Source organism: Tachysurus vachellii, chromosome 4 (assembly GCF_030014155.1).
Source record: "Tachysurus vachellii isolate PV-2020 chromosome 4, HZAU_Pvac_v1, whole genome shotgun sequence".
Taxonomy (NCBI): domain Eukaryota; kingdom Metazoa; phylum Chordata; class Actinopteri; order Siluriformes; family Bagridae; genus Tachysurus; species Tachysurus vachellii.
In genome coordinates, this window is record NC_083463.1 from 22,297,479 (window position 1) to 22,441,657 (window position 144,179).

Genomic DNA, 144,179 nt, shown 5'->3' on the forward strand with positions numbered 1-144,179 from the left:
TTAATTGTCAGTTCTTGAAAATGATTTATTTAAGGCTGGAAAAAATAAGCAAGTGGAGAGAGCTGAGTGATTTTATTGAGAGCCAAGTTGTGATGGCTACACAACTGGGTCAGAGTATTAATACCTACCAAAACATTAAGTTATCCGTTCCCAAGGCTTATTTTTATGGTTTCTTATCTAAAATGAACACAATTTTACACTTGCAGGTGCAAAGTTTCTATCACAAAGTTATCTGTAACTTTAACTTATTAACTAACAGCTGAATGGCATTATCAGTACTAAAATTGTTATAAACTAAATAAAACTTGACCAACTGGAAATTTCACACAAATGCTGAGTCATTACTTTCACCAACTTGTGTAATGTCTCCAACTGGTGGTGCTCTTTAAAAGGCAAACAGGAAACACAATCCTGGATATCCCATCAAGTCCCATACGAGCTGCAACTGGGCCCTGTAATTGTGGAGAGGTATATCATTTCTATGTGGAGTGCCCCAAGATGCAGGTGGATTAGGTTTCCCCCAGGCTTCCACTGCCCCAGTAACCTCTCCTGGTCAGCAGTCAGGTACTGTTTGCATCAGGGAAAAAGCAACAAGGCAGAACCTTTTGCAACAATAACACCTCTCTCTGACTTCCCCTTGGAGTAGCTGAGTGATGAAATTCTAGGGCATACCTTTACCCAAATTTTGGTCATTGACAGTTATGAAGTGTGGCCATTAGTCACCCTATCCTACCCTTACGTCTGCATTATTTATGTAAGGATACAAAGACAATTGCTATAAATGTCTCTTTGCTGTTTAGGAGGTACTCCAGGCTTTCCATTTAAAGCTTTATATGGCCAGAAGCCTCAGGGTTTTTGACATAGTAAAGGAAAAATTGGTGCACAAGCCAAAGCTTTCCAGTGACTGATGGACAAATTTGTTTGTCTGTACAGTGCCTTACAGAGATTACTATATTTTCTTGAGATGGAAATCTCAAGGCTTGTGAAGTGTGCAACTAGATGGAAGGAGATACAGAATCTGGCCTTCCATTTGGGGTATAACCTAAATAACAGTGGCAATTTCCCCCTACAGTGCCGAAATTCTAATTCAGATTTTAGAATTCAAATTCAGATGGCACGGTTCTAACTCTATATTTAAGCTTTACATTTTTTTTCATTTGAATGATTTCTTTATTAGTTTTTTAGTTAGTAATATCAGCCTAAATGTCATTTTCCCTAATCCGAGCTTACATTCATGTTACACATACTTTAGTGTTTATCTATTTTAATGAACAGCTTTGTTTCATAGCTGTGTAGCTCACAGCACGATTTCAGTGTCACGAGACTGTCTGTAACCTCTGTACCTAACACTGACTGAAATTTACCCTGCCTCTCAGAGGAAATAAAAAGTGGATTGCCCAAATCCAGCCATGGTGCTTAGCAGCCTGCTGTGGTTAACTGTAGACTTTGAACACCAGTCTCTGGGGAAATAAGCCAAGTCACTTGGGTAATAGACAGAGCTCTTAAATCAAAAGAGGTGTCAATTAATTCACAGATCTTTCAAAGGCTGTGCTCATTAAAAACATTGAGCCTTTGTGACATGGGAAAGTTTGCCAAGTGCAAGCTACTTACAGTAAAACACAAGGCAGCAGTGTCAGTATTAAAGGAATTATAAGGTAGGTATGAGTGCATTGTGTGAGATGCACACACATTTCTACAGAGTACCAGCTGCAAGTCACCAAATGGGGATTTATTGACCTTTATTAGGTGTATCTATATTAGCTTCCTGGTGGCCCAGTGGCAGGATCCTGTGCTCTCATTACCACAGCCTGGGTTTGATTCCCAGGCCGGGAGATAAACCAGCCACTGAAGAGCTAACTCAGTGATGGTCCTAAGCCCAGATAAAATAAGAGGGTTGGGTCAGGAAGGGCATCCAGCATAAAACCTGTCCCATATTAAATATGTGGACAATGTGATCCCCGTGGTGACTCCAAAGAGGGAGCAGCCGAAAGAACAACGTTAGATGCATGTATATTATCTTTAATGTTAAAGAACAGAAAATGTCTACTTTAGTCAAACAGCTCTGAAAACCTAGTGTGTAGTGTAAAATATGCATGCCAAAAAAAAATGGGTAATCAGGCAGTCTATAGGTCAAGTAGACAGGACAGCATACAGTTTTTCCCCACCGAAGAACAATGCATCTGAAGATTAAGTCACCATTCGGTTCCAAATATTACCATATGGCACATACTGGACACGCCAAGCAAAGCTCTGCAGGCACACTTTCATGGAATACTGTGATATCAATCCACTTGCTATAGATGTGGGTGGTATGACCTTGGGCAGAAACTCCAGTTTTAGAGACAAAGTCACGTCTGTATTACCTGGCCTCCAGTGCATGCAAGGTGAGTTTTATCGCTATGGCATTCACTCTTTGTGCTGAGCTGATTGCTAATAAAAGTCAGTTATAGAGACATCCTGCATGGGCACAAAAGAAGAAACCTTAAGGGACTCCAGCACTAGGGGGAAGATGGGTAGGGGAAGTGTCACACGAAGTGACATATAGCATACGTGCTGTATTGAACTAGCACTGCTCTTGTGAACTTGAGGGACAGATAGACTCATTTCCTGATTTTTAACAGAGCAAAACAGCCACACAAGGTAGATTTTGAAGGGTTGACTTGCACAGCTCTTGATTTAACCTAACTCAAACCAGCAGCCATGAAATGTAGAATGGTCTCCAAAAATATGTAGCCAAGGAGATATGTAGCCAAGGATATAATGTCAATTATATTGGTAGTTTCATAATTCAAATTGTAGTCAAATCAATTTGTACAGCTCCATTAGGTGTAAATGAGGTCAGACAACTCATGAAGCAAACATAAGAAATTGAAAGACAGAGTTATCCCATTTTTCCACACACAAAAAAGAATTCCAGGAGATATATTATGTCCTCGGTGGTTAGAAGGGCTAAAACCGAAGATCCTGTGGTGCTTCTAAAGTGGCTACAATCCGTATCTGCAATATTAAACAACATTTGATTGAAGATATAGGAAAACTAAAAAAGTATTTTTTCAAAATCAGGTTAATGGTTGTCTGAAATTCACTTTGATTTTATTGAGAGAAAATAAAGAAATTCTGAACATAAAAGAAGGCAATATCAAATAAACAAAGGGGAACCATGTGTATAAATTACATTACATAGTATGATGGTGTGGCCACACTTTGATACAAAAAAATCTGGATAAAATTGAAATAAATAGCACAAGAATGATACATATAAAGGGGGGGCATGGTGGCATGGGGTTCAATTCCTGCCTCCGCCTTGTGTGTGTGGAGTTTGCATGTTCTCCCCGTGCCTCGGGGTGTCCTCCGGGTACTCCGGTTTCCTCCCCTGGTCCAAAGACATGCATGGTAGGTTGATTGGCATCTCTGGAAAATTGTCCGTAGTGTGTGATTGCGTGAGTGAATTAGAGTGTGTGTGCCCAGGGTGGCACTCCGTCCAGGGTGTATCCTGCCTTGATGCCCAGTGACGCCTGAGATAGGCACAGGCTCCCTGTGACCCGAGGTAGTTCGGATAAACGGTAGAAAATGAGTGAGTGAGTGAGTGATACATATAAAGCTTCCCATGTCATTTGTGGTGAATATGCTTGGTCCAGTTTTATCAGACATAAAAATAAGTATAACCTTATACCTTTGATTTAGCTCATATAGGGACTTTTGTTGATGAATTGATCAAAATATTCAGTTTTTTCTGAATGGATTTTTTTTTTATGACAAGCAATTTTAATACTAACAAACAATCTGCCCAATTTAACATACAGCCCCATCCAAAAGTATTGAAACGGCAAGGCCAGTTCATTTATTCTTGCTATAGACCCAAAGACATTTGGGATTGAGATGAATATGAGATGATAGCTGAGAATTCCAACTTTAATTTCCTGATTTAGATTTAGATGTTTTAAACAACTTAGAACAATGCACTTTCTTTTTGAACTCTCCCATTTTACAAGCGATCAAAAGCATCAGAGCATATATAAATAAGCATATATAAACAGCATATATAAAGCACATATCCTTCACTTGCAATAATCACATTAAGACAGCAGCCATCTGAAATCACTCCTGAACTCTGTGCTAAGCCTCCACACACATTACCCTGGAAACACCCGATGCCAGAATGCGCACTTTAACACTTTAAATCATTGATCATGCATGTCACTTTCCTCATTTACTGCACTGATGTCCTGCTTAAATCATACCAACATCAACACTGTAACCTGATAGGAATGGGGATTAAGTGGCAATCACAACCATTATTGCACGTACACCTTATAATTTTACTTAACTTTATTAGGTTTACATTAACTTTTCATTATAGTCCCAGTTATGAATCTTATTGCTACCCATTTTACACCAATTTTATTTTGTATAAACCTCTGTGTACTCACTCCATTGGTTCCCCCTTTGTGCATGCTTTTTGTTCCTTTTACACATTATTTATGTCCTGTCAGTATGCTGTACATATATCTGGCTCTTTGGGGCCAGAAGAAATGTTATTTAATCTCACTGTGCACTACACACTATATGGGTATGAGGACAATATAGATCTACTTGAATTGACTAGACCTTTCCAGGCTTTTACCACAGCTTCAGTTGTTGTTTGTTTTATGGAGGGTTGGGGGTTCTCCCTTCACTGATTGACTTGGCCCTTTTAAAACCTTACCTCTTTTCCCAGCTTCAAAATGACTTTCTTTTCTCACATAGACAGCTCTCTGGTCTTCATGTTGTTTTATCCTTTTTAACAACAAATGCAGTCTTCACAGGTAAAATCCAGGGCTCAAATCAAGAGTAGATATTCAGAGCTGTTAACTGATTAATCACTCTTACAGGGTACACCTGGGTAACAAGAAACAGTTTAGTCTTTTAGCCTGTTCTAATATTTTTGATCAATGGAAAAACAAAAGGTGTCATGTTTTAGGGCTGTCTCAATCAGCTCCCTAGATTACGAATCAATATATTGTGTATGTGAGTTTGGGCACTGGTAAAGTGTTCAGTACACATTAGGACACTCTGGAAATATGACTACATACTTGTGTTGTTAACTGTCCCCATTGCCATTTTATCAACAGTAAGCCAATATCTTTAGCAATCATTTTTATGTTGTTTAACGTACATTATGAAAAATTATTTCTGTCATTGAACAGCATGATTGTAGTTTAACTAGCGGATTTTTAAAATCATAAAAACATTCCTGTTCCATAGGGAGTGAACACTCCAGTGAACTGAAAGCATTTTGTGATTGAAACAACACTTAAAATGTTGACTCCCTAATCGATGCTATGGTGAATGAACTAGAGAGCTGACTGAGATGCAAGATAGTAAATGTCAGGATGTAAATGTCAGGAAATGAAAGCTTACATTCTGATCTATCATGACTTATTTTCAGCATATAGCTAAAACAAAAGAATTGGTTTTACCATTCCAATACTTTCAGAGGGGTCTGTTAATACATGAGAAGGGACTATAGCTGAATTTACACTTGTGTGTAAATCAGTGTCAAAAATATGTTGCACAGGCTTGTTTAAAAAAAACGATGTCCCATGTCTTTTCATGTGGGTAATCAAATTTCATGGTTGTCCCCCTTTTCATGTACCATTACTTAATAGGATTAAAATGCAAACAAAGCATTCTCCTAATTACAAAGCATAAATAATATACACTAGACAGCTTAAGTGTTACTGGGGATGAAAACAGTCACAATCCTTGCAAAACAAAGTCTACCTTGGAGGCATTGGTACACAACCTAGCAAAGTATCTCGGTGGCTAGTTAGTCATAGTTAAAACACTCCTCATAAATAGTGTATTTGTTCTCTTTGTTAATTTTTTAGTTGTGGTGCTAATCTAGAAATTGCCCAGAAAGCTAGCTAACTCTGCTTGATATATGTATATAATCCAAAATCTAATTTAATTGCTAATGTTAAATTTTAATTAACATCATTTTGGAATGTTCAGCTTGTTGGTACACTAAATATTCTGTTAGACAAAATGTGAAGGTAAAATCTGACAGGTTGCACATGTTGTATACCAGTCTACAGGGAGTGCAGAATTATTAGGGAAGTTGTATTTTTGAGGATTAATTTTATTATTGAACAACAACCATGTTCTCAATGAACCCAAAAAACTCATTAATAGCAAAGCTGAATATTTTTGGAAGTAGTTTTTAGTTTGTTTGTAGTTTTAGCTATTTTAGGAGGATATCTGTGTGTGCAGGTGACTATTACTGTGCATAATTATTAGGCAACTTAACAAAAAACAAATATATACCCATTTCAATTATTTATTTTCACCAGTGAAACCAATATTACATCTCAACATTCACTAATATACATTTCTGACATTCAAAAACAAAACAAAAACAAATCAGTGACCAATATAGCCACCTTTCTTTGCAAGGACACTCAAAAGCCTGCCATCCATGGATTCTGTCAGTGTTTTGATCTGTTCACCGTCAACATTGCGTGCAGCAGCAACCACAGCCTCCCAGACACTCTTCAGAGAGGTGTACTGTTTTCCCTCCTTGTAAATCTCACATTTGATGATGGACCACAGGTTCTCTATGGGGTTCAGATCAGGTGAACAAGGAGGCCATGTCATTAGTTTTTCTTCTTTTAGACCCTTTCTTGCCAGCCACGCTGTGGAGTACTTGGACGCGTGTGATGGAGCATTGTCCTGCATGAAAATCATGTTTTTCTTGAAGGATGCAGACTTCTTCCTGTACCACTGCTTGAAGAAGGTGTCTTCCAGAAACTGGCAGTAGGACTGGGAGTTGAGCTTGACCGCATCCTCAACCCGAAAAGGCCCCACAAGCTCATCTTTGATGATACCAGCCCAAACCAGTACTCCACCTCCACCTTGCTGGCGTCTCAGTCGGACTGGAGCTCTCTGCCCTTTACCGATCCAGCCACGAGCCCATCCATCTGGCCCATCAAGACTCACTCTCATTTCATCAGTCCATAAAACCTTAGAAAAATCAGTCTTCAGATATTTCTTGGCCCAGTCTTGACGTTTCAGCTTGTGTGTCTTGTTCAGTGGTGGTCGTTTTTCAGCCTTTCTTACCTTGGCCATGTCTCTGAGTATTGCACACCTTGTGCTTTTGGGCACTCCAGTGATGTTGCAGCTCTGAAATATGGCAAAACTGGTGGCAAGTGGCATCTTGGCAGCTGCACGCTTGACTTTTCTCAGTTCATGGGCAGTTATTTTGCGCCTTGGTTTTTCCACACGCTTCTTGCGACCCTGTTGACTATTTTGAATGAAACGCTTGATTGTTCGATGATCACGCTTCAGAAGCTTGGCAATTTTAAGAGTGCTGCATCCCTCTGCAAGATATCTCACTATTTTTTACTTTTCGGAGCCTGTCAAGTCCTTCTTTTGACCCATTTTGCCAAAGGAAAGGAAGTTGCCTAATAATTATGCACACCTGATATAGGGTGTAGATGTCATTAGACCACACCCCTTCTCATTACAGAGATGCACATCACCTAATATGCTTAATTGGTTGTAGGCTTTCGAGCCTATACAGCTTGGAGTAAGACAACATGCATAAAGAGGATGATGTGGTCAAAATACTCATTTGCCTAATAATTCTGCACTCCCTGTAGTTTGTTCCCTGTTTCATTGACAGCTATGGACCATATTGCTCATGAGACCCCACTGAGTGCAGAAAAAGGAAAAAAGGGAGTAACGTAGAAGAAATAGATAAACCTACATGATCTCTCCTCCCAGTGCATAACTAATCTACTTAATTGCATTATGAATTCACTTTCATTTTAATTACAACAAGACCCCTGAATGTGGGCCATGTCTAATGGATATTACTTTTCACTTACTGCACTTTTATAGTTAAGAGGATAGGTTTCATTAAGTGTCTTGTTGGATGAGTTGAAATGTTCTTTTTAAATTACAAATGCTGTGCAGCAGAAGAGAAAGTGTGATGACATGATAACAACTAATCGTGTTCTTGCCAGTTACAAATTTACATCGAAGACCTTTCATTTCATGACTTGCTATTTGACTTAGTTTGATCGATAATTTGAGTGACTATACTGTGGTGTGCTGTGGAAGAGGCTGCAAAAAGAGAGATGCGACATGACTGGATAGACTGGTGAGGAGAGCAGGCTCTGTGGTAGGGACAGAGCTGAACTCACTGGTGACAGAAGCAGAAATAAGGACCCTTAACAGACTTCTCTCCATCCTCTACAAAACCAACCACACAACATATTCACCAGGCAGATGAGAGAGGAGTGTGTTCGGTGGTAGACTGATGTCTCTGTCATGCTCCACTAGTAGACTGAGGAACTCATTTGTCTTTGCCCCCCTGGACATTAGACTGTACAACATCTCTCAGGTATGGCAGGATGGAAACATACAAACTGAGGAGGGACTTAGTACAGTTTTTTAATCTGTATATATATAAATACATACGGATAGATACTTTATTGATCCCGGAGGAGATTCAAGCATACAGTAGGAACATAAGGAGCAATAAAATTTCACAAACACAGTAAGACAGTAAACCCCCCAGCCTCTCACCCAAACATGTGCAAATGAGTTGTGTGTGTGTGTATAATATGTAAATATATGTAAACTAGCAGCAAATAGATAAGTAAGAATAGATAAAAACGTATTGTTTGACCTGTACTACCACAAAGGAGTTTTAAACATTTTACAATTGAATCTATTCAGTTCACTTTTCAGAATTCTTTACTTTTAAATCATGTCTAATAGACTCTAAAAAGTAAATGCCAATTTTTGCCCTTCATATTACTGCCTTTGCACTTTCAACCATTTTATTCAGCAAAGGGATTAAAAGTTTTATGCAAGTGCTCTACTTTTTTTTTTCTAATGCAAGTCCACACTTGCATGATGAAGGGGGTCATTTTACAACCATACGAAATCTCTGTGTCATCCAATAGAGGGGAGTGTTTAGTCTTCCAGCCGCCCCTAAGTGGATTACTCTTGAACCAGGACATAGAAGTCTGTCTGAGTGCCCTGGGCTGGAGATACGATTGTGCTCCTCCTCTTTCCCTTCTTTATCCCTCTTTCCATTATCCCTCAGCCTAGCATGAAGAAAGGATGAAGACAGAAGCTGTGTGTCCAATGTAGCCTTCAGACATAATTCTCGCAGCTCTGAATGTATGTTAAAAACTGGCTAGCAAAGTCAGAATTTGTATTTTATTAGAACACTTTGATGAACTTTAAATTGAGTTGGAAGAAAAGTCACAGTAATGATTGCTTAAAGCTCCTGGCAACAAAATAAATAAATAAATAAATAATCTACATGATTCAAGACTATATTTTTCATAATTACAATATAAATATATAAGGCATATTATAACAATGTGGGCATGTCATATAGCCTACTGAATGGAAGCAGTGTCAGTAAACATCAATATAAACAGTATAGTATTGAAAAAGCATATAAGAATGACACATCCACAAAGTCACGAAGGTGGTCTGGTGTTGTATTCTGTACATACTGTAGTTCTAGCAACATCATGCTCATTGAAGTATCCAAAATAAAACAAAATTGCACTATTCCCTTTGAACCAGCTTAAAACACAACACTGATAAGCATAGTATGGCACTGTGACCTGTAGGAGCAGCAGGCATATTGTTCGGCTGGTTTAATAAAAATAGATCATTATTGTTGTATTGTGTTCTCATTTATCTGTGCAGTATCCACACAGTAGCCAAGATTCCATCCACTTTTTGCACCTTATTAATTATTAATTTTGCAGAAAATCGATACGTACTGGAGTTTAACAAGATCAGAATTACATATTTTTAGGTTTATCTTATCAGTTGTTATTTTGTGACTTTATTAAACTAATATGGAAAATATTATAGTTGTATGAAGTTGTCAGAAATTGTAGTCCTGGCTTTACTTTACATGTGAAGGTATAAATATATATTTTCTTAAACGTGTTAATTATACACGTTTAAGTGTAAATGTCCCAGAACAATAAAAACCAACATTATCTAAATCATAGTGCAGCTGCTCTGCTAATTTTCCATCTTTTCACAGGTAGAACTAATCACACACTTCCACACACACACACTACAATACAACGTATTAAATCATTCAATTCAAACTATATGTAGTTTTGCTCACACTCAGACACAACGAGGTGGACTGAACAGGAAAAAGGTGACTTTAGATGCTGTCATTAAAGAAAAAAGGTAGCTGATGAGATGGCTAACCCTAACCCTAACCCTGATTATTTTTTAATCAAATATAATCCTGCTTTATCCAACTTGAATCGGCTGAAAGAAAATATCATTCATTCATTCATCTTCTACCGTTTATCCGAACTACCTCGGGTCACGGGGAGCCTGTGCCTATCTCAGACGTCATCGGGCATCAAGGCAGGATACACCCTGGACGGAGTGCCAACCCATCACAGGGCACACATACACACACTCTCATTCACTCACGCAATCACACACTACGGACAATTTTCCAGAGATGCCAATCAACCTACCATGCATGTCTTTGGACCAGGGGAGGAAACCGGAGTACCCGGAGGAAACCCCTGAGGCACGGGGAGAACATGCAAACTCCACACACACACAAGGTGGAGGCGGGAATCGAACCCCGACCCTGGAGGCGTGAGGCGAACGTGCTAACCACTAAGCCACCGTGCCCCCCCAAGAAAATATCAGAAAATTAAAAATCAGAAATCTCTTAAATTAAATAATATTTTTGGGGTTGATATATTCACAATAGAAGCTATAGACAACAGTAAGTGCCATTTATACAGCATAAATGAGTTGCCAAGGGTTAAATAAATGGCAAAATCTAAGCAGCTACTGCTATGTAACACAATCACACGCTATCTGGAACAACTCATTTTTATTCGCAGCTAACTACATTAGCATTTTTAGTCAGCCTCCAATTTTATGTGAGAACTCAAGATGAAGTGTTTATGAAGTGTTGATGTCTAGTTGCATTCTCTGGCAGAAAAAATTGTCAGCTGTTCTACACATACAATAGCTGGCAAACAGTATGTGTTACTGAAGCCTTGTTTTGTACAGCCACGATGTTCCTTTATCCATTTTAAATAAGCAAATGAATAAATCAGTGCTAATCTGCACATATATTTGCTAGGTAGTTGTAAATATGAGTTCATTAAAAAACAAGACATAACACATGTGAGATCATCTTTGGAAACATCTTGATTCCCCCAATCAGGCTAATATCCTCAGGTACAGAGACGTCAAGCTATTGTCAGGTTATCGTATATTGAGTCTTATATACTTTGTTCTTGGGTACATGTTGTTTTAATTTAACAACCTGCCAGATGGACCTTGATCAAGACAAGGCAAAAAAAAAAATCAAAAATCAAAAACCAAAGACTGTAAATTGTGCCTTTTAGTGCACAGTCCTCCCAGGCTTAATAATATATCATCATGAGTGACAATGCTACTTAAATTGTTTTTGTGCTGTTCTAAGGTGACAAGGAGAAACCTGAGCTCATCAGAGATGTTGATGTGAAAATTATAGCCTTCATATTGCATATTTAGCCGACACCTGTGTTCCACCATCTGTGTTTTTTCTGCAGAAACAGGTGATGGAACATATTGAATGCTGTCTGCCAAGTCAGTTTTCCTTGACTCCAATTGTGCACACAGTAGTTAGGAAATGGGAATTTGCATCAAACTGCTTGCAAAGCCCAACTTGCTTGGTTTGATGAGTCAACTTCTCTTTTGCAGTGTCCATCTCACAACTTTCATGCAGTAAAAGACAGCAAGTCTGGTCAATGTCAAATCTTCAAAACACTTTATTTGGTAATGGATTGATAATGAGAATGGAATATAAACTCCAACCTCTATAAAAGAATAACTAGACCATATTAAAGGAATAGAAACACAAATTCAATTACATAGACAAAGACTTTAACACAAGCACATATCTTTTATTACTTAACGTATAGGAAATGTACAGATGAGGTTGGGTTCCCTTTTGTGTCTGATTCCTCTCAAGATTTCTTCCAAATACAAGTTTTTGCTTGCCAAAGTCACAGGCTCATTACACAGGGATGCATTCACATTTCAAATGGATAATTTATATCCTGAATGTATATATTTCTGTAAAGACAGTTTAAAAAATGTCCAATGATAAAAGAGTCATAAAAATTAACTGAATTGAATAGAAACATAGCCAGCATTCTTAAGACACTGAGCAAGACAATTAGCATGTCATTTTAATTACATTAAAATGTGGTGGCCAGGTTAGATCCAATGACTTTATTTGAAATTATTCATAATCTTCATCTACCAAAAATGACAATGTAACTATTCCTATCTGTCTATGGCATGTGTACTGGATGTATTAGCTAACAGGAGTTAATAACAAACTATAGAAATACATTGATATGCCTCTGAATAATGAATATCATTAGCAATATAAAATATAGCTACAAAAATACTAAAAAGTGATCACTGATTACTCACCTGTTTCGTTGTTGCTGTCAGTAAATATCTAGTGGCTTTTATCATTATATACCATTTATAAAATAACGTGGCAACAAATAATGATGATAATAATAATAATAATAATAATAATAATAATAATAATAATAATAATAACAACATTCCATGAATTGCAAGTGTAATAGTTTCCAAAAATTTTAAGAATCATGAACTGGTGAGAAATACAAGGTAAAATAGAGTTATATAGAATGCTAATCCTAGATGTTTTTCCAGTCCAAATACAAACTGTCCAATAGTCTAATAGACACATACAAACTGTGGAAAGTGAGTACCTCCTTTTAAATAAAATGACACCATTATTATTGAGGTTGGGAGACTGACTTCCGGTGAAGTATTACTGTCTAATGAAGTGCTTTAATTGACTCCTTTGAAGGCTACTGTCTTAATAGATGTCCCAGGGCCTCTCAAGTTAATAGCAGTGACGGAACCGTTTTAGTGACAAAGCTTTTAGCAGCCATTTTATCGAAGGCATGATGCTCTTTGCTACTGGCAGTAAAAAGTGAATAGAAGACTAATAAAGGCCAAAACGGGCAATTTTCTCTGTCAGCAGTAGCAGATGATGTGCATAAAATACACCACACCAAACTTTTCTTTTTTTAATAAGAGCTTTCTCTGTGAACCAGTATGTTATGCTGAAAACTAGCATTAGATGTACCTACCTATGGTACTTAAGTTGACCAGATGTACAGAAGGTATATCCTAATTGAAAGTTTTAGTTTAAACTTTTCCCTTACTGAGCCGATGCTTAACAAAATGCATTATATTATGAAATTAGTGATATAGCCTGAAACAACAAATGCCATAAATGTCTTGATTTGAATTACAGCTTTGGTAATAGTTCAACCTTGATAATTGCTCAATGATGAACTGTCTTAATATGACACAACTGCATTACACACTGCCCATAATACAAATTCACACTTCAAATTACACCTATATGATCGTAACATACACATCATAACAATGGATGTAATGCAGTGGCAGCCTTGACAGGACAAAATTAATTCATAAGCTCTTAATATTGTCTATAGATTGATTCTGGCTAGATTTAGTATTAGAATTGGCTTCTGAGCTTGCCCTTTAAACCTTATGTCAAGCTCTAGGTCTTTCCTTTCAGCATTGCATCATTGCCCAAGAGAGGCATTATGATATTTAATGCTCAATAAATGTCCGACTGCTGCAAATGGATCGATTTCTGTGGGAAAAAAACAGGAAAATGTTTGAAGGTGAATCATATATACTCATACAAAATAAGTCCTGATTTGAGGATTTAAGTCCTGAAATTTAATTAAACATGCAACCAGAAAGCCAGTGCATAAATCCCCCTTCTAATTATCCCTCTCTTGAAGGATAATACTGTACATTGCTTAGAAATTAGGTCTGAACTTACAAGTTTGAAATTGCTGGGCTGTGACTCCTAGAGGAACAAAATACTTTAATTCAAAGAAATCTGTAAAGACATGCCCCAGAATACTACTGATTGCTTCCAGACTAGCATTTGCCTCTTAGTTTTGTCACAAACTCTTCAATAAAGCCATTCAAGTTACAAGTCTATAAACAGCATGAATCTTTATAAAACATTTCAGGAACATCCAGACAGTGGATTCATGCCAAGGCTGTGAGATAATGGCAAGAAAAATCTTCAAACCGAGTGGTCCTCAAATACTTCTTGGGTGTTCTTGGACAATATACAGCATATTCTATGAGGGCACAGTGGCATGGTGGCTTAATGGTTAGCACTGTTGCATTGCATCTCTGCAGTTGGGGTATTGATTCTTTCCTCTACCCTGAGTTTGCATGTACTGTGTTTCCTACAGGTACTACAGATTCCTTCAGGAGGACAAAGAGCATTGAGACCTGGCTTCCCTCAGAAGAACTTAGATCAAATTATTCTGATTAATATAAATGATACAATTAAGCCCACATGTTTATTTCTTAGGAATATGCCCAAAAATGATGAATGATTACAGAGAGCATTAAAGTGGGTTGAAATATGGTGTCCGGTTTAGTTAAATAAAGAACATCTTACCAATATTTAAATACTTTTAAATCACTGCATATTTTCAGGTTTTTTTTTTTTTTTTTTGCATAAAGTACATTATGCTCAGGCTAGAATCAAGATTTCAGGTAAATTTCTAAACAGCCTTATATACAATTTTACAATTTTAAACCAGTAACTAGCAGTGTGAAATGTTAAAAGTTAAGGAATTTAGAAGAAAGTTTCCACTAAAATGCATTATAGCCTGTGCATGAACTCTGAGATTACCATTTGAATCCTGTCTTTACTGGTGTACTCAAAGAAAAGCTGTACATCTCCTACACTTTGACACTAACCAAAGACAAGGAAGGCAATAAATTGAACAAAAATGTTAGACAAAGCATTGTTGCATTGCTGAAAGACCATTCAATGTCCATGACAAAGCAGTATAACTTCCTTTGTTTTGGCATGGAGACGTTTTTGTTCCTTTTAAAACGAATTCCATGAGTGTTTGGTTGGGCTTTACGTTGCCCAGTGTAATAGTATGGTGTGTTTACAAGCATTAGATGACAACCTTGGCATTTGACACTGGCTGATTACCATTGGCACTACAGTGATAGACAGGATATCCCATGAAGTATCCATTAGTAGCATTTACTAGTTCTTTGAGATTTCTTTAAGGGTTCATTGGTCAACCCTTGCATTACGGTAGCTGACAGGTTCAAACATACCCAGTGCTGTAACAAAGATGAATTATAGCTACTTCTATCATCAACTAAACCAGTATCCCTGCTAAACACCAGTGCCTTGATTGTAGGAGAGAGCAAATTCTAGAAATCCTCTACAGCAGCAGCAATGCTGTAATATAGCCTCTGGTGCAGAAACAACACTTTACAGCTGAGGAAAACCAAATACCTCGGGTAGTAATATTCATTTTTAAGACTAACAACCCATAAAATGTACCTTAAGGATGCAGGTAACTAAAACGTACAGAATATTAGCTGAAAAAGAAAAACAAATGTTTGTTGCATACATATATTATTCAATTAACATTGTGTTCACTACAAGAAGTATTTTTTAGTGTCTTTCTTTAGAAGCGTATAAAAATCTACCTTGATTTGATGCCATTCTGTTGCTAGTTACTTTCACTGCAAAGTCATAAAACAGCATGAAACAACAGATCTTTGCAAATAGGTCCATGCACTGGTCAAGGGTCAAACAGCTAGTGAAGACAATTTATGATTGCGGACCATTCTGCAGTAAACTGTGCTTTCTATTTATCCCCATTCTTTTTCAGCAGTAACTGGACTTGCATGATGATATAGTCAGTGTTATTTCTTTTTTTTTTTCTTTCATGCTTAACAATGTAGAGATGTGTCTTCTGAATGGCAGTATAAAATTTAATCCTACTGAATGCAGAACTAATAATACAACAAGGGAAGGTATTATTGTCCATATTAATATCCAAATTAGCCTTGCTGTAGCATGGCTGAGACAAATATATGTGTTGCTTAGCAACACTTTTCTATACTTCAATCTTAGTGATGAAGTCAAACAACTTCAGTTTTTAAAGAGCTAAAGATCAGCCTCAATGAGAATGCTTAGTAGAAAACAGGAATGGCTAGGGGGCAAAGTGGCTTAGTGGGGGCAAAGTGGCATCAGGGTTGGTGGTGAGTAGGTGGTGGGACACGCTTCAGTGTTTCCTCCAAGTTCTCCTCAGCCCAAAGAAAAGTTGACTGACAACTCTAAATTGTCCATAGTGTGTAAATGGGTCTGTGTATGATTGGATTGTGTGATGGTTTGGCACCCTGACCAGGGTGTCCTCTACCAGGTATCCTGAGTCTCCCGGGATGGACTCCAGGCTCCCTGTGACCCTGTGTAGGATAAGTGGTATGGATAGAATTATTGATACTGGCATAACTGAAAAACCCTACCTGGGGAATGATAACATTTAAAAATAGGTTGACATTTTAATAAATCCTGGCCCAATCCTGGATCACTGCTATCTAGTTTGTTCCAACTGTAACTTAAAGATTCCGCATGAGGAATGTAGCAATGCTTAAGTTGAAGAGATCAGGCCCAAGTCAGTCATGTGTTTTTCTTCAGTAACCAGCTTCTATTATATTAAAATATCTTTTGTGTAAACTGTATGCTTTGTTTTTTGCAAAGTATTCTGGCCTTTAAAGGGCAGCTGAGCACATCTGATATAAAACATTTTACTTGTTGTCCAATTTAAAAAGCCTTGCTTAGATGATCTCATAAATGATTGAATTCATTCCTGGGAGGACACACTAATAACTAAGTAGTACACACTGCTCCAAAATGATTTATCAAGTTCTTCTCCAAGGTCTACTAAATCCCCAAATCAAAGTTGTCCGTTATAAAGAGAAAAAAGCTTAATATTTCTCAAGCATTCCAATATAAAGCCAGAAAGAATAAATTAGAGATGAAAAACAAACTACAAACCCCCAAAATAATCAAATGAATTTTGAAAGCAGTAGAAAAGAAGGGAAAAGAATATTATCCATTTACAGACCACTCTAATTCAAAAATGCTTCTGAAAGCATGTCAGTGTAGTTTATGGTTTACGACTCTTCTTCCCTATCAAATTGAGGGACCACTTAATATTCCAGGACAAGGACATTCACTTATTGAGCACTTACTCAAATAGTTAGAAGTGCTCAGTGAAATGAGCTTACAGTTATTACTGTTTTACCTATAAGATGATTTGTGTTCCACTACAGGCCTACACACACCAACACAAAAACAACCAAAAGTACATTGTTGTATGTATATGCAAGTGTCACTGTTCAGAATTCACTGATACAAAGTGATGGACAGCTGAACAGCTAAGTTTAAAATTGAAGAAATACACTAACAGGTTGGATGTTCTGTGATTTAACAAAATCTAATGTCATATTTTGTGTCATTTCTTGCATTTTTTCCACAGTTTGTATTGCAGGTTCCTCATTCCACATATTGAATAAGAACATTTAATTGTACAGACATTGCTCTCGTTAAACATTCATTTTTTCTGGGCTCACAGTCTAGCAGCATTACAGCAATACCCTCAGAAACATTCTGGTTTACTGAATAACTCAAAATCTTAGCCAATGGAATAATGAATACTCATGAATATGTGCCATTATCCAAACCATGTCTCTGCCTGATGTGTATTATACACATGCTTCTTTTAAAGCCATGTTGATTAAACCAATTGAATTTTCTTCTGTGCTAAATTTTCCATGACTGAAGATCTTCCTTCTCTTGATAGAAAAATAAATATGCAATGATTTTGACATGCAAATGGACATCATATTAGACATATTAATGGTGATTTTTGACTGGCTTTTAGTATTTGGCAATAATAATTAGTGTTGGCAGACAAGTTAAAGCCTCATTTGGTGTGCCACAAAACACTACTGATCCCTTTGTCCAGTCCAGTAAATATCCAGAATCATATTTATATTTATATATCTAAGAAATAGAACACAACATGGTGTGCTGTAAGGAAGATAATAAATGATGGGGTGGTGTGACGTAACCCAGTGCAAAGCCCTGAAACTGAAGAATCATAAATAATAAATGTTAATCATGTATTTACAAAAGGTTTCAAGATTAAAATGGACATTTATTTATTTACACAGGTGAATAACTATGTTCACACATTGAACATAAATATAACTAGATTTGTAAAGTTCGTCGCAACAAACTTTGATGTTGGCTTGACGAGGCAAGTATTCGCAAAGGCCGGTGCTTTTTGGAGGCGAGTGGACATAAGGGTCAGTGTTTCTTTTGGAGGCAAGTGGACAGAAACCTAGGGTGCCAAAACATTTGGGGGCAAGTGGAGACGAGCATGTGACGTCATCTGAATACTCCTGAGGAAGTTCCCCTCATTGGGCTGTTTTGATATGTCACATGTTCATGTTGTGCTAATTTTTGACTTTCACGTGACATCACGTGACATCATCAGAATACACGTGAGGAAGTTCCCCTCATTGTGCTGAGTGTTTTGATATGTCACATGTCCATGTTGTAAAAAGTTTTTTGATTTTGCATATATTGGGGGCGGGGCTGTAGGACAACCGAAAGGCCAGGCGGTACACCAATTTAAAAGTTTGTTCAGAGTATCATCCTAAAGGAGCTGGCCGAGTTTGGTGTAGATAGTTCGAAAGCTTACCGAGTTATAAACCTCCAAATTTATAATGGGAGTCTATGGGAAAAAAGGCCACTTTGAGACCCGGTACCAGAAGTACTGGTACTCGGATCGCTTAGAAAAGTAATAGCAACAAGCTTCAGACCAGGGTCTACAACATATCCGAATTTGGTGCATGTGGCTCGAAAGCCCTAGGCCACATTAAATTTTATACATTTTTGTCTAAGCTTAAATAGGAAAACAGAATGTTGGCTTCTACAAAGCCAACATAATAAGATCCTATAATAATTTGGAGAAACACATTAAACACAAATTTGACACAGTATGAATATTTAATTATCTGGTAGTTCTAGCACATTGAAAAAGCTCCACAGAACTGATTTTAACTAGTGTCTGATGCTTGAGGTATGCAACAATGATCTGGCAATATTTTTAGATCATCTAAATGTCTAGAGACCTTTTACCAAGTTCATTGCACACTGCACCAATATTTACTCTGAGCGCCTATGTAAATATGAGTGCAGAAAATACACACACCTTTAGTTATATGTTGATTTTATATGCTAGAGGCATTTTGCCAAGCAGCTGGCTGTACTTTGGTGCTCTATAGTTTCCAAAAAGATTTTCAGCAACATACTTGAATGGCTTCCATGCAATATTTTTCTGGTCCCACTGGAAGATTTTCAAACTGCCAGTCATTTGATGCCAGACTGCCAGACCTATTTGATTTCTGGAACAATAAAAAAAAATGCTTTCTGTATTTTGCCATCTGTTATTTTGGAAAACATCTGTCTAAAGGATTGGGAACCTTCAATTTCCTTGTACATTGCTTGCAAGATTAATATGAAGAGGAGGCAAAAATATCTTTGCTGGGTTGACAAGTGCTTTATACTCCACACTTTTCGGCCCTGGAAGCATATACTTACTACACAGTCAGTGCTTTTTAGAACAGCTCCCTATTCACAAATGAAACAATAGTACTAAGTGTATCTAAGCTGCATTTCTATGTGCCATGTCAAAACCTTTTGGGTAACAACTTATTTGTTGACCAATGATGTTATAGAAATGACCTGTTACACGAGAGCAACATTTTAAAATCTGAGTCTAAGTATTAGACTTAGCATCCACCATTTAATTCTCGATGAAACGATAATGTAATAGAACAAGCAATATAAATGTGATTTGAATTACAGGTGGTACCGCAGTCCCATGTTCACACTGAAAATGAATCAAGATCTTTTGAGAAATCAGATTTAAGATATAAACAATGCTGTGGTATCAATTCAAAGGTTATGATGGACAGCAACATCTGTGAAGTGTTTCAATATTGTCAACGTTTCTTACTATTCTGGCTACTAGACTTGTGTTTAGTTTGCATTTAAAATAGCCGTCATTAAACCAGCCAGATTTAGAAATGGGTATCTTTAGATATTCATATGCCCACTGAGGGACAATTATCCAAATAGCTCATTTGCCAGATGCTTTATGTAAGCAGTTGAGGGTTAAGTGTCTTAGTCGAGGACCCAATAGTGGCTCTCTGGCAGCACTGGGATTTGAACACAACACAAATGACACAGAAGCTCAATTTGAGCCAACACTGTTGTGCTTGTTGAGAAAAGAAAATGGTGAATATCTTTTTCTATAGATATTATCATGTAGCAACATAGTGATTTCTTTCATGTTTGACAAAATACCCCTGATGAGTGGCTGCAGGGTATTATTGAATTAATGCTATGTAAGAAGCTGCTGTATTTTATATAGAAATATATAGACAAAGCATTTCAGAAAGCACAATACATCAAATTTTGATAAACAGCAGAAGAGCACTTGAAAAAGAAAAGGGTGATTTTTTTTCTGTCCAGTTTGCTGAGTGTGTACCCATGATAGCCTCATGTTCTTGTTGGACAGGAGTGGAACGTAATTAGTTTTTCTACTGTTGTAGCTCATCCACCTCCGTCTTCAACAGTTTGTGCATGCTGAGATGCTTTTCTGTTTAGCATGGTAGTAATCAGTGATTATTCGAGTTACTAAATCCGTCCTGGAAGCTTTTTTTCGCTCTGATGTCTCTTATAGACAAGGTATTTCTGCCCACAGAATGTCTCACACTCAAAGTTTTTGCACCATTCTGCAAAAACTCATCGTGTGTAAAAATCCCAGATCAGCTGTTTCTGAAATACTCAAACCTGCCCATATGTCAGTGTTATTCAATTAATTTGTCATGGGGGGCAGTTCATGAAAAGCATCCCAAATTAGGGGCCAGAGAGATATGGCTTGCAATACAAGTGATGACGTCAACAATATAGGAGCCCATATGTTGTATTCTTGCACTATAAGACACCCAAGTAAGCTTTTTTCCTACATTTAAACATGATTGTGTTGTATTCTGAAACTACATAGATGACCAAGTAGACTTTTTCTACGTTCAAGTGGAGATTCAACCAGAGAGCCCTATCACACTAATTTAAAATATAACTCATTTAACTGAACCTTAAGTGCACATAATAATAAAGTTCACTATATGGAAAATAGCATTGTCTCATGGTATTTTGTGTCAACAAAAATTATTTTAGTATGCCTATTTAAACTACAACAGCCGTCTCAATAATTGGCTAACATTTAGGCTGCCTTTTAATGAGGGAAATGACAATATTTAGATTTTGTCAGAGCAGTGAAATCAGGTGTATACAGTATGTTGTCAGCTCAATACACATACAGTGGCACTAGTGCTGGGTGGTGAGGGATGTGTGATTACTCGTTTTAAATGGCATTTAATGGCAAAACAAACAAACAAACAAAAACAAATAAATCGGGAAATTCAGTGAAACGTTTTACTGAATTTCTCGTGTTTTTCTTTTTTGTAAAAAAAATAATAAAAAAAATAAATAAAGGAAGGATTAACCAGAGGAAATGATACTAACAAAAGTTCTCATCTGTCATCGTACTGTCAGTCATTGTGTCTCACAGGATGTTTGTTGTAAACATTAAGTGAAGTTCTTGACCTTATCTGCTTTATTTTATGCACTGAGCTGCTGCCTAAAGCATTGACTAATTAGATTTTGCTGTATGACTGCAGGAGCACCGTAGACTGTGAGAGTGTATGTAAACCCATCCAGGGATGTTTTGCCTCTAAGTGTACCATGTCTGAATGTGATTCTCAGTAATATTAGCACACCAAACCTTTCAAAAAACATTTCTAATACTTATTTGTAAAAATAACTGAATGAAACAAAAACAGTTGAGTTTTACCTCATTTGTAAAGCGTAATCCCATGTTGTATTGTAGCTCCTAATTTGGTAATCCATGGTGCTAATATATCAGATTTCAGCCCTGATGATTCTAAACACATTTAATTATAATCATTTCAGTTTAGAAAAAAGAACAAGATTTCTTAAAAAAAAATAAGAAAAAAGTTCCAATAGTGTGTCTGCTTATAAAACACTACAACTGAGTGAATCTATGTTTTATAATAATTTAACATCGTTTATCATCAACTTTAAAATATATATATATTTTTTTACTCTTAATGTTGTTGCTATGCTAGAAGAGAAGACTCATGGCATATTTACAAATGAAATACAGGTTCTGTCAATATTGTAACCTCCCGCATTTTCTCAGTAAAAATAGGCCCTTAACCGTGTCTCCTCAGGAAAGGCTGAGAGTGAGCCAAGAAACCCAAGCACACTGGCCTTATCAGTCAACAGCTGCTTCACTCTTGCATTCTTCTGCTGTGGCATTTAAACGACGACATGAGGACGGCCTTCCTGGACTGCCTGGTTTAATTCAATACCGATATGAAAACATGCCAGAGGCGACAAACTGGAGAGAGCGCTCAAAGTAATCTCAGTCTGCATCAAGAGAATAAGCCATTTTGGAATTGAATGCGAGCAGCTTTTTGTTTGGCTTGCATGGCATATTGTTATCTCCTATTAAACAATGTGTGCGCTCCTCTTTGTGTTTGTGTGTGTGTGTGTGTGTGTGTGTGTGTGTGAATCATTCTCTGGGGAAATAAATCACACACAGTGGTCTGCATCAACCCTGAGGAAGAGAACCATCAATTACATTCCAAAAGACACTGAAGAGGGTGAGACTGAATCAACCTTACCGCTACTATTAGCATAATTATTCCTCTGGACTCATAGAGATCCAAATGCACATGCCAGCGGATTGAAAAGCTCTTGTAAACAAATTTAAATTGTTACTAAAGTACCATGAATTGCATGTTTTTGAGGACTTGCTCTGTTATGTGGATGTGCCATTGTGAATCGCTGTGCAAAGGGAAGGGTTTCAAACAAGCAGAAAGGATTTGTTAAGCTCGTTCACTCGGAATGCTCACAGCTGGATGAACAGAAACACCACAACATCCATTAGAAACATGGGGTTGCTGTGGATGCTACCACATGGTTAAGCCATCTTCATGGTTTCTAACAGTTTGCACTCAAGTTTCTGTCAGTGAACATTTGAAAGTTTAAAAGAAATACAATCTTTTTTCCCTGTTTGCATAACCGCACTTATGACAACACAATACACAGATATTAAAGGCAAATTACTTATAATCATTTACATTTCCAGCATTTAGCAGATGCCCTTATCCAGAGCAACTTACATTTTATCTCAACTTATGGGGCTCAGCAGTGGCAGCCTGGTGGTCCTGGGTTTCGAACTCACAACCTTCTCATCGGTAATCCAACACCTTAGTCACTAGGCCACTAGGCTATCACACTATTCAGTGTCAACAAGATGTGAATGCATTCCCAGAGGAGTCTGGTTCCTCTAAAGTTTTCTTCCTTATGTCATCCCATGAAGTTTTCCCCTTGTTTCCCTCGTCACCGCTGGCTTGCTCATAAGGGAGGAATTAAAAAATGTAGAATTTATATTGAGTTTATAGATTTCTGTAAAGCTACTTTGCAACAATACCCTATAGACAAACCCACTATGCAAATAAAATTGGACTAAATATACATTCACAAAGCTTTTTAAAAAAATTGGTTGCCTGTGGGTGAAGTGATGTCTGATATGGTTTGTGGTTTTGTGGTATTATAAAACTATATTAATCTCTAGGTCTAAAATTCTTAAAAAAAAAAAAAATGTTCTGCATTCATTTTCAGGTTTAAGCCAGATTCATCCAAAAACATTTCTGCCACAAATAATGCAACAAAGCTGATCAAATATAAAACAATAATTTATTATTTCTCCCATTTTACAAGACTTCAAATTGTGTTGGTAACTAAAGATTTGTTGTGTTATTTTGATGTGATACATGGAGTCCAATACAAAAGACTTTTATTCATTTATTTATTTAGTTACTCGTTTTTTTTCTTTTTAACTATATAGCATTTTGTAAAGGGCCAAGCCTGACACTAAGTTTGTTTAAAGACCAATTTGTTTACCTCCATTATTGTATGCTATATACATAAATAGAAATCTTATTAAATGTCTTTTGCAAAATGATAATGCACACAAAGCGATTAAAACTTTGAAAAGTGTTTTTGCAATACTGCTTCCTGTGTCTCAAGACTTCTCTATGATTTTGAGAACTGTACTTAAATCAGCAGATTAGTGACTATGTCTTCATTTTGTTCAAGAAAATAAAAACACAATGTTTCTTTACAATGCAGACTGATGGACAGTTTACCGTATTAACAAAAGGAGAACTTGCTCTCAGAGATATGCACCTTTAAGTTGTCTTGACCTATTTAACAGCTGTAACACAAATCATGCAACTGTTTGAAACAGCACCTTTAAAATAATTAGAATACAGTTGTGTTTGTAGTGTTGTTGGAAAAAAAAAAAATGTAACAATGTTCTCGCCCAAGATACTGTATTGGCCATGAAGCTAAATACACTGTATTACTTTAAATAAGCAAATGAATGCATGAGAAGTAAAATACTGATAAAAACTTGTAATAAAAATGTTGCTGTTAATTGTTTTATAACAAGTGGTCTTTAAACTGTTTTTAGAAATCTTTCAGAAAGGCCCAAATATTAAGAAAGTTCCTTTATAAAGCAAAAATCCTCAAAAAGCAAGCACGACATAGAAAGTATTATGCAAAACCATTTGTCATTTTCTCTCCTCCAAGTCCGTTCTCTGGAACTCTCATCGTACCTCACCTGCTGATCACAAAACCCTTCAAACAAAGATACTACTTCCTTATTTACAAACATTGCCACATTGAACGAGGCAGGATTCTCTACCCCAATCGGTAGTGTCTTATGTACACCAGCCAGAGCCACCAGCTCACACTGTAGTTACTGACAGCAGCGAGTTGTACACTCGTGTCCCATCTGGAGACCTCGCACCATGTGTGAGCAGTTCCTGGATGGTCATCCAGTTATCGAAGATCTTCTTGTTGCGCTTCTTCATCATTTTTTTGTGACTTAGTTCAATAATGTTGACTTCCTTTTTGTCGTCGGGGCCACTCCCACTCTGCTCCTTCAGCCAGTCTGTACGACTCTGCTTCATGAACTCTCTGCGTTGGCGCTGTTCCTTAGCACGGACAGCATGTTGCTTACGCTCCTCCTTGCTCCAATAGCGGCCCATCTTCAGCTCGCTGGCTGCGTCGTCGTCTGTGGTCATTCCTCCGCTGCGTTCCTCTCGTATGCGCAGGGCACGCTCCTTTAACAGGCGGTCACGTGCTGGCCTTTTGGTGATGTACCGGGTACCATCGCTGCGGATCTTCACCTTCCACTCTGCCTTGGGCTCGGCAGACACAGGATCACGGCACATGCTGGCGAGACTCAACTGGCTCTGTGCGTACTCTACAGCTGACTTTTGCTGAATCAAGTGCATGTAGCTTTGATAATGCTGAGCATGTGCTGGGATGTGGGCATGCTTGTAGGGGGAATGTGGCTGGCTGAGGCGACTCTGCTTGCGTTCTTTGGTCTCAGAATGGTGGCCAGCATCAGGCTCTTTCAGAGGAGCAGTGTGACTCCTGCTTGATCCAGAAGACTCTTGGACAGGTGACAGCATGGACCTCGAGGCTCTGACATTAGTTACAGTACCTGTTACAGTACCTCCTGCACTCGTTTCTGCAAGCCCTTCACTGGCCCGGCGTAAAGAGTTGTCCGGTGAGAGCTCTAGGGTAAGTGGTGTGCTTCGGCAGCTCTCTCCTGTATTATAGGCACTAGAACTATCCTTGTCGGACTTCTCGGGGAGCTCGCTGATGTCAGCCAGTTCGTGGCGCCGTGCATCCACGCTTGTGTTGTAATTGCGAAAGCCACTGTTGTGCAACATCCATGGCTGCTCACGTAACTGCTGTGTACGGTGTGCGCGCACAATGCTGAGGCATTCTAGTTCAATGTTACGCAGCTCTGCATTAAGAAGCTCTAGCTCCTTGTCCACGTCATCATCCCCTGCACCGCAGAATCCTTGCCTGCCATCTACGCCAAAGCTGGGCCAGCTTATGGCCAAGCCACCCCCACTCCTCACCTGGCATTTAAGCTCCAACAGCTCCCTGAAGCGCTCACACTCATCAGCTGGGAATTCACCCAGGAAATCTGCATCAGTGTAGTCGGCTGAGATGAAGGACTCATTGCTGAAGGGAAGGTCAATGCTTCCCAGTGTGTCCTGACTGTAGGCCAGACGCCTGCGACTACCCAGTGTGGTAGAGGCACTGGTCTGGTCATCACAGAGGTTCTCCTGCTCTGAGCTCTCGTCGTTGCGGGTGCTTTCATCTGTGCGGCCCACACCACTGTCCTTCTCGTGCTGCTGTGAGAGCAGTGTTCCTGTGTCCGTCATGCCTCCACCCTCCACAGGTTTATTCTGGTAGAGAGAAAAGAGCAAAAAATAAGACACCGGAATTGATCTTGGAAAATGATGTATGTTGCATAAATTATTTTACAGACCACTTTAATATTTGTTTTGAGCTTTCACCAAGATACTGATGAGCAGACTAAAAAGGTGGCTCAATAGTTCTGAGTAGCTTCTGCTTCATAGACACTACATAGACATGTTCTACACTAAAGACTCTGGGGACAAAGTTGGTGAATAGTGGATGAGAATCTCCTTGGCTTCAGAAACTATGTTTGAAGAGGGAAAGAACATGAAGTTAACAGGAAGGAGGTGTAGTCTTTCTCTCCTACTCTTTACAGAACTGTGCCAGTCAAGAATCCTCTTTCTTTAATATATTTTAAATTGCAGGAATTCATTAAAAATCAAAAGACAAGGGACGTATTGGCAATTAATTCTCAAAGCCAGACAAAATTCATACAAAAACAACTCACTTCGGGTCATTTATCTGCTGTGATGGGGTTAATTGAATGACTGACTGATGACTGACAGAGCTGGAGACTACACAAGACTTTTGACACGTGAAGAATGTGTCTGATTGACTGCTTACCTGGTGAAGCATGCTGGCAGTGAACTGCATGGCCTGATGATGCTGCTGCTCGAGCATGTCCATGTGCAGATCATCTAAGAAATCGTTTCTGTCATCTTCCATCCATCCGTCATCGAGCTGTACCAGAAGACAAATGATAACAGCCATCAATCTCAGCCTACTATGAGCGGTTACATTTGTCCTAGACAAAGGTTTCTTTATTTAGGATTTTTTTTGCATGGATTAGAGCTTTCAGTGCATTTAGAGCAAAACAGTCACAGTGTTAATGGACTGTAATATTTGTAATGTAATATGAAATACAGTACACTTTATATAAAGTGACAGACTGAACTTCATTGTAGACAATCTGCAAAATGCCTCTAATGGATTTCACGTCAATGTGTGATATGTATATTGCCTTGATTATTGAAATGTATATTGAGATGTATATATGTGAAATCTTGTAAATATTTTACAGTATACTGTTTTAAATGTCCTTAAATCCCTAAATTATGTTGTATTGTATACCCAAAGGTATCTTACCTTATCCATGTATCTTACTTTATTTGTTAAGCAGACTGTTTAAATCCTAGGGATTCTCCCTTGAGACCTCTGAAACATGCTGCTGAGTAACTAAAATGGTTTCACCATTGTATTGTGTATTGTATACCCTCAGCCATCTCCGTGGGCAGCTTTGGTATTTAAAAAAATGTACGTCGTACTGTCCTACTGGGAAGTGAACTAATTAACATAAGTTGTAACTCAGTACAGATGTTTCATAAAGTTTTTTTTTTTAAATTACTTAAAAAATGTTAATTAAAATGACTGTTCTAAAAATACGGTGACTTCTAACGATGCCCTAAAATGTACAGACGGCAATTCATTTTTGGTGATGGTGTAATCATGCTTGAAATTGTTTATATACCGGTATCTCTGGCCGAGCCACCAGCAGGCACACGTTCTGGTTCTCTTCGCTCGTCAGCAGAGCCACTGCCTCCTCCCGATTCTGCACCTCTATGCCATTGATCTGAATCACAGTCACATGCGATGTAAACTGAATGTCAAGGCAATGGTGTGTAAAACATAGGAGTCTTGTGTGTATCCAAGCCAGTACAAACCTGGATGATTCGGTCCCCTTCTCTGATTCGACCATCTCTTGCAGCAATGCTGTTTGGATCAATCTGTCAAAGAAAGAAAGAAACAATACACCATTATTCAGCAAAAACAAACTTTATAAAAAAGTTCTAATATGCGCTATTAAAATTCAGGTTCATTTAATCATTTAATCAGATGGATCAATCCATCTAAATGACACAATCTAATAACTTTGACAGTCCCTTTAGTGATTTTGCGATCACAGAAATGAACACAATATCAAGCATCTGTCATAATCGGTGTAGCAGCTTGCAAGTTTTCAGAATTAACGCAGATTTCCTGCAGGTTTGAACCAAGATGTGTTGTGTGACATTACAAAAATACATTCAGCCAAAGCCCTCTTTCATACGTCAAGCATTAATACAGCTTTCATAGAAAGTAATTACATATACGTCTTCACGGATTTAAAAGAAGTTTAAAAGAAGAATTCTGTGCTTGGAAATTCGCTAGTTCAGGTAGTTTTCAAAATAAAGAAATAAAAATAAAATTTTATATATATATATATATATATATATATATATATATATATATATATATATATATATATATATATATATATATATAAATAATGATTAAATAAATGATTAAATAAATACTGTATGTATGTATGTATATATATATATATATATATATATATATATTTTTTTTTTTAGAAAACTACCTGAACTAGTGAATTTCATGTGTGTATATATATATATATATATATATATATATATATATATATATATATATATATATATATATATATAGAATGTTTTAGAATGTTTTTATGAATAACAAATCAACACAACCACAAAAGAGCCCACCTCACTGACATATATCCCAGTTTCATCCTCATCATCAGTCCTATAGCATACAGTCAAGCCCAGCTTGTCCTGGATATTTGTCCTGTACAAATCCACTTCCTGAAGAGAAACAAAACAACTTGTTCTTCTTAATCATGCATATATCATTATACATATAGAATACATTAGCATATATAGTACATTACCAGCATTAACTGACATATAGACATCAGCAGAACAACACAGGCACTGCCCCTCTTATCAGTCTCACAGGCTTTTAACTGGATTGGAGTCTTTTATTTTTCAGAGTCAGGGCTGACAGGATGAATGAAGAGCTCAGTACAACACTAGAGTCGAGCCTCATTTATCACTTGTCAACACCTGTAATCTGTAAAATACAGATTGCTATTTCCAGGAGAGGAGGCGGATCGAACGGCTGACTACCCAAATCTCCTTCAATCTCCTCCGACTGCACTTCAGTGCAACCGGCTCAGATTCAATTTCTACCAAGAACACTTGTGCTAATAGAATGTCTTATTCTTTAATAAATCTTTCTGGTCCATATTTTACACTGCCATTGTTCTATAATTTTTTTTAGCATGATCTATCACAGCAGCCTGAATGTATGTGAAACCTGCCGGCAACAGGAATCATTTTTCAGTCTTTGAGTGAAGTCATTTTTATAGTCCAAACTGGACCAAAAATTCATAACAGATTGACTAAAGTTTGATTTTAAAACTGACCTGAATTGACTTTCTCCATCCTCGAGTGTCTATCTTGATACAACCAATCATCCATAAACTCCCAAGTGCACAGTAGATTTGCATTTAATGATGCCAACTAAAAATAAAGCTTTGAGAGAGCTGAAAGTGACAACTAAATGACAAACTAGTGCAATGCAGCTCAGTCATTGCAGTGCACCGACTACAATGGACACACACTGTTCTTTATATAGTGGCATTTCTTTTATTCTATTTAAATTGTCTTAATTTGTGGATTTGCTGAATGTTTTTGCTTTTCAAGCTGTTGAGACATGATGAGAGAGAGATACGAGATGTGAAATTATTAAAATAACAGATACAGTGAAAGATCTGGGTGTATGTACATATGCTAGTGTTTCTATTTTATTTAAATAAATATTGTTATAAATATATAGCAAAAGAGTTTTGTACAAATGATCATTCAGTTTGTGCAATTGAAACTAAAACACAATTTGAAATACTGTAACTGATCAGCAATTATATGATTTGAAACCTATGAAATTCGGGTCACATTGGTGAGTTGACTTAGTACTACTTTTCATACATACTACATTTAAATGTCCCTGCTAAATACAAATATTCATTAGTATAATGCTTGATAATTAAGGCCCGATTTGTGAAAATGCAAATTTCAAAACTAGAACATGGAGGAATATGGTTTTCTCCACTAAAGCCCGCCCCATCATGCTTCCCCTTTTATCCTGACATTGCACCTGAAGGCAGGACAAGTTCAATGGTCATTAGGGAAAAGACTTTGGCTTTTTTATTAATCATTCCTGTGTTTCTGTGGCCCCATGGTGACTTATGAATGCTCTTCAGGGCCAATGAAATGTCAAAGCCTAGTGCTATGTGCTGAGCATCTGTCTAAAAAAAAAAAAAAAAAACTGAACTTCACCTCATTATTAATACACTGAAGACCCTACGGACATCTCATTTTTCTACTGCCTCTGCACTGTGAGTGCAATTTCTTCGCAGTTCGTGTCGTGATTCGCTTGGAGATCGGAGACCTGGAAATCGGTGACATTTGTAAAAGAACAATCTCACTGATGTGTTCAATAGGACTGGCCTGGAGTGAGTTCTAATGGACTGGCTTGTCAATAGAATGGATCTAGTGCAGGAGTGCGTACCGAGTAAACCGTCTTAATGCTACTGCGCTGGAGACAGACAGGCTTTAAGCTGTGCTGTTAAGAAGGCTACAGGGACAGAGCAATAGAAATATATCTTTATTTATGCTTAGGGGAAGAGCTGGAGTGGACAAATGAGGCCGAGAGGGCAAAAGAGAGTGTGTGGGAGTGGAGAGCCCTTTGATAAGAACAAATATATTACAATTATAAAATTAAAAGGATAAGAATTTGTGTGCGTGTTACCTCATACTCAAGTTCCTCTCTCTCCATATCTTGTTGCATGGTCTCTAGGTAATCATTCGGGTCGAAATAATCATGCCCAGAAGAGTGTCTGTAAAAAGAACATCACCACCATAAAGCAGCTTATAAAATATACGTATACAAACTTTTACAGGTTCTAAACATTTTTCCTCTATGACATGAAGGACGGTTCTGCACTCGGGTCTCCATCATTGATTATTTGATAGCTTCGGCAAGGAAGGAAAATTGATGTATCTATAATGAATTCAGAAATTACACTGATGCTCTTACTTGTTGCTCAAAGGCTCATGGTTACACTTGCTTATATAAGCGTTAAAAGAGTGGAAATTATTCCAAATCACACTCTCTGATGATGCTCAGATGTGAATGTGTACCCTTTTGAAACGGCTTCCTCTCATGGTTTCTTCCTCATATCGTCTTTGTAATCATATTTCTGTAAAGCTGCTTTGAGACAATGTCCATTGTTAAAAGCGTTATACGAATAAAATAGAACTTAATGAATGCTTTTGATATAATCAGGGTATAATTTTAATGCAGGCCCTAAAATTACTTTCCAGTCCATGATGTATTCATCATTTGGAAAACTATGCATTACCAACTGACATATGCTTCAGTGAAAGCTCTCGTAATTAACCTCCAGAATCGCACATGAACTGATAGGTTAATGTTCCGAGGTGAAAGAAAGAAGAGTGGTTAATTAAGTGAAACCGTCAGTGAAATCAGCTTTAGTTACTGTATGCACTGGAAATGTGAGTGCTGTTTATTAGAGAGCAAGAGCCAGTGTGTGTGTGTGTGTGTGTGAGAGTGTGTGTGAGTGTGTGTATGTGTGTGTGTGTGTGAGTGAGTGTGTCAGTGAGTGTGTGTGTGTGTTTGTGTGTGAGAGTGAGTGTGTGAGTGAGTGTGTGTGTGGTGTGTGAGTGTGTGTATGTGTGTGAGTGAGTGAGTGAGTGTGTGTGAGAGAGAGAGGGAGAGGGAGAGGGAGAGAGAGAGAGAGAGAGAGAGATGAAGCATTGGGTCATCTAGAGAGACTAGAGAAAGAGAAAACCCAAACTCCTCAGTTCCTACATTAAGATGTTCTGCAAGACTTCTAGTGCTAATGAACACACTGGAACCCGAATGCTTCTTTTGCTTGATTTTTCAGGTTATTCTATCACTCATTGCTATGGCTACACAAATAACTCTCTGAAAGTCATTGTGTCATCGTTTCTCTGCGGGATTGAATAAAGTAAACTGTACACCTTCCCAATTTATTCCATTAAAAAATAACTTTTAAATAGATTAGATAAAATGCTTTACTAGAATGGGGGCAGTCTAGATTGTTTTTAGCTTTAATTACTTTTAAATAGAAATGTATCCTGTAAGGCATGGAATCCAGCAAACGATTTCAGTGTATCAGACCAGGTACTCGAGAAAATACTATGGTAGAGGCAATATATGTAAGAGACTGTAGTTCGATGTCTAGTTTTCTAATCATTTTATCGTGTGATTTATGTAAATTAGTTATTGTAATGCAGCTCATTGGACTGGACCCTAGTAATGTCAGAAAAGGGACAATTTCCACACATTTTATTTCCACCCTCTGCTTTGATTTGCCAAGAATTTAAAGATTTTGTTTAAAGATGAACAAATCTTCATTTTGTTGTTCATATGAATGAATTAAAAGTTAACTCTTATCACCATTCAGTCATGTTACTTTCTTATCCAGTCCTTTCTTAGCTAACAGTTTAATATAACTCATCTGTTATAAATTTTAGTTGTATACCACTGCAACAGAGCATCAAAATCCACAACGGATGAATGATTTTTTTTTTTAAACTAAATGTTATTTACTTACTCGTATGTGCAGTATGTGTAATCAAGCCTACTCTATGTAAGCAGTACTTAAAAATATATATTTCCTTCACTTTCACTTTCCGTATTCAGATAGGCCAGACGAGGAGCCACTCACCCTTCAGGCAAGATGTACTGATCAAGTACAGGAGGTGTTGAGGCAGGCAGCTTGCTGAGAGCCATAATGTGCTGGAAGGTGATGTCTGTCTGTGTACTGATGTCCATCAGCTGTGCATCCCCTTCAGGTCCGGGCAGTTTGGGCCTCGGGGTCTTGCGCAACACCTGCACCATGATAGGCTCTTTGGCTGCACGGAAGGCCTCTACTGCCTGCTCATGAGTAGCGTTGGACAGGTCTTTGCCATTTACCTGGACAAAGAGAGAGAGAGAGAGAGAGAGAGAAAAGAGTAGAAAAGAAGGGAAAATTATGTTAATGTTGTCTGTTAGAGCTAAAGATTTGCATGAGGAAACTTTGATGAGTATTGAGGGATGGAGAGCAAGGGATATAGATGCATTACAGACACATACATAATAAATAATAATAAAATAAAATAAAATAAAAAAAACAAAAAACACTGAAATGCTGCCTCAATCCATGACCATGATCACGGTATTATATATTAGGCTGAAAATCTTAACACAAGGAGAGCACACTTGGTGGCCGTAACAGAGCCCACTCACTCAACACGATCAATCCCTCCTCTAGCATTTCTTCTGAAATACAGCTGGTGCAGTCACCCATCCCTGAGCTCTCAGGAGCCTTCTGTCTACCTCAGCAGGCTTTTCCTCCATCAGCTATTCTTCAAATGAAGTGCAAGAGCAGGGATGTGCCCCAAAACAAACAAAACAAAAAAGGATAAACCATAGAATGGCACAGAGACACAAAAACGCGAATTGTGTAGTAGGAGTATTTGAATATAACATGTCTGCACAGACTGACTGATTTTATTAGTTTCTCACAAGCCGAAGATAAATTGTAAGGAATATGTTCATGTTGCTTCTTTTCAGGGTCAGAGGTAAATGCTGCAAAATGGGAAAAGTTAATTAGAATGAGCCCCTTCTTAATTAACCAAGGCTCTTAGGGAAACCAGATTGTGGGGAACAGAGTGGTGTGTGTGTGTGTGTGTGTGTACGTGTGTGTGGAGACTTCTTTAGCTGAACAATTTTAGGGCCAGTGAAATATGGAGCCACCCTGAGAGATTAAGTGGGCGCAGAATGTTAACCGGCTGAGATTAATATGCGCAGCACGCTGATAGCGGGGCAGAGAGTGTTAATTACAAAAAGTAGGATGAGCAAAGAGACATATTTTTAAAATTGTCTCCTTGTCAGTGGGCTTGCTAAATGACTAATTAATGAATCGGAAACCTTCAGGGTCTGATGCATTTCTTAGGGATATCTGAATACACACGTAGGCATTTTGGTCAGTTAATTAAAAAACTAAATGCCTAAAAAACTACTAAGTTGGATCAGAAACAAAATCATTGTCAGAATAAATAAATAAAGAAATAAATAAACTGACGTGTTTAAAATAATTCCTTCAAGGGCAATGCTTATAAGGCTGTGGATGTAATTAACATTATATTGATTCACAGCATATCATATATAGCCTATCTTTACACAGAATGATGATCTAAGTGCTATTAGGGGCGTTTATGTAGGGTTGCCAAATCTGTGGTTTTCTCACAGGCTAATTTAAACTGTTTCTATAGTTAAATGGTTAAAGGTTTTACCTAACTGCATAAAATTGTATATTTGACTGAAATGTTTGTACCAAAATATATGACTCAATTTATATTCTACTAGTGTTTAAACCTGTGTTAAATGATACGATGAGAACAACACAAGAACAAGATATTAAAACATCTCCAGCTCCATAAATTTTCTTCACCAGTTGTCAATCTAAAGGTTATGATAATTGATTTATGGGAAAACTTTCTTTGTGATTAATACTATGCACTTACTACACAGCTTTTAACCTAATATAGTGTGTAGTGCATAACAGTAGCTGTAAAATATGTTTTTTTAGGTATGGGATTGGCATATTTTAAGTTTTTGAATTTGAATAGAAAGTATAGTACAGTGTTTTGTATAGAAAGTAGCACCAAGTAAAACTGGTATTTTGGAAAAGCAATATCAAGTACAAGACTAAATTTATTGAATTTAGTTCCCAATATTTGATAACAGAAATATACACTGATATAATAATAAGTATTTCAGGCTATGTGTATGTTCAGGTCCAAGAAAAATCCACATTTTTGGGTTGTGGATTTCTACAAGCTGACTTGTAGACTGAAAGACTACCTTGGCTAGGTTAATTAAGGTACTAAGACGCCCGAGGCTAGTTTAACACTACAGCTAGCTGGATATTAAACTCAGGGTCTGCTGCCTCTCTTATCACAGCGCTAACAGAGCTTCTCCCATGGCGCTTCAGCGTCCACAGCAAATCCCAATGTGTTCATTTGTGATTCCTGGATGAGAGACAGCTTTGATAGGATCTGCGCCTGGGGAATTTATACGTCCGCGCACACAACTCAAAATTACAGCTGAGAAACGCACATTTCAGGGATGATGAAACTGAAGTGAATTCATATGAAACTGACATGCAACATTCCATTTCTGTGATTTACTTTGACATTAATATAATATGGAGGTATTCTGTGTTTTGTGAGCTCACAGTTTTAGTATTCTGATGAGCATAAAGGCAGATATCATCTGATACCTGTCACAACAAAGATTTCTGCATGGAAGCCATATAAACATACAAATCCACTGCAATCATTAAGAACAAAATCCTTAAAGAATGATCCCTCTTTTTGCCTACTAAAATCTTGCAGTAAGGAGTTGTCCAAAGACATTATTCCAGTGATGAGGAAGCTCACTGACAAGTCATGTGCTCTTAACTTTGAAGCACTTATGTGATCACTTCTAACCAGAAATGCTCAACTCTAATCCTGAAGTGAGCTTGAAGGCAATCTTGAAGGCAAGCTGGATCATCTAAAATGAGCTCAAATTCAAATTAGGAAATCAGAAGTCAGAAAAGAGTGACTTCCACTATCTACTTTAAAATTAAGCTATCAGAGCAATTTGCTGACCTAATTATTTACACCATTTGAAAAAAGTTAAGGCTGTGGTAATGTTAGGATAAAACAATAAGCTACAGGCGTTATGTGATTCACCTCTTGGCTAAATTCGACAGCATACTGTCATAGTGAAGCCTCTCTTGTTCACTCTAAGAATTCAGGAAAGACTCTCTTGTTCACGCTCTGTACATCCCTTATCTCTTTCTCCTTCTATCCACTTCTCAGTGTCTTCCCTTGTGCTTTCATTACCAGGCTATACTCTCCCTTTTTTACTGAGTTAAAAAAGAAAAACCAAAACAAAACAAAACAATCGTTCCTTTTGCTGTGCTCAGCTAGCTGCAAAACCTCCTGAGGAATCCCTTTCCTCTAGAACCCATAACCCCTGAGACAAAGCAGTGGCCATGCAGGCTTAGCTCTACACCCAGGATCCTTTCCTTATGCAGCTCCTCACCAGGGAATACACTCTACCAGATCCCCCATTCAACAATCTCACCTTTGACACAGCCTACAATAGCTGGGAGCTGTAGCCTCTAGTCACTAGAGACTCTGTGAACCAACACTCCTCGCCCTGCTGAACTACGGAGATGGTCACCGCTAGACGACACAAGTAATGACATCTCTGCTCAAACAGCCTTTCATTAACTCAAAGCCATTGAACAGGAATTTTACACTGACAAACTGTTCAAAATTGCTTATAGAATGACCTTTTTCAGTGTCTTGACGTTCTGCTCAATCTTATAAGTCTTAGGCTATTAATGCCTCCGAGGATTTTTTATGTTAAATCTGGCAGCTGGGTAAATGTTAATATTCAGCAGAGTCCTTGGTAATGGCAGAAGGCCACAGCACACACTCGTCGACTGGAATAATAATGAGCAATAATGATGAGCAATAATAATGAGCAATAAAACACTGCTTTGCATTTTCAGTGCTGTAGTTAGCTGGCTGTGGATGAACAGTCAAAGTGAATCAGCTGTGTGATTCTTCATGCAGTGATGCGTTTTAAGTAACTAGTCTGAGTAATAGGCTTTAATTATTGATCAGTGCACTGATTCATTCTGCACATTCTGTGATTTAAGCTAGACCTTGGGAAAATGTGGCAGTATGTCTTTTAAACTGAAGTTTTATGGGTTCTAATCTGCTATACTTCCTTCTCAATTTCTTAAAGACTCTTGATCCATAAGAGGAGAACAGAAATTTGAGGTATGGACATAGGTCGGAGCTGGAAGACTCCAGGGAAGAGCCTGGGGGAAGAAAAAAAAAAAAAAAGATCGGCAAAGTTTCTCATTACAAAGGAGGTCTGTCTACAGTTGTGTTTAATCCTCCTTTTCTTACATGATTAGCAGTTTGGTCACATAAGTAAAGCCAGTAGAGTTGTCAGGGGATGCCTAATGGTGGCAAGAGCAGCTTCTTTAGATGCCATAAGACCAAGCAACTTTTCTCCTTCCCTGACATGCATTCTTGATGTGGATTAGGCAGCAAGACAGACTGCTTGTGATAGGCATAAGCAGCATAGAAAAATACTGCATTATTTATTTCCACTTAATCCCATTTAAGCATGAGACTTTTTTTTTGAGTATTTTCCAGAAGCGAACGATAAAAGAAAAACGGTCACTTCCTCTAAGCTCTCACTGGAATTTCTGCATAGCTTAATAAGCACTGCTTCAGGTGTTTGGGGAGAACAAACTTTCCCATGCTAGGAAAAAATTAGTTAAAATTCAGAGGTAAATTGCTACATCAAGGTGGTCACATTGAACTGTGAACTGAACAAGAAGCATTGAAAATGGTCAGTGAACTTGGATTCAGAACTAAAGATGACACCTTGTCCTGACTGGCTGAAAGTGGTTTAACATCTTTTGTTTTGTCTCCCATTCACAGTCTGAGGTGTCACAGAGACCAGGATTTGTGTGATTAGAGTTTTTTTTTTAAAGCTGCTAGAAATTAGTGAGAAATAAACTGAATGATATGTATTATGTTTAGTTAAACAGCAGCAATTCAGGAATCTCAATGCAGTCTAATGTGAAGAGAAAAGCCAGGTTTGTCAGACATACGGTGTTGAAAGAAACATCAGTGGGATTGTAGTTCAGCGGAAAGGGATGATTCATTTTGCCAGTAATGATAAGAAAAGGCTGAAGAAAGCTTGAAGAAACGCCTCAACCATAGAAAGGTAGACTAGATCTCAGAACAGCAGAAAGGAGGACATGCTGTTACATAAATCTGCATTCACATTAGCAACCAATGAACCAGCAAGCATTCATGTGCAATACATATCTGTAAAGGAATTACAATTGCAAAGTTGTTATACACTGTATAGCCACAAAGTTGACCAATTTGATTATATTGGATGTATTTGTATGCATTACAATTTCTCTTCACTAGAACTAAGAGGCCCAAACATGTTCCAGCATGACAATGCTCCTGTGCACAAGCCAGCTCCTTGAAGACATGGCTTGCCAAGTTCGGAACAAAAGACCTTGAGTGCACAGAGCCTTGACCATATCTTACTGAACAGTTTAGTTTGGGATGAACTGGACTGCAGATCGCACGCCAGCCCCACCCACAGCCTAAAACCTATCGGTAAGCCTTTCCATACAAATGGAGGCAATGACAGTAAAGAGAGGATTGCATGAACAACTGGATGTTTAACAGCCCACAGAATGTTGGCCATATAGTGTATTGAGAATAAAACACAATTTGGTAAAACAAGTTGCTGTAATCCACAATGGTGGTGGTGTAGCAGAGCTCAATGCAAAACTAATGCCAACTTACTGATCATTACAAAGAACTCATACCAAAGATTCTTTCCATAAATGTTAAATGAATGTCTTCTTACTAAAGGGCAATGAGAATTCAACACCACTGTGGAGTGAGTGATTATAAAGTGACAAATCCAGATGACTGTTCAGACTAATTTCTGAGAACCAGTAATATTGTGCAGGTTGTCTGCTGCCTCCCCAATTCTCAGCTCACAGATTCAATTCAATTCTAAACAACCTTTTAAACAAAATATCATATACATGAAGTAGAGAGCAGGCTTTTCACTGCCTCTGCCGTGTGTCCTAAATATCAGCTGTCCGGCGCAGAGGGATAGCGATGATTAGGCACTGAGGGAGTAGTCAGGCTGACAAGGAATAATGAGAAGTAATGGCTCTCCATCATCTGCATTTAAAAGGGGGCCCATAGCTCTAACAAGAGATTAGACCTCTGTCAGCATGTTTTATTCATCACTCGGCATGGACAGTGAGAATACGTTCTGCTTTTCACCTCCGAAACATGTGTTCACATGAGCAATTTATATCATTAATCATATCCCATCATTTACTAGTGAGTAACAAGCCTCTGGAGCAAAGAAATAGAGGTGTTAACACAAAAGAGTCTACAAATAAACTCATCTATTCATAGACTGTCGTCAGCATACTGGTGTTATCTGTTGATTTAAAAAATAAATAAATAAATAAAAAAAAATACCACCAACTAAATCACGATACACATCACAATCTGAAAGAACAAAGACATGCCAACAAAAATCTTAACATACACCAGGAAAAGCAGACAGCAGTTTCAGTCCAGCCTGATGTCTGTTATTTTCAAAGATCAACAGAACGCACTTGTGAACATCTGTTCAAATGCATCAACCATAAAAAAAGAAAAAAACCCAATCACACCTGCTCAACACCACATCTGTACTTTACAAACCAATTCAGTTAAAAATAGAACTGCATCTAGTATTATACTTTTGGAATTTTATACCTCTCAGAGTGTATGCTAGTGTTCATGTTGTGCACATTTTTAAATTGTATTCTACATTCATATCACCCACATACTAAATCTAATTATTCTAGATTCACAGATTGTAATATGCAGTACATTGCAAAAAAACACTGCAAAAAGTCTGCTCTTTACGTTCTTTTACACATGTTGAGCCTGTATGCACTGTTCTGGTCATAATTTTAATTTTTAATTTGTTACATTATCCTCATATCAGTTGCTGTCTCATTATGTCTGTGACTTGCTTGGATAATGTCTTGTTATGTCTTGATTAATCCTGTTATTTAAGTACAAAGTGTTTGCTTTGCCTTTTTCTTATGCTTGTACTCTTGTTTTGTCTACATGTCATGTCTCTAGCCATCACATTATATCTGTTCCTTGTCTGTGTCACTTGTGTATCTTGTCATGTGAGCGAGATTGTTATGTCTCCACTGGTTCAGAGTGTACTGATCTGTCCCCAGTGAGTGCTGGCCACCTGCTCCAGTGTGAAACAGCTGTGGAGGCGATGCGGCCTCAATCTGTCTCTGATTAAACTTAGTGTCCTCTCGCTCTCCCGACCTCCTTTAACTCGCACAACCACTGCTTCGCATTAACACAGAGACTCTGGAGTGAGGATGTTCTCAACTGTCAGATGGCTCTTATTAAGTACGTTAACAAAATCTTAGTTTGGTATTCCTTAATGAGCGCTAAACAAATCAGTTTCCATGGAGAAGCTCACATTATTCTTAACAGTTAATTGAATTACCTAAAAATGTAGCATCCTAAATCTATTTCCCCACCCTCCTTTATCTTGCACGAGATTATCTCCTTATCTGTACATGAAACTGAATTAGATTTACATTTGCTTCCAACCAAAATGACCTTCCCTATTCTTCCATTAGACAATTTGTTCTAATCACATCAAAACCAATGTTGGACAGAGAAAACATCATGAAGTCAAGATCTTTACTGAACTTTACTAGCTAGTTTGGAAGCGATAAGGAAAACAAAATACAGGCGCCATGGAGATTACTGGCTGCTTCTGTGTGATATTAGGAGTCTCCATACTTTCAGACACAGTTTTAGCCATGCAGCCAGATTAAGGGCAAACACCAATGAAGGAACTCACATCTCCACATGGTGCATACCTTTCCAGCTTTGAAGCTGTCAGCAGGGGGTAGTGGTACACTTAGCGAGGTCAACTTTTTGCAAGGACGGCAAGACAAAAACTCACTGTGCCTAGTCTGGGCTTTAATTATCTTAACTGAGGGAGAAATGGCTTTTCTTTCCCCTTGTATGCTTTTAGGGACTCCAGTGCTAATGCGCTTTTCCTGTGTTCCCCAATAGGCTCCTTTTTTTCTGAAATGAATGAATGGGAAGAATGAAGTGCTATTTTCAAACACTAGACTAAGCATTGTTTAAACTTTGCCTAAGCATATTACAAAGGCACTGAGGAGGTTAAGCGGTTCTTTAATGCTGAACGTTTGTGCTAAACGAGGTTGACTGATGGATGGAAATATCTTCTAGCTGAGTGATTCCATGGCATTGTGACAACTCACATACTGTAGGTTTCAGGTATAATGTAAGTGTTATAGGAGACATGTCCTGTGTGGACCTTGAAGAGGAACTGACATCTGGAAGTATGTTTCTTCTCCTGTCTGTGGTTGACTATGGAACTGATGAGACAGAGACATCATTCTTGACCATGGCACATAGAGAAAGAATGTGATCGAGGGAAAAGCTGGAAGGTAGGTGAGGTGCCAGACAAACTAATGAATAGGATCTGTGTAGTATCTGAGGATCACACAAGCCTGGAGCCTGAACCTCCATGTAACCCATCCATTCTCCCACAAACACACCTTATACGCCAGACACATCCTGGCTTGTTCCATCTCTGCTGCCATTGAAATGGTAGGTGAAAAGGATGGTCAAGTCATGTATTCTGGCACAGGCCTATGAGTATAAAAATATGAAATATGGAATATATTGTGGGAAATATGGCTGACAAGAGGGGATGAGATTTTTACATTTCAATCAAACCTTGGGCTGTGTTTATTAAATCACGTGTGCTGGGTTCCCATCAACAGAAAACGGTCACCCTACTGAGATATCATGAGTTTGAATCCTGACACTGTCACTGCCATCCATGTGCTATCTGGGGGAAGGATGCTGTTATTCTTCCCTGTCAATCTTGAGCAACACTATCCAGTCATAGTTGTCTAAGAGCTCATGTATGTTGAGAATGCCAGTATGTACTTTTCTCATGCAGAGGATTATTTGTGTGTCATAGAGGAGGCACATGATGGCATTTCAGCTATCTGTTGATTCAAAGGAAAGTGAATAGAATTGGCCTAGAATTTCAGTTTAGAAAATAAACAAAAATCCACCAGTGCCACCCTACTAATATTTCCTCTCAGTGCCAGACAGCTCACTACATAGCTAAGAAAGAAAATTTACAACATGATCTGATTAAGGAGTTTCATATCACATGCACAAGAACCATAAATCACCCCTAAAGTGCCTTTCAGGAGCAGACTGAAAGAGAGGGGGAAAAAAAACAGCAGCAAAAAAACGAGTAGACTGCCAGAACCATCTCTTGTCCTGATGCTACGATGGGTAACATTTATTTGTGAAATTTAATCATGGTGCTTGTCACTTGCTTTGGCAATGTCACACTGAGATAATGCTTATCCCTTACATGTCTTTAGAGCTAAAATGTCTCTCTCCTGACTTATCATTTGACAAAAAAGCTGGAGGGAAAAATTCAAGGCAAACTGGATGCCTTATCTGAGTAGCGATAAACAGAGTTTGATGGTAAACATAGGTGACTGCCTTTGTGTCCTGAAGCTCAGTCCACACAGTTGGTAGACCTGCTAAGAGTAATTGGCAAGGCGAAGGGGCCATAAGCCTAACAGCATGGTTCGCTTAGCCGACAGTCTGCCATTCAAACCTAATTGACAGTTTGCATGATAGGAGTCTCTACAGAGAGTGGGAAGAATAGGACAAAGGATTGTGATCTATTCTGGTGGCCCTATATTTTCCCTTTTTTTCTGCAAAGAAAAAAAGCTGGATTGAAAACATACTTTACTGTTAGAGCACATGAAGACTTCCCTCAATATACGACAAGGCTTTTAGCCCCACTCTTACATGGGGTTGATCAAAGCAGAGCTCATCTGCAGACACACGAGAGAAAGAATGCTGTCAGCAGAAGAACACCTACAGAAGCGAGTACAAATGAGAAATACACACAGTGGGTGCATATTAGCTTTTCTTTTGTCCACACACAAACACGCACACAAACATATGCAATGCTCTTTCTGGAGTTCTGTGATATTTGAAACAGACATGCTGTCAGATTCAGTGACTCTGGGAAACTTTTTTCCCCCCTCAAATACACACAACAGAAGAGACTTTTTTTGTTACTTAAAGGTTATGATTACATTTAGACATAGCATAATTAACTGCATTAATAATTATGTTAATGTTAGTTGGTACGGAGTGTGTGCGTTTGTGTGCGTCTCCACACAGCCCCCTGCTGGCTCAATCACAGCTCCATCGACCACTTACAACAGTAGATCTCAGCATCCAAAGACAACAAAACTAAAAACCATGAGACAATATTGCACAGCACACAGTACTAATACTTTCAGTCTTCTTGTTTGTGTAAATGTGTTGCCTGAAAACAACTTCAAAACCACACGGACAAACCTCGTCTTCTTTAATTACGTTTGATGTGTGTTGTACTTTCAGTTAAATCTACTTATGTTAAGAACAAAGGCAAAAATCCATATGAATGAGAACTAGAGCAATCTGACATATTATACTGAAATTGAATAGGAGCACTCTCAGGCTGACCAACAGTGAAAGGAAAGAAGACTGGATGAAAACCAAATTAAACAGGAAAATAATTTCAAGTTCCAAAGTGTTTTGATATGAACTATAAACACAGGCAGAACAGACATCACACTGTAAAAACTCAGCAACCTGTACACATTACAACACCAACAGACTCTGAAACAGTGGTTTCACAAACTTCTCTTCTTAACGCTCCAAAAAACACAACAAGGGAATAGCAGAATCTTAAAATCACATGCAATATTAAGTGCACCATGTCACCAGAGGACATCACCAGACCATGAAATGAGAGATGAGAAATGACTTTACATGATATGATCAATGAAAGTGAATGAAAGTGAATGAAAGTCAGTTACCCGGCACACTTCATACAGTAGTTTGTATCGCTCTGCTGGCTTCTGTAAAGTACAGAGGCTGCATCCCATGATGAAGCGTTCACACCATCCAGCCTTCCTATCTTCTGGAAGAGAGCACTAACTCTGTATGCTCTCCTCCCTCCCTCCTGGAAGCGTCTCTCTCACGATCTCCCTCACTACTGAAGATTTACACACACTCCACAATGTAGTGTTCTCTGTGTGTGAACACATCCAAGTGTGCAAGAGCAGTCATTTCCTGCCCCCCCTCTCTTTCTCTCTCTCTCTTTCTCTCCCTGCCTTTTATGCTTTTACACCACTAACACACTTCTGCTTAAACACACCCACTCATGCATATTAAGCACCAAGCTCATTGAATATTCATAAGAGGGATGAGCCATAATGACTTGGAATGAAACCGGGAGTCTGAATGCTATTCTAAAAAATAAGAAATCTCTCCTTTCAACACAACCATCAGATTATCCTCTGCAAGAAAGGGTCCGTCATGAGATTGGATAATTAAAGAAAGAGATCAGTTTTTTATATCACAAACACACACACAAAAATAAAACTATTTACGAGGTAAAACTGGTGGTTGATGCTATGACTAAATTCCGGAAAAATCTCTATTTAAATGTAATATTTATGCAAATATTATACTTTGACGGCTCTACTTTAAGAAATATACGTCACCAGAGCCACATGGAAATGGTTTGTTATTTAGGCTCCTTTCTAACACTACATTGGTTGAGAAACACAAGAAAGAAGTACTACATATTGTAAGAAATTTTAATACACGTACATGTGAAAGAATTTCCCAAGCCACCAGTCATTTCAGATCAACACATTTTCAGATATTCTTAGAAGCAAGGCATCAGACATCGGAAAGGCTAAATGTCAGTGAAACAAATGAGGCAGAAGTGGACAACATGCAGGAAGCCATTGAGTTAACCATGTTTTCAGTGACCTTTAATACATTTTCAAGCAATACAGAAACAAAGACGATCCAGCAGCCGACTGGTCCGCCGCTTGCTCCCACTAATGGCTTGGCCCGTAACCAAACAGACAAACAAACTGAACTACTCTCTGCCTCATCAACAAGGCATGTACAAGGCAACAGTGCCAAACAGGGCTGATTGATGTGAAACAACATTGCCATTTGAGTAGCGTTCGCTCATTCAGTGCCTGCTCTTTCTGTCGCCGCGTTTAACAAAAGGGCGGTACAGACCTGGCGCTCTTCTGACACATCACTCTGGTGCCACTCAGCCAAGCATACGCAAACAGCAATTAGAGAGCAGTGGCATCAAGCTGGACAGCTTTACTTGTACACACACACATGCACACACAACTGGACTATACTGTAGGTTCTTTTCTGTAATGTCACAAAATGACCCTCAGCACCGCCCCCTTTGGAACTGCTAATTACCTCCACGTGGGTCCATGTGTAACATCATTTCAAACCTCAATACATTATACAGATTATTCTTTATATTATCCATACCACCTGTCACCTGTTTATTAAATGCAGATTATCTTATTATTTGAACAGGTGCATTACCTCCACCATGAAAACCAAATATTGCCAAATATCCTTTTTTGAGAAGCCACAATTAATACTAATGGCTGGTTATTTGGATAATTTATCTGTTCAAATTGTAGAAAATGATGGCTTTTACTAGCTTGTATTTACTCATCATGTGAAGATAAATTCCGATCAGTCTCTGCATTACGCAGCATTTGCTCCAAGTCCACCAAGAGAGCGAGTACTGCCATTGCACCCCACTATTTTCTTTAAATAATGACTGATAATATTTAAACCAGAGAAATAACAGCATCACTGTATTGATTTTTTTTAATTACTAGCCTATTTAAATGTAATATTCAGTATCATTAGTCTGTATTATATTCATTCATTAAATCAATGAAATCAGATGCATGACTAAGTGTATTGTCAGTAAAAATATAAGCATAATATTTTACTATCATCTAATGAGCAAAAAGAAAGGGTCGGATTTTGTAAAAGTTTGATGACAATGTGTTTATTTAAAACATTAAATATGAAATGCTTTCATATTGTAGCTTCCTAAATCTCAGTGGGCTCTTAATTTCAAACAGTTCAACTACAAGGTGCATGGAGACAGAATTAACCTTGGATGGGATGCAATTCGATCGCAGGGCACCATAAGCTCACACGTTCTCATACACACATGGGCAATGTAGTACAAATCCACAGAACACAGGGAGAACATGGAAAACACCACACTGACGATGAGTAAACCAATCACATGTTCGAAGTGAGGCAACACCACTGTGAATTTAAGTTTAATCTTTAATAAAATATATAAATATATAATGAATGAGGTTATAAAGTTGATTGAGTGCCATGAAAGCAAGAATAGAAAACTCATATAGAATTCAATTCAAAGTTCAACCACCTTTTCTTTCTGTCCCTGTACTAGCTACACAGATGAATAAAATATGGAAATATGTACTGTATTTTGTAAAATGGCTGGATATCAAGCTAGAATAAAACCACTTACACTGAACATCAGCCACGTGTATGGACAATAAATGGTGGAACAGTTCCCGGTTATGCCTTAAATGCTTAAAGAAATGTGCAAAATATATCCCCACAACAAGAACCGGTGAGAAAAGATATATATTTAATGCCACTGTTGCAAGCGAGACAGATAAATCTCCTACCACAAAGGCCACGGTGTCCAACTTAACATTCCATACATGCCATTTTATTTTCACACGTTGCACAGAGTGTGCTAAAGATATCAGTGGGGTGTAAATTCTTTCCCTCTGCTGGATGTATGAGGTTATCAATTGATGAAATATTATTTCAGACAGGGAGGCTAATATGCCCTCTGCCCTGGATGGCCTAACACCTCCACCTCAGTACACAGGAAGCTGGCTTGCTGGCCGATGTACTGTTCTCATACCTGTCTCTTTTACATGATGATAGAATGATGGCAGATGAGACGCTCTGTGTGGGTTTCAATGCCAGAGGTGGAATTTCCTGTGGCTGAGGCCAGATGTTTCCATATGATCTGTCCCAGGTTTAGGGTCCATGGTCTCCAGTGTTTCCTCTATGTGGTAAAGGCATGAGCTCACCAATCTCAAACAATCTTAGAGATCCTGCTGTTCTGAGACACTTTCCTTTATCCTCGATCTGTCAATACTGAGTGTTCTTTTCACCACTGAGATTATATGTTACCACAGCTTATGATCAATGAATAGAGCTACAACTGTATTGAAGCACAGTAAAAGGGGGAAAAATTGGGAATTTTCCAGTCCTGGTGCTAACCTCCTTAATTAAATGTTAAGTTACATGGTATTTTTTTACTGAGCAAAACATTTTGTGCAAGTGTGAAACAAATGAGCCAGATGATTCAAATGAGCATTGCTGTTACATTCTCACAACGTTCATTCAAAAAGCAAAGCCATTTTGCCAGAAATGGAGCCAATATCATTATCAAGATTCTGCTGTGTCGTTGAGAAGTAAGGTCATCTTCTTATGGCCTGAACCCTTGCTGAACCTTTTCTCATCTTATATCAGCTTTGCATCTTTCTATACGATCATACCAACACCACAGCTGATAAAGCTTTACACCAAAGGAGCGCAACCACTCCAGCCCTTAATAAGTAGATGACTTATTGCAGGATAACCAGCCTGAATAACTAACAGTAGGACCTCTGGACATGCTGAAACAGAAAAAAAGTTTTCCCAATGGAAATAAATGTAGGATCAGGCTGCAACAAAGGAAAACATGGGAAGGCATTCTAGTGGATGGTGGTGGGAGGGTTTATCTATGGGAAGACAGCCGCTGCTTTATCCTTACTTTAATTAAAGCAGCACAGGCAGTGACCCCTCCTGTCTGGACATTTGTTCCGATACGCCATCCATATTCATGGCCCTGGCTTGCTTAAACCGCACACTGTTGCGCCACAGGAACAGCCTTAACAGTTGGCTATGCTGTTATTTTAACTGCTGCTACAGAGGGCATGCTCCTGAAAATACACACTGTCTCAGTCTTGCCTTATGTGCACTGAGATAACACGGATAGTGTAACGCCACTCAAATGCATCATTTCTACATGACGGATCAGTCTTGCCTATCCTGATAATGTTATAATATGATTGGTTTCTTAAATCACAGTTAAAATGCCTATTAAAGGTTTTAGAAATTCTAATCTTTGTCAGTATAACCTTGGCTACCTCTATAAACTGGATGCGCACGAGGATAAAAGTGCTCTATAACGTAGCTCCAGCTGTGCAGGGGAATTTATCTTCCTCCATTTAATACACTCTGTGGAGATCAGAGTTCAGACTCCAGTTAATAGAGCCATGGCCTCAACATTTCAGCCAAACACTAGAGGAAATGCCATGCTATCCATCTCTCTGAGCTACACCAAGATCCAGAGACAAAAGAGAAGAGACAAACGGATAATTAACAGACAGTGGTCCAGGTAATAACACGGTCAGAGTGGAATCAGACAAAGCCAGCATTTGTTGGGGTGGGGTGGGGTGGGGAGTGGGTTACCATAATGTATTGGCTAGAGAAGACACTGACACACCCGACACATCTGCTCTTTCTGCATTATAATGTCACATGGATGGTGGTGTGATCCAGGATGGTGAGTCTCCCTGCACAAAGTGCTGTTATTATCCTCTTTTTTCAATGCATCAACCATCAACAAGCAAGCCTGTGGATGAAAAGCAGCGCTTCCAAAAAAACTTCAAGGAGTTTAATGTCAAACACTATTTATCTCCCAACCAGTTGCAATTTGCAGGGAAGGCAGGAAAAACAACAAAACATTTAGAACAAAGTTTTGTCACAGAATATGATCAGAATTCTGCAAGTACTTCAAATGTAACAACTTTTTTGGTTTTTTGGTTACAAAACAACCATTTTGGTTACAAAATAAGACTTTTTGGTCACAAACATCACAGCACAGGGAAATTCTTTCTCAAATGTCCAGCTTAGGACATTTGGGTCAGAGTACAGTGTCATACATGATACAGAATCCCCAAAGCACAGTGTTAAGGGCCTTGCTGAAGGACCCATAGTATCAGCTTAGCAGTGCTGGGGCTTGAACCACCAAACTTTTGATCTTCTAACCCAGAAACTTTAACATTTAACCCACCATTTTCCATAATGTGCAGTTATGGTTCATGTGCCTTTTTTATTTCAGCACAAAGCATTTTGGTCAGTAGCATTTTCCCTTCAAAATGATGGCTAGACATGATGGATCAGTACTGTAGAACAAATCCAATACTGGCAACAGGGTATACGTTTTATGAATTTTTAACTTGGTAACATAAGCTAAAATTGTAACCAAACCTCAGTTACAGCAACAGTTCTGTTGGTGGAAAGTTCTGGAAAATATAGAATAAACAGCTACTATATACATTCGTATTCATTCATTCATTTTCTACCGCTTATCTCAGGTCACGGGGAGCCTGTGCTCTCAGGCGTCATTGGGCATCAAGGCAGGATACACCCTGGACGGAGTGCCAACCCATCCAGGGCACACCCACACACACACACTCATTCACTCACGCAATCACACACTACGGACAATTTTCCAGAGACGCCAATCAACCTACCATGCATGTCTTTGGACCGGGGGAGGAAACCGGGGGACCCGGAGGAAACCCCCGAGGCACGGGGAGAAAATGCAAACTCCACACACAGAAGGCGGAGGCGGGAATCGAACCCCCAACCCTGGAGGTGTGAGGCGAACGTGCTAATTACTAAACCACCATGCCCCCCTATACATTTGAATAATAAACATAAACATTAGATCATCAATTACATCTGCACTATGGGGGTTCACATATTATATCACCCTGATCAGCAAAGGCAAGGTGCGCAAATAAATGGAAATAACCAGTTTGTGATCATGAACGCTGCAATAACCAGGACTGAACAGTTTACTATGAGGGATATCATCAAGAGCAGGAGTGTCCAAGTTTATCTGTAAGGGACAGATGTGGGTGCAGGTTTTCATTCCAACGGAGTAGAAGCCACACCTGAGTCTACCGAAAGTCAAGATCAACTGATTAAGCTCTCAGGTGGAATCAGTTGTGGCTATTGCTTGATTGGAATGAAAACCTGCACCCACATCGGCCCGACCCTTTGCCGATAAGATCAGACACAGCTGTTCATGAGAGGTAGCCTAAGTAGGTCTGAGCTACATTCAAAAATATTTCCCACCATATTCACCACTAATCTCTTACAGAGCAAGAAATACTTTGGGTTTTTCAATGTGCAAAAAAAAAAAATCATTCAAAATGAAGAAGTGCCAATGAAAAGCTGTCAGGCACAGGGTTCTTAGTGAGGAGGATAAGAATGGATTTAAACGCAAATAAATTGGCTAAGGTGATGAGAGAGGAGGGACTTGGCCCAGGCAAGTGTATTCTCTGTCTGACTGGCACTGCTAATATGTCTTCGGTCTTGGCATGCTTCCAACCAACACCAAATCACACCTACTGGTTAAAGCAGCACGAACGCTTATAAGGGCAGTAAAACCAGGTACTAACCTTTGCCACTATAAGCCCTCCTTTCACCCTGCTCTAGACGGCTATAGTGAAGCCTAATAAAATTCTATTTACTGTTCATTATCCAAATGCCATGACAGTCCTCTAGCCAGCTAACTTATGTGGCTTGTCAACGCTAGCTATTAGGCTGGATATTAAACGTGTTCATATTTCATCTGTCAGCCTTAATGAGATAGAAATGGGGTCTCATATTGTGGGGAGAAGAGTGCTGGACACCTTTTCTTTCTGTCAGACCTGGAAAGAGGCCAGGTTTTCTTTGTCTGCAGCATGATTTTACAAGCAAAAAAGCTATAGTTAAGGAAGTAATTGGTATGCTGGTCAAGATGAACAAAAAAAGAATAACATGTAGTCTATAAAGTGCATGTAATTCTTTGTGTTTTGAATTTGTGTTTATATCATACAACGGAATTTATACAGTATAACTGAGAAAAATAAGCTGTTCAGATTAGAATTTTTTTTTTAGCTCGGAATAAATACATCATTTACTGTGCACCTTTTATTGCTGAGGTTTAGTTTTAATTTTTAACCTTACCAGAAATGCTGGTAAGCTGCTGTGGACTAATCTAAATCATGCAGCGATATTCATTATACGACACTGCACATGGGCAAAACACTACATTGAAATGATATTGCTACAGTCCACAATTATGAAATGCCTTGCAGTGCACAAGACGACAAATATTTTAAATTCAAAGTCAATTATTATAATCAGTATCAAACATTGTGCAATAACAATAAACAACAGATTGTGCGACCATTTGGGAATTCTGACATGTTTCACCGATGATTATCTACAGTACAAAGATCATCCAGTATCAATACAAAACGAGTTAGCACATTAAATCAATTTGATTATCCGTTCAACCAGCATGACAAAGTCAAATGTTTCACATCTCCATTTCCCCATTTGACACCTGGTCTGCTTAGACAAAAAGAGTGACTTAAGTTCCAGTCCTGAATCTTTTTAGCAGAAGAAATTAAAAATAAATTTGTACTGGCGCTTTAGTTTCCTGCATTATAATCGAGGGGCTAATGAATAGCAACGACAAGCATGAAATCTGCTAGCACACTTTATGCTAAAGAGAGAGTCATCATGAATTTGTAGAAAGTGGAGAATAAAATACTATATTGGATTAAAATGGATTTTCGCCTGTTTAATTGATAAATGTATGATTTTCATTTTAGTCATACTCCAGACAAGAAAATGAATATAACTATTCAAATGGCAAAACAAAACTAGTAAATTTCCTCCGAAGGCCATTTAAAAAGGCTTCCCGAATGGCAACTAAAGCTTGTCAATACTGTATCATTTGGGAGCCTCAAAGAAGCACTCAGAGCTCTTTTAAAGAGCGAAAACAGACACAAGGTGCACTTAGCCAGTGTCACCATTACTCTTACAGCCTGGGTTATTAGGCAGACCATTATTCCTTGGTAGCTGTTTCCCCTCAACACAGCTATCGAAAGCCTTCTGTTTGTTTGTAGATAATTCCATCTTCCTACCCTCCTCTTACACCCTGTTACAAGATGGAGAATTGGAAGAAAATGGCCATCAGGGCTTTTCTTTCTCTTTTCTATATAAAGACCACAGACCCTGTAATTTTGCACCAATTCAAACTTCATTTGCACTGGAACAGCCCTGCTATCGTTTTTTTTTTGGAAGGAGTACAATGGCTCAGCTCAATTAGAAGAGACATCATGAATCCATTAAGCTTGGCCAGGAAATACTGCCCCCATTCTTTTTTCTGGCCAGACAAGGAGACAAGGTAAGCAACGGGATAAGAGCAGGGTGTGCTTTTTAGTCATCATATACGCTTGTATAAAAACCTTGATCGTATAAGTCTACGCTTATATCAGTGTGTTAGTATGATCAAAACCAGACTATCAGATAAAATTTTTTTATTTATTTTTTTTTTTTTTAAAAAAAAAGCTGACATGTACTAACACACACCAAAACCCTCATAGCTGTGTTTATAAATGCTTCCCGATAGTAAAAGGTCAACCCTTTTGGCACGCTGGAGTTCAATCTTTGAAGTACGTTTGGAGAGCACAAATCGATTGGTCTCAACTAAAACGATCATGAAACTTCAGTTTCTTTTGTGCTGCCCACAATTAATAGAGACCACATCTGTGGGTCTACTAGTACTCAGGAATTGGGCTCCATCTGTGGAATTGATGCAGGTACCATAATATTGGAATGAGAAATCAAACTCTTCGACTGGTTCCCTCCCCCTGTTGTCCATAAAACAGGACATGGCCTTCACTGCTATTTCAATGTTGCTGCTTTTAAATGTAATGAGCTCTTGTCTGCCATGTCTTTGAGTGTGTGTATTTGAAGTAAATGCACTGTTTATGGGAACAGTGTGGGGGACAGGACAGGATGTCTTGAATTGACTGTACATAAGCACATTGCTGCCAAGCAAGAAGTTTTTTATAGAAAAAAAATTTTTTTTAAGAGATGTTTATATGCATCTCTTTATTCATGAAAAACGTATTATTAAAAATCATGTGCTTTCTTTTAATAATCGGCGTGTCAATATGGATGGATCGAAAGGTTATGGATTGCTCATCAACTGCGATTATTTTAACTTCTCATTTTACTCCTTCTGTCTCTCTGATATATTAATCATTCCTTTTCTCTTCAGCTTTGGCTTATCTAATGGAGTGCACTGAAGCGCATCCTTCCTTTTTCAAGCCCTCTTCTTGTGATGTGTTTTCAATTACCATTGCCTGGACCCACAAAGGCAACCTGTGTGTTAATTCAATAAAGACACAAAAGGGCCAGAGGATGGGGCAAGCCCTTCCATTGTCATGGTAACGGTTGACTGACAGTGCTTGTTCTGCTCTTCTCTCTTGGCTCCCTGAGTGGCAAATGCTTACTTTGTACCCGTCACTCAAAAGTTGACACTAAGACCTTGCCTAGCCTCGTGTGTGTATTTGTGCATTTGGAAAGGGCTGTTGACCATGGCCCCTTCTCTGCAGGATACCCCTTAAAACTGATCCTTAGAAAAGACATTTGCCAGATGGTGTTTCCTTTACTTCATTAACAAAATCTTCGCACACTGCAACTAAAACATCAGCATCTTCAAACACACATAACTCTAAAAAAGATTCTGAACAAATGACAATAACTAGTAATTAATTGGCACTAGGTTCATACTATTTTAGTAACTGAGATTCACATATCCTCGCAGCACATACTCCATGCGATACCTGCTTATTCAAGACTTTCCCCAATCCTATCCTTAATGTATTACAAGACTTTATAATCTATTAAAGATCCGTTTCTTTCAGCACACACAGCTTGAGTGACTTGATCTACAAGGCTGCTACTACACAGAGAGAGTTAGGCCTTGGTAGTAAAATCATTAGAGGCGGCTGGTAATACAAGCAATTGTTTTGAATCTTCTCAATATTCAACAATCAATACAGCAAACCCAGAGAGTCTCTGCTTGATATTGAACAGTGAGTTCATGCCAAACACTTGACTGTGGGTCGATCAGAATTTACTGTCAGCTAAACTGGCCATTACAGTAAGACATAACAGACATAACAGTAAGCAGATCTATTATTATTATGTCACTTGTGATATTCTGGATCGTTTATTCTATAGTTTGTGAGTGCAGTCTGGAAAGTGACATGGTATTGTTCTGACAAAAGCAGAACTTTAATTGGTAACTTAATCAGCACAATCTTTTGTCCACTTTATACTGTCAATATACTGTCAAGTCAGTGACTTGAGCTTGATTTTTTAGGTACTCCATTCAAATTATGCAAATAACCTTGACACCTTGTTGTATTTTGCACTTTTGAGGTTTCCAGATTTTTCTCGAGTTGATGTTTGAAACATAGAATATTTTAGTACAGTCTAGACCACCAAACCTTTAAACAGCTAAGAACTAAATGTTTACACAAACACGGATAAAACAGTACGTGAACCAGCCCTTTTTTTATTTTACACTCACTGGCCACTTTATTAGAAACATCTATTCGTTCATGCAGTTATCGAATCAATCTAGCCAATCATGTGACAGCAGGGCAATGCAAAAAATAAATAAAATCATGCAGATCTAAAAGTATCTCAGTCTATTGGACCTTGGAATGGTTTTTTGGTACCAGATGGGCTGGTTTAAGAATTTCAAAAACTGCTGATCTCTTGGTATTTTCACACCAAACAATATCTGAAGTTGACAAAGCAATGGGGCAGAAATGGGGGGAACAGAGTGATTGACATTTCTGTTGCTAGAAACAACTTGTTGATGTAAAAAAAAAAATAGATCAGAGATAAATGACTTGAATAGTTCTGCCAAGAATGATCTCTCAAATCACTGTTTAAGACTGTGGTGAGCAGAAAAATATCTCAGCATGAACAAAGCATTAAAGCTTGAGGTGGACAGGCTCAAAGAGCAGAAGACCACATCAGGTTCCACTCCTGTCAGCCAGGAACAGGAATCAAATGACAATTCTGTGTCGCAGGGGTTTTTCTTCAGTCTGATGTATGACGTGAACATTACCTGAAGCTCTTCACCTGCATCTGCATGATACGGATGCTGAGTGGATGTGTTAGTTCTCCATTGTGCTCTTACAGTAATTCAGACACACAACTTAATGAATTCATGCTAATCTGAGGTCATGAATTTGAAATGTGCTATTATAATCTGCTATTTTGAGTTGTGTATTATTTAATTAATGCCAATGACATCGTTTAGATAGCATCTTACACATAGGGGTCATTAAGCTAATTCATCAGTTTAACCATAAATTATTCAATCCTTGAATAATGAGTCACAGAATTCATAGGAACTGATTTCAGAAATCGATTCACTTATGTATGCTTTACTAAACTAATCTGCTGTTCTGTTTTGTTAAGCTTTTAGGCACTAATATTCCTGGATGAATTTTGATTTCGTACAAATGGCCCATACAAGTACATACAAATGGCAGTTCCTTGCTGGTGCACCTGATAAGACAAGGAAAACTAACCGTCTGCATTTTTATTTGGAATCCTAGGGAGATAAACAGCAAAAGTTGTCACTGTCAAATAATTACACAGCACAGAGCATGTCAGCTCATTATTTGGGTCCAATTTTCTCTTCCACCTTTCCCAATTTTCTAAACACTTTCTTTGACACTATGTGCATGAGGAGGAATTGCAGCAATCCACCTATTCAAAAGTATTCTGCCTTGTTTTTTTTTTTTTTTAAATCCCTTAAGCTATCTTTTTATGCATTATTCCACATAGTTGATTGATTTAAATGAGGATTTTATTCGCAACTGCAGCTCAGGTGGTAATTTGCCTTACTTTACCATTCTAATTGCTGTTCAAACTTCAATTCTAATTATTAGAATTGCAACGTAACTGCAGCTGTGTGTATGTTTTTGCGATCCCTCTCTTCTTTCAGGCTGTCTGTCTCTCAGTGGGGATTTGTAGTGCTCAGTGGTAGCGGGACAGAGAGTGATGGATGCTCATTACTCCAAACTCCCTTCGCTTTCATGCTCCGTCACGCTTCAGCACACACCAGCCGATAATGAGGCAAACAGGTGAGAGGGATTACAACACCCAAAAACACACACACACACCCAAAAACACACACACACACACACACAGAGAAGGAAGAGTGAACATGAGAACCATATCATCTGAACCAGATACAAGCTCTTTGAAAACTGCATGAGGCAGGAAAAAAAATCTTTCCCTGCATAGGAGAACAACAGACTTGTAAGATAAATTACACACAGATCTAATCTCTTCTGTCCAACAAACACTAACTGATGCTACACTACACTAAAATAGTATCTTCATTAAGTAGCAGCCAGAGCAAATGGTTGTTAATGTGAGTTGCTACAGCATCTTTAACAGTGCTCTTGTCAGAGGGCTACACACACACACAACCTCAAACTAATCAGCGATGAAGAATGTGAGTTCAAACAAAAAACCGTAACAGTTAGTAAAACACGCTGACATTGCAGCCTCAATGCCAGATATGATCTAGACGATGCTCGACAGGGTTGCAAGGTCTCAGCAAAATTTTTAGTCCAAATATGTCTTGAAAACCGCACAAAAGACCCGAAACTAGCCCAGAATGTTTGGGTACTGGAAAAGGGAGATGCATTCCCTAATAATATGGATTTTTCTTTAATTTGAGATTAAAACTGTACAAACTGTAGCTTCCTCGTTGAAACTGCACTAAAAGAAATATCTGCATTTTGACCACTAAATTCTGCTAATAAAAACCTTTCAGAAGATTAAATGTGTTTAATAACACAATGAATAATTCTAAACTTCATTTAGTTTAGAACGTAATTCTAAACTTCATTTCTTTTAAAATTGGTAATTATAAAACAATATAGATGATAAGGATGATGACTCGTCAGTCCCAGACAAAATACTACCAGAGGTGCACTACATCAGAGGGTCTTTTACTGTCCACGGCCATAAATGTCTTTGTAAGAGTGAGATTTAAAGAGAGATATTGTGAGATAGTGTGTTCTCTCAGGTGGAGAGGTACTTTGATGGAAGTTAATCATCTGATAATGTTTCAGTGCTAAGACCTAAACTGCAGAATGGAACAGAGTAATATGTCAATTTCTGATCTTGTTTTAATATGTACCTGTAGATGAAAGTGATGTAATTGCATGTAAAAAACAAAGTCACTAAATGCACTAATAGCTAGTGTTTCCCCCTTTGGCTGAAATAACTTTAATGAGATGTTTCTTATAGCTATCTATCAGTTTCTGATGCCGACTGGAAAAATGTTTCCCCCACTCTTAAATACAGAATTCCTTCAGCTGTTTGGTATGATCAAGTCAAAGATCTTGATCTAATTGATCTCACCGTGCATGCAAGAAACCCCAGAGTTCTCTGTTTTTTACTTTTGGTGGATTTTCTGGTATGTTTTTGTCATGTTGCAAGGTCAAGTTCCAATTCAGGTTCAACTTTTTTGACAGATGTTCTCTCACGTTCCTCAAGCACCTTCTGATGCAATGTAGAATTCATAGATTCTATGATGATGAGCTGGCCAGGTCCTGCTGCAGCAAAACATCCCCAAACCATAAAACTTCCAGAGTGTTTCACAGTTAGTATGAAGTTCTTTTGCTGAAATGCTGTATTTGGTTTACTCCTAACATACCCTCTGGACTCATCTGTCCAAAGCACATTATTCCAGAAGTCTTGGTGTTCCTTCACAAGGTCTTGCCCTCATGTTTTTCTTAGACAGCAAAGGTTTCCTCCTTGCACTTCCATAATAGTTGTACAGTCGCTTTCTGATTGTAGAGAGTTTTATCTTTCTTTATATTTTTTATAACAAGGTGTACTGAAGATGTACTCTGGCAGTAATAGGGAACAGGGAATACTGCAGACCAGATATCTGTGTGCATGTCAGATGGCTAGTTCAGCAGTGAGCAAATGGAAAAACAGATGGAAGACATTAGATTATTTGAAGAGGAGCCATTATGACCATGTTATTGGTGAGGTTCTGTTTCCCCCTACAGGCACAAAGTGGTACTACATTGCATCACTACGTAACATAAATCACCGAGGGCATCAAGATATATGGTATCCGGGAAAAGCATGTGGATATGACTCAGATAGTGACAAGTGGCACCTAATTAATTAATTTACAAACCATTTAAATACAGCACACACACTCTGTCTACACAGAGAGAGAGAGAGAAATATATAGGCGTCCTGTCCTAAAATAAACTTACTATAAAAACATTGTGTATGTATGTGTAGAAAATAAGAATCCTGACCATTATTTACATGATAACTGAATATCTGTGCAAACAGTATCAGAGAGAGAGAGATATGATTAGGTCTACTGACTACATTCTACGGTACCATGCACCTCCTCCATCAACTGCTCACCTCATTCTGTGCTATCTGTGTACTGCGTGTCAAATGTTTGGGGGATCATTTATAATGTTCGATTGCAGATGCCTTTAGCCGTGTTTGAGATATTGTGTTTGTAATGTGTCTATAATGAATTGGCCTGACTAGGCAACTGACCTTAACCCAATCAAACATTGGATCGACAGGTTCAAGAGATAGAAGCTCCGTCAAGCCTGGCTAGATTCACTGCAGTGAAGCTTGAAGAAACACCAGGGGGAAAAAAACCAACTGTATATGTGTACAAAATGTTTGCAAGTTATAGCTGCTAAGAATTAAAAAAATAAATAAATAAAATCAATATATATTGATTTATCCTGAGCGGATGTGTGTGGACTCCAGTGTTGTGAAGCAGTGCATCTATGAATAGAAGCAGGCTCCCAAACAAGTATTTCTGCTCTCAACACAAGTAACTGCTGATCGTTTTCATGCACAAATGTCTCAAGAGTTTACTTAGAATGGTGGATACAAAACAAGACACATCCAGTGTCAATAAGTTTTACATACAGAAACACCTTGTAAATGAGAGAGCGATTAACAGAGAATGGACAGACTGGTTCGAGCTGAAAGAAAAAACAATAAAGTAACTCAGATAAACCCTGTGTACAGTTGTAATGAGAAGAAAAGCGTCTTAGAAACCACAACACATCAAACACTGAGGTGAAAGTAGTACAATAGGAGAAAATCGTATCAGGTTCCACTTCTGTCAACCAGGAAATAAAAGCTGAGGTTATAGTAAGCAGAGGATCACCAAAACTGAGAAAATAAATGTAGCTTGGTCTGATGAATCCTGATTTTTGCTGAGGCAGACACATGGTACGGTCAGAATTAGGCACCGACAGCATGAATCCATGGACCCAAACTGCCTTGTGTCAACAGTCCAGGCTGGTGGAAGTGATGGGTCATGCCACACTTTGGAGGCTATAATACCCATCATTACGTTAATGCCACAGCTTATTTGGGTATTGTTGCTGTTCCTGCGCATGTCTTCATTACCACAGTTTCTCATCTTCTAATGGCTACTTCCTTGGCAGAAAGCAAAAAATGTCTCAAACTGATTTTATGACTAAGACAATGAGCTCAGTGTTCTGATCTGAATCCAGTAAAATAGTGTAGGGATGTGGTAGAACAGGAGATTCACAACGTATGAAAGTGTACCTGAAAAATCTGCAGAAACACCAGACAATGGACCAGAATTTCTGCAATCTCCGCGGAAAAATGATCAAACGTTGACCGTTGTCCATGGCGATCAAAAGGTTGGGGACCGCTGCCTTAAATGATTCAATAACACATATCTAACCAAAATGCACGTATCATTGTGTCACGTACCATTTACTGTGAAGGTAGAAGAAGAAACATTGGTGTGAAAAAGCAATGTGTGTTTTTTTGGACATTTTCTATGAATATATTGGCCATAGTAGGCTAGGCTTTTAAAAAAAAAATCATTTTTTATATATAAAATTTTTTTTTTAAAAGCCTAGCCTACTATGGCCAATATGTTTCGATATATATAGCACAAATGTTTCTCGATATATATATATATATATATATAAAATTTTAATTACTTTTTTAAATTTTTATATATAAAATATTTAATTTTTTTAAAAATTTTAATTATATTTGGCCACTGGTAAAAAGAGGTGGCAATGTCTGATGAGAAAACTGCAGAAAATTAGAGTAATGAGTGTGTAAGTGTATCTAATGGAAAGCTTAGGTAAGTAATTTAAGGTGAAATTGAGATATATGAGACCCAAATATGGCCTAAAGTATGAAGTCAAAAAAAAGCATACAGGACCTTAAAAAGCTTTGCATTCACCCAAAATAAGGACTCCTGCAACAGGTGTCTAAAAACGAGCAATGTAATCATTCAAATAAATATACTGTACTGTAGTCTAGCTAAATACACACAGCAGCTGAAGTGACACAAGGTGATGAAAGATGCTAAGTGGCTATGCTGCTGATGAGCACATATGTTTCGTTTTCTTTCTTTTCGCACCGTTATCACACATGCCTTGAATATACTATAGTAAGCCATTTACAACTAAACAACTAAGGTTTCCTAAACAGAACATAACAGCCTGCTTTTTCAGATGAAACACCTGGTGTTTACCAGACGTGTTGCAACTTATGATGTTCAGCTCAAGACAGACTTAATGACAGACTTTGTGTTCTCAAAACATCCTCCAAGCCGTGGCCAGAGCAAACGTGATCTTCAGGGGGGAACAGAAGCATGGAAAACACACGATTTACACACTTCTGACTGAGACCACTGCTTAACAGCGGGTCCACTAGGGGACACTGCTCGCCTCGGTTCCCGTTCCCCCCTCCCCATCCTTCATCAGTTGAGTTCAGCTGGCCTCTTGGCAGAACTTGAGGAAGGACCTAAAATTCTCTGGGCCTCTCTGAAAACCAGATCCACTCGAGAATTAACGGAGACCTTCTGAAACACTTCTTGTATGACATAGAAAAAAAAACCCTGCGTCTTTCTATATTTAATGATGACACTACATGGGGATGCATAACTCATCTCTCTCTATAAAAAATATCTTCTTTCAGCAATATTTCTGTAAACGACATACTTGCATATAGTAAGCATTGAACAAGCATGAGTGAATTCCACTATAAAAAGTCATATGACGGCAAGCTTGGGGTTATGCACTGCGTAGTCACAGATTATATGGTTCACCGCTGACAAACCATAAACAAATAATGCTTAGCTTTCAACCAAATAATCTAAAGGTGGCCAGTGAGTTCACTGTTTAAATGTAACAGAGGGGCAGAAAATGGGGGCTTTAAGGGAGGAGAAACCTGGGAAGGGAAGGGATTACGACGCTAAAGGTTAGAAAAATTCACTAGGGTCTACGAAACCGAACAAAAACACTACAGCAACAATCCAAATGGAATTAAATCTGTGTGTGTGTGTGCGTGTGTGTATGCATGTGTGCGCGTGTGTGTTTGCTCTCTTTCATGAGCCTGTTGCTCAACACCCGGCCACCCAGTTTACATAAACACTCTGCCCTTCCAGCAGTACAACAAGCACTCGGCTTTGTCTCCAGCTCTGGATTCTGAGAATGCGTGAATGTCGTCTGAATGTATTTGCATATTCTATTCTGTGGCCAACATTTTAAACACACCTACCTTCTAGCGACAGTGATTGTCCATTTGATCAGGTAAAACTACCATTTACACTGACTGTAGTACATCTGTGGCTATGAAAACTTTGTCTTAGCTTTTACTCAAACGGTCATTAGAAAGAGAGCATTGTTGACCTGATGTCTAGGTGGTGAATCTCAGCATAGCACTGACACTGACATGATACTTGCTGAATGGTGTGCAGGTTTGTATGTGTGCACGTGTGTGTGCGTGTGTGTGTATGGAGACAGGAGGGAATTATGAGCGTGTTGTGGGGGGAGACTGGGTTGTAAATGGGGGCTGGTTCTCTGCAAGAATTTTTACACCTAAGTGTCATTTCTGGATTTAGAATCAGCTAACCAACAACATCCAGCAAACAGTAGTGCTGTTGTCATACAGTTGCACTAGCAATAAAGCTATACTACAATTTAGAGGTTGGGATGTAAAAAAAATAAATAAAAAAAATACACAAATGCCAAAAGGTATCTACGTCTCCATATATTTATCTATCTATCTATCCATCTCCCCATCAATCCATCCATCTCCCCATCCATCTCCCCATCTAACTATCCATCCATCCATCTCCCCATCTAACTATCCATCCATCCATCTCCCCATCTATCTATCCATCCATCTCCCCATCTATCTATCCATCCATCCATCTATCTATCTATCTATCTATCCATCCATCCATCCATCTCCCCATCTATCTATCTATCTATCTATCTATCTATCTATCTATCTATCTATCTATCTATCTATCTATCTATCCATCCATCTATCTATCTATCCATCCATCCATCTCCCCATCTATCTATCCATCTCCCCTTCTATCCATCCATCTATTTGTCTATCTATCCATCTATCTATCTATAAACAGAATTTAATTTGTGCTGTATCTTGTCAGTGCTGTACTAAAAATTATGCTCCAAACAGATCATCATTGGTGGTCTTCATGTGGTTAGTCACAGGGAAGAGCAGGCAGACAGCACTTACATTGCATGTGTACCTACCAAAGTGACCACTGAGTGTGTTGGTGTGTCTGTACACACTCGGTTTAGTCAGTGTCTGGCACAGAAAACACTGTCCAGGCCTTTGCTGGCTGTTGTTGAGGTTTTTTTAATGTTTGTCGCAGCAATGCTGGCACAATGGTGTGTGTGTGGCATGTGGCTGAGCCCATACTGGGATTCGCCTCATGGTTGCAGCAGACAGAGGCTGGAGACCCAAAGTAAACAATCTTCTTATCCACTTGAACAAAGGGGCCTTCTGCCGCAAATGACAGCCTCCAAGACAACTTCAACCCCAAAAGCTCTGTGTGCATGTTTGTGTGAATGTGTGTGCATTCATGTATGTTTATGTGAATGTGTGTGTTGGCAATGGAAGTCTCTTGATTTGGCTTTTCCAAACCCATCTTTTACGAACGTGCTTTCCCGACCACAAGTTCAGGCAAAAATTGTCCTCAGATGCTACAGGTTTGGACTGAGCCTTGCTGAATGACGCACACATACAACGGGGCAATGTTTGCTAATGTACTGCTGTTTCCTTTCATTAGACACAAGCTTCAAGTTCTGATAGTTCCAAAATTACATCATGCTCCTTCCAGACAGTTTAATGTGTTCTCAAATCAGTATAGTCTATTCTGGTGCATAATCTCTAGTGCACTTCCAAAACGAATGTCATTTAAGACGCCGTGTCTGATGAGGCAACTTGGCTTTAGACTTGAGGTTATTATTTAACACCATATAACCATAGAGTCCTCTGCAGCAGCGAAAGCCTCTGATGTTAACCATTTCACACAGCAGTCACAGTTAATGATATACGACGCTTGTGAAACGGGCTGCAGGTTAAAACAGCATGCTTCACACTCAGCTTCCACATCCTTAAAAGAAACCGCTCTAGCAAGCACAATGAAAGGTTCCTACTATAATTGACAGTAATCTTCTATAACAAAATGCTTGAGGGGAAAGAAAAAAAACAAAAAAAAAAGTAATCTATAATCACCGGCAGACAATTGACAGTGCACATGACTACAAGGCTACTGTTCTACTCTGTAAAGATTTACTTTTTGTAAACACAGGCTTGAAAATTGCTAAGCACACATTAGAGAAAAAGGGCAAATATGCTTTTAAAGCATATATGGGCTTGCCATTCATTTCCCTCATTTAACGATCCAGCAAATGTAGAAGTCCACAGACTAATGCTAGTCACAGTCTCAGAGAGCTCGTCAGTGCTGGTCATGGGTTCAGTGGCTAGAAGGTGAAGAGAAACAAAAAATGACGCAAATATGCTCAACATTACAGGGCTTAAAAGGTACACCAACCATCAACCCTAAACCCAATGCCCCCATGGGCCAAACGTGCCAAACTTGCCAAACTGATGAAAAGCACCAGGTTAGCCTCAGCCTGCTAGTTAAAACTAATGATGTACAGTATCTCACAGAAGTGAATATACTCCTCACATTTTTGTAAATATTTTATATTTTATCATGTGACAACACTGAAGAAATGACAAGTTTCTAAAATGTAAAATAGTGCATGTATAGCTTGTATAAAAGTGTACATTTGCTGTCCCCTCATGTATAACTCAACAAACAGCCATTAATATCTAAACTGCTGGCCACAAAAGTGAGTACACCCCTAAGTGAAAATGTCCAAATTGGGCCCAATAGCTGTCGTCCCAGAAGGAAGCCTGTTCTAAAGACGATGCACGAGCAAGCCCGCAAACAGTTTGCTGAAGACAAGCAGGCAAGGATTACTGGAACCATGTCCTGTGGTCTGATGAGACCAAGATAAAAGTATTTGGTTCAGATGGTGTCAAGCGTGTGTGGTGGCAACCAGGTGAGGATTATAAAGACAAGTGTGTCTGTCCTACAGTCAAGCCTGGTGGTGGGAGTGTCATGGTCTGGGTTTGCATGAATGCTGCCGGCACTGGGGAGCTACAGTTCATTGAGGAAACCATGAACATGTATCCCTCTCCCTTTGGAGACTGGGCTGCAGGGCAGTATTCCAACATGATAACGACCCCAAACACACCTCCAAGACATTCACTGCCTTGCTAAAGAAGCTGAGGGTAAAGGTGATGGACTGGCCAAGCATGTCTCTGACCTAAACCCTATTGAGCATCTGTGGGGCTTCCTCAAACAGAAGGTGGAGGAGCGCAAGGTCTCTAACATCCACCAGCTCCGTGATGTCAGCATGGAGTGGAAGAAGAGGGTCAAGGCAGTGCTGAAAAATAATGGTAGCCACACAAAATAATGACACTTTGGGCCCAATTTGGACATTTTCACTTAGGGGTGTACTCACTTTAATGGCTGTTTGTTGAGTTATTTTGAGGGGACAGCAAATTTACACTGTTATACAAGCTGTACACACACTACTTAGCAAAGTGTCCTTTCTTCAGTGTTCTCAAATGAAAGGGTATAATAAAATATTTCCAAAAATGTGAGGGGTGTATTCACTTCTGAGAGATACTGTAAATACCCAAGAGAGTTCCCACAAAACTATAGAACAAAGAAATGTTCAAAAAGGGAAAAAAGGGTAAAAATCCAGCCTACAATTACACATCTGTCTCTTTCACACTCACTTCTGTGTGGTTTATTTTCACTTTCACATGTGCTCTCTTTTGTCTGATTGCCACTGCCTCCTGTCAGTCAGCATGTAACCATTAGCATGTTTTTTTTCCCCCTTCACCTTCACAGAGGCTGCCTGTAATACTGAAGTTAACTGTACCTATTAACAGGTCATAATTCCGCTAACCCTGTCTACACCATCTCTGTCGGCCTGCGCCTAATTAACAAGTTAACAGATCAGGTTCACTCCTGGACTGTAGCCTGCCTTGACTCAGGAAGCTGGAGCAAGTTTCAGTTTAGGGAAGCGAGGAAGCAGTTGAACGTGAGGTGCACTGGTACAGATTAACTCTAATCTCTTGGCTAATGAAAACATGGGTGTGGGCAATGGAGCCTGTATGGCCTTTGAAGACGGCTCAGAGGGTGGAATAAAAATAAATCCCCCCGAAGCAGGGGGTCCCTGGGGGCAGCACTACAGTCAGAGAATCAGAGGTCAAGTCTGGCTGTATCAGATCCTTACGCCTCATTTTTGTCTCACTCGCTCATTTTGGAAATAGAATTAAATAAAAACTCAGACTCCTGGGACCGTTGAGCAAGATCCAGATCATTTTACAGCAAAGGAGTGTTTTAGTATAAAAATAAATAAATAAATAAACAAACACTGAATGAAAGACAGTATGTCAGCAGAGCAGCTTGTAAATACACATTACCATAGGCAGCAGGCAGACAGAGGATCTACTTCTCAGACTTGGCACAGGCTAAAGGTCGTAACATCAAAGAAGCAGCGCGAGCCTCAGAGGCGGATTGAGTCCACTTCAACAAAGCAGCCTGAGCACATAACCAGAGCCCGCATGATTAGAAATGTAAATGCGGCACTGCCCAGCCAAGCTAAATGGCCTCAAGCACCCTAACAGGTCTGCTGAACTGAAGAGACTCATGGTGTGCTCAGCAGTTTCAGCTCTCTGCTGTTTGTCTTGGCCACAGTAAGGAAAACCTCTGACCGATTCGTCAAACACTGCGCTAACAACAGGCCATTGAGTACGCTGCTGACATTGCCTGTCTTTATTAAGAACACAAAAGCCGCCAAAACCAAGCGGTTTCTTTGGTTTTTGGACATTGGTTCTCCTAAAGCAGGTTAGGTTTTATTAAAATTATTTGAAAGAACATCAAGGCAAAATGTGGGCATGTTTATGGAGTGTGTGAGTGTAGGTTCAGAGAGTTTGGTATATGTTCATGATATGTGTCTGTATTGTTCATGGTGTGTGTTTGGTGTCTCTGTGTGTGTACATTCATGGTATGTGATTGGTGTGTGCGGTCTATGTTCATCGTCTGCATATATGGGGTGTGTGTGTTCGTGTGTGTGTGAGAGAGAGAGAATGCGTTACCTAAACTAACTATGCTTCATTTCTTTTTACTGTTAATGGTGTAAAATATTTCAGTGAATCTTTTCAGGTGTTTTTTTCTTCCTCTTACATTTGATATTTTTCACAGTGGAGGAAGATGTGTAGCCCTATCTCTTGTCCCTAAGTGTTATCACCCAGTTTCACACACCAAAAAGAGAGCAGGAGAATAAAACTAAAATCCTGAATAAAAGAAGGCTTTTTGTTCCATTTCACTGCTATTTTTTGGGTTTCTGTATTTCCATGAATTCTCTGACGGCCTCCAGATCTTATCCTCTCTCTAGCTCCTTGGTAAATTACCATCTTTGAATCAGAAATAGAGCTTGATGAAGGTTTTGGACATCTGCTTCATGGAAATCAAAAGTGCTAGTCTGTCCTGAGAGCTAGCCTGTCCAAAAAAAAGACCAACAAACTAGCGTGCTGTCAGTCAGAGCTGAAACCGAGTGAGGATGCAAGCAAATGCCAGATATGAGTAAGAAGCGGTTAAAAATATTGCTGGTCTGAGAGAAATACATTTGGCTTGACCCTTTGTCCACTCGGAGCTTTCTGAATTTTCCAACATCATAGTGGTGAAGAAAATTGGTGAGAGAGAGAGAGAGAGAGGGGAAATTTTTAAGTCATCACACCAGAGACCACAAGCAAGTAGTTTTTTATCCCCCTATTTGACTGCTTATCAAACAACTTTTCCTGACCTCTCTCTCTCTCTCTGTGTCACTGTAGGCCTTTAGTTCAAGCATCTCTCTCATTCTGACTGTTGGTCTCACTGTAGATGAGCTCTTCTTTCTAAACACATTCTCTTGCCAAGCAGAGCTCGATCTCTTCAGACCTACTTCTGCATGTCCAAGTTCAAATGCCATATAAAGACAACTGAACAGGCATGAAGAATGAGCTAGATTCTGACGTGAGCACAGACCCTGTCTTTATCCATCATCCACTGGCCTGAAAACAAGCAGGCCCAGATGTGCTTGCATTTGTAAAATTGTATCCAGGGCCCTTTGGTTTGTGAATATGTTGCACTTTCTTCCCCCGGTTTTACCCAGAATTCTCTTAACCACAAGGCCTGCCCAGCTCCTGTAAGCACAATTAGATCAGGCAGAGCCCTGTAAATATCATTCTTGCGCTCATGGTGCTGACCTGCAGAACGCAGGCTAATCTCAGAATGTGTAGTTGACTATTATTACTATAAATAGTGAAAAAAAAATATATAGTTTGGAGAACAATCTGGGTTGATAGTTCTAATTGGCTTCACTGATGTAAGAAATAACTTTGCCCGCTGAAGTGAACGTAGAGTGGAAAGAGAGAATCAGCAAGAGCGATCGCCGGACCGTTTGTGTGGTCTGGGCGAGGTGAACAGAGGTTTGGAAATGAAACAAAGCGGAATGGGAGGTTTTACGCAGTGTTCCTGGACACATGGGTTGTGGTGTTATGGCTCCAATAAACATGCAAATTGCACTTCTAAATCCAGAGCCGGAATATAACAGGTCATGGTCTCGCCGGTGCAGCTACAGGCTAGTGTCTTTTCTCAGCATGTGATCTGAAGATTGCACTTGATATGGAATAAGTCGGAGCAAGAAAAGGGCCGTTTCGTTGCTACGCACAGAAGATGTAGACAGGAGATTTAGTGAGATGCATTTGCATGTGGAGCAAAGTGTTCCAATAAGACTTTGAATGAGAGTCGTACGAGCATGCTCCACTCACGCATTCTCCCTCCTATTCTCCAGTGTGTGATGGTTTGGGGTTTCTCTTTTCCCCCCTCCATCTCCTGTAACCCTTTTCTCCGTCTCTCGTTTCTAGCCGAGCATGTCCTCCCGGGTTGTGCCTGGGAAAGATTATGTAAACCTGGCATTGTGAGCATGTGAGTGTGATCAAGCAAATGAAGGGCAGAGGATGGCCTTGCCTGCTAAAGTTAAGTGCTTTGAACAACAATAAAACCTCCGAGTGACCGAACAGCCGCAGCCGACACGTTCATTCGCGCTCCCTTGATCTTTCCTCCTTGTCTGTGAAGGATACAATGAAGCCGTCTTACCGCTTTTACAGTACGTGCCAAGCCTGACACGTCACCTTTAATAAGCCTCAACACTTGACTAAATGTTCTACTCACTGCTTAATGGATGCACAGCTTGGTGTAGGCCATTTTGTTAGATTTATTCTGCAACACAATTGCAAGTCCTATCCTGTCTACGTGTCGAATTTTAGACATTTTTAAATGATGATGACACACACAATACCTGCAGTTGCTTGGGGGTCCACCTGACATAGGATGTGTGTGTGTGTGAGTGCAGATGTGGAATGGATATAAAAAGGCTTTCACACTGGTAGTTTAGTCTGAAACAGAGCACAATTAATGTGAATAATTGAAAACGTGACAGCTGTCATGTAGTGCAGGAAGCGCATCACAGTACTGAACCCGAGGCTAATGTAGGTGGTGGTGCGAGTTCGGTTGCACTGGAACTGTGGCCCAATTCCCAGGTGACCGGGGAATGTTACAGGACATAAGAGGTGAAGTGTCTTACTGTGTATAATAGCACCCAAATAAAACTAATAAAAGTCGTGATGTGTTCTCCATGAGTGCCTGTAATGTAAGATGAATACAAATGCACTGGGTTGGTTTGAAAGAACCAAGGAGGTCTGAAACCAGAACAAAGCAGCAGGGGCACCACGTACAACACACTCTGATTCGGACCTCAGTGTCCAGCATCAAAAAAAAAAAAAGGGTGTGTGTATCAGGAACCAATCCCAAAAAAAAAGGGTGTGTGTGTATCAGGAACTAATCTAAAAAAAAAAAAAAAAAACACCACAGGGCACCCTGTAGTCACATTCACACACATTTTAACCCCTGCACTAGCCAATATACTTAGTAGCATGGTTCATATATATATATATATATATATATATATATATATATATATATATATATATATATATATATATATATATATACACACACGTGTATATATATATATATATATATATATATATATATATATATATATATATATATATATATGAACCATGCTACTAAGTCCAAATCTCCAAAGAACCTAGAGAAACGTAGACAGACTATGTAAACTTCATCTAAATAAACTATTAAAAAATAATCTATATACACAAGGTAGTTAAGGCTTTGCACGAGCAATGTAAAGTTGGCAAATTGAAATTTTAGGACAGCCAGAAAACAATGGTTTTAATTATTCTTGCTGTATATTCAATCATGTTATAAAAGTTGTGCAAAGTTATAAAAATCTGGCAAAGGAATTGGTATTAAAATAAAAAAAAAACTATGTTCCTCAGAGAGACTATTTTTTGAACAAAATTCAATTTCTGAATTCTACAACATACAACATAATCTTCATGAGGGATAAGTGTTTAAAGGATGCTCTCACCTTGACACTCTCACTGAAAGTAATAACAGACACTTTAGGGAAGTTGCATTCAATTTGGTAATTATTCAAAGAACCCAGTTAATAAAGGTTAAGTATCCGTTACAACTTAGCCAACGGGGACTGGGTTGAATTTAAAATAAAGAAAAAAAAAAAAGAAAATGTTTGTGAGAATAGAGAAAGAAGACAACAGTTCAGTGCTCATTCACTTGCAGCTTTGTTTTGACTGACAGCAGGATTACAGTTGGGTGGAGAGTGTGGAGTCTTTTCTATCCACACTCGATACACACATTTTTGTAGAGGCAGGTTACTCAAGCCTTTGTCAAAACAACATTAGTGCCACAGACAGCACAAATCACACGGCTACTCACACGGAAGATCACGCACTGTACGGATGAGGAGCTTCAAATCTTACCTGCAAGCACAAAGAGAGAAAGAACAATACCTTCATATTACTGCACAGGAACACGCAATATATACAGTATACAGAGTACACACACCAATCCATCCAGGAATGTGCAAAGTTTTTCTTTGTGCGTTTTTTTTTGTGTGTTTGCAAGCAAAAGATTCTTCTTTTTAAACTCTTACCAGTGAGTAAAAAAACAACATTTTCAGAGTGTTACTTTGGACTATTATTTACAACACAACATCTATATATTTCAGATTATTTCTTAATACTTTTACACACATTCTCAAGTGATACTGAAGGAAAGAATTGCATGCATGAAGCAAAATGACACCTGATTTTTAAAAAAATTTCAAGAGAATATTTTAATTTACATGACAAATTTTAATGCTTTACAACAACTCTGAATGCCTTCCTATTAAAATGGATCATTTTTGGGGGGGTTGGGAGAAATGACTAACTGGAGATGAAGAGATATTGGAATATGGAGGACAGGTTTCTGAGGCTGTTATTGCTGACATGCTGGTACTTTAACAGTCTGTCAGCGTGTGTTGAGCGGTAAGGGTGCAGCGCTGGCCTTATTTGGTGAGCTGGCTGCTTGTGTTTAATGAAAGAGGCTTTTCACAGAGCTGGTTACACCACTCTTTAGAGATGTGTGTGTGCGCGTTTGTGTGTGTGCATAGGTTTGCTTGCATATTCCTAAAAATTATGAACTGCAGATTTTATCCCTTCAAAACATTCCATACGCCTAAATAGAGCAGTGTTGGAAAATTTTACTACTTCCTAAAGGATCGACAGAATCGCATTTCCTTGCTAGAATATTCTAGAATATGCACGTCACTTATCCAAAGTATATGGGTATACTGGGCCACTGAGAAAGTTTCACTGTGTCTATATCTATATCTAAGATAATTAGTCTGTCCTAAATTCTATTTAGCAATAAATTCCAGGGACTCATTATATACGTATTATATCGTCGCTGTCGGGTGGAATCCTCGTATCTCCAAAACCATTATTTTTCAGGAAATTAAAAAAACGCCGTATTTTTTTGAGTTATTAAACATTGTATCGTTAAAGATCTTATTATACCTTATATTGCTATCATATACTGTTGTGTACCAACATTAACACAACATTTTCCCAAGGTCACGTTTTATCAGAGATACAAGCTTTATGACTTGGGAGCAGGGAGATACGAGGTTATGCTGTCATTGATAAGAATGGTACGGACACAGACGTCGTGGCAGCAGTGTTCAATAAAGTCTGCGGGCACATTGAGCCTTTTGACAAGAGAAAAGGCTTCAATAGTTAACCAAAGCTAATGACTGTAGTTACATACATCTTCCTAAACTCTATTTTAAAGGTTTAAGAGCTATAAGTGATGCAATACAAAACACGATAAGCTGATTAGGCTGTCTAATAGGTGGAAATTAGTCTAATCTGCTCGCAAACTTACCTTCGTGGCTCACGGGTTTCTTTCTGCACAGAAGCATTACAGCTATCGATTTTTAACAAAACAGACCTACTCAAATGTATCTAACCTAACTATTTTCACTTGTTAGTGTCCAAAAAACAGTGTTTTACATGCACAGTGCCAAGAAAGGCATTGTCTATAAGTAGGCTGACTTAAAGTCAGTAAAATAATAATAAAAACAATAATTTAATAGTGGTATCCAAAACATTCAATTTAATTAAAATATTATTATAAAAAAACATTTTAAAACGTCAGTGAACATGTATAATAAGCAGTAATAAATAGATATTTAAAATACATCAATAACACCGATAAACATCGATAAAATCATAGTTAAAGGGATAGCTCACCCAAAAAATAAAATTAATAAAAGTTCAAATTATCGTTTCACTACGTTATACGGCATGTTTACGTACAATAACGAGGCAAAAAGCCAGCCAGCTTGCTTAAAGTGATGAGCATGACGGTTGAACATAACGGTTTGCCTTGACATTTTAAGATACAATCCTATCTTATCTGCAATGCACAGGGTTTAGTCCGCGTTGCAGTGTATTGTCTTGCGCTAAATTCCTGTCCTCAGACGAGCACCAGAACTAGCGGGGGTTAATATTTTTTTTTCTTTGAGCCCCACGAAAATCACTTTAGATATCACTTTAAGACGTGTTGATTCGTTGCGACTCTTAATCTTGAGGAGAAATATGCCGCGCAGCTCTCCCGCGGAGTGAAGAAGAGGTGGAGTTACGAGATTTCTCAGACAGTTGAAGTGTCCAATGGAGTTATGAGATTTGCGTTCAAGCTATTTTCAAGACTTTAGATTGGTTAATAACTTGTAAAAATAACAGACCCACGTGGGGACTGACCAATAGCATCGATATGTGAAAAAATATGAAATTGACCAAATTTGGACATACGAGGATTCCGCCCGAAAGCGACGATATATAAACACTCCAATTTCTCTCATTCGCTCTCAGTGTCACTTAAAGGAAGTCCTTGACTTTACAATGAATCAAATCTGCTGATAATTGTTCGGTATTCTGCATCCGTGATCTGCTTCTCATCACTAATACCGGTGGACAGCGTAATAGTAAAATGTTCCTGTTCACTTGTACAACTCTTCTCTGTATTGTGGTCTCTGACCGGATACGACACGAGCTCAGTAGCTACACAGTTGCTACAGGCTTTCATTAGTTTGTTAATAAAGATAGTCCAGTTAGTTCAGGCAAGAGTTCAGATGCTGCTGTGTTGAATGAAGGAACAGTAGACTGTAGACTGAGTTCATGACTCTCTGGCACACCCCGTCTGTCCACAGGTTTAAATTTAGCCTCAAATCAGCACAAGCGATGTGCCCAGCCATCAAGAGAAGCATTATCATCACTCTCCCGGTCTACCGCAAGAGATGCTCCCAGGCCAATGGCACGGCAGAGAGACCAACCAGCAACTAGCAAACATTGCACACTGAACCAGACATTAAAACAAATTGACCTGTACTCCAAAGCAGCTTCTGAGTTGAAGATGCCAAAAAAAAACAAATAGCACTCCATTGACCTAGACGAATTATTATTTCTTTTTTTTCTGTGGATTTGCAGGCAAACTTCTTTCTGAACACAATGTTTGAGTCTTTGTGATAAAAGGTTACATGCAGATTAGTCTGGGATACGTCTGGAGAAAAATACATGAACAGAAAAAAAGATGTGCATTCACACTGACTTTGGCTGAATATCTTGGCTGAAAAACCCCCAGACCATCAAAGATCAAAGTGTTTCATTACACCCATTATCTGTTTCCTGGTCTGTTGTCAGCATGCTGCTGTTTCTTCTATAATTGTCCTTTATTATACAGGCCAGATAAGTATGCAGTATGAGTGATGTAGCAAGTGTGAGTGTGTGTGTGTGTGTGTGTGTGTGTGTCTGTGGCTCTTTACATCTGTGTGTTTCAGATGTACAGAAGGAAGCCTTGGCTCTAGTCTGCTCTTAACAGACTCTGTGGAGTCAATGCAGCTGTTTCTGCACAACCACAAAGGGCAGCTTTTAACTGCTATTGAATTCAAGGACCACGACCTTCTGTTACGGAGATGAGTGTTGCTCCACCTAAGTGTCCTTTTGTTTGTAAATTCATCCTGTACTGACGGTTCTCATCTGCCCCGCCCTAATAGCTATGAAAGAGTCATACAGAACTGAAGTGCAAGTGCCAACAGCCACGGTTATTAATGATGGCATCCCAGACATTAGAGGCTGTGAAAAGGGGCGTAAGATTTATTTCTATTTTTCCACTCGTCTGAAGACAACTCCGTCTCTCTGTCTCCCTCTCATTTCCCCCTGAGGCATTAGGTCGTCTGACTGCTCGTGTGTTTGGGAAAGTGGAGGGCCAATGGAGCTGGTTTACAAGCCCTGTCTGTTTATAAACAGCTGTAATTGTGTGATAACTCAACTACAGGGCTGAACAGACAACATGACGCAATGCTTGACCCTCCCAGACCAACATAAACCAATCCCCTCCTGCTCCCTTGACTAAAGCAAGAACTTAAAAAAAAAAAAAAACCCAACAATGGAAAACATCGCATGAGTAGTATGTAAGAGTGAGCCAATTTTCTTTGGATTTGCTAACGTGCAGCCGTGACAGCTAGTCATATGGAGTTCATTTGAGCGCTGCTGTAGGTATGCAAGAAATAGCACGGGGGAGGAAGTGCAAAGAGTCGGCCAAAGATCCACAGATTACTGTTACTGTTGTTCTGGGAACAGCTGGCTCTTCTATGAGCATTTAAACAGTGGACTAAGAAACCAATGTAGCCTAAGAGTCGAATTTTTCCAAAGTGTGGCATTGTTTAATTTTGCTGATGAGCCAAAACTGACGAGTTAGACACCCCAACTCTGCTTGAAAACCACACACACACACACACAGTCAGTGTAAATAAGACACCGTAAGTGTTCGATTCACTTACTGGCTGAATGACACAGTGCACCTTTTACAGCTTGTCAAATGTAAACATGGTCATTTCGCCACTCTGGCAACTGGAGGGAGAGGAAAAATCTTCTGGAACATGAATGTGTCAACACTAACTACAAACGTACAGATCAACCAGGACGTTTGCATAGCTGGACCTGGACTCAAAATGTACAGCATTGACATCTTTCAGTTAGATTTCAAATGTATTATATATGCAGTTTAAACATTCAAGAAGAACATTTCTAATTATTAACCTGATTAGTACCGATTTATTTCCTGAAACATCACAGTAATGCCAGCTACAAGGTTTACAGTAATGTGTACATTACTGCCATGATGGAAAAAAAAATAAAAATATTGCTGATTTAGATGGATAAAGCTCAGTATAATGCCAAACACGGCATGGAAACACACACCTCAACACTATCATTTTATAATGTCAGTTTATACAGTTTATGCAGACACATGCTCTAGCTATGAACCTCATTGTTTTCTTTAACTGTTAAGATGATGAGCGTAGACGATTGAGAAGACGAAGAGGATCAGAAAAGAAGGGAGCAGAATGGAGAGTAAGAAGCATGTGGGAGCTGAAATTCTCTGTAAGTGTCTGAGCAATGGCTGATGCCAAAAAAGCCAAGGCTTAAGCAAGGTCTGGAATCTGATTTCAGCAGAGAAGCAAGGCAGGAAACACTGGTCCTCTAGGGGGAGGGGTGGGGGATTCATAGCCATGGAATTCACCCAAACGTCCACTCTCCAAAAGCTCTCTTGAAAACATTTTCAAAGCCTACCTTTCTTTCTTCCTCTCTCTCTCTCTCTCTCTCTTCTCGGTTACAAATCCTAGATCAGCAGTAGGGTCCACTAGCATGGCTTGCTCCATTCACTGACTTGTTTGCTCGTCTGTAGGACCAGGATTCTGGCCAAAGAGCTTTGTCCGGGCTGTATCGAGTTTCGCACTTGGGCTGGTGTCACCCTGCCACCAGTGAATATAGGCCAATCAGAGTTAGGACCTTTGTGTCATCAGAAGGTCACAGTGGTTCAGCATAATGGCGATAATGCCAAGAACTAAAAAAAGGTCCATTATCTCCATCTAGATCAGATAAACCCTACTTTTGAATAGAAGCCCAAGGGTTAAGATATGCAGAGGTTGTAGGATGGAGGAGTATTTTCAGTAAAAAAAGAGGACCTGGCCTTCCATTTTGTGGCCTACACATGGGATTAATGATGCCAGATGTGACCAATCAAGTCTATAAAAGAGCCCAGGTCCACCATGAGCCCAACTCACAGCTGTAAACACAGCTGGACCGTGCCTCTTGTCTTCAGCTACACACGTCTTGCCTTCAGACACCACCTGAATGGCTTGCTTTGAATGCTCTGCTGGTGAAACGTTACATTAAAAAAAAGTATAGAAAGCACAAAAAAAAAAAAAACAGCTATTAGGATGACTTTCTGCAGAGGATTTAGTGCTAAATTGCAGATTGCATTTCCAGAGCCAATGGAAATAACATCAGGAAACTAGAAAGATGGAGGATTAACTCCCACTCACTGGCAATGATACATGGTGTGACTCAAAGGCAGGATGTCTGCGTCGGGGCTGTGAATGATGGTGATGAGGTGAAAAGGTATCAGATTAAAACGCACAGCGTTTTCCTTTTTGGCTGTTATTACTGACATGTACGTGCCACTTTGGTGCACCCATGTTTTTGACAAAAATGCAACACTATTACCTAAACATTGTCTTGTCATTCCAGCTGCCGGTGCAGAATAAATTCCCCACCTCATTGTGTTTTTCCTCATTATTAAATGTATGACCTGGCTGGAGATTCTGACTAAAGGTTACTGTCAGATTGTATCGTTGGCAAAATGTGTTTGCACACGAAACGTATTTAACGGCTTGTGTGAGGCATTTCTTGCATTTTTTCCCCCTGTGAGAGCTGACGCACTTCCACCGGTGCCTCACAAGAGCGTCTCTGTTCAGGGTCTCTGAGAGAAGTTAGGCTTCGATAGGCTCCAGGCAAGCATGAATGTGGGCATTTTAAAAAAAAAAATCTCCTGTGTACAGAGAGACCCTTAATTAAAACCCCATGTCTCAGCACACAGGGGGGTTGCACCAGCATACCACTGGTGAAGATCACATGCTATAAACAAAACAAACCCAAGCTATTTAAAAAGAACTATGCTAATCACATAACGAGGGATAGAACCATGCTCACAAACACAAACTTGGTCTCTGTTCTTCCCGTTAAACTTCTAGAAGATTCCACTTTCCTGAACTCAGAAAGCAGAAAACAGCTGCATCTCTCTATGTGTGTGTGCGTGTGTGTGTGTGTGTGTGTGTGTGTGTGTGCGTGTGCACACTTCCTAAGCTGCATTCTGATACAGTATTAATGGATTTAGGACAGGAAGGGGCCTTGAAAAGCCCTAACAAGAGAGCTATTCAGGTCTTTGATTGGGCTGTTACCCTAATAGCACAGTAAAAGTTTGGCTGAGATCCTATAAGTCCACACACACACGGCATGTCAATAACGGCGACTATCTAAGAATAAAAAATTGTGAAACCGTCAGCGCACTTCTCGGATGTACATGAGTTTCGTGTAGGCGGAGACGTTGGTGGTTATTGGCGTAAATCTTCTGGGAAAAGACATGCACATGGATAAAATTACATTGCATGCCAACATGCCACAGTTGCCTCTTAGATAGGTCTTGGTTTCAGAGTGGTCAAAGCTGCAGCTCGGGCTTCAAGCTCAGCACACTTGACAGACTTGTTTGTCATTCAGAATCCTGTTATAACATATTTCACATCTCAAAACATTGATAAATACAAGAGTGAAGGAAAAAACAATCCACAAACATCGACGTTCTTACACCTATTTCCTTCTTTGAAAATCCAATGACTTGATGCGTTTGTTTTGAAAAGTGCAGTCATAACGTCTTTTTCCCTCAGTTTTTCCGTCTTTTAATTATAATGATATAAATATAAAAATTAATATGAAGGGTGGGAAAAAGGGGGGTGTAGCAGACAAAAAAAAGGAGGGCTTTAGCACAAGACAATGTATTTCTCTGGTTAAAGGATGGAATCTGAAAATCAGTGGCCTTTGCTTCAACCTTGTTACCCTAGTTCAAGTGTCACCACAAGACTTTGCTGACTATTTAAACATCTCGAGTACACGATAATGGTAAACATTACAAGAGGGCAGCGATAACGAAACAAGTTTTCTACAGAAGGAGGCACTAAAGAAGAAGATAGGCTCACTTCCCTTAATGATACATCTCAACATGCAGTCAGACTCGAATTGTTATGAAGTTGGGGGGCCCTTTATTTACTAGTAATATAAATTTCACAGAGCCCCTTAGCACAGATTCATATTTACAAACATAATCCAAATAATTCATATTAGGCTTATAATTGAACTGGATTATTATGGCAATTTTCATAGCTACAAACATTTTAATAAAGAAGGTCCAAACTGACATTATTTAAATCTCAAATTATTATTATTATTAAACCCATTCAATTCAAAAATGTTTTACAAAATATATTTAAATATGTAAAACTTTTTTGTGAGGACGTATTTTCGAGGAGTTCCCAATTCCCATTTTTGGTATAGCAGAGCCTGTGAGAAACCTGAAGAACCGCCTGAGTTTCTGCTTTAATTTACTCAGTAAAATGAAACCCATGTGAAATAAATAATTCTGATGTACCATCAGTGATGCCTAAGACAACATCTGCTTCTTATGAAATTATGAAAGGTGCAATGACGGACAATTCAGCTTGGAGACATAAATCAAGTCGGGGGGGGGGGGGGGGGTTCTTACTAATAAGCTATGGAACATGAACACAGATGGAAGCATGTCTTGTCTGCTAATGAAACTAGAAAAGGATTGTCAGTGAGTATTGCTAATGATTTATTGCCCAGTGAATTTTGGTTATGAGCTTGCCCAAAACTAATCTCAATCTCAGATTAATGCCTTCTGAATGAAAGTACACCATATAAAGTCATTGTAGGCTTGGAGGAAATGGAAAGAAATTAAAAGGAGTGTGGTCTGTAGTAGAATCAAGAATCACACCAGGTTCCGTAAAGCTTTTCATTTCTGACCAACGGTCCCTTCCATAAGACAATTCCGGTTTGTAAAAAAAAGGCACAATACCCGAAGATTTACGGCTAAGTCCCACCTTCTGCAGCAAGCAGGCAACATGTGTTAGCAATTTGCAGGCAGTTGATGTTGATTAGTGTGGGCATGACATCTCTGGATCTCAGCTGTGGCTGTGTACATGGGGACATATCCCCCCCAATTAGCTGTGGCGTGTTACCAGATCAGGATTTACAAGACCTCCAGAAACACACCTAGCACTAGCACTAGGTAGGGGGGTTGTTCTGGGATGGTGGGTGTATAGAAAAAGAAAATTAAACCTTACCTAAATTTGGAATTGTATTGTGACAGTACATGTAAAAATAAAAAGGAAAAAAGAATAACCTTTATTCTCTAATCTAATCTCATTAATATCTATCTATCTACACATGTCTTTATGTGTATATGTTTAAAATTTGTGACTTTAAGTGAAGTTTAATATAAATTGCAAAATATATAAATTTTGCCCTCTGGTTTTTTTCCCCATTGCAATTTAAATTAAACTTCACTTATAAAATTACCGTCACAAATCTTAAACAAATAAACTGCAATGACCTGTTTTAAAATTTAAGGTGGTAGTGGGATTTGTCAAATTGGCTTACAGAATATTTGCTCTAACCCTCATCCCAACTATCAGCAAAAACAGAATCACAAATCAAGAAAAAAAATAAATAAAAGGATGAGTTCCCACCCTGTTCTCCAGCCTTGGTTATAAAAACCACCAGAAAATGGACTGGGATTTGAGTTTATTGTATAATATATGCTGTGCAGGAGATAAGAAGTTGTACTGAAGTGCGCACCCAACTCCCAGAGCGATAACGACACATTAAGTCATTTGCAGCTCAGAGTTTTCCTCCCACCGGCCTTATTTCTTTTCCCCTGCATGACACACTGAACTCCAAGAGGCAAGTTTTATTGCTGAATTTGAATGATTTGATAAACTCCATCTGACATCTCGACTAAAGCCTTACTTGACAAAATGAACACATTACTGAGCGCTCGGCTCTCTATCCAGCTGTTTGCGTGAGCTTGTGCACTAGTAGCTAAGATCATGCAAAGCTTCTTTAGTGCTGCACATCAAACAGTGCCGCTGTTTCCCACCAGGGCTCCACTTGGCTCTGAGGTAGACCCAGTCCCAGCTGGCCCACTCTTCCTTTTAAATAATTTCCTCTTTGAAGAACAGTTGGAGAACACCATCTCAGTCCATTGGGATCAGACTAAACAAAGTTACAAACCGAGATATGTTCCAAAAATGGCACCCTGCTATCCCAGACTCCATTTGAACACATTTTAGACTTTTGAGAAAAAATAAATAAATAAATAAATACTCAGAATTCAAATAAAAGAAAGAAAAAAAAAACATTTTCTGGTCATGTTCTGGGATTTCATTCCAATCTCTCGTGCTTTCTAACACGGTTGCTTGGGTTAATAAGTGCCCCTTTCCCTCAAACCGAAGCCCCACTCTTTCTATGCTTCTTAAATCTCCACTGATGGACAGATAGCGTGAAGGTCAACCTCAAAGAATAGAGTCTCCATAGAAGAATGCAAAGAATGACACTCACTAAAGTTTTGGACAGAGATGCAATCTGTGAATTAAAACAAGTCTGGCACAAAGGTCTACATGTTTGACCTGTCACAACATATTTCTGATTTGCTTAAGCTTCTTCTTAAGACGTAAATACAAACATCACTTCCAACCAAACTTGTATACATTTAAAACCATAGATCATTAGCATGTGGTTTGTCGGAAATGTTCAAGAAATAAAACTTGAAGTAAAACAAGAAACCACAACCAAGCTGACCAAGAGGTTTTACATCATGGTGCACAGTTCAACACCTCAATGTGAGAATTATGCCCACCAGATACCTACTTTCAATCTCAGGCAGTCTCCTCAAACAAATTGTTTTTAATGCAAAAAACATCAAAACTCTCATATACTCTCATATAAGACTAAGCTATAAACTTGCTGTTAAGTGCAACTTAAGATAGACTTCTGTTTAAAGTGTGACCAATGAAGAGATTGTTCAAGTACCAAGATGGTAAAAAGCACAGCATCAACTCCATTTTGTAAAATAATAAAGCAAATTTATCTAAAAAGGTCTTATTTTAAACTATGCCTATTTTGCCTTTTGCTATTATTGCAAGCAAGATATGTTAAACAAAACATCTTCAAACCCTAATCCTAACAAGAACTGTTTAGGCCTTCTAAAAATATAAACTGTGTCTAAAAACCGTGAACTGAGGCTGTGCAAAATGGTGGCTTGCACTCCAGCAAACAGCAGGTTGGCTGAAGTTAGTTGGCACTGCGCAGGCATCTCCTCCTGGCTGTAGGTGGTCCATTGTGTTGCTGACTAGCGTCTGTCATTGGGGTAACGCCGGACCACACAACCTGCCGAATGCAGCCGAGCTTGGTGTAGAGCAGCCGCTTCAGAACTGAACCTGATATGCTTAGATTAGCTCAGCAGAAAAAAAAGGTTGGGCAAGTAACAAGGAAACCCATAACCACTTGAGGTGGAAAAAAAAATGTAGAAATGTAAGAAATAATGTAACCGAGTCAAGAGAACAGAATAAGATTCACACTTAATATATATACAGTAGGAACATCCTTTTGAAATGTCTGGCTTTGGCTGTGGCTTAAATTTTTTTAGTCAGATGCTGGTATTGATGCATTTACAGATAGTGACTTAACATCAGAAAGCGTCATTTGCAATTTCGCTGCCTATTTCTGGCTATCATGAGCAGCATGGTGTAGCTCTCATTTACAGTTCCAGGGTCAGCTCAAGGTTCATCTTTCAATATCATGCAGTAGAAGCATGGGCGTCGGAACCATTATATGTGGGTGGGACAGGACCCACCCACTTATTAAGACCAATACTATTGGACACACCCACTTTTACTGTCTCTATTCAGCGCATACGTCTTTTTTTTATTACTTTTCAGAGCGCCGCCAGTCGAATCCATTCTGCTTGAGAAATGCCCTAATAAATTAAACTCCATTCCACGTTTTACCTACAGGACCCACCCACTTTTTATTTGCTTCCGACTCCCATGAGTACAAGAACTAGATATACAGTACCGATTGGTCTGAAAGTGTACGCGCATGTGTAGGCATGATAGAACTGGTGTTTCCAGCAATAAAGCAGTTATTTGAAAAAGAATAAATGAACAACGTTTTGGACATTACCTCACTTAAAAACATCTAAGAAATAAAATACTTTACATGTTAACAAAATCTATGTGAGTATCAACTCTTCTATATACACAGCTTTGTCTCTCTTTCTTTTCCAAAATCTATGGCCTCCTCACATTTATTCACATTTCCGCAACCTTTAGACGAGCATCAAGTCACCAATCACCTAATCTCAGCCTAATGGCAGCTTAAAATCCTCTCATTTGAATGCTGATTGATTTTTCAATAAATAATAATAATAAATAAGTAATGAATCTGCACTTACACTTGCTCTTAAATCACTAACCCTGTACTTTGCTTTTTTTTTTTTTAGATCACTTTGCTTGGATTTCCTCATTTGAAAGTCATTTTGGATAACCGAGTCTGCTAAATAGAAAAATGTAAATGTATCTGTTCATGGGTAATTAAAAAGGAGACACCAGTCCTTCACAACACGCTCACTTCACCTTTAACACTTCAGACCTTAGCTTGTTAGGAAGCTGGCGTCAGGATGTCAGCCATGACAGCACCACAGGGTAGTGTTAATTTCGTCACCTATTTTTAATTTAGTCTTAGTCTTGTGCCAAATGTCCTTGTTAGTTTTAGTCATATTTAGTCATTCACATATCTTTTTTTGTCAGTCAAGTTTTAGTTGAATAAAAGTCTCGTCATTTTAGTCTAGTTTTAGTCAAAAGAAAACTCAAGGTATCTTAGTCAAGTTTTAGTTGACAAAGTCTTTTAATTTTAGTCTAGTTTTAGTCAAAAAATTGTAGTCTTTTTTAAAATAACATTATTACTGAGATTATTACTGATAAACATTTCAGTAAAAAAAGTGTCACATCTCAAACATTGGTTAAATGCCATAATTACCTGACAAAATACAGTTACAAATGTTAAACGTGTCTGGTTTTCAATTTCTGATTTAGGAGACACATTCACAAATGATTAACCTGTTCTGAAGAGTATTTTATTTTAACCAACACAATTCAAAAGCTGGGGCCCAACAGACTCTGACTGACAACTTAAGTTACAAAGGTTTTTGTTTTGGTTGCCTTGTGTCATGTTTCTGTTCAAATCAGAAATAAAATAAATATACTCAGAAAAACTGAAAAGAATAGGCCACTTTACTGTGGGCCTAAAATACAACCTATTTACAGTCCGCGAATCACAAAAGTATCAGTGAGAAGTTGAGAACACTCGTTTAAACAGTGCATACACTCGAACTTGACTGCACATCACATTTTTTACTTTATTTATACTGCTTTTAATCGTAATGCAAAGACCGGTCATCGGGACATAAGCTGTCATGTACAATAAAAGAGCCTGTGCAGCGACAGGAAATATAATTTAACACAAAAAGCCTAGACGATGGACTTGCGCTCAGGATTTTTTTTTGAGCTGCGTGTGGACGAATTGTTTCTACGCACACACTAAAGAGTGCGAAGCCGCGAACTCGTTCTGAATATTTTAAAGGCGTAACAGCTGATGAAAAAGCAGAGACAATTGTAGACGGAGAGATTTTATCTTAGTTTTTATTTTATACAAAACATTTTCGTCTCGTCTTTTTTCGTCAACAATAATGCACGTTAATTTAGTCTTAGTCAGCGTTTTTGGACTGGGGTGCAGTCTTGTCATCGTCTCGTCTTAGTCATGAAAAAAAAAGGTTGTTGACGAACATATTTCGTCTCGTCTGACGAAATTAACACTACCACAGGGATAAGGGCCTTGCTCAAAGAGGCCCAACAGTAGCAGCGTGGCACTGCTGGGGCTTGAAGCGCCAACCTTCTGATCGAGAACCCAGAAACTTAACTGTTGAACTGTCACTCATGATGTACATGAGTTGCTAGAAAACTTCCAGCAAAACTGTAATGGGTTTAAAAAGCGTAAATATTTTTAATGAGTTTTTCACCAGGAAAAAGTTGAACAAAATTTGAACATACCAAAATAGACGATATCTCAAAAAAATCGTACTCTGATGTAAATGTTCCCAAGATCGATATTGGCACCCCACCCCCCACCAAAACACCATTACATCACACAGGCAAATTGGGGTCATAGAAAAAAGTTTTCCAGCGTTAATTCTTCCATTATAAGATGACTGGCTTTTGAATTCACTTCAATTCATTACATTTTTATATCTACAAATGATTCAGTCAGAGGCATAATCAATTCAAATACCCTCCATTTTTTTTTACCGAGTTTTAAGCAGCTTGGATAATTTGCCCCGTCAGAGACGGTGAGTATTTTATTTCATTAGTCACAAGTCTATGACTCAGAAAAACCCGCTGATAAGCTTGAGAGTGTGTGTGTACATGCAATCTGTTACCACCAGCTTTCGTTTATTAAAAAAAAAAAAAAAAAAAAAAAAGATACATGCTGCAGTAATTTCTTAGCTGCTTCACTGGAGGCCTTTGTGCCAAAAGCTTGCCAGGGTGCCTCAAACTCATTCCCCTATTCCCTCTTTTTTTTCCCTCTCCCATTCCCTTTCCTTGTTCTCTGTCTGTTGCCACTTTTACAAGTTCTTGGTAATCAATTAGCAATAAGTCTGAAGAATGAATGAGGCAGAAAGATAGAAGTACATTTAAAATGACTATAAAAAGCAACAGCGAAGTGGAACTGAGTTACGAAAGACACAGAAACAGGTACAATGATGCTATATATATATATATACACATATACATACACACACACACACACATATATATAAAACGCATCAGTACATGCTGATCTGATTAATCACATTAAGAATAAGACTTACAAGGTGACCTGTGAATGTGTGTTTATATATGCTCGTCTGTGTAGCTTAGTCAGAGGATAAGCAATCACCCGTGAATGTCAAATGCAGCCTTGTTTTCACAGAAACAACAAAAATAGCTGATCACAGAGGAGAGTTTGGAGGAGAGGGCTAAAGTCACCTTACGTTTGTGAGCTACATTCAAACACGTCCCGGAAAATCAGCTGATAAAAAGGTCATACAAATCCTGTTCTATTCTTAACTCTGTGATGTGTATTATGGAGCGAAACATTTTAGGATCTCTTAGGAATTTGTTTTGTTTCAAACAACATCACAAATGATTCTTTGATCAATAATGTGTTGGAAAAAAAGAATTTTTGAATTAAATTGTTACTGTAATCTAACAACACTATATGCACATTCTTGCACATGTGAACCAAAACTAAGGCGAATAATGCTGGAACATGCTCTCAAATATAAATATAAAATGAATTTTTGAATTCCAATGACACGTAATTGCAGTTTTAAAACTGTTCAATCAAAATCCTTACACAGATTTTAGACAGATGTCTTCTTTAAACAAATAGTCATTAATAGGTTCTTTACAATTTAAGGTATCTGCAGTACATTTTTATTTAGTACTTCGGACTTCATATTTAGTCTAGGCTCCTGTTCTGTTCTAAGATGAGGTATATACCAGAGCAGAAAGCATTTTTTCCTTCGGGAGTCATAGCTCATTATTCTTAGAAACACCATACAGAGGTTGAGTGAGCAAAGGAAAGAGTTGAGCAAAGGACCTGAAAGAGAAATAATGTCCGCTTAAAACCTAAGTGAAACAGAGGAGAAAAAAAAAAACTGGAGACATGTCTTTTGAAGAAAGAAGCTGTAATGAAGATACTCAGCCCCTCGCTGGTTGGTCATATGACTGGGTCAATGTTGGAGTCAGAAGTCTGGATCCCTAAAGGTCATAAATCATGTCATTTAAATCACAGAGTGCACGTCTCCTCTAGTTTGCCATCTGACAGCTAGAGCCAGATTAGGTCCAAAAGGAGCCCTGAATGAAACCTTGCCACCCTCGCTCCCTAACAAGCGCAGCTACTCCCCATGCCAGTCTGTGGCTTTCTATCTAATTTGTTCTCTGATGAATGAGCTAGTCTGACCACAAAAGCAGAAAAGTTTCCAGTAATTGCAGTTGTACAGTTTGGACTTACTTGCACTCGCAGTGGTATTTCTGGGCTTCTGGTGATCTAATTCTGTGAAAATATATGGCCATGAGGATTATATGTTCGACAGAAACTACTCTCTGGGATGTAGCCACAAACTGACAGAACTGAGTCGAAGTTATGGATTTGAGGATCTGTTAGGAAAATATCAAGTTCTGAGCTTGATCCAGATGTGCATTTGTGGGTCAATAAGAGGCATTTTGCTTCAGTCCTGGCACAAAGGATGACAGATGTCTGACACAAACACTGTAAAGCTGTTTTCCAGCATCACTTAACCCAAATAAAAACCTCAAACAGGACCAAAAGGTGAGCGCCCAAAGCCAAAGCCCCATCTTAGACAGCCTGACGGAGATAGGGAGTATTATGCCTTATTAGCTAGAAGTCTGCTTCTCAGACAGAGAGAAAGAGAGTGTGTGTGTATACATTTGCAAAGCTCTTTAAAGTCTGTTAGTAATAAATTCTCCAGAAATGCAAACTGTTGTAAAATTGTTAGCTTCACTGCGCATTGGGTTCTAAATCCATTAATCTCGGTATAAAATTAAACAAAAAGAAAAACGCTAATATTTCAAAATATCTTACTATAGACTCATTTTTCATTACTACTATCGATCTTAAAGACATCAGCAGTCACAGGAGTTCTGTGTGGAAAAAGCTCCTACTCCAGTGCAACTACCTTCTCCAAATAGCTCCTACTCCACTCCATTCCAGTGAAAATGTTTACATCTTGTGTGAAATTAAACGACTATTTTACACACAGTGTACTTCACATGATAGACTGGTGAACCTTGCCTCTTTATTGACCCACAGTCACATTACGGTCTTCAGGAGAGATATCTCATCACAATGACAGTTAAATCATGCAACATCGTTTTTCACACTCATAAGCGTGACCATTATGAGGAGTAACTGTCAGGTGTTTGCACAAACATTTAAGTACTTTTCAGATGGGATATGCTTTTTATACAAGAATAATACATTTTATTGCAAGAGCATATCTAAAATAATGATGACTAATTCACAGAGGATGTGGGAGAGATGAAAAGTCAGCACACACACACACACACACACACACACAGATTGTTTTGACCTTTATTACAACCTCTCGTAAATGAAATTTCCCCATTGTGGGGAGAATAACGGTATATCTTAGGTATATCTTGTAGTGTGGGTTGTATGTGAATGTGTGCCTGTAACATGTATACAAATACAACACAAAAATTGATTCAGGTCATTTCCATAACTTAGTGTTAAGTTTTATTTTGTAGTAGAACAGTGGCATATCCACAGCTAATGTTCCTTCAAATTTTGAGTAACAAAAATTAAGATGGGTTTTTTTAAGCCTGTGAGTTTTTTTTATTTTTTTTATTTAAAAACATATGGGCATTTCATCAAATGATTCAAGTAATATAACTAAACAAATAAAATCAAAGAAATGTATTCCTGCAAAGAAAAATGATCCTTAAAATGCCATTTAAAAAGAAATCTAATTTTTTTGTGAGCAAAAAGTAAGGACGCCATCACATTTATTTGTATTTAAAATGGATAAGATTGCATACAGGTGTATCACATCAGGTGGAAATTATTAGAACATTGTTACAGAGCATTTTGAAGGAGGATTGTCTAATATAAACCTCAGATATTTAGTTTGGTTTGCTCTTAATTGTTAAAGTGAGAGTTACCACCGTGGTGAGATCCAAAGAGCTCACTGAGGCCTTCAGAAAAAAGATTGTTGATTCTCATCAGTCTGGTAAGAGATATAAAAAGATCCCAAAAGAATTTAATTAGCCATTACAATGCCGGAAAATCATGGCCAGGTCAGAGCATTTATGCAAATTCACCCCAAGAGCAGACCATAAGATGCTTAAAGAAGTCTCCAAAAATCTTCTATTATCTTCAATTATCAAAGACTTCTGAAAAATGTGCTTTAGACAAATATGAGGTTCTTTTGCTTAAATGCAAAAGAACCTCATACCAACTTTGAAACATGGAGATTTTTTTTAATTTTTATGGTTTGGGGATGCTTTGCTGCAGCAGGACCTAGTCAGCTAACCTTCATAGAATCTATGAATTCTACATTAAATTAGAAGGTGCTTGAGGAACATGTGAGACCATCAGGCAAAATGTTGAAGCTGAAATGTTAACTGGATTTTGCAACATGACAAAAACATACCAGTAAATCCACCAAGGAGTGGCTGAAAAGTAAAAAAAGGAGAATTCTGGAATGGAGACCTAAATCCTATTGAGATCTTGTGGGGTGATTTGAAACAGACTGTGCCTGCAAGAAACCCCTCAAACATCACACAGCTGAAAGAAGTCTGCATTTAGGAGTGGGGGAAACTATTAGCTATTAGGGCATACATGTTTAATAATTAAAAAATGTTTTTCTTATCGTTGTTTATAAGCAATTATATCACTTTCATGTACAGGTACAAATTAAAACAAGATCAGAAATGTACATTTTAAAATTTTGTATTAAAAAAAACATATATTTAATGGGATATGCACATTTTTTTCACGACTGTGTATCATGTATATAAATACAAACACACTAGCTCTATATTACATATATACATACACACATATATATATATTTCACAACAAATTGCACTTTGTATGACTGTGTGTATGTTTAAAAAAAATCTGAATTATATACAGGGATTATACCCATTCTAGGTCCTTGTGTTCTGTCAGACATCATGGTATTTTTTTTTACTCCATGTATTAAACTCTGTCACCACTTGGTTTCAGTGGCAGGCCAACATTGAACAGTGCGTCCTGGACAGCTCTATCTACAAGATATGATAGACTCCATATCAGCATGTCCGTAGACGGGACTGAGACAGAAGTACAAAAAAACAACAAAACACAAGATGCCAAAGAGATACAAAGAGATGGATGTGTTATCTAACTGATCAAGTCATTTAAAGAAAGCACCATGCTAAAATATGCTGAATTCAAATACATGCTCGAGGTCATTTGCTGAAATTACGACAAAATTAATCTATGTAAATAAAGCAGACAACCACAGCAAAGTTGTTATGGGCAAACTAAATCTAAAACAACAAGACCTTACATGGTGGTGTTAATCTTACATCAAGGGCCAGGGAATTCCATTTTCAAGCAAAACAAACGGCAAGATCACAGTCTAAAAAAAGGTGTTTTTTTTGTGTGCGTGTGTCCTCAGACCATAACAATTTTGAATTGTTTTGACTGTGCTGATGCATGCAGCTACAAGCTCTTTGAATTCTAAGACCAAGAACAGACAATAAAGGAGGTTTCTCCTAGAACATCTATATTAAAACTATCCTTACTGAAAGGCTAAAATACACTACCTCAGTTATTTGGCACATCTGCCACCTCTAGATAAAGGAAATAGAAAAAATGGGGACGAATTCGAGCTCCACTTTGTATTCCTCCATCTCCCTCTTTTTCCCCTTTATGTGTAATTTCAGAATGTAGCCGAACATGTGGTTCTCATTTTCTGAGCTTAACTCAAGTGATAATGCCTGAAAATATTATTGCATGAATGGCTTACAGCCACTCTGAGACTTGAACAGGAAACTGTAGTGAAATGGAATAAGGGCAGACAGAGTGAGGGCACAGGCTGTATGTTCCACATATCTACATCAAACAGACTCATCTAACTGATCTGTAACATGCATATGACCTTTTTCGTCCCAGGGGTAAATAAAGTCTAACATGCCTCAAAATATGTTCATCCACACGTGGGTTTGCTAGACTGGGTTCATAGTTATGATATTTAGAAAATGTTCACACATTAGGGATGCTGGACCTGTAGAAGAACTTCTCACATACTAATCAATACCAGCCATGCTAATTCCTCACCACTGCTTCTCTCTTTCTATCCATCCCAAGGCATCCAGAAATTGTACTAGCTCCATCTTCTGTGTCATGAAGATTTTGGACCTTTACTGAGATGAGGCCAACCATGTGAGGATCCCGAAACATCTAGAGATGTACCAGCTCCAGTTGGAATCTGCTTCATGAAATATTCTGATATTCTGACAACTACATGTGGTCTTTTAAATACAACATTTGTTGGACTGTACATTTATAAATCACACCCTCCAATGTCACCCAAATCAAGATGGGTTCCCCTTTTGAGTCTGGATACTCTCAAGGTTTCTTCCTTTACCATCCAAGGGAGTTTTTCCTTGCCACAGTCGCCTCAGACTTGCTCATTGGGGATAAATACAATATTTAAATGTATCGAATATAATCTTGAATTTTTGTATGATATTAATCTTTATATTAACTTTTTGTTTTATGTTTATGTTCTGTAATGCTGCTTTGAGACAATGTCAATTCGTTAAAAGCACCATCATATTCAAATTTATTTGTATAGAGACCTAAGTGCAAAACTGATTGTATCAATTGAAGTCACAAAGCCATCTGCAGTGTTTCTAAGTGGTATCATCCACAGCAATCCCATGTATCTCCAGGTTGTCCATGTGGGATCACCCTCAGTAGCAGTGATCAGCCTCCAAGTGACAAGACTCCAACTAGAACTAGGGCATCAGGATGGATTGGGCAGGCCATGGAGAGCAGACTACTACTTGTTTCTCATGTGAAAGCTATTTTTCATCATCATCATGGTGCTTGTTCCATATCCCATAAGTTATTTTTCTCTCTTAAACCAATCACACACTATATTATTTGTCCTTTATTTGATGAATACTTAATGTATTCTATGCATATTCATGCAAAATGTGTTTAACAATTATCATGACTGCCCAAGTAGGTGGAACCAAAGATGCACTTAAATAAATAATCAAAATCCTCTTAGAAAGTGAAAGTACCTTGAATATAGTCAAACTGAGCAAATATTACAACAAACCAAATATAAGATTACTAAAAGCCAGTTCTAGAGATTTTTTCTACTAACTTGTTATATTGGCTGACAATTTTATGCACTTGTTTTCAGAAAGAAGCTAAATGTAAAGTGAGTAAAAAATTAAATATTTTAGATGTAGTTAATCGTAATCTTATAATAGGAAATAGTAGATAAATCTGACTTTATTCAGGATATTTTCACTTACTAATCAGTTTTTGCAGTGTACAAGAAACTGTAAGGGAAAAAAAAAAAAACAATTGTTGCGCAAGAGCAGCTCTGTCTGGGAAAGGTTTAAGGCAGCTAGCATGTCAAACACAAAAAATAGCAGCCGCTAACCTGATATAACAGTGGAATGGAAGGGACAGTCGAGTTCAGAATTACTGATCTCTCTTTCTAGCTCTCTTCTCATGCAAGCCAGACCAGAAAAGACTTCGGTTTATTTCAAATTTCCCAAAAACTCATTATCAATGATATTAGTACAACAAACTGTCAGATTAAGACACTGGACAAATCTCAAGAAGGTCCAGCACATGCCCCAAAGGCTTCCCTTCATTTCATAAAAAGGACTTTCATTGCTATTCAAGGCATGTGACATGTGTTCTCCTCACAGCTTACATACATTTTATGTTAGGCTAAATGTCATTTAGGCATCTGTAAACTGAAATACTTTCACTCATATGTTACATTCACTTCTCCCTTGATAACCCTCCTAGACAGAATGAGGCTAGATGAAGACACATCACAAAAAAGCAACACTGATCTCTCTCATAAATCTGAATGATGCATTCAATGCTAGCCATTGCAAATCAAAGAGAGGAGGATAGCTGTGCAGAGGGAGCGGAGTCTCCTCTAGTCCACAAAGGAACTCTTGTCAGTCTGCCAATACAGTCCGAAACTTGATGCCTGGCCGCAGATGTGCTGTGGTTTATTTAACATCACCTACCTTGTCTGACAGAACTTGCACTAAAGCCACCCCTGCTGTACCCGAGCCCTTTCACACACACCCCGCTGAGATATACGACCATCTCTCTTAGCCTCATCTGTTTCATCTCCAGCCTTGTCTTTCTGCCACCTTTCCATAGATTAAGTCTACCATCTTTGAAATCAGTCAAGCTCCACAATGGGTGCCTGTCTTTAGTTTCAGTGGGAAGTCAGACAGGTATGCTCTCAGAGAAGGAAGACCTGAACGCATGAACATCTCTTCCTTAAATGCAGCTACAATACTCAATACCCCATTTTGTATGTTAGTGGTTACATCTGGAATCCCTCACAAGACAGGCCAAGTCCAAAGAACAAAACAGTCAAACAAAGCAGTTATGGTTTTAACACTGAATTAACTTGGCTAAAAAAGAAAAAGAAAAGAAAAAAGATCAGAAATTAAATGGAAATAATCTGAGGCACATGTGATTTAAACAGCACCTCATTCAGACATTCATAAAAGTTTAAACTGTTAACCTTCTTCTACAATTGCACATAATATGCAATATTTGATTATACAGTAATGTAATCCAAGTAAGGAATGCATGCTACTTCAAGTTATAATTTCAATTAAATTTGAAGAAAACTTTTAGATTCAATAGATCCAATATAGATCCAGTCGCAAAGCAGCTTTACAAAATTCAGGACGGGGGATTCAGGGTCTCACAAAAGTCAACATACAGAGGGGAAATTACCTTTTTTTCCAAACATAGTTTGTATTTTCCATCCACCCATCCATATCCATCTATCACTATACAACTATCCATAGCTGTCTATCCTTCTATCAATTTACATCTAACAATCTATATCCATTCATCAACCCATTCATCTATCCCCATTACATCCATTTATAGCTATCTAGTTTTCCATCCATATCCATCCATCACTACCCAAAGTTAACCATCCTTCTATCAGTTTACATTCATTCATGACTATCTATCTATCTATCTATCTATCTATCTATCTATCTATCTATCTATCTATATTTATCAATCTTTATTCATCCATCTATCTCTATCCATCCTATAAATGGATCTTTTTCTACCCATTTTTATCTACCCATCTTCTCAGATAGCCTTCAATGTTCGCAGACCACCCGAATAGGGGATGTCCACAAACATCTCAAAACCGTATGAGAACCAGACACAAAAGGGAACAAACACTTCAGAAAGGGATTAGTGATCGTTAGAACAGTTATCCTCAGTTTATCTCTAATTATGCTTTAAAATATAACCCATAACAGGGCAAAACCCATTTCATTTAAACCCCTAAAACTTTCAAGATTCTGTCTAGAAGTCAATTATGTTCCTTTCAGAAAGAGCCAACCAAATCTGAACAGATGCCTAAAGGCAACGCCATCTTTTTTAATTGGTTGACATCATGCCACTGCTTGTGGATCCAAACATCTTGGTGATTGACCTCTAGAAGGTCCTTCTAGAGTCCTCTAGAATGCCAGTTTCCTCTACCACAATTTGTGCTTTAGAGTCACTGGTGTTGGAGGCAGAATATATTTTGAGAGCCCAGGGTTGTATTTTTGGTTTATATCTATGTAATGCATCCTACTGAGGTTGTGGTCTTAATGGTTGATTCCAAGGAATCTGCTGGATCCAAACCAAAGATGCGTCCAGGCTCGCTCATCTTATGGACGATGTCAGGCTATCCCGTTTAAACAAGAAGTCCTGAATCAAAAAGAAAAGGTGAATGATAAAAGGCACTAGATCTCTCTCTCTCTCTCTCTCGCTCTCTCTCTCTAGGTCAGGAACATTGTTTTCTATTTTAACACATCTGCATGAAAACAGTGCACAGCAGATGCTGATTCCACTTTCTTTGGACTGGGAAGGACTGCTTTCTTAAACGGCTGCTGATGGAAAAGCTATGGAACGGGGGGTGAAGGTTGCTATTAAGAGGCATCAGAGAATGATAGAGGCATATATCCAAAAAAGCCTCAAAAGATCACATTCTGTCCATTTGTCCTTTGTTTTCAATGGTCACTGATGGAATAAACAAAGCACTCCCTACTCCAAGTTCCAAGAGATTGAATTAAAAAATACAAATTTTAAATTTAAAAATTAAATAAAAAAGAATCCTATTAGACAAAGTAATTAATAACGCTTTTTTGTTTAGATATTCTTCTAATCTGCACTGTAACCTTAAACATGGATGTAAAAAAAAAAAATTGTTTGTCCATGGATTTTTTTTTATTCAAGTTCTGTATTTATTTATTTATTTATTTTTTGCTTGAATCAGACAGGACTGTTATTGTTGACAGCGTTTTATGCAGTACAATTTTTTTTTTTTTTATAAAGAAATGCTTTATTCATATGTGAGTGATTTATGAGAGGAAATGTTACTTACTCAAATTACAGTATGGCTGTTTCAGCATGAACATTTACAAGAGCAGCAGTAACTCTGGCTTGTCTTGGAGAAGGGGGAAAAGGAACACTTAGATCCAAGTTTTAAAATAGGAATGTTATCTTCATGCCTCAGGATAAAATGAACAGGACTGTAAATGACATGTCTCTTTTCATACCATATTTGGAAATGATGTAGAAAACCCAATCATAAATAACCGTAATAGTGCCATAAATCACTCCGGCACTAGATAATCGTGATAAAGATTTTAATCACTGGTTGCATTTTTAATAGACAAAATATGTGTAAGGCTGTGCTGCTGAAACATGAGAATAATTGTCAGGAAGTGTAAGAAATGTAAAAAATTGTGATTTTGCATCTGGAACAAAGGCTGTGTCTGTTAGAAAGGAAGAAAGGTCAGCAAGCAGCAGTTCTCAGTACAGCAGCTACATGGCCACAGTTACATTAATTGATCTGAAAAACACAATGACCCCCACACACCCAGGGAACTATCCATTTCAGAAACTTAAATCATGCATATATAGTTCTGCTCAATCAAGACCAGAACCACAAAATGTGAGCATTCCCCCCAACTGCAGTCACCTTTCCCAACAATCTACCTACAACAATACCTACGTTCTCATATGCTGTTATATTTTCACCAGTCACAGTGGTCGATGTTACTATTATTCCACTTGACAACAAATAATTTTCGTGCTCCTAGAATAAAACATTCCAGAGACAGATTTGGTGTTTATCTACATCATATCTCATGAGATGAAGGAGAAGATGTGTGCAATTTGTAATGAATCACATGTGTTCTTCTGTCTTCATTCCACTGGTGGCCAATGCAAAAATTTGCTCCATATTAGAATAACCTTAAACTGTTCTCAATTTTGTCATTTCCTTGACACATTCACTTCCAACCTGTTTTGTTGGAAGTTGCCAGCTCTCAATGAATATAAATGATCTCTGGGTTGCTGTATGTATAAATGCAACATTAGCAAAACTGGGCTTCTCCTTTTCATATAAATGTTATGTACATTGGTTTTGTATTTGTACTGTATGTATTATGTTTACTGTACTTAAGAGCTAAATTACTCTAATTCTTTTATAATTGCAAAAGTGGGTCTGAATGCGTGTTCCGCCACAATGGTGACGCAAAGATCAATTAATAAAAATACCCCTATTACACCAGATGGGGAATCTTTCCCCCTTGATTCTGTTTGGCAATACATATTTATGTTGGCTTTGTAGAAGCCAACATTCTGTTTTCCTATTTAAGCTTAGACAAAAATTTATCAAGAGTAACTCCTCCTAGGGCTTTCAAGCCACATGCACCAAATTCGGATATGTTGTAGACCCTGGTCTGAGGTTTGTTGCTATTACTTTTCTAAGTGATCCAAGTACCGGTACTTCCGGTACCGGGTCTCAAATTGGCCTTTTTTCCCCATAGACTCCCATTATAAACTTTGGAGGTTTATAACTCGGCAAGCTTTCTGACCATCTACACCAAACTCGGCCAGCTCCTTTAGGGTGATACTCTGAACAAAGTTTTAAATTGGTGTATCGACTGGCCTTTCAGTTGTGCCGCAGCCCTGCCCCCAAATATGCAAAATCAAAAAACTTTTACAACATGGTCATGTGACATATCAAAACACTCAGAACAATGGGGGGAACTTCCTCACGTGTATTCTGATGACGTCACGTGCTTGTCTCCACTTACCTCCAAATGTTTTGGCACCCTAGCTTTCTGTCCACTTGCCTCCAAAAGTAACACTAACCCTTATGTCCACTTGCCTCCAAAAAGCACCGGCCTTTGCAAACACTTGCATCGTCAAAGCCAACATCAAAGTTTGTTGTGACGAACTTTACAAATCTAGTTTATATTACACTGCATTACTGAATTGCATTACTGAATTGCATTATATTACTGCATTACACTGCATTACTAAAAGAAACCAGAAGGAAACAAAAGTGTATGATAACCCCAACCAATGTCTCGTTAGTCAGAATATAAAATTGATGAATATGTATACAAAATAGAAAGCAAATATTAAACAACGCCATTCAATTCCAAGTTTTAGGAATCATAACAGAAGTTCCTGTGTCAGTGTGTTGTGGGAAGTTTAGCTGCTTAGTTTACCTAAATGCTTGATTTTGCTATTGTTACAGGGCACCTTTGGTAACTCCCACATCTGATTTTAAGGACATAAATTGAAGACTGTTAGATATTTTTCTTTATCTTCTAAAGAGCGACTTTTGAAAAAGCTTTAACAATAAACATTTTTTCTTTTGTTCCACGATACGTAATGCCATATCGCACCCTACAAGGAAGTTGGGGTCAAAAGGGTGGATGAGAAAGGGTGGGAGGTTAAGAGGTTCTGACTGAGAGAGCAGCTGGCCAGGCAACCCAAAACTATTGTTACAGTTATGTTTAGGCAGCCTGCTTGATTGATTGGCATTATAATATGCTTTAATTGCATATGCCCATTATGCCTCCCTAGACCTTTGGAGATGTAAATAAGCACCCCATAAACACAACAAATCTGTGATGATAAATGCTATAATGATAAATGCTATTCAGAGCACATTTAGGTTAGGTTTAGGCCTGACAGAGGGTTACATACTAGCAGGGTCAAGAGGGCTGGATGGATGATGGCTTTATTTTTTTTACAAAACAAGGATGATCATTGAGTATCAGTGTAGCTTCTTCCTGCTTTGTTTCCGCATTCAGATTTATCTGGGAAGAACTTCACTTTTTCCAGCTACATCCTACCTAAAACACAAAGAGGTCCTATTCAGGCTGCTATTTCCTCATAATAAGCAACAGATACCGAGTATGGCCCCTTTATTTCCACTGGATCTAATATCTCGAGTTAGCTGAGCCAGGCAAGAGCTAGAATGCCCCTCTCAGCTGAGACTGAGACTCCTATAGAGCACGCTTGCAAGGCATGCTAGTTTCATCTAGATTAAACTGCCTACATGCCTTGCCTTGGTAGGAGATATTCTGCCACTGCCAAATCCAATAAAGCTATCCACAAAGGCCCACTTCTTGCCATGAGACACCAACAGATATCATGAGCTTTCCCTCGTGATTTATCCCTCATTTCTAGACAAAAAAATGAACACAGAGGACCTTTTGACACATGTCCAGCTGCCATGTGCTTCAACAAACGTATTAGCAGCATTGCAAAGCGAATGAAAAAGGTTAAGGGTTTCAACCTCATGCTGTTTTGGGCTGACTTCTTGTCCCTGTGGAAACTAAAAATGGTGCCCCGGATCTATATGTGTCAGTTATGTCAATGCCAATCATAAATGTTTGTAAGAATGGGTCAGGGTTGATAGAAACAAGGTAGAAAATGTGGATTGAAGTTTCTTAACAAAACATGTTAACCCCACTGACCCATAGCTGAAGAGTTACACAAGATTCAACTAACCATTATGCTTTTCCTAGAAAGGACAAAACGGCTTCAAAACATTTCAGGAGGCCCCTTACTAAATGGTTAACTTGGGTTTGTTCCAAAACCCTACCAGCCTTTCAAAATATGAACCACATTACAGTGTGCATTCAACTTAAAGATATAAATCTAAAAACCTCCCATAGAGCCAGACCAACTGGAAACATAGGCATACTGATACAAGACATGACTGCATAATATGTATACCACCTAACCAACAACTGTTCTTCCTTTACTAATCCTCCCTTGATTTATTCTCCAAATGTCTTTGTCTCCAAAATTATGTGCCATTTACATATAACTTTACATATACAAGATGAAATTTTAAAAATGTAGAAATACCTCTCTCTCTACCTACACCTCCCTCTACTTATCTAGCTAACTTTCTCTAAACCTAGCTAGCTAACTTTCTCTAGACCTAGCTAGCTAACCTTCTCTCTACTTAGCTAAATAAAATAAGTGGATAAAAATTATTAAAGCATTACAAAAAAAAGTTTTAAAAGTCTGAAGATTGTTCCAGAAAGAAAACTGGGGTTTCAAGACGATTTTGCCAACAAAAGATCCATGTCATGCTGGATTTTTTTATTTAAAACTATTAATTCTTCAATATATATATTAATTCTTACAAAAATCAAGCAGAAGGTCTAAACCAAACTTATTTTATATATGTATATTCTAAATATTTTTATGAAGCTGGAGTTGACTACAATAATGACTATTGAAGAAGGTCTTCCTCTCTGTTCTTTCACTTCAACTGCCCAAACCACTAGCTCATTTTAATCCAGGAACTAAAAAGAATTCCAGCACCCTCTCATCAAAAGAAGGCTCATTGACATGCTAGCAATAGATTCTTTTCTCTCAACACTCATTTCCCATTTCTTATACAGTCTATTCAGTAAAAAGGCTAATCTAATGCCATTTAGTACATACTCAGCTTGAAGAAGAAGGAAAAAAAAACCCAAGTAGGTGTGAGGTGTTAAGTGCCACTCTATGGTTAATCTCACTGCTCGCCGCCCCTAAAGAGAGATATGCAGCTATGGGTCCTACTAGCAAGCTTCACTACTATGGTCTGGGTTTTTACCAGAATTACAGAAATACATTGTGAACACTGTGTGCATTGAATATTTTAAGAAACTCAAGAATGTGTTTAACTGACGTGCATGTTAAAATATTTTACTAGCAGTATCTTGCATGGTTTCTCACGCAAATAGCTGACAATGGTCTCGGGGGTTGTTCTTTTAAAAGTTGTAGCTTAACCTCTGACCCCAGGGTGTTTGCAGCCTTTAACAAGTTGACATTTATAACCTCGCCAATGCCTCTACTACAAGACAAATATGATTTTCACTTGTGTTAAGAGATTAAGGGCATACTACAATACTATATGCTTTGCAATGGATTGCCATAAACGTGGCTAGTTACGTTGAAAATATATTCAAAATATTAATTACGAAGCTGCATGATAAGCAGAATAGAAAATACATTTGGCTTTCCTTTTTCGAGTTCTGTTCTTCAATTATTAAAGAAGTCATAAAAACAATGGTACTACCTTCACTATGGATGTAGCAGGATAAAACAACACACTCACATATTAATGTGTTCATATATGTCATTTATGAAATAAATGGTTGAAAGGGAAAAAAGAAATACAACACCCTGGTACATTGTGTTCCTTTTACTTTATAGTTTTAAAATAAGATGATTGCTAGGGTCAAGAATTGACTGAATCATCATCATCATTATCATCATCCATGCTAAAAAAAAAACAATAATGCATTCTTTTTTATTTTATGCCAAATCAATGAAAATTCAAAAACAACAATTAACCGTCCCAACAATTTTTTCTCGTTTTGCAGGAATAAAGACAGCTTTTGAAGTGTGAACACTTGGATTAGCTATAGCTCCAATTAAATTTGTCAGGCAAATAAGACTTGACAAAGATGATTTCAGCTTGGAGAGTAAACAAAAGCAACAATTTTATGAGAAAATGTCTGAACCAAAAATTCTCCATTCATCTAACAAAATCATTGGGGTCTGCTTTGCTTTAGCACCACAACACCACTATGAAGTTTTGATTCTAGAGCTTTCTTGGAGATAGTCTTGATTTCTCACAGATACATGTTAGCAATTAGGAGGATGTTTTGCTACGGTACAAAGCAATGCAGCTGGGTTTCATTTAAGCTCGGCTGTAAGGATCAGGTGATCCTTGCGGCAAGTTGTTTAGCAATGATGCATGGAAGGTATTTCGCGTGATCTTTTGTCCACAATGCAAGCTCAGAAATACTTTTCTGTAAGGAATATACACGACAAAAAATATGGCATATGTAGATGTTAAGAAATCCATGGATCATTTGTTTATCTTTAACTACTGTAGATACTCCGGTAAAGTTAAGACTTCTTAACCCCTTTTTACCAGTACATGTGTTCCATTGCTCTGGTGAAACAGAAATCAAATTATCATACATTTTCAATCAGTATAAACAAACGAATGATTTTAGTGTGATAAGTCTGATATAAAATTGGTCATGACATGGTCGGCTTTCAGGGTTTTTTCCCTGAAGATTTTACATAGGAAACTCGTAGAAGATAACACCTTTAAATTTTAGATTCTTATAAAAAAGCAGATGGGGTGTCTCAGAGATAAGAAAATTTTTTGATATCAAAATTTTCTTTTTGTGTAAAAAAAAAAAAAAAGTAACTTTTGTTTTGGGAAACTGCATGAACAAATTGTGTCTAGCAGACTGGGTAAAAACAGATTTTTTTTTTGAACAACTAAAAAAAAAATCTTATAACCCTGAGTGTCTACTTTCATATGAGCCATCATATGAACCACCATTGTGGAGTGGAATCTGTGGAGATATGTCTGTTTAATAGTCTATAGCTAGGTTTTAGACAATTAAAGGCACTCTTTTAGCAAAGTTACTATATGTTGTAGTAGGGCAATGTGGCACACCTGCAGTGTTGCTCCATCAACCATGGGCAGTAAGCCAATTTCACCAGTGTGACCATCAGAAGCCTATCAAAGTGTGACGGCAATCAAACTGAATCCAAGCAAGACATTTAGTGTCCCAGAACAAGGCATTGATCTGAAGACTATTCACAGTTTATGACTAAAACTAGACTGTTGTTATGACTGGATTCAGATTCTCGAGGTCACAAAAGATAAACATGTAAACAAATAAGCCTTTTGGTCAAAAAAGTTAAATTAAGTAAGATTTTGGACTTGTTTATGAATTTAAACTTGAGTTTGAGTTCATCAATAAGCTCAGTAGTTAGGTCTGATCACTATGGTTTCCTTACTGGAATTCATGTCACATTTTCTGAAGCCCATCAGCTCAAAATAAAAATGGAGGAGGAGCGGTCAAGCAGCATTTTACAGCTTCTTGTAGCTGTAAAATGATTAGTTGATTGATTTTTTTTTAATGTTCCATATACAATACCATTTAAAAGATTTTTCATGACATTTAATAAGCTTAAAAATCCACTAAAAATCCTACTTTAAGTACCAAGACAGAAATTATTTTTGCCTAATGAAATTTTCAACAATATAAAAATAAGACATGCACAGTGTCCCAGTGTGTAGTGAGCCAGGGTTCTTACCAGTGCCTGAACTTGTGTACACGATATACTGATTCACTACCTAGGAAGCTGAGAAAAATAATGTTCAAAATAAAAACTGAAAACACTGTAAGCTAAAAAAACACACCTCAAGCTTGTTTATACTCTCAAGCACCCAAATCTTGACACAATGTACAATGGCCCCTGTTGGAAGTACAAACCATCCAAATGTTTTGATTGATGGAGTGTGGAGGAGAAGTGGCATGAGCTAGAAGATTATGGTGGCACTAGTTTCAAAAAGCTAATTCTTTAAAGAGAGGACTAGAATGAGACCATTTAACTCTTGGTTTAACTACATACAATAAAAAAGTATTTAGTTCCCCTCTTGATTACACAGCCAGCAAGATTCATTACTCAAAGCATAGTAATCCGAGACTGTGTATAGTAAAAAAAAAAAAAATGCACAGAGGGCTAACATATGTCCACAAGCCATATAATTCACAAATTTGGTGCACAGACACACCTCAGCTAACAAAGGGTATAATTGTGCCTTTTCGAGAGAGAGAGAGAGAGAGAGAGAGAGAGAGAGAGAGAGAGAGAGAGAGAGAGAGAGGAGAGAGAGAGAGAGAGAGAGAGAGAGAGAGAGAGATGTATTGATTTTCAGATTATCACAAACCAAATGCTCCACTATGCTAAAATCTATTTCAGCAGGAGATTTGGGGTAGATGTCATGATCTACACTTTTCGCCTCAAACATTGTGTCTAAAGCCTGATACATTTTAAAAAGACAACGGAAAAAGACCTAGAGGTGCATCCTTAGATGTTTTGACCTTCTTAAGAATAACATGATCATCCCTTACTAATAATATTTGAGAAGATGCTATCTAAACATGGCAGGGCCTAATCCAACAATCATATAAAAAGCTCTGAAGCAACAAGCAGTTCCTGCAGGATTTCAGGGAGTTTGTGGTGGTTGCAACCAAAAATGCTTGATTTTGATTTTAGCTTCAAAGTACTGGGACCCAAATCCCTGACCATCAGATCAGTAACCCAAAGCAACCATTATTGAAATCTGCAGCGAAATATACCCAAAGAGGGGAAAAAAACAAAACAAAAACAGAATTTACCACAAACCTCTAGCACACGTCATTGAATGGAATGAACTCTATCCTAAGCACTGTTATACATGTAGCCTACTGGTTGAATTGATATTTTAACTGCACATTTTCTGGATTTATTTATTTGGATTTATTTATTTCTTTTGCTTATAAATCCACATGAAGCTTACTTTATGTAAAAATTAACAAAAGCGTATGTCTAAAAATTCAACTTAATTTAATTGAAAAGAAACCAGAATTGGAGTGGTTTCAGGCTCACTTGTTTCTATCAAACCCTGGTGCATGTGTGTTCATCTTGCATCACCACAAATGTGCATGGAGAACACAACACAATTCACCAAACCTTTTTTCTCACAAACATTTTTATTTTGGTGCTTTTATACCCAATAATTTGTCTCACCTCTTCTGTGCCCTAAAACATCCCCCTGTCAATTATGGCACACGTGTGTTGTGTTAAGTAATGATGTCATCAGCTAAAACACATGCAGAGGTTGTTTTACTTCCTGAACAAGTGCAGGCCCGAGTATGAGTTACGGAAACGTGGCACAAATCCAGTGCAACCAAACTAACACCCCCTCCCACAGGTAGCCTCGGGTTCGGTTCCGTGATATGCGTCCAGGTCCACACAATAGCTTTCACGTTACCAATTTTTAATACTTTGTTTCATACAATATTCCCAGGTTGAAAGCCTCCTTAATGGTGCTTTTGTTATTTTAATGGTCAAATGGACTACAACTCCACATCATCAGACTCTCTGTCCCGCCTACGTTTTTCTCTAGCGTCTCAAAACCAGAGACTGACAAATTACCAGCTCAGAATTCACTAGGATAAAATGCTAAAATGTTGATGTTACACATTACATATTCTTTGGCTAATGCTGTGTCTGTGTATAGTAAAAATATTTACATTGACCTAGTTAAACAATCAAACTTGGGCCATCAACAATCACCACCCAATAACATATTTGAACAATTTGAAATCAGTGTTTCAAAAGTTGCACTAGTTGCCATTATAAAAACAACATTTGTACACATTCTATGCACCCTAAAAACCTTATAACGACACAGTGTTTTGTTCCAATGTAAGAGGGAACTTCCTGGACAGCTGCATGGCAGAATGGATTCATTCAAGTAAGTAAACAAAAACTGCTGTTTCACAGCACAAGTAAAAGTGGGGAAAAAAGTAAAAGCCTGTAATGTTCCAATTGAGACTTAATTTACGTTTGAGGATCTGAACATAAAATCATGCGCTATGTATTTCTAAGCAAGGAATTTGCAATAGACCAATAGTGAGTACCTACTTTATGTTAATGGCTACATAATCTGTTCATGTCTATTAATAAAAAATATACTACTACTCCTTTTATTACTGCTGTTTTATTTAAATTTAGCACCTTTCCACAGCTCAAGAATATACCATTCTAATAGACACTATATACCATGCTAATAGACACAGGGGAGAAAAACAACAATAAATAAGCAACAGACGGTAAATAAAAGTGCCAAAAAGATACAAAACAGATCAATACAGGCAGACAAGCACAAAAGCAAAATCAGAAATGGTAACTAAGACTAACAAATGAGGAACGATGCATGTAATATAACTCTTGGAGGAAGAACCAAAGTACTGAATAATGAAATGTGATTTAATTTGTGATTTAACAGTGGAGATAGACAGAGGTTCTGGGGGAGTTAATTCGAAGATTTGGAGCGATGACAGTAAACCAATGGTAGTGAAGCGTGGTATAAAGAGTATGCCAGTAGCAGATGAAAAGAAGGAGGAGCTCAGATAAATAAGGAGGAGCAAGGCTTTGGAGGGCTTTAAAATTCGCAAGGAGAATTTTGTAATGAATCCTAGATACTCCAGGTAGCCAGTGCAGATGATGTACTATGCAAGGTGTTATGTAAGTAGGCCCAACTAAGAATAACTATTAGGTCATTATCGATGCGTAAAAATCTATTCTGTCAAATAAAATGTGTGAAAAACAACAGCTGATTAATGCCACCACACATACCTCCATTATCCGGTCATGAATCTGAAGCCCTCCATCTTTATCCACTGGTCCATGCTCCACAATCTTTGATACAAAGATGCCTTCATTTGAAGTCCTGTCTTCATTATCCTGAAGATACAAAACAATAAGATGTAACCATCTCCGAGATGGATGATCAAACTGGCCATGTGTCATGTAAGAGAATGTCTTATTTACTTACTCTCCAGGAACAACATTCTGACTGTTCTAATAAGAACATTTAATGACTCTCAGTAAACAGAAACTGCTGTGACCTATTGGCATACCCCTGAGCTATAAATGCAAGGTAAGATATGTAAAACCTCATTCATCCTTTGTTACTGAGAAAAACAGACAGGCAGGTGGTTGTTGACCTTAAAGAGCCAGTTAACAGATACAAGTAAACAAGGGACAATTTGACAGTGTAGAACATGATGAGAGAAGAGAAGACATCCATTTTGGATTTTTTTGTTTGTTTTTTAAAGAAAATAAGCAGAAACGTCTCCATGTTCTCATTGGATGAGTGGCCATTTCTACAAAGGATGCTAATAATAAAGTGATTTTTTTTTTTCCATTTACAGAAATTAAAGCAAATGCAAATAAACTGCAAATTTTGGAACCTTTGCACCTTAAAAAAATTCCACAATGCACTGCAAAAACCAGGGATCATCGATGCTCACTAGGTTTCCTTACTGGAAATGACATCATATTTCCAGAAGCCTCTCAGCTGGAAAAAAAAATGCAGACAAACTCTCAACCAAATTCATCTACAAATGTAAGTAGCTTGTTGTTGTTGTAGGTCTCAATAATTCTAACTTTATCTGACATTCTATATAGTTTGTCTGAGTTCGACTTTCAAGTGTCACAGACTCGGGTGACAAAAATGCATGTAATTAAGCTAAATTTATGTCTAAGTTTTTTAAAACTATTTGAGTCTGAGTTTTTCTAGTGACACTAATGAGGAAATTAGAATATCATCAAAAATTGAGTCATCTCTGTCCCAATGCATAGTCTAACGGTTGTATACGTGATATAATGATTCACAACCTCAAGGGAGCTAATGAGCTGACAGATGTTCAATGTTAAGTAACCTCAAAAGCTCAAAAGACAAAGGTCAGATGTAGATAAAAATCTAACAGCACTGTGTGTTTTTGTGTACACACATATATACATACATACACACTTCTGTCACTCACTGCTCAAATCCCCAGCTACTAAAATTACATTGTTGCAGGTGCTCATAGCAAATTGCTAAAGTGTTGCTTTGCTAAGACACCATATTGAAAATAACTGACACTTGAAATAGTTCTCAAGCATGAAGTAGTATCCTGATACTTAGAGCTCATGCTAAGGATGAGGGCAGCCGTTCAAGTGTCCAGCGTGGAGCCATAAACTGATAGCAAAGGCTCAGGGCTATAAACGTTTTATAAGACCACATCAAACCTGTGCCTGCTGCATGCCAAGTCGTACAACACTGCTGAGTAATTTTTAATGGAATACTTAAGAAACCACAGGAAATCAAGCTGCGAATGCTGCAGGTAATTACTGCAAGGAGTACTTCCTCTCTGTTTTTCTTCTGATTGCTGCTACAACAACAAGGGACACTTGTTTACATGAAAACGCTCTTCGTGTGCTGGATAAAGACGAATTTTACAAAAGTCATTATTAATTTCTTTGCATATATAAGCACAGGTAGTTATAGTTTGTACAGGAAAATAATCAATACCATGTTGGTGTAATAACATTTTCCAGTATCAGCATGTACTGATGTCTGTGTTACACTTAAATCACAGCCCTCTGGCAAAGATTACAATCTTTAATTTATTAAAAAACCATGTCATTTTTATCCATTTTTAATATTTACTGTATAAACTACTAGATTGAGAATAACCACAATATGACACTAGAGAGTCTGAAGGCATTAATATAATCTTATAATACAGTAGTTGTAGCCAGAATTACATCATTCAAGCAGTGCTGTTACAGAAAAACAAGAACTCAACAATGCTGTAGTTCATCAAATAAAAAAAGGCTGCCCTGGAACACCAGAAGCATTGCAGTTTACCATTCTTCCTCATTTAACAAAAATGGAGAGGAATCTGACAACCAATAACTAGAATGATGAAGAAGCTTCATGACCATTAAACTGATCCTTCAGATACAGGTCAAGTATTACTATTCCAACACCACACAATCTAGTGTAAATATATTGTGATTACGGTTTCCTGCAGAAAACACAACTTTTGCTGAAATGGCTCAGTGAAAAGATCGGCAAAGTGCGTCAAACTTCTATTTTAGACATGCCTCACACAAACTCATAAAAGCTTTGGCACCTATTCTTGCTGATATGCATACCACAACTACTAGTTCATAAAAAACCACAATGCCACTGTGGAGTTCTGGATAGGGTTAACTGCAGGCCTTCAAGTACCCCAGAACATTGTGTGCGTGTTTGCTAAAAGAAAAAAAAAGAAAAATAATTATTTTATATATATATATATATATATATCTATATATATATATATATATATATATATATATATATATATATATATATATATATATAAAATAACTTAGCCTGAGGTAAGCACCAAAAGAGTCCATTTGGTCAGTTCATTATGACTGGCCAATGGGACATAAGTAACATGACCTATTTGAATATAAAGTATTGTTAATGTTAACCTGTTTAAACTTACCGCACATGGTCGCCCTCCGACAATATTAAACCCCAAAGATCCAGACTCTCTGTGAAGCACAACTGTGACACTTTTGCTCTCGCCAACCTGAAAAAAGGGCAAATGATACAATTGGAAAAAAAGGCACATTTTCATTGTCAGTGCATGTACAATATCTCAAATAATCTCAAACAGTTAAAGGTAAACTGACAATTGTTTAGAGCTTAAGTCTCAGAGCTGTCAAGTGACCATTAGATTTACAGTATTTCCTGATTTTTTAAGCTTATTAATAAACCTATAGCTACTTCCAAAAGAGGGCTGACAAGAGAGATTTGGAAACCAGACGTGCGTCTAATCCGTCTGTCTGTTAAGGAGGCGGTAGTGGGCAGTCAGCTGTCCGTGTTCTATACACCATAGGATACTGTGTCTAAATAGAACACACATTTTAATGGTATGTACAGTGTCAGCCATTTATAGCTGTCTGCAGGCAGTGCAGGGGTCTCGGGTTGGAATGCAACAAGCCAAAACAGATGCCTAAAATCCCAGAATTCCATGGGAAACCATGAGTGGGCTAAAAATGAGTGGAGGGTGTATGTTGTTTTCTTGAAATTCACATTACTACTATGAAAACATGTGTTGGTTTCAGAACCAATGACACATGGTACACATCTCACTGGCCTCCACTATTTCTTTAAAAAAAAAAAAAAAAATAATAATAATAATAATAAAAATAATGGGATTTAAAAAACAATGTGTTCAATGGCCAATCATGAAGAGGTGGAGTTGATCACAGAGATGAGAGCCAATAATCACAGTTTTCCCAAGCCATGCATACTGTAATGATTTACAGTACCTTATGATTGATGGAGCATTCAGTTGGAACAACGAGACAATTATCCAAGGACACCTGACAAATTCTATCATCTTCGCATTTAAAACTTTATGTCCACTCACTGAAAGTGCTGCCTTTATTATTTCAAATGGTCATTTTTTTCCATAGCTCTTTTTACCAGAATCCAAAAAATGGAATTTACATTTCCAGGTTCAGCATCGATTGTCTTGGCATGTGTCATTCAACAGTGGTGATTAATGGCTCATATGAAAGTACATACACAGGGACTTAAGAATTTGTACCTGCTTTACCTATTTTACTGGCTGCAATATCTTCACAAAAAGAAAAATTCTATAAACATATGTTTATATCTTCAAGTAAATGTTGAGACCAAATCCATTTTTACTCTCTGAGATGCCCCAAGTGCTTCTTCATAAGCATCTAAAATTTGACAGCCACTAATAGTGTGTCAAATTTCATTTGTTTATACTGATTGAAAATGTCTGATAAGTCAATTTCTACTAGTACTGGTAAAAATGATTCTGGTGAACTGATAATGCTACTGCTTCTGAAGCACACTACAGCAAAGGAACTGAACATCTACAGTTTAAAATCCAAGCTTACAGTATACGGCTTAGCGAGAGTGTAGAGGTTTTCCGATATTCAGCAATCTTTCACACCATAGCTCTACTCCATTCACCTGGGCTCAAGATATAGCAACAAATATTCACATCCCAAACACAGTGCTCTTATACCATCTCTAAACACATTTCAAGTCATAAAAACGTGACAGTCTCTTCAAAACCAGACATGTAGTCGCTTCCTATTTATAATGCTCGTCTAGAGAAAATCTACACAATAAAAGGTTAGCAGAGAAGCTAACTGGTGTGCTTGTGCTGCAGATTAATAAACATTCCCTTCCCCCTCTCAGCAGGCTAGGAGCTGTAGCTGACAGGCATGACTCAGGGCTAGAACGGGGGTTAAGAAATCTCCACACAGCACCCTGACACTACTTTGTCAGAGTTATTATTTATTAAAAAAATAATTGCGTCAAAGCGGGCAGGAGACTGAACACCAATATCAATCAACTTCACACGTAACAGTGTGTTTGATTTTGAAAGAATGCCTGTAAACTGTAAAAGAGCTACATGGTAAAAGAAGTAAGAGAGATGAGACGTGAGACTACCACATAGGCTAAATCTAAAACAACATTTAAGGCACATCGTCACTGCCATTTTAAAAAGCTGGTTTAACAAACCTTAAACTTTATATTGATTTGGAGTTAAGTGATCATGACATGACAAATCTTTTTACTGTTCACAAAAAAAAAGAAGAAAAAAAATCAGAATTTTAAGGCTTTAATCTATTCTAGATATACTGATCTTAAATGAAGCACTCATATCAATGTAGCTTCAATAAACAGATTTATATGTAAGTGCAGAATCCAAAAGAAAATTAATTATCACAACTGGAGGGTTCAATATAGACTATTGCGGGGAGGATGCAATGTTGTTAGCCACAATGGAATGTAGCTTCATCCCATTTAATACAAGATTAGCTTTTGAATTACTGTTAAAAAATAAGCTCTGTAACTAAACACAAGTTTAGAATTCGTAAACATTTTGTTCAAAATGATTTCACAAATGAGTCAAATCTTCTGAAACAAAAACCCATTTAAAAAAAACTCACTGACTTTGCCACGATAGAACTGAAATTGAAAAACGTTGCTGTATTTCCAGGTTTTCTGACTCATTTATGCAGCACTATTTTGTCTAAAAATATGACAAATGAGTGGAAAAAAGATGAGAAGTGCATGAGTGAAGTATAAAGTCGGATACAATCCAGTTTACTAGATTATATGACCTATATGGATTAATGTTTAACGGTTTTATACTATGTTTAGTAATATTTGTCCTTAATTCAACAGTTAATAGTTTGAGCTATCAGGACTTTCAAAATAGACTTAAGATTAATTTAGTGATGATGAAAAAATATACCAGTTGATAAAAACTTGTGACCGTTATTTTTGCTTATAACAATACCATTTCCTTAACTGGAGCCTAATTACAAGCCTTTTTTTGTTTTACTCTAAAGCCAACAGCAAGAAGTGTAAAGCTCCTATAACTCAAATGAGTGTGTGACACCGCAGCTCACATTGACCGTTATTGAGCACAATTATTAGGAATATTAACATTATAAATCATATTTAATCCTACTGTCAATGAACTGGATGGGAGATAAGATGAGACTCCTAGTACCCGGAGAGCTGCTTGTAAAACATCCGGAATCATTTACCGGGGTAAAATATAGCCACCATTCTTCCACAGTGAGTAACAAACCGCCATGTTTGTATTTCTGATTTGATTTTGGTCAGCTGCCTTAAAGTAGGCCACAATAAGAGTGATGTATTTTCAGTACAAGGTGAATGTAAGGGGACTGTAATGAAAATGTTGGCTGCTTCAACAGCTAAAATGAACACTACTACAGAGCTCCTAAATAGACTTTGTTAAATAAGTCACTAAACGCAATACATTACTGACATTTATCTTGCTGTCACAGCAAGAGATCATCATCATCATCATCATAATCATAATAGCTCTCAGCTCAGTGCTTGAATGTCAAATGAATGAGACACACAAACTAACAAGGTGACTTTTCAGTACAGTATTCTGTCTTGCTAACAAACACTACAGTATTAAATTAATTTTCCTGGGCATGCAAGGTGAATCATTGTCATGCAAGCCGGAAGCAGAACAGCTAGTTGATGAAGCGATACACAATACTGTATATATCATATATAAAACAGCTGTTAAAATCACCAAGATAACTGCACAAGAAGCTTGGCTATTTGAGCCAAACACTGAATAATGCACATAGTTCCTATCTAAACATTCATTTAAGACTATGTTAATTAAAAATAAATCACTGAGCACTAGTTGAGTCCTTCTGTTAAGTGGCTGATAAACAAGAAAGCAAAGCAAGTCTGGATTTGTAATTCAGGAACTAGAGCATGTTAAACAAATGCATTTTTAGTATTATTTGAAGCATAATATTAATTTAGCCACTTTACTTAAGAAACCTATTGAAGATTTCAACTACAACACTGCCATTTCTATTGCCTGGACATTGGACCCATGTTGTGCAGGACTATACATACCACATTAACACGCCATGTTCTCTTTACATTGAGCCCCAAGCACCACACAGACACTGGAGCCTAGCTGGGAATGTCTAAGTATTTCAACCCTAACTCTAATCATCAGTTTGGAGTGCCTTAAATGACATTTCCTGTTTTGATTTTGATAGAAATTTGTACAAATTCCTGAAAAAATATCACATTGCCATTATGGGAAATTTTGTGTAAAATTGTGAATTAAATCTGTAATACAATCTAGTACACAAAAACTGAAGGTGGCTAAACACCTGATTTTTTTAAATTTTTGAAATCACAAATATCATAAAAACATGTTTTCTTTTTGTTATTATTGGTTATTGTGGTCGAATCTCTAACACAATATTCTCTGAACCCATTGCATGTTTAAATTTAAATGGTAAATCAAAGATTCACATTCCCTCACTTTCAGTAAGCACTTTATCCTACTCAGTATTATGTTGGATCCGGTGCCCATATACAGTAAGGAACACTGAACAATGTGATTCAGGAATATTACCTGGATGGAAAACTAGTCCAAATCAGGGTTCCACATACAAACACATTCACATCCTTTCACAGTTTGGGAATGAATCATTTATCTTAGCCAATCCACTTAATGGCATGTTTTTGAGAGTAGGAGGAAACTAGTTATCTCAGACACAGGAGAATTATGCACAGAAAAATAATTTAGATTGTGTAATGGATTGGCATCCCATCAAGGGTGTATTACACTATAGCCAGTGTTTCCAAGCTAGACTCAAGATTAGTTCGATTTCTGATGCTTAAAAACTGGGCCCTTACGCATAGAAGTGCTTCTAAATTGCGTTAAACCAGAAAAAGGACATATCAGGGATTCAACAACAGCGTCTATTCAAAACAAATGAGAGCAGTGAATACATAATTGTTTGTTGCTGCCAGCAACATGGATGTTAATGATTACTGAAATACAGAAACACCCACAATTTACCACATATGGTATTTGGGCGTTGCTTCAAGTGGGTTCCTTATAAACGGACGCATGCACTTTGCCAGCACCATGAAGCAAAGCAAACAATTGAACCGTTCTATAAAGCAAAGATTTCAAAACAGTGTACACGGTGCTGTTCAGTTTCCTTTTTTTTTGTGCATGTGTCATTTTTATTACCTTTAAATGGACAAGAAATGATAGTGACGCAGCCAAGCTACTGGCATCAGGAAATTGTGTATTGGATAAAGGTAGGGCCTTGAGAAGTTATGGCATCCAACACTTCTCAATGATGGTAGGGAAGGTTTTTATGGTCTCTAAGGACAACAATCTCCTCATCAATACAACATTTATCAGACTGCATATTTATAATCACACCCTCCACTGTCACCCATATGAGGATGAGCTTCCCCTTTAAGTCTGGTTCTTCTCAAGATTTCTTTCTTTACCGTCCAAGGGAGTTTTTCCTCACCACTTGCTCATCGGGGATAAATACACTCTCACTCACTCACTCATTTTCTATCGCTTATCCGAACTACCTCGGGTCACGGGAAGCCTGTGCCTATCTCAGGCATCAAGGCAGGATACACCCTGGACGGAGTGCCAACCCATCGCAGGGCACACACACACACTCATTCACTCATGCAATCACACACACTACAGACAATTTTTGAATTTCTTTGAACCGGGGGAGGAAACCGGAGTACCTGGAGGAAACCCCAGAGGCATGGGGAGAACATGCAAACTCCACACACAAGGCGGAGGCGGGAATTGAACCCCCAACCCTGGAGGTGTGAGGCGAACGTGCTAACCACTAAGCCATCGTGCCACCCCGGGGTAAATACAAACGCAATTAAATACATCTAATATTAATCTTTAATTTTTGTATTCTACTAATCTGTATATTACCTTTTTGTTTTATGTTTGTTCTGTAAAGCTGCTTGGAGAGAATATTCGTTGTTAAATCCATTGCTATACAAATCATTTTGAAAATATCCAGTGAATATGTGCCTGTAGCTAAAGATCATATGGTTGAAATGACATGACAGGTCAAACTTTGTGTTCCTTGTTCACCTTCTCCAAATGACATCCCATCTGATAGCACAAAAACATCACCAGTAGTAAGTAATACAATGCATAAGCAGTCCAGCTCCATGACTTAACGCTCTGCATAAAGGGCTACTGGTAAAGCAACATTACACTGCGGCTTGGTTTTCCACCACTAGGTGTTTTGCATACGCACAAGCCAAAGCTCTGATTAAACACAAGAGCAAATCTTAGGAAATCCTTCACTTTGCTATGAAAACTAGGTACACAATATGTGCACTCATATTCCAGGTGTCAGCCCTGGTGTCAGCTCAAGTAACTGACAAACAGGACGTTAGCTTTACAAGTTAAATACCTGTAGCCTAGTAACTGACCACAAAGATTTCGACTTAAAACAATCTGGATGATCGATAAATCAGCCTAAATATCTAATAAATATATATACTTTTTTGTCTTTTCTGGTTGAAAAAGTTTGTAAGAAAGTTCATAAAATGAATATTCTAAGTGCTACAATATTCCTCATTCGTCACCTGGTTTACATGAATTAGGCTCCAATCCACCCAGAAAACTCCTACAACTGCGCAGCTGCTTATGTTCGTTGTAAACGGTGTCAGTTTTGGGAAACACTTTTACAAACCAACTGAACGCAATTAATGAACTTTACCTACTGAGAAAAGGATTCAAAAACAACTTCTGTGTCAGAAAATGGTCAGAAAATAGCAAAACAGCAACCTTAGCTGGCGAGGCAAAGCTCTTGGTGAGAGAGTCGATGTGCGCGCTGTACTCGGTGAACTTTTTCTGGTAACGAAGCGCAGTCATTTCCAGCTCGTTGTGCACGCTTGAGAGTTGTGCCAGCAGTGACTTCTCCCGTTTGCTCGCGCGCATCGCCTGCTTTTTACACTCCTTCTCCAGGCTGGAGACTTTGGCCTGTAGCGCGCTGTTGTGCGCCTTGAGCGCGCGCACGCAGCAGTGGCCGTCCAGATAGCGCTCTCGGTGAGTGAGACCGAGTCCGCAGCCCTGCTCGCAGATGCCAGCCGGCCGGTACTCGCAGGCGTCGCGCATGTGCAAGTGCACGTCCTTGAGGTTGAACACCTGGCTGCAGCCTTCGTTGCGGCAACGCGCCGGGGCGAAGTCACACGTCTCTGCGTGCTCGGAGAGCTGTTGGAGTTTGACGACCTGGCGGCAGCCCCGTGCGTGATGCTCGCAGCGGATGTCCAGTTTGAGCACGAGGCTCTTGAGCGGCGGCACGTGGTGCAACTCCTGGGCCGACACGCGCCGCCGGCACTGCGCTGGACAGCTGCGCTGCTGCGCCACCCAAGGCAACACACACGCCGCGCAGAAGACGTGGCCGCACGGCGTCGTGAGAGGCTCCTCTAGCACTTTGTGGCAGAGGTTACACTTCAGGTCCGGATCTACTGCACCGCTAAAGCGCTCCAACTCGAAGCCCATGATTTGGTTTCAAATGTATAAAAGTTAAGGGAGGAAAAGCGCCACGGAATCAGCGCTGAGCTGCAGACTCGCTCATTGAAAGTAGCCGCACCGCTTAACTCTGAGCTGCTTCTCCCTGAGCAAACTAATTGCCTGAAAGTTTGTGAGGAGGGGGCAGTGTGGAACAATGCGCTACCGTAACATGCCGAAAAGAGGCGCGTTTACTCTCACCAAAATATGGAAATGATGTTTTCGGGAGTTAGGAGGAAACTAGTTATAACAGAAAAAAAAAATCAGCAGCTAACCTAAAACAGGAAGTACATAGTAGAACACTTCTAGAAAGAGAAACTATATAGTAATGTCTATCACACAACAAATGTATTTAAGTATTTATGGCCATATTGCTATAGGTCAAATCAGAATATCACTGTGCTATAAGGTATCACAGAACATTTACTACTGTGACTATAGACTTGAATAATAGCACTACTATACTAATCTAATCTATAGTATAAAATCTATAATATACTCATACTAATCTAATCTAAAATAGCACAAAATAGATCATTATTTATATTTTCCTAGCATACAGCTTTTAACATGGACATGTAAGCATGGAGGAAACAATCCTTCCATCCATTTTCTGTATCACTTATCCCACACAGGGGAACCTGGAGACTATCATCAGGGACTCAGTGCCAGGGAACACAATAAACAGGGCACCAATCCATCTCAGGGCACAATCTCCCACACTCAAGCCACTAAAATCACAGGGAGAACATACAAAGTCCATACAAACAGAGCAGAGGCAGGAATCAAACCTCCAACACTGGAGGTTTGGTGGCAAATGTGCTAACCATTATATGAATAAGGGTATTTCCCACCTCTTTGGAAAGTAATGCAATCATAAATCATTAAGGAGCACAAGCACAAAGACCAGAATGGCCTGGTCCATGACCACTTCTTTACCTTTCTAACATTTTTTTGTCTGCTACAGATGGAAAACACTGTGTTCCCATCAGCATTCTGGGAAATCAAATTCCTCATGATGCTATGCTTAAGCGATTCAAGCCACATGTGTGCTATTAAAATATAGGACTCCTGGTTCATCAGTATCTCGGAGGAAAGAAAGCAAAGACAAAAGCATGCATGTAGTCACTCCCAAATGAATGTGAAGTCTCCACCTCATCTCTCTTACATGGGAAGAGATCTGGTCTTCAGAAGAAACGCACGTCACATATGAGCTGTGCTGTAATTTAATACATGCACATACAGAAGCTCTAAGTAATGTAATCAATTCTTCAAAAGTGGACACAGATACTGTGTAGTATACAGAAATGAAAATAAAGAATGGATTTGCAGCATGCACAGGAGTTTGTTTTTTCTTTTAAGGCCACAAAACATACAAACACATCTATTTTATTTATTAAGTTAAATATTAATCACTATGTAAATTTTCATTTTCATAAAGCCTTTTCAAAGAAAGGATTTAATCTGGTAACATGACGATACTACTCTCTCTCTCTCTCTCTCTCTCTCTCTCTCTCTCTCTCTCTCTATATATATATATATATATATATATATATATATATATATATACACATATATATGTATATGTATATATATGTGTATTAGGGTTATATGTGTATATATACATATATATATATATACATATATATATATATATATATATATATATATATATATATATATATGTATATATATATATATATATATATATATATATATATATATACATATATATATATATATATATATATATATTTGCATTGTTTATTGTAAATAGGTAAAAAACTTTATATTTTTTTTACATTTGCTTCACTGCAAGTGTTCCAGCACTTAACAAGAATCTGGATTCCTCTAGATAGAACTATAGCATCTATTCAGCATTAAATTATGTTGATCTTTCAAGGTTTATATTGACCTCGCCCTGGTATATTACACTCACTTTTGAAAATCATCTCACAATCATCAGCTTATGTTAATTGTATTTCATGCCATGACACAGATCTGAAGCAGACAATAGCTTACAGTAATAACACAAACAAGCGTAATAATTGCACTAAGGATTTATCTAGGTGTGGTGTCAATATGCAACTTTTCCAACAGAATTTCCACAAATATTTTAAGGCAAAAGATTCATAGTTGCATTGATATCAGTTTTTCCTGACAATGAACATTATTACTTCTTTGTATCATACAGCCAAATGTAGCTAAGCACACTTGTATCAGTAAACAAGACAGCTGCAGAATGAATGCACTTTACTAAATGCACTGCAATGGCACATGTCAGGTTTCATCAGTAATAAGCTATAATCCACCACTTGCACAACCTCCAGACTGCACCTCCCAAGGATTCCACCAAATCCTCAGTCCTTGCAGTGCAGATGCCAACTGCATCCTTGTCCTGCCTTCATCTGTCTACTGCAATTTCATTTATTAGTTGGTTAATGACTTTGTAAAGGCAGTCAAAAATATGGCACCATGGTCCAAGTTTTTGTATGGTTATTGTGGTGTACTTAAAAATAAGAGTCATGGCTTGGTGGCTATGATGGCTAATGCCTCTTCCCAAAAATGGTAGGTACATAACCCAGAGCAGTAGTAGTTTTAAGCATAAATGTTCATGGCCCAGTGAATACTGCATGCTGTTGTTCGGATGTACAGTACCTGCTACGTAAATATGTATGAAGAATATCATCATGTTTTGTATATGTATATATTATATACATTATGTTATGTATTACAGTGACAGTCGCACACATACTTACAAATCTAAACTCACACACTATACAGACAATTTGGAAGCACTAAAATTTCCACATATATATATATATATATATATATATATATATATATATATATATATATATATATATATATATATATATATATATATCTCAAATCACAAGCCTCAAAGGAAGGAGGGAAAATTGGGCAGGAACCATCTCCAACCAATGTACCTGTATAACAAGTGCGACTAGCCTTGTGTAAAGTAAGTTATGATGGTTGCTTCTTTGTTCTACAGACAGTGTTGAAGCGATACAGATAGATCTACATTACAAGTGTTTCACATGAGGGCAGAGCTTTTGGAGTCTGGCCATAAAGCAATCATCAGCAGTCTCCTTTAGTTATGATATGTAGACAATATGAGGGCAAGGTAACACCTTGTGGACATGAATAATTGCTCTTTTTGGATCTGTTTTCATCCAAAAGTAGTTTCCCTCCTTGTAACAAAGAAATGGAATGAACAATTACTAGTAAACATTCCCTGTTCCCTAGGCATCGCTTTTCTGCACTGTAAGTAATTTGTAGTGATTAGCTGAAAATAAAACACAGTTATTGAGTAAGCCATAAATACATGTACACACACCTTGACAGATTACTGACTGAGAGTTTTGTGTGTATGTATAAAACCCGTTGAGGTGTGTGTTTTGGTATGGAGATGAACATGTCCATGCAAATCTCTCAATGACCTTGTGATCTTGTTCTTCTGAACCGGGGTAGGGTAGGAAGCACAGCGTGAAGGAGGCAAGGCTACACTTGTCTTCTGGAAGATGCTGATGACAGATGATGTGAACAAAACAAGTACTGAGGCACTGGTGACATAAAATCATTCTACAGTGATTTTCCTTCATTTTCCTGGGCAAAACCCATGGAATGCCTGTACCTGTACTGCACATAGCCCTTGATGTCACTGCTTTGGTGATGGTTGGTGTTTTGATATTAATATGGATCTACATGCTTTGTAGATCTTCAATAAGAAACTTCAATATTTCACTGTGTTTTTAAGACGATCTAGCAAACAAGCTTGAATATATTTACTAATTGATTGTTCATAAAAAAAGGTTTAGTATTGAAATGTATCTCATGAGGCATACAGAATGAAGTATATATATTCAGAAGGGTGACCAAATAAAATATCAACCTGTTTGATTTGTTTTCAAGTCCAGTCAAGTGAAGAAGGTTTAATTGTCATTTCAATCATATACAGGTGGTGCAGTTCACAGTGAAATGAAACAAGGTCCTGGAGCAGGTCCTTGTTTCATTTCACTGTGAACTGCACCACCTGTATATGATTGAAATGACAATTAAACCATTATTGTTCTTACCCACTCAACATTGAACAATGTGTAAATGTGGCACATGATCTCAATTGAGTTTGAGACTCAGTTCTAGAAGTACTGAGTGTCAAACTCAATTGAGATCATGTGCCACATTTACACATTGTTCAATGTTGAGTGGGTCAGAACAATAATACAACTGTCCAATTGTCCAATAATAAAATCAACTCCTTTTATATGGGCTAATTCATCCACAAATCTTCATTCTGCATACACAAATGGAACATACACAAACAGTTGCAATTCATGACCCAAGAAAGCTATTAAATTATGGTCTAGCAAAAGTATTTACCACACAAACCTTTCCACATTTTGTTGTGCTACAAGATGGTAGTGAAATTGACAAATCAAAATTGACAAATGGTAGTGAAATTGACAAATTTTATTTGTCACATACACATACATACAGAGTACGACATGCAGTGAAATGCTTTAACTGGTATTAAACATGAACTTAATTAGGATTTTGCTATTGCAGAAATAGATGTTATTACAACACTGAGTTTAAGTTTATTGCTTATTTTGCCCTTGTGCAATAACAGAGAACAGCTCATTTTGTTGGATCTTTCAGTTCATATCTGCTGTAGTTCCTTTGAATAGCACAGAGTTTGCGAGATGTTGGGTTTATTTCTGCAAACAGATCATCTTTGTCCTATGAAGCATGTTTAGCCTGATAGGGGTGTTTTATTCCAGCATGACAGCATCCACAGGACACTCTCTACTACCATCATCAAACCAGCAATTGAGATGTAATGTGCATGTAATCTGCATGTAAGATACTAATAAAAGAATATTATAAAATTACTGACTGCAAGGTACTTATATAATTCATAAAACATTTTCATGAAGGATTTAACAAGAAGCAGGGCAGATCTGCAAGAATGCTTCTCACATGTCTCTTGTTTTGATAAGAGAGTGGACAGGTAAATGCAGGTAGCTGAACAACCCCAGTTCCAGAGGACATCTGCTGATAAAAAGCTATCTCACGATTACACCCAGTGAATCAGAAAACACAATCTGACCTATTTCCGAGGCTGCACGCACAGTAGCTTCTGCCTGGTTTATGCTAAATGTTCTGAGAAGAAAGACATGCTGGCCTTTCTTACCACACAAATTCAACTCAAGAAGGAAGTGAAATACGTGCTTCGTGGAAAATTGAGAGCTGATCCAAATCGAAGATCGGTTAAGGGATGCCTGGGCTTGCCGAAGAAGAGTAGAAAAGCAAGAAAAACCTTCTATGATTTTTCATGGCATATGGTTGCGATATATCAAGACGCTGCTGACGAGGACTCAAGTCATGTGCAAGAGCACTGGGAAAGTAATGTACACAGCAATGTACCCTGGAACTATTTTCCTCCTTCCAAAACCCACAGCAAGAGATCTGCACTGGATCTTGAGTTAAGCTCTTTGTGTCTTGGCAAGTGGGCTAACACATAATGCATTAGCTGCAGAGGTTTCCAGCGGACAAGTGTGGAATATTAAAACCAGATGACTCTTTTTTTAGGCCGACACCATGGATGACTCAAAACAGAATGGAGAGAGGAAAAAGTCTATGATGTCAGTGAAGAAACAGATTCAATAAAATTGAGATTATTCATGCGGATATTGTATCTCGATAAATTGATACTTTTAGTTCACTTCTGTTAATATAATTCCAACAATGTTTCTGAATGGTTGCTCTTATTTAGAGGTAAACAACAAGTTTGGCAAAAGAAAGTTTGATAAAAAAGACACCATCCTATAGACAGTTACTAATTCAGCATTACAAACAACAGTTGTTATAAAAACCAGGGGTTCAAAGGGTTAAGTCTCAAAAAGCTGCCTTAAAGAAATAAAATACACAATACACAATACACTGTTAAAAAAAAACAATGTGAGTGTGGATAAGGAACAAAATGATAGATGATGTAGATCCTGTGGCCATTAGATGTTATCACAAATGCTACGAAATCGATAACAGCAAATTTCTTTAAATGGGATATTTATTTGCAACCCTTCTGCATCTATCTTACATATTTTGCTAATTCTAGTAGCTTGGTGCTTAGTATGTTTGCCTTGCATCTCCAGATTTGGGGGGTCGATTTCCACCTCCACCCTCTGTGAGTATGCATGTTCTTCCTGTGCTTCAGGGGCTTCAGAGTACTCTGGTTTCCTCCCCAGTCCAAAAGCATGCATTGGTATCACTAATCATCTGTGTGATTGTGCTCTCTGATAGGTTGACAACCTGTCCAAGTGTCCTCTGCCTTTTGCCCCATGTCCCCTGTGATAACATTTCTGGATATGTGTTGCTTTACTGGTAGTTTGTATAAATAAAAAATGGCAGATTTTGTAGAGATTCTGGTTAAACACTAAATCTACAACAGCAATATTTTTTATTTGCAAAGCCACCTTGCATTTGTTTATCTATAAATAAAGAAATAGAAATGATTCTAAATAAAAAATTAACCTTAGGTCTGTTTAACTAACATTAAATAAACCCAGTGGCCGGTACGGGTCCGAACCCAGGAATCAAACCCAGGGCCACGGCGAAGTCTGCTGTTTTATTATTTTCTTACAAAATGGCATGTTTAAATCTTAAATATCGCAATCCGTGATTTTTTTTTTACCTATGCCTCCATGGCATCTATGTCTGGACATAATAAGGGTTTTTACTTTGACACGTTCTACAGAGAACCCTTTCAAGAACTTTTCCTGGATGAAACCTAGACTATAATATCTTTCCTAGTAAGTCAGAGATCTGTAATTGGAATGTGCTACAAACCCTAACCAAGACAACATTTACATCTTGAAGTAATACATTTAAAAGATCATATTGCAAATGTGTTCATTTAATAGAAAATCTTTTGCTCTCAAGGCACCAAATGTGTGTTTAAAATGGCTCTTATTCATGTGGCTTTACATGTTTCTGTATTTATTATTAGTCAGTACATCCCTCGCGATGTTAATGTAAATGACATGTTAGCACAAGGGGGATAAATATTCAAACAGACCTATTGCCACATGGTATGTGTTTATAGAATCAGCCGGCAGCATGCAACAAGATCTCTGAAACAGATGCAGTGACATATGGAGGCATGTGAATCTTTAGTTTACTCAGATTCCTTTCTGACTACTTGAGAAATTTGTGTAGTTTCTCTCTCTCTCTCTCTCTCTCTCTCTCTCTCTCTCTCTCTCTCTCTCTCTCTCTCTCTCTTTCTCTCTCTCTCAGACACACACACACACACACACACACACACACACACAAAAGACGATTTCTGTAGTTAACAGAGCATTTCACCACCAGCTTTACTCTAATATACACTGAAACTTGAGACTAAAGGCTGGCATCAATTCCATAAGTCACTGGGCATCTCTCCAATTTGAAATAGTGGGAGAACATTTATATTAAGACATGATGAACAGTAGAGCTCATATTATATAATATACCACAACACAGGTTGAATTAATTTTTCAGCAACATCACATTTCACTTTACTATACTATAAAAATACTATAATGTACTAAAAAAAGTTTGTTTTGAAATACTGTTTGGAAACACTTGACCTAAATTGGGGAATTACCAAAGAGAACCATGTTCTTTTGAGAGAAAGGAGATAGAATATTATAGGTAAAAGTGTAATTTAAAAAAATGACATTTTATTCATATCATGCTTTTATCAATGGACGTTGTCTTAAAACAGCTTTACAGAAACATAAAAATATGGAATAAAGACTACAAAGTTAAAATGAAATTTATATTAATCCCTAATGGGTCAGAGGCAAGGGTGGTAAGAAAAAAACTCCCTGAGATGATATGACGTAGAAGACTCAAAATAGAGGGCATCCACATTTGGGTGACCCCTGTGAGTGTGATTAGAACTTTCTACAGCTATATATACTCCAGTGAAATTGTGCAACCAAAACTTATAGATCAAAATAATATCTGAATTTATTATGGATTTAATACTAATTCCTTGCAAAGCATTCAAATATTAATTGATGGAGACTTGAGCGCAAAACTGACCGCTGCATTCGCTATGGTCTCCAAGTGGCTCTTTCCACAACAATCCCATGGGACACTGGGCTGTCCACGTGGAGCCATCCTCAGCAGGAGTGAGCACTACCAAACGTCAAGCCTCCAAACAGAGGTAGGCCATCAGGATAAATCAGGGAGTTCCAGAGAGTACACAGTCTGTCAATCTGGGAACTCAGGAGTAGCCTGTATAGATTAACAAAGAGAGAGAGAGAAAGAGCACACATGCAAGAGAGAGACAGAGAGAAAGAGAGAGAGAGAAAGAGAGAGAGAGAGAGAGAGAGAGAGAGAGAGAGAGAGAGAGAGAGAGAATATTGGGTATGTGGCAGGGACTTTGGCAAGACAAGCTGTGACAGTACAACAGAAAGGGAGAGCTGCCTAGGACATAATGCATCCAACCACTCCATAGTCAGCAAACCGGAATGAGGACGGATAATGGAACTATTTATAAAAAGTTTGATTTAAAGGCTAGAAGTAAATTAAAATGAAACATTTGGTGTGTCCCAAATCACGTACTTACCGTATGCACTTCAAGTATCTGAATGATTCACTTATTCAAGTAAAAATTGCAGTGGATGTGGGATACTTCATGCACAGTTCCACAAAAGGGTGGAACTACCAAGCACTGACACTGGATGAGACATCTTAAAAATGTCAAGGGTCATTAACAAAGCCACAATTCTAAGGGGCTAGAGCGCTGATTGAGATGCAACATGCAAAAAAAAAAAAAAACTCCACACAGACCGTAGCCTGAGCTCAGGATTGAACCAGGGACCTTGGAGCTGAATATACTATGAAGCAGAGTCAAATAGGCAAGTTTAAGAATCAGTGGAACACGTGCATTTAATAAAATAGAGGTAATTTTAAAATGTACATGTATTTGTGACATGTACTTACAATAAATAATGCAATAAATAAGATTTTCAGTAGACTCACGCTTGTGTTTATATATCATCAATATAGCAATTTTATAGCAGTTATTGCCTTTATAAGGAATAATGTTTTGCTGTGTTTTTCCTGTTTGTTAGTGGATGAGGGTGTCAGTAAGCTGGCTACAATGAACCCTGTTATGTCTTAGAAATAAGCTGCTACTGGATGCATTAGGTAGGCAGGCTTCTGTGACGATGTCCATATGCACCCAATGGCACAGAGCTTGCATTAACAGTGCCAGTGGGGTTTGCCGCAGCTTTAGTCTCTGGGATGCTCGTATGGTTCTGGTTTTGTTAGGCAGATGTCTGTGCGGTGTTAAATGTAATGAGAAATCCTTAAGAAACCAGTGGCACTGAACAGGCATTCACAACACCAGTAGAGATTGCTACAGCTTTAATTACTGGGGTGGCCTGTGTAATGCTGGTTGTGTTAGACATGTTGGCAACACAGAAGGACAAGTGAGGTAATCCAGAGAACATAAGCTACTTTCAAACTTAAGATACTTGCCCGTGGCCGGGTCGCCTGGCCAAAGGTGTACGATCGTTTAAAGACCCGATGACCCCAGGTAACAACACTGATGATGTATCTGTTCACATAATTTTTGTATTTGTCAGGTGCTCATATTTTGTTAAAATGTCCTCTATACATTTAATGGGAACAGAAACTAAAACTGAACTAAAAGCTGACAGGAAAATTTGTCAAATAAAGCACTGTTGCTGGATTTTTATAAACTGTAAGCTATCTGGCATAGTAAATATTTTTGCCACAGTATTGTATACATTGACAGATACAGCTAGTATTTAGAGCATGATCAAACTGTTTACATGCTGTTTTGCACACTGTTTCTGCTCTTTGCACATGCTGTCTTTCACATTTCAGTCGTTTTGCACAATACATCACAATACCTCATGTAACTGCTGCTATAATGCTAATGTGTTCATCCCAATATTTCTGCACATGCAATATTGTTCGAACATACAGTATTTACACTGGGTGGTGCTGTTTTTTGTGTACTGTCCTTTGTGTATTGTCTTTTTGTAATGTCTTGTATTGATTGTTTGCACTGTCTTTTGTCCTGCACTTTTTGACTTTTTGTCTTGTCTTGCTCTGTTTGCACCAGGTTGCACAGATGCAATGTATGTGGCTAGGACTAACTTACTTAAGTCCTTATAGCTCTGTCTTTGTTTTATTGTTCCAGCACCATGGGCCTGGAGAAACTTTGTCTCATTTCACTGTGTACTGCAACAGCTATATATGGTTGAAATGACAGTAAAAGCTTCTTCACTTGACTTTTTGGCTTGACAATATAACATTCTTCATCTATTTTGAACTAATGACCTTTATAGACAATATTGCTAAATTCATGTGGTATCTAAATTGTCAGGAGATCTGTCAGTTCCTTGCCAGACCACTAGATGGGGGCTGGCAGGTGTTCTTATTTACTTGTTTTATTGTTTCCATGTGGGCTGTGTCATGCCCTTACCTGTGTTCCCGCCATGTCACCCGATCCTTTTTTAGTTCTGATTAGTTGTGTTATATATGTTTGTTTAGTTCTCTTGGGGTTTGAGTCATTGTCTCTATCCTTATGCGTGTCCTTAAGTGCATGTTACATAAATGGTCATAATGTAAAAATAAAAGTAGAAAAAGAAAAATGACATCCCTGTTTGATTTTTTTTTATTGACAACAAAATGTGAACATGACACTTATGTCATGTCATGACACATGACACATTATTACTTCAAAAGTAGCAAGTAGAATCATTATAATAGGACATAAAGCAACATTAAATCTTGAACACATCAATGACATATCCAGTTAAGGACAGACCTCTCTTTTTATTACCAGGTTTGTAGCTTGGGATGGTCAATGTTCCCAAAGAGAGATCATGAGGTAGAGGTGAAATGCCTCTGAGGCAAATACCTGGCCAACATCTCCTACAAGTTGTTCCTCTGCTTCTGCCAATAAGGCAAGGCCTCTGCTTTGTTCCTGCAGATGGGAATGGAGATAGCGACTCTCTCCAGCACGCTTAATCCAAGTGCAAAAACAAACAACATACCAGATGCATGAGGAGATCTTCTCTATCTTACTTTCTGCATTCACAGTCTCTTTGTGTTCTATGCATGGTTACAATCTCATTTTATTACCTCATAAATAGCAAGAGAGTGAATGTTATTTAATGAACAGTCAAGTGCTAAAATTAATTACAATATTCATGTACAGCCAGCTGGACCCTTTGCACATTCTAACAGTTAGAGCACTTTGCTGTGATCCAATGAAATTACACTGAATAGGAAGGCAAGTAAATTGAGTAACATTGAATTGAATTGAATTGAACATTGAACTACAGTAACATTGATACCAGTAATTTGAAAAATAAACATTTTTAGGTCATTAAATAACAGTTTGAAAAAGGTAGGCATGCCCCCTTGCAAACTAGAGGTTGCACCCCAAATGACATCAAATCCCCCTTATGAAGAATACTTATACACCATTCCATGTTATTTTGTAGTATAAATTGTGTGTGAAGAAGTGCATTTCATGTACCTGGATAATAAACCTATTAAACTGAAAAAATCAAAATGTGAACACTTCAGGCACTCAACAGTCTTAGATTTGCTTACGTAGTGGAAGAGGGGTGGGGCTACTAGGAGGAGGTGGGGTTATCAAGTGCTGACACTGGATGAGATAAAAAAATTCACTGTATTCTGCTAAATCATTTGCCATCGACCTTCCAATTTCTTATGTTTCCAGATAATAAATATCTTTACTGTTTCATTTAAGAAAATACTACTCTTTTGAATTCGTACTCTAGACTACTAGTGGGGTACGTAGTGCATAGTGTATGTGCATAGAGTATGGTACCATACATCATTTGGGAGACAGTTAAGGATGATATGCATTTAAGTCATTGTTTAAGGTTGGAACAGTAGTACAGCATAGAGTGTTTCCATGATACCTGTGTGTGGAATGTTCTTCTCTTCTCTTTGTGGATTTACTTGAGGGTCTTCCCACTTCCTAAAACATGCAGTTATATGAATTAGTGACTTGTAGTTACCCCTAGGCATGAATGACCATGAGAAGGTGTGTCTGTTTGCGCATGGCTGGGCATGTGGATGTCTATGCAACCCTTCAAGAATATTCCTCCCCAGACCATCACTGACCCACCGCGAAACCAATCATGATGGATGATTTTGCAGGCAGAATAGCATTCCCCACGGCATCTCTAGACTCTTTCATGTCTGTCACATGTGCTCAGTCTGAAATTGCTCTCATCCGTGAAGATTACATGGCATCAGTGGTGGACTTGCCAATTCGAGTATTCTCCGGCAAATGCCAATCAGGCTGCTTGGTGCTGGGCTGTGAGCACAAGTCCCACTAGAGGATGTCAGACCCTTATACCACCCTCATGGAGTCTGTTTTTGACAGCGTAGTCAGAAACATGTACAACAGTAGCCTGCAGGAGGTCATTTTGTAGGGCTCTGGCAGTGCCCTTCCTGTCCCCTATTGCACAAAGTTGCAGATACCCATCCTGCTACTTGGTTGTTACCCTCACACAGTCCAGTTCTCCATGTGTAATCGCCCATATCCTAGTATATCCTCCATGCTCCTGAAACTGTGCTGTATGACACACCAAACCTTGCCACAGCATGTATGAATGCACCTGTTGTCACTTTTGTCATCAATGCTCGTATCAAAACTGAATAGATTGATGTCCTGTTACAGTAGGTGCATTCATTCAGTTGGCAGATTACCTAAAGGTAGAAACACTCCCTATAATTCTCACTGTGTTGGTCCTCAGGACCTGGGTGGTGAAATTCTTTAACAATTTGCCTGGCCCTGGGTCCTCCATTGCTGTGTCTGGCTGTGGTTTGGCATAATGTCACTGTTGGTGTCTCATAGCTTAAGGCTCTATGGTTGTTTTATTGTCAGTTCCTGTCTGTGAAGAGATTTTCATGTTCTCCTCATGTCATCATGGGTTTCTTTTGCAGCTCCTAAAAAAATGCCTGTAGGCCACTCTGAATGGTTTTCTAAGTTAGCAAGCATATGAAGTCCTGTAAATGTTTGGTGCCATCTCAAGGATTCTTTCTCATGCAGTCTTTTCACTTGCCACCATCACCTCTGTTTTGTTTGTTAGTCTGTTTGTTTGTTTGTTAGGATTCTGGCAAGTTGCTTTGCAACAGTATCAGTGTTTAAAGCACTAAACAAATAAAAGGAAACTGAATTGCTCAGGTTTTACTTGGAATTGCCCTCCTATGATAGTGCAATTACATACGATGAATGATGTTTTTGTTTTGTTTATGCAGCCAGAGATATAGGTATATCTCTACATACTTTACCTTGCATAAGCTCTTGAACACTGGAAATCTCTTCATAGCTGCAAATTAAATACCTTCTACACATATTCCTTCATGTATGAAGCTGCATAAATGTTTCATGACACATATTTTGTAGCATTTAGGGTGCTATGCAGATTATTTTCATTATATTTACTTATAGAGTCTGACATTTTAATTTTCATTATTTAAAATTTTAAGTGTACACAAGACTCCATATGAGTCATTGACAATAAACAATTAGCTTTTCAGTACAGGAAGTCTTTAATTCTTCCTTATACAAATCGATTCCAAATCGTTCCCATGTGCTGTTAAATGTAAAGCATGCGACCATATGGCAAAGTCACTGAACCATAACATCTGTGGTAAAGTCAAATTGGTGAGCTGCAGATGCTAAAATTTCCAACAGACACAAATGATTAAACTAGAGTAATTAAGGGACTAAAGGTTTTTTAATTTTGCTTTTTTAATGGCTGTGCATTATATGCCAATATAACACGATAAGATAAGATAAGATAAGATAAGATAAGATAAGATAAGATATAATACCTTTATTCGTCCCACAGTGGGGAAATTTCTATGTTTCAGCAACAAAGAAAAAAAAATGCAAATATAAAGTAGAAACATAGTACAAATATATACAGTACAGTCTGTCACTGAAGGAGCTGCTCAAAGACAAAACTGTTTCATACAGGAAGAGAGAGTTATTCTTCATCAATGATGACAGCTTAAGCAATATTTTATGTTTTTTTATTTGTATTTTTTGTGCATTTTATATGAAATTAGAGTGAAATTGCAAAGCTATACAAATTAAACATTAAAACCATACGTACACTTTATAAATTGCATTGATTACTGAAAAATAACTATCCAAAACAATATCCAATTGCAATGTCTCAATGCAATTATTAAACTTAAACTAATAACTAGCTTGGGTACCTGGGACAAGCAGATATTGTTAGATGTTCATTTATAATTTCCCAGCAGATGTATTATGTTCAGTAACCAAAAATCCCCAGATTTGAAACAGTTTACTATAAAGTTTACTATAATTTATTAGTCTTTTGTCTCTGATCCATGTTTACAGTTTGCTACTTGTACAGCATAAAAGCTGACTTACAGGAAGTAGTAGCTCAGTAGTGAACCCTTAACTACTTAACTGTATAATTGATATTGATGTAAGATGCTCTGGATCAGGGTGTCTGCTAAATACTGTAAATGTACATTACTGTTTTGCACTGTGTCTGAGTAGAAATGTGCAGCTGTAGCACAAGAACTTCACTGTATATAGATGCCTAAAGTACTCATTATGTACATGACTTGTACACTTTATTGACTTTAAAATATCCAACAGATTCACTGATATGTAGTACAGCTCAAAGTCAACCTATGTAGCCATCTCACAAGTAAACACATCTAGAAACAATGTAGATACTGGCCAGACTAGACTAATATCTATTACAGTACATCATACATCATAGCCTCCATCACTGACAGAATGAAGCAATTGGCGTCTGCCAAATGCTGTAAATGTAAATGTAAATATAAGTAAGAAGCACAACATGCTACCTGATCATATACTCAGCCATTTCTCTTTGTCTCTGTTCATGCATTTAACTAAAGTTAACTCTAACTCTAATTCTAATAGCGGGGGGCACGGTGGCTTAGTGGTTAGCACGTTCGCCTCACACATCCAGGGCTGGGGGTTCGATTTCCACCTCCGCCTTGTGTGTGTGGAGTTTGCATGTTCTCCCCGTGCCTTGGGGGTTTCCTCCGGGTACTCCGGTTTCCTCCCCCGGTCCAAAGACATGCATGGTAGGTTGATTGGCATCTCTGGAAAATTGTCCGTAGTGTGTGAGTGCGTGAGTGAATGAGAGTGTGTGTGTGTGTGCCCTGCGATGGGTTGGCACTCCGTCCAGGGTGTATCCTGCCTTGATGCCCAGTGACGCCTGAGGCACAGGCTCCCCGTGACCCGAGGTAGTTCGGATAAGCAGTAGAAAATGAGTGAGAGAGTGAGTGAGTGAGTGAGAGTAATTCTAATAGCTAACTCACTCACCATATGCTTATTGTGATACATAATGTGCCCCATTTATATATTCTTTTTTAATTAAGAGGGGAGCCAATAATTCTGTAGTTGACACTATCAAACCTACCAAACTCAATTTTAACATAACATTCTACCACAACCTAAGTCTATTCTTGCGGCTATCCTTGTGTTAGGATTTACTGAGGATCTTGTTAGATGTGGTTGAAATATATCTCTAACTTCTATTTCCAACAAATAAAAGCAAAATACTGTAGTTTAGAGCACTTTTCTTTTGAGAGATTTGCCTGTCAGAAGACACGTACAAACTATACCCAAACCTCTGAATAGTTAAATGGCACCAGCTGGGCTTTGATGGATTCCTCATTTATAGTGGTAAGCAAACATTTGGACACAGTTGTGTGCAGTATTTATGCTGCTACAACTTCCAGTAACCTTTGATTATTATTATCCAATTTAGGGTGTAAGTTTGTGGTGGTCTAGCATCTCATTTGAAAGAGGAACACTACCAATTCAGAGAACTCAAATGAAGCACAAATGAAAGGAGTGGTTTTGGGAAAAGCCCTATGAATAAATTTCCCTCTTCTTGCAACACATGTGATCAGCCAAGGCATGATTGTTGTTCAAGTATTGCTTTATTATTTGTGCACTGTACATGTGAAACACATGTCTCAAACAAAAATGGCCCAGGACTATGGCAGGTTATTAGATAATCAAAACACAAACTAATCTGCATATGACTTTTCTAACACTGAAAAATTCTAAGCTAGACCATTCCATAAATGTATAATTAAGAAATATCAGACAAGCAAAAGTGCAGTTACTGTATACTCAATATCATACATTCACTATAACTCTTTAGATAAACTGTAGTCTTGCTTATTTGATATTGCTTTTATATATTAATTTTTAAAACAAGAAATTAATATAGAGTAAACGACATTTTGGACACAATACAGGTGCACACTCACTTAAGAGCGTGTGGGCTTGCTGGCTGATTTATACATTCCTGTTAAAGGTGCTTCTGACGAATTAGGCCTTGCTTCTTCCTCATCCATCCATCCATCCATCCATCCATCCATCCATCCATACATAGTGAGTGTAAAGACATCAGAACTGAACCATACCAGACACACACTGACACCCAAATGTGTAAGCTACACTAATCACTCAATTGCCATTTATACACACCACATTGCTGCTTTGCACTCCACATTTCTATATATCTCATTAAACTGCTGCTACTACATAAGTTTGAATATGTTTACATTGCTTTAGTAGCACAATATACTTTATAATATACAGTATGCACACTGATCAGAACTATTTCATGTATTCGTCTTGTATTTTATTGTTTTGTATTGTCTGTTTGCACTGTTTACTGTCCCACACTGTTGCACATTCTGTGTTGTTTTATGTAGCTTTATGTTGTTTCATGTAGCACCATGGTCATGGAGAAAAATTGTTTAATTTCACTGTTTACTGTGTCAGCTAATATATGCTTCAATTGACAATAAAAGCTTCTTGACTTGATTTGACTTGACATCAAATTCTAAATACATGGACATTAATATAGACCCCCTTTGCAGCTGTAACATCTTCCACTCTTCTGGGCAGGCATTTTACAGGTTTTTGAAGTGTTTCCTTGGGAATTTTTACCCATTTATTCAGTACACTATTTGTTTGTGAAGTCAGGCACTGATGTTAGGTTGGACAAGAAGGCTGCCATGCAATCTCAATTCCAGTTCATCCCAAAGGTGTTTTATGGGGTGGATTGCAGTGCTCTGTGTAGGCCAGTCAAGTTCTTCCACACCAAAAACTCATCCAACCATGTCATTATGGACTTAACTTTATGCTGGGCCGTATTCATAATGGAATAAAAAAGAGCCATTGTCCATAGCGTTGAGAAGCTTGTATGCGGCCATGGAAACCCATGGAACCCATGGAATACCATGAAGTGCCTTCCTTATGTTTTTGTGCTTATATAAATGGCAGTGTAAGTTTGGAACTCTTCAGCAATGGAATCAGTGACTTTTACATACCATGCTTCTCAGCACTTGGATACCCAGCTCTGTGACTTTATGTGGTCTTCTGCTTCATGGCTGAGCTGCTGCTGCCCTTAAATGTTTCCACTTTCCAATAATACCACTTACTGTACATTTGACTGTGGACTGTCTTGATGGCATCTATTGCATAGATGGCATTCTATTTATTACTATGCTTGAATTCACTGAGCTCTTCAGAACAACCCATTTTTTCACAAATGTTTGTAAATTCAGACTGCATGACTAGATCCTTGATTTTATACAGCTGTGGCAACGGATCTGATTGAAACATATATTAGTTAAGAGGTGTGTATCAATATTTTTGTCCATATTGTATATATCAGGAAAACCATGAAAGTTTACTGAAGATTACTGAAAGTGAATGATTACAGATGGTATTTTCAATGTATAGCCTAATGTACTTCATGATATTTTACAGTACTTTGTATTTAGTAAAATAATTAATTTATTGTTACTGTAAAACATAATTCTTGCATACAGGTAATATAAAATCAGATTCCAAACATTTTCAGATGAACATTTTCATGTGTTCTTTTCCCTCACAACCTTATTCATCTATCTTTGACCCTGTCAATAAAGAACAATTTAAGTTTGCTTGCTTTAGCGCAATCTTGGCAAGTAAAACTGTACAGTATGAGGTTTGTGGTACATGTGCTGTACAATTGCCATTGGATGCTTGGCAGTGGTTTAGTTTTTTTTTTTCTCCACAGTCTTTAAAGAGCTTTTACTGTCTAAAACCAGTCTGGCATAAAAGCAAGTGGAACACAGTAAGAAAAGTCCTGATGGTCAATTCATACTCATTAACCTCCTGGATTATGCTCTGGTGTAATGAAACATATCCACTGTTGCTTAGAGATGCACATCCAAGTAGACACAAACAGAGATGCACATTATTAGGCCATTGGACATGGAGTCAAGTCTCTATTGCACTTGGCTGTAAATGAAAAAAATTGATTAATAGGTTAAGAGGAATGGGAAGGAAAAGAAAACAAAACAAAATCTTATGTGAATTACATGCAGAAAGATCATTATAGTAGTGTCCAAATGTGTAATGTTGAAACCACTTGCGTAATTGTCCGATGTTACTGTATCTTCGCTTATTTCTACTTAAAAATTAATTACATAATGTCTTTTTCAATATAGTATTTAGACCCACAACTGTATACTACATCAGTCCAATGCTCTCTTGAAACTCAGTGTCGAACTTCAGGATAAGAATCCCTGACTCTACCTAAGTGAAAGCAGTCAGCAAAGGTTTGTATGAAATCCTCAATTTATTTTTTTCAGCACTTCGATAACAGTTAAAATATTGATATCATTTTTTTTGTTTGTCTTAATGTCCCTCCATGTTTTGTTTTTGTCCCTGTCTGCCTGTAATGATTTTTTTTTTTGTCAATTCTGTTTATTTTCTGTTGTTTGTTTGTTGTTGTTTATTAGTGTTCTCCTAACAGTGTTTATTAGCTTGGGTTGTAAAGATGTACAGTGCCCCTGAGCTATAGAGCTGTGGAAATGTTAAATATAAAAACACACGATACATGATATTTTACTTCTATTAAATTCATTAACAAACTGTGTAGCATTAGTCCTACAACCAGCAAACATATCTTCTGTAAGTAACTTTAGATTGAAAATTTTAGTCATAAAAATGAACAAATGCTAATAAAGTCTTTTAGTTTGAGCCAACAATTAATAGTATATTGGGAGCACATACACAGATCCAAAACAATGACTTGCATGAACAGCATCTTCTGCATCTGTCCTCCAATCAAACAGAAGACAGATGGTGCTACTGGGACTCTTCAAAATATTTTAGCCAGTACCAAGCCCAGACTTCGGGGTTTTTCCAGTTAAACCTTTGACCCAACAGTTTGTAAACTATTCTCCCCACATGACATCAACCATGCAGTTGAAGAGAGCTCTGAGAGAACTGTTTTGAGATGGAGAGGATGGGGTCATTAGAGGACATGCAGAGCATAGAGTACATATAGAAATACAGCAACCTTGCCACTATCATCATGGATAAATAAATTAAAAGTCTTCTAGGCAGTGAGGATTTTCCTTCATCAATCTTTCCATACCTGAAGCTAGGTCGTACTAGGTATAAAGTTTCCAGAAGCATTCACTGTGTGACATATGTGTTCCATTATGGGCCATTTCAGCTGTTTCTCCAGAAGTTTCTCTGTGGCTTCACAGTCTGCTGCAGTTAAGGATTAGGCTGTCCTAAAATTGATTTATTTCCACACCAAAGCTGTTTATTAAATATAATTGGCCATCAAAAATGTCAAAAGGAGGAAGAAGAGAGAAAAAAGTAGACGCTGTCATCATTTACCACAAAAGTCTACTTTTTTGAAAAAAAAAAAAAAAGACTATAGAACTCTGGTCAGGAGCAGAGATTTGGAGCAGTTTCAAATTACATCAAGCTAAACTTTTTTGATGAACAAGCAAAGAGACGGCACATGCAGCGGGCCATTCAAACCCATTCAAATGCTGACTTGTTATTTTGAAGATCAGTTTGCAAAAAGAATGCTGGGTCAGATCTTGGATGTTGTCAATGGAAACAGATAAATGAATGCCAAGGGACAGTGGTATCACTGTTCATTCAAACAAAAACTCTCTTAGTAATCATTTTTAGTTTAGTTTTCTGCTTCAATTCAGTTGGATACTGGAACAAACAGGTTGAAAGCAGACAGGCAAATATCACACAAGTCCTCTATATTGGAAGGAACACAGAAAACACTGGGTGATCTGGTTATCATAATTTTGGATTTTTAACAGACACAAGACAATCATATTGTAGATACAAATTACACCGCAAACTAAAAATACATTTCTTACTTTCTTATTTATTAAACCCATAGACAGAATGTTTTTTCCCATGTTCCTTCCCTGAATATCATTTCTACCCGGGGTTATGAAATTCTGCTCTGAAGCAGGATTAGCTCTGCATTTTTTGGTGTTATCCCCATGTTGAGTTACATGTACGGTGTGAAACGATGCGGTGTTAGGATGTTACAGCTAGATTATTAGCAACAAACAATCAGAAATTGATTAGTGTGTGCGTCATATCACATATTTTGTACTTTGTCTAGTCACAAAAGTCTTTGTGTAAACAGTAGTTGCAGCATTTGAGGGAATTAAAGTGGAGTTGGAGTGAAGAGGAGACATTTATTTGTTTACAGTTCAGGTAAGAAAAATAAAGACAAACTGGAGGACAGTCAGGAATTTTACAGAATGTGCACCTGATCAACTACACAAACTTAAAAAAGGCATTACAAAGCTGTGAAACATAATGCCTACCACTGAACTTGTCTTCTTGTTTTTATGCATCATAGGTAGCTTAAAACAGCTAAGAAGGATATACTTGGTAACATTTTTCAATTCAATTTGATTCAATTTTATTTGTGTAGCACTTTTAACAACAGATGAAAAAAAGCTGTTTTTTAAAATCAAAACACAGCTTTACATGAATATAAATATTCAGAATAAAATGAATAAAAAGTAAAAAAAAAAAATGAGTTATTATTTTAGTTATTATTAGTTTGAGAGGAAGCAGACTCTAAAGGGAACCCATCCTCATCTGGGTGACACTGTACAGTGTGTTTCACGAATAATTTACTTTCTAGAATGGTGTATAGTCAAATAGAATTGTGTAACCAGGAGCTTTAGAGCAATAACTAGAAGCTATCCCGCTGGGCCTGAGAGTGGCGTAATCCTTCTGTCAGAAAAACGGGGGAGTCTTCAGGGATAAAATACAGACCCATATGCAGGGATAAGATAAAAACATGATTTATTAAACATAACATAAAAACACAACACAAACCAAACAGGGAAACACTGGGGAAAAAGAAAACCAAAACTCAGAAACCAAGACAAAGCACACAAAGACAATACAAAGACAAAACAAAGACAAGGATTCCGCGCTGCCAAAGGCAAGCATAAATAGTGAAGACAATTAGATGCATAAGGAACAGGTGTGCTGAGGTGGGAAGGAATTAGACAAGGGCAGGGCAGACACGTGAACACAAAACGTAAACAAAAACACATGGCAAAAATTCCGGGCTAGATCCTGACATCTAAGTATGATCATTAGTGTAATTTCTGAAGTTATTAGAGCTTTACTACATTATTAGATGTTCAGTGATGGAGACCTAAATACAAAACCAACAGTAGCAATAGCAGTTTAAAGCCACTACCATGGTTCCCAAGTGATACTATACACAGCACTCCCAATTATTTAAAGCAGATGCATGCTTTACTGTATTCATTATACCTTTTGATACCACAAATATACACAAAGGTTAACCCAGGGTTTATAAATGTATAGTGTGAAACATCAGATATTATGAATAGCCAGGATGAATTAACCCAAAGTTAACATTGACCCCATATTTACTATTTCAAGTTTTTTTTTTAACAAAACCATTTTATGGTTTTTGCAGTGATACCAAGCATTCTATAACATGATGAATAGAATAGAACAATTTTGTCGATCACCAAATAATTGTTTCTACTTCTATTACTGTGTGCATTTCCCATAGATTGTAGTTAAGTTGCTATCATTTGTGATCCTGTGAATAACAGATGATGCCTTTGTAGATGAGTGCAGTGCAAATAATTGATCAGAACTCTGACATCTAATCATCTAGAACATCTGGAAGAACTGTAGAAGAGATAAACAGTGGGGAAATGTTTTATTGGAAAGAATGGAAATTGATTTAGATATTTTTATTCAGTATAAACTAATTCATCATTCAATTTTATCTCTGCAAGTCTGATATGAAATTTGTTTTCTTTCAGTGTGAGACGTTTTTACCTCTGGTTGAACATAATGGCTTCAAATGTTATATGAACAAGCAATTTGGGGCATCTCAAACAGAAGAAAACGATTGATATCACCATTTGCATTGCATTATTCATTGTCTTACGGGAAAAAAGAAATACTTCAGAAACACTATGGATTCTTAAATCTAGTGTCTACTTTCATATTAACCACCACTGTGGAGTGTGACATGACATCTGAAAAAAGAAATTCAGTGGTGAACATGAACATTGAAAATATTTGGCACGTTTCATGTTTGGCACAGCCAAAGCAGGCGCAAATTCCATATTGTGGCATTTGGCAAATAGGCTTAAATGCAGACAGTGACGTTATACATTCTTTTCAGCTATCGACTAGCTTCTGAGCTTTCAGGCTTCTGATTAATTATCTTTTGAGTCACAGCGCTCAAAAGTTCATATTAATGTAATGTTTATCTGTTAATACTGATCTCACATAAAACTCTTGAGATCAGTATGGTCTAGTGAGAATAGACAATGTTCTATTATTACTTTGAATCATCACTGAAACACCATTCATTACACACATGTATGTATGTGTATAAATATAAGATATATAAGATCATGTCTACTATATGCATGTTATATACATAAAAGACCATGTCTAGTCAGTCCCTTATAAATGAAAATCTAAAAACCTCTCAAATGTGGAAGAATTCAGTTATAGCTTTGGAAACTTTGGAATCCAGTTATAGTTTTGATCACCCTTGCTGTTGTGAGGCATTAGTCCTCCTCGTGTCCTCTTTGTGGCAATCAAACCCATATCTTTGGTCTTCTGTAGCTGAAGCACAAGTGCATGCTGAGAAAATGTCAAACACTCATGTCAGATTGTGTTGTGTAAGGAGAAACCAAAGACAAGGTACTGTTAGAAAATTCATCTTTATATAACTAGAATGAAGAACAGACCCAGGCAGTGCAAACCTGTTACAGAAACCAAGACGTTTTGCTTGATAAGTTTGAAAGTCAAACCTCATGTGTTAAAATAAAATTAGAGTTACAGCAGCCTATATAAAATTTTATTTATATTTGTTTGCTTTCCCATCCTCTTAACCTGTAATTACTTTTTATTGTTAACTTATTACCTCCTTTTATATCTTTGTTCTTTTATTCTTGTTGTTGGATAAGGTAATTTTATTATGTATTGTAATTTTTTTGTGTTTTGTACAACACTTTGGTCAGTGTAAGCTGAATTTAAATGTGCTCTATAAATAAACTTACTTACTTACTTACTTACTTACTTACTTAAAGTATATCATTCTAGGTCAGAGCTAATAGAGTTTCTTAATTAGCACACTAGTTCAGTACTCATTGCACCGACCAGAGAGTCGACCATTTTGCAAAATCTTTCAAGTTAGATTCATTTGCTTCCTGAAAAAATCCCACAATGCACCAAATCACCCAGGGAGCATTGATTCTTACTATGTGAAAATGATGTAAAATTTTCTGTAGCCTGTCAGCTTGAAAAAATTAATTCTCCGCCTTTTTTGTCTCCAAACGAAAGTAGCTTGTTGTTGTAGCTCTCAAATGATAACGTTTGTGATTTTTAATCTTATTTGATGTTCTATGTATGGTTTGCTTGAGTCTAATGATTTGCATCACTAGACATACACTAGCTAGACTATGATTCTGTTGACATACTTGGTAAAACAAATATGTCAGAAAGATAATCGGTCATGAATGTTATACTGTAAATGCGACTGGTGATGATTTCCAATGTGAGTGTGTAGTTGCTGGAAATTCATCTCCATCCTTACGCAATAGACTGATTCACAACTAGCTAGGGAGCCAAATGAGACACACCCATAATCTTCTCTTCATGAGTATGTTAAGGAGCCATGCATAAATCTGTACTGTAAAATCACAGCAGTCGTACATGTAATTTAAAAATGGAGCTTTTTAACACACATATCTTTTCTATCACTAGCTATTTACAACCTAATAAAAACATGGCTGAACACTTGGTTTTGTAAATCATGAAAACCTCCCTTGCTTTGCAAGAATGGGATACTTCACATGGAACATTTATACCATCCTAGTGGAAACATAAATCACGGCAAGAATATTTTCCATGGCTAAGGGGAGCACTTTGAACTGCTGTAAATGAATAAAAAAAAAAAGAAAAAGAAATCGAAGCCTTCCACATCTCCATAAAGTAAACCTAAATTATTTCAGTAGTCTATTCATGTAACAGGTGACTGCGGTGTTTGATAGGTATTGGGAATAGGGGTTATGTCATTTTATACGCCCCAAAAAATGTGAGCACATGGAAAATGTAAAAAAGCTTCTCACAATGAGGAGACCCTTTTCTTTGTTAGAACAACCGTTAGTGTTGCAGAATGATCAGAAACAGCTGTTTGGGACATTGGAGAAATGGTAGAGAGAGAGAGAGAGAGAGAGAGAGAGAGAGACTTGGTGGACTTTATGTTTGAAATATAAACACATGTAGCCTTCCATTACTCTGATCACTCTTTCGGTTTAAAAAATCCATATCCAATACATTTTGATTGAGTGATACGGGGTCTAATATTGTAAGATGAGAGAGAGAAAAAGAGGATGAAAGATGCTCATTGTTGCAAATTTCTTTACATACAACACACATTTCATCCCAGTTCTTTGATGCACTAGTGGGGGGTTACTCTGAATCTGGGTTGAATGGAAATAGAGATGCCAGATGTATAGCTAAGCTGATGTACACATATTTCTCACGGGAAAGCCTTCTTTCCCTAGAGATTGTATACTAGAACACATCTGCTTCCTTAGAGAAAGGGAAATGTTTCTTTACACTTGATCACAACTTACATGTTAATGGATAAGGATCCTATAATTATATATCAAGATGAAAAGCATCAAGATACAGTATACTCACACACGGATATATATATATATATATATATATATATATATATATATATATATATATATATATATAAATTTAATTATATTTTATATTCGGTGAGAGCAGAGAAGTAACATTGACTTCTATTCTAACTAAATATGCAACGTCAACGCCACACCATTCAGCCATTCATCTTTAGGAAGTGCTTTATCCTGGTCAGGGTCACCACAAACCCAGATCCTGAACAACTGCTCCTTAATATAAACAAGGTCAAGCCGATGGTGGTTGATGTTTGAAGGATGAGAACAGTGACCAGGTCCTTAAACATCATGGGTGAAGAGGATAGAATTGTTGACGACATTTGGGTGTCCAATTGGACTGGAGTTGGATTGGAGGACCAACTCTGACACTGTGAACGAGAAGGGAATGATCAGACTCTGTATTCTGAAAAAGCTGAGATTTTTTCAGTGCATGTGTAAACCCATCTGACTTTTTCAGCAGGTATATTTCAGATGACATGTTGATCTCCTTAAAAGTTTTGAGTGTGAGTGAGTTTACTAGAATATAGTAGGAAACACCGCAACAGATAAAATGTTAAAATAAAAAAAAAACGATAAAACCAAAATCTCTTTGGTAACAAACTTCACCCCAATGTGTATTAATTAACACTTTCCTTCAAAGAATTGTACCCAACAGATAAAATTACTGCCTCCCTGGTCAAAGTGTCAAAAACACTAATTCCTCAAACTCTATTTTCCACACACTTCAATACACAGCACATAGACTCCCATGCTCACAATCGCCTTCATTTTGATTACTCTCACCTGTTTTCAATCACCAAACACTCACAACCACAATGTATAAAGTCTTCATGTTGCAAATTATATGTCAGTTCTGTTGAGTTGTTGTTACCAAGCCTTTCGAGCTGTTTATGCTTACATTTTCTTGAGCTGTTTGCCTATAAATAATTAGAACTCCCATGCAGCTTGTCTCTTTCCTGACAACAAATTCCTATATTGAAGCATAAATAAAAAAGGAATAAATAAATAAATAAATAAATAAATAAATAAATAAGCATTTCTACTTAGAACATGTTGCACACGATGCAACTGCACATGGAAAAAATTCTCCTGCTGTGTTCAAGTTACAATTATATTTAACAAGTGTTACAAACAACACAATCACACTGACATGAAATAATATCAGTCTCAAAGAAATACCTTCAATTAAAATGGAAACAAAAATATTAAACAACATATCAGCCAGAGAGCTAAAACTAACATGAACCATGACACCGAACCATGACACCAAACTCTCAACTGACGAGAAAACGCGTTTAGGTTTCCTGTCCCCTTTTGCCAATTCTACATATATTACATGATGAACAAGCGTAACATATGATCAAGCATTTTGGCGAGATTCACAACCCATTTTCCATTTCCCATCTGTCTGTGATTGCAAGTGCCAGCTATTAGAGTTAGGGATTAGTGATAGAGTTAGGGGTTAGAGAGTTATGGTTTTAAAGTTAGAATTTGGGTAAGGATTGGTGGGTTGATGATAAGGAGTTACGGTTAGTGTGTTTAGGGGGATTATGGTTAAGAGTTAGGGTGTTAGGTTAAAGGGTTAGGGAACTGGGGTTAGAGGATTGGGAGGTTAGAGGGCTGGGGTTAGAGGATTGGTGGGGGTTTAGGGTTAGTGTTTAGCAGGTTATGTGGTTAGGTAAGGGTTATAGAAGTGGGATTAGGGGTGTTAGGATTTATTTTTCTTAAAACAATAAGTTCAAATCTCACAATTAGTTTCAGATCAGTTAGAATAATTACTTGCATTTCTTACTAATTTAAGCAAGTTGCACATATTTTTATGCATGTATAAGTACAATAGTCTACAATTTGCACAACAATTTAATACACATAACTTGCTGATCAACTGGGAATTTTCTATTATACATTCAAATGTGCATATTTGTTTCTGGGTACTACTCAGAGTGATACTTAATAGCATTCAGCTAGACAACTTAAAAAAAACCCATCCAAACATTGAGCAGTACGACTCACAAGATGACAAAAAAAAGTTGCATTTTGGTGCTCAATTTACAGTTTAAGTGTACTGTTTAAGTTAGCTCAATAACTGTAATAATAACTGCTAATAATTTTAAATGCAGTTCTTAAAGATTAGGCCAAGGGTCAAGCCTATTTTTCTTACTGATGTGAAAGCATAGGAAAAGTGGCCCAATTATATAAATCCAATCATGGTTGTTGATGCTTCAAATATGATTATGATGGGATTATGGATTATGAAATAGGATTATGAATGTACAAATATGAGATTATGAATAGCCGGAATTATTTATTAACCCTGGGTAAAGTATGAGCAAAGTGAAACAAGATAATCCAGGATTCCATTTGCCCTGGGTTTATTATCACCCAGGCATAACTATTTCAAGTGTAAGACCTAGCTGGTAGTCAATAGAAATTTAGACTGTTTACCTAATTGCTTAGTTGCTTTTTAGTGCAACATGGCAGAAATGACTCATTTTATTGACTTGATTTTGGAAGTATTTTGATGTTTGTCAGGTCAAGCCAATCAAGCCAATCAATGGTCAATCTATTTCCCATCGCACATTGTGGCCTACAAACATGGCAGCACCAGACTTCACTTCCCACACCAACTGGATTTCTGATTGCACCTCACCTGATATTAATGCCTCACTCACACTGCACATCTTTGTAAACCCGTTTTAGTTTCAGCCATACTGAGAAGTATAAGTTCAGTTTCTCTAGTGTTCTTTATTTTGTTAGTTTTCTTGTTTTGGTTTACAATGTTGACTCTGCCAGATATACTGTTTGCTGATCACCTGACTTGAGCATGTTCACTGTTTGTGAGGCTGCTTAGTTTTATGGACTGTTTGCTGTTTTGATTTAATATCAAGTTAACCTACACCTGTATTCTCCTGTGTCTCTTTTTGTGACTGAGAATGAGGAGGTATTGAGAATGAGATAAAATAACAGCTCAATGCCTAAGACTGATTTATTTCAGAAGACATGGAGCAAAAACAGGTCCTTTCAGCTTGCTTGGTACAATGAAGTTGATTGGCTGACTGATAATGCTGTGACCATGTGCATGTGCTGATGGCCTTGACTCCTGTTTAAAAAGCAGCCAGCCTACACTGTCGTACCTGTACAGGATCAACTGTGGAATCCTGGAGCTGTGAGGAAAGAAGCAACAAAGCTGAGACACCATGCTTTTCCACACTGCATTAGAGATACACTATAGAAGTCAAATTAAAATGTTATTGTAAAAATATTACATATTGATACTGGTTGACAAGAAACATGTGTTTGACTGCAGGATTACAAGATTCTGGCAAAACTGTTCTTTCTTTGTAATTACAGCAAATCATGTGTTCCTGTGGGGGATGCACTTATTTCCATGGATTTCAGAACAGCGTAACAGATATTGCGTCATCGGGAAGGTGTGGCCTATTTGATAATCAAACCCTAACCGTAGTTTTTGGTTGTTTATTTGTTTTCGAAAATAGCTTAACTGTAAGATAATAAAGCATAATAGATATAAAATATAAAATATACTTGTATGACTGTTTTGTCCTTCATTATCCATCGTAGGTATGCTCTTTTTTTTTTTTTGAAAGAAGGCGTTTTTCCAAGACCTCCAGAAGCACGCCCACTTTACGTCGTGGTAATGAAACCCCTGGAATTTAGTGAATGCTATTCATGTGGACTCTAGGACTGGGTTAAAGGTCATCAGTTGTAGCTACACCAGTATTTTTGTACCAGTTTGTACCAGTATTTTGCATTCTGGACAAATTTAGACAAAAAATCTGGACAAAGCTTTTTTTTTGACTTATTCAATTCAATTCAACTGTATGTATAAAGTTTTTTTAACAATGGGAATTGTCACAAAGCAGCTTTACTAAAATATATAATTTTCCCTAATGAGCAACTCAGAGGTAATGGTGGTAAGGAAAATCTGATGAGATGATATGAAGAGGAAGCATCCAGAGGTACCAGACTCAAAAGAGAATCCATCTTCATCTAAGTGACACCAGATATTGTGATTATAAATAATTTATCTTGTATAACTGTGTACTGTATAGTCAAAAAGATAAATTGTGTAACCTGGAGATTGAAACTAGTTTTAATATTTAGTCTATTTTGATGAACTGTTTACTGAGATTTGTTTGCAAAACAATTCATGACATTTTCAGTCTTAAAACTATCATAATGAGTGTATTTCTAAGCCACATCATGCTTTCTAATTGGTAGCATCTACAGTAATGTTATGTACCCGTAAACTGTCAGGAGGGATCATCCTCAGCACCAGCAAGTGTTGCCTAAAATTGAAGAGAAACTTATTCAAAGCAACTTTGGTGTTTCACTGTGGAAAGGCTGTTTTTAAACATTTTGAGCAAGTACTTTGTTTGGCACCTGAGTTGAATAAGGTTTAAAAACTTAAGATAATGCTGAAACAGTAAAGAACAAAGTCCTTAGAGAGAACTTTTGCCATATTTAGGATTGTAAAGTATTTAGTTGGACCAAGTTAAGGGTTAAAAGGGTACAGTGGTGTGAGAAGAATTTACTTGGTTATGGTTA

General features: G+C 37.9%; 1 protein-coding gene across 2 annotated transcripts; it reads right to left on the minus strand.

Moving 5' to 3' along the window:
- Positions 1–23,829: 23,829 nt before the first annotated feature.
- On the minus strand, positions 23,830–114,542 carry pdzrn3b (PDZ domain containing RING finger 3b). Of its 2 annotated transcripts, XM_060868375.1 has the most exons (10): positions 113,673–114,542; positions 106,965–107,051; positions 104,272–104,379; positions 33,018–33,265; positions 31,052–31,139; positions 28,945–29,043; positions 28,102–28,164; positions 27,909–28,010; positions 27,005–27,121; positions 23,830–26,427 (listed from the first exon to the last, which is right to left on the minus strand). In XM_060868375.1, exons 1-10 carry the CDS (start codon positions 114,387–114,389, stop codon positions 24,904–24,906), a joined length of 3,153 nt encoding a protein of 1,050 aa, XP_060724358.1. In that variant the 5' UTR covers positions 114,390–114,542; the 3' UTR covers positions 23,830–24,903. The 2 variants fall into 2 exon arrangements, with proteins under 2 accessions (XP_060724358.1, XP_060724359.1); XM_060868376.1 differs by lacking the exons at positions 104,272–104,379; positions 106,965–107,051; positions 113,673–114,542 and adding an exon at positions 43,932–44,167.
- Between the last annotated feature and the right edge of the window lie 29,637 nt (positions 114,543–144,179).

Bases quoted from the DNA above. Each gene is read 5' to 3' on its own strand.
- pdzrn3b (XM_060868375.1), bottom strand. From the start codon at position 114,389: ATGGGCTTCGAGTTGGAGCGCTTTAGCGGTGCAGTAGATCCGGACCTG. The intron at 107,052-113,672 runs GTTGCTGTTTTG...CCCTTTTTTCAG, and splicing joins GCTTTGCCTCGCCAGCTAAG to GTTGGCGAGAGCAAAAGTGT. The intron at 28,011-28,101 runs GTTTGTACTGGC...ACTGTGATTCAG, and splicing joins AAGGGGACCGAATCATCCAG to ATCAATGGCATAGAGGTGCA.